The sequence below is a fragment of the Erpetoichthys calabaricus genome, chromosome 11 (assembly GCF_900747795.2).
Source record: "Erpetoichthys calabaricus chromosome 11, fErpCal1.3, whole genome shotgun sequence".
NCBI lineage: Eukaryota > Metazoa > Chordata > Cladistia > Polypteriformes > Polypteridae > Erpetoichthys > Erpetoichthys calabaricus.
In genome coordinates, this window is record NC_041404.2 from 72,120,012 (window position 1) to 72,264,190 (window position 144,179).

Sequence of the window (144,179 nt, forward strand, 5' to 3'; positions counted from 1 at the left end):
AAAAAATCCAGAAAATCACATTGTCTGATTTTAAAGAATTTATTTGCAAATTATGGTGGAAAATAAGTATTTGGTCACCTACAAACAAGCAAGATTTCTGGCTCTCACAGACCTGTAACTTCTTCTGTAAGAGGCTCCTCTGTCCTCCACTCGTTACCTGTATTAATGGCACCTGTTTGAACTCGTTATCAATATAAAAGACACCTGTCCACAACCTCAAACAGTCACACTCCAAACTCCACTATGGCCAAGACCAAAGAGCTGTCAAAGGACACCAGAAACAAAACTGTAGACCTTCACCAGGCTGGGAAGACTGAATCTGCAATAGGTAAGCAGCTTGGTGTGAAGAAATCAACTGTGGGAGCAATTATTAGAAAATGGAAGACATACAAGACCACTGATAATCTCCCTCGATCTGGGGCTCCACGCAAGATCTCACCCCGTGGGGTCAAAATGATCACAAGAACGGTGAGCAAAAATCCCAGAACCACATGGGGGGACCTAGTGAATGACCTGCAGAGAGCTGGGACCAAAGTAACAAAGGCTACCATCAGTAACACACTACGCCGCCAGGGACTCAAATCCTGCAGTGCGAGACGTGTCCCCCTGCTTAAGCCAGTACATGTGCAGGTCCGTCTGAAGTTTGCTAGAGAGCATTTGGATGATCCAGAAGAGGATTGGGAGAATGCCATATGGTCAGATGAAACCAAAATAGAACTTTTTGGTAAAAACTCTACTCGTCGTGTTTGGAGGAGAAAGAATGCTGAGTTGCATCCAAAGAACACCATACCTACTGTAAAGCATGGGGGTGGAAACATCATGCTTTGGGGCTGTTTTTCTGCAAAGGGACCAGGATGACTGATCCGTGTAAAGGAAAGAATGAATGGGGCCATGTATCGTCAGATTTTGAGATAGATAGATAGATAGATAGATAGAGTGAAAACCTCCTTCCATCAGCAAGGGCATTGAAGATGAAACGTGGCTGGGTCTTTCAGCATGACAATGATCCCAAACACACCGCCCGGGTAACGAAGGAGTGGCTTCGTAAGAAGCATTTCAAGGTCCTGGAGTGGCCTAGCAAGTCCCCAGATCTCAACCCCATAGAAAATCTTTGTAAGGAGTTGAAAGTCCGTGTTGCCCAGCGACAGCCCCAAAACATCACTGCTCTAAAGGAGATCTGCATGGAGGAATGGGCCAAAATATCAGCAACACTGTGTGAAAACCTCGTGAAGACTTACAGAAAACGTTTGACCTCTGTCATTGCCAACAAAGGGTATATAACAAAGTATTGAGATGAACTTTTGTTATTGACCAAATACTTTTTTTCCACCATAATTTGCAAATAAATTCTTCAAAAATCAGACAATGTGATTTTCTGGATTTTTTTTTCTCATTTTGTCTCTCATAGTTGAGGTATACCTATGATGAAAATTACAGACCTCTCTCATCTTTTTAAGTGGGAGAACTTGCACAATTGGTGGCTGACTAAATACTTTTTTGCCCCACTGTGTGTGTGTATATGTATATATATATATATATATACAGGGTGGGCCATTTATATGGATACACCTTAATAAAATGGGAATGGTTGGTGATATTAACTTCCTGTTTGTGGCACATTAGTATATGTGAGGGGGGAAACTTTTCAAGATGGGTGGTGACCATGGTGGCCATTTTGAAGTCGGCCATTTTGGATCCAACTTTTGTTTTTTCAATAGGAAGTGGGTCATGTGACACATCAAACTTATTGGGAATTTCACAAGAAAAACAATGGTGTGCTTGGTTTTAACGTAACTTTATTCTTTCATGAGTTATTTACAAGTTTCTGACCACTTATAAAATGTGTTCAGTGTGCTGCCCATTGTGTTGGATTGTCAATGCAACCCTCTTCTCCCACTCTTCACACACTGATAGCAACACCGCAGGAGAAATGCTAGCACAGGCTTCCAGTATCCGTAGTTTCAGGTGCTGCACATCTCGTATCTTCACAGCATAGACAATTGCCTTCAGATGACCCCAAAGATAAAAGTCTAAGGGGGTCAGATCGGGAGACCTTGGGGGCCATTCAACTGGCCCACGACGACCAATCCACTTTCCAGGAAACTGTTCATCTAGGAATGCTCGGACCTGACACATTGAACACATTTTATAAGTGGTCAGAAACTTGTAAAGTTTCTTTACAAAGAATAAAGTTACGTTAAAACCAAGCACACCATTGTTTTTCTTGTGAAATTCCCAATAAGGTTGATGTGTCACATGACCCTCTTCCTATTGAAAAAACAAAAGTTGGATCCAAAATGGCCACCATGGTCACCACCCATCTTGAAAAGTTTCCCCCCTCACATATACTAATGTGCCACAAACAGGAAGTTAATATCACCAACCATTCCCATTTTATTAAGGTGTATCCATATAAATGGCCCACCCTGTATATATATATTTCAACAATGTATTTCAAATGATTAATGCAATACATGCCAATATGTAAAATATGAAATATAATATTTAAATTTAATTGTATTATTCAAATATCCAGCTTTTTTAATATCTATTTTCTTGTTTAACTTCAGTTTGTTCTGCTCATAATTGCTGGGAACCCAAACCTACCTTATGTAATATTATTTTTGTAGATATATATAAAACATTGAAACAATATCAAAATGTGTCATTAAACAGTTCAGTAAGCTCCTAAGTCAATGCATAAGATATTTGCAGAAACATATGTAAATGTGTAAAATGGCACAAAAACGTTATTGAAAATGTCCACATTTGTTCTGAAAAACTATAATGCCAAGAAATGGGAACACACTGTATGGATTTAATATATGAGTGCTTGATCATAAATTCTGACAGAGTTTTTAGTTAATATCCACTCCAGTGCCCACCAGTTTGAAAAGTCTTAGAATGAATACAGGGTCACCAAGTTTGCAGTGTTTATTCTCAGATACATACAAAACAAAACCTTCTTTTGTTCTTAAAGTCATTTATACCTTTGACTACAATTCTCCAGTAAATTAACTGCTCTACCACTCATATTATTCTGTCTATAGAAAAAAAACGTGGCCACAGGCCTTAAAAATTATAAGTTGGTGTTCATACCTTTTGGGCCACACATCAAAGTGGGCTATGAGTTTGCAAATGCATTCTGACAATTAATTATATAATTAATTACATTTTATCTGAAATGCAACAGATGTACACTAAATCAACACTTGTGTTTTCTCTTAGCGGGACACCAAGTGTAATCTCTTCCTAAATGTGATGTACATTTGCACTAATTTTTAAATAAATTGTTGAAGATACAGTTAGGTCCATAAATATTTGGACAAAGACAACTTTTTTCTAATTTTGGTTTTGTACATTACCACAATGAATTTTAAATGAAACAACCCAGATGCAGTTGAAGTGCAGACTTTCAGCTTTAATTCAGTGGGGTGAGCAAAACAATTGCATAAAAATGTGAGGCAACTAAAGCATTTTTTAACACAATCCCTTCATTTAGAAATCACATATTATTAAAGTATATATTTGCCTTGATACATGTTAATGCATAATTTGCATCAAATTATTTTCTTGTTTTATTGTTCCTCATTTATATGTCCATCATTTGTATGTCTTTTACATGATGCATTTTGGACAAAAAGTTTTATTTTTGATCCACACCAGCCTATTTATGGCTAAAGATTTAAAGCCCCCATTTCATCAGCTTTTGTTTTAATTATGAAGGTCAATTTCAAATCACTGAAATAGAGTTCTCAAGTTTAGTCCCAGGGTGAACTGCGGCTGCAGGTTTTCATTTTAATCAGTTTCACAAATCAATGGGTCAGTCCTACTTCAAACTGATCTGATTGTTTAATTAGCTAGTCATTCTCTTATTTTTGAATTATTAAACATGTATCTGTATAATATTTGGAAGAAATTCAGAAATTTGTATTTTTAGTTGTAGTTTTAATTGTTTAATTTTCTTTTACCATACCCTTTCTAATTCACCTTTTTAAATTGTGTTTTCTCACTTAATTGTATCCAGGCACTAACAAGCAATGAAGGATGCTAAAGGGAAGCAGCTACTTCAGTATATTCAAATGTGTGTTAATTAAGAAAAGCCTTAAATTACCAAAACATTAAAATGAGCAAAAGCTTAATAAGCAAGCAAAAGAAAAATAATTCATGTGAGCTTAACAAACAAAAATGTTTGCTAAACTGCAATAAAAATGTAGGAAACATATTTTGCAAGCTTTGGATACACAGGGAAAAAGAAACCTGGGAAATAACAGCTTTCTTATGCAGTATGGAGTTCAGCTAAAGGCAGAAGTTGGTTCTGTTGATACCTGTGGTTACTGTGGTTCACAGGACTGAACCTAAGAACCACTACTTTAAACAATATACCCAGGTTTTATTTGACCATGCAGCATTTAAATGTACTGCTTATGTTTGGTTTATAAGTATCGTGAGAATTTAAGGAGTTTGGCAATTGAGAGAAATTGGTTTTATCTGTCATCTTTGTTTTTGGGATATTCTTACAGAGCACAAACTAATCACCTGTCCTCCTGGCTTTAGAGAAGTCTTACTTTGCACATGGTCCTCTGACCGATTAAAGTGACAGTGCCCTAATAATGTCACACTTCTTTAGCCTCTATATGTCCATATCTTTTCATCATACAGTTAATTGCTGCAGTTAAAGGTGCAATTCGGAAAACACTCTTGCAGGGAGATCAGTGCAGCACTAAAATCCAGACCAAGTGAAACATTTTTTAAATTAGTACATTTTTTGTAAGATTCTATCACTTGAGTATTTCATACCAAGCAGGAGCCATCACTATATAGCTGGACTTATTAATGTTCATACTCTCAATTTAGTCATACTGGACAAATGTAGAGCAGCAAATAATGTAACATACAGGTCTTTGGAATGTGGAGTGAAACCACAAGTACTCAAAGAAAACTATGTAAGCATGATTGTTATAAAATGCTTTTTCCAAAGGAGCAAAGGAGATTTTATTTGAAATTGGAGTGTAAATGTAATACATTTTGCCCTAAGTGCTTTGACAAGAGAATTTGTAAATCAGCCAATGAACAGTTGCTAGAATTTTTCAGCATTATTTAACAAGCAGTCAAATATGGCATTGAAGTGTAGAGAGGATCTAAACCACAACAAGGTCATAGTAACAAAGGTCAAGCCAAAGTAATGCTTGTGCCCTTTCTTTGCATATTCTTAAAGGAGGCGGGTAGAAACTGGAAGTCACAAGGCAATAATTCACTTAAGACAGCATGGAAGCCATCACATAACATTTAACCAAACCATTCTAACAAATTAGATTTTCTCTAATTTGATTTAGTAGATAATTAGATTTTCTAAATAATAAAATCTCAGGATATTATTATTTTTATGTGATATGTATCTCTAGTTTATTTCCATATTACCCTCTTTGTCCAGCTGCTGCTGTGGTCCATTCACTTTCATAGTCCGATGCTTTGTCCTTTCAGATATAACCTTTTGCAAAGAAATGCAGTTCACTGGATGTTTTTTTTTGTTTATTGTACCATTCTCTGTAATGGTGTGTGAAATTTTGAAATGCTGTAACTACCAGATTTGGCATCAACATAGATATCATGATAGTAGTTGTTTTAGACCACACGTTACCCATATTAATGTGTGGTTAAAAAACTACTAAACCTCATGACCATGTCTTGTGAGTATTGAGCTGAAGTCACATGAAGAGTAAGCTATTTGTGATAATAAGAAGGTGTACATAATCTGTGTACACTATGTATTATACTGTATACACACATGTAATGTGTAAAGGGGGCATATACTGTATACTATACACTCTGACCTCCCTCTTTCCTGGGATGAATGATCACTGCTTAGCAAGGGTTTGTGTTTTGCTCTTTTAATAGTTATTTTTCTTTTGGTAATTTCATATTATTCTTCATACAGTATGAGTTGGCATTTCTTTAGTTTGTTTAAAAGAATAGTGTGGTATTTATTATTACTGCGGTTGAGAAAGAGGAGATTGTATTTACTGTACTTAAAACTGGGTGATTACTTTGGTTATATCTAATTTGGGATCTTTTTTGTTATAGAAAAAAAAAAAATTGCAGGTCGTCGCTGACCAATCAATGCCATTTTGACATCACTTGATTTGGAATGTACTGTGTATGAAAACTATTAAGTCACCATTGTGCTCCATTTTAACCACGTTGCAAGATGCTGTTAAAAGGTGTTTTAATGTAATCTACTAACGCATAATTAAATTTTATTATTAGTTATTTTTGAATATGACTTATTGTTACAAAATATCTAATAAACAAAAATGTGATACGTGACTCTTATAAAAACTGTAAAATGCGCCAGCTTTCATAACAGTTAATTAAATCCCCAAACTCACCTGAATTTTATGTCATTCAGTATGTACATTTTCTAATTTGTTATTGTTTGGTAGACACAGCCCCACACTAACTCCACTGGACATATATTTATACATATGTAGTCCATGATAATGTGATTTTATTTAATTATTTTCCTTTTGGGTTTTTTATTTAACTATATTTATAATTGTATGCTTGTCAACAGGAGTAAGAGTGCTATATAAAAAATTAGCTGATTAGCTCTCCTGCAAAGTGTAAAAACATATATTCTTACCCTGCCAAAATTAAAAATCAGTTAGTTACACAGTGAAAAATATTATGTACAGTTTCTAAATATAACAAAACTGGATTTTTATGAGCTGCCCTGAGTTTAATTCTATACCTTAAAGATTTGCAGGATATGTTAAAATGCCATGAAAGATTGTGGGAGTTTTGTGTTAGTGTATCCTGTAATGGACTGGCGTCCCCATTAGAGCAGGTTCTTAAAGTGCATCTGATTATTCTGGGACCATCTATATGCCTATAATAATAATAAAAGTAAGAAAACAGACGTACTGTATATACTTGGTGATTCTTTCAACAATAAGTTCAAAATTATCTAGAACCTAAGTTTGCTTTGTGAAACCTGTCATAATAAGAGCAAAACTGAGTACATAAATGCCATATGTTAAAAAGAGAATCCCATTTATAGTTGTGGTTTGCTTAATCAAATTTTATGAGTTTGTAAGCAGAAAGGTGTTTTATGTTTCCAATGCACTGTCTTTACAACAACAATAGGAACCTTCTCTTGCCTTTTCTGTCAGTGGGCCCATCAGGGGAAGTTGTTATTGGCAGGTTGATTTCTTGCTTAAAGTTGCTAGATGAAATTATGTCATCACGTAATAACATGAAATTGTTCAAATGAACTAAAATGAATTGAATTATTCAAATGAACTGTTTCTTCAAAAAAATATAATTCCAAATTTGTTAGTTTGTTTAGATTTGTTTGGGGTATCTGTTGTTGAAGATCACTGATCTTGACTTTACCGACAATGCAGTGATCTTCATGGAGTCATTGGAGGCTCTGATAAAAACCAAGATCCAGGCATTTCACCTCTTGGGCACAGACATCAGCAGTGAGTCTGTTCCCGGCAAGAGTGTCAACCACATGGAGAGGTTTTCTTACCTCAGCAGCAACATTCATGCCTCTGGTGACTCTTTCTATGAAGGCAGCAGATAGAGTGGGAGAGCATGAGGGAGTCATGAGGTCTCTGGAAAGGGGTGTTTGATGCTCCAGCTATCTTTGCAAAAGGATGAAGGTCCAAGTCTTTTAGAGTCCTGGTCCTTCCTGTATATGGTTGCGAGACATGGACTGGACTCCTTCAGTACTGTGTGTCTTCGGAGAATCCTTGGGTACCGCTGGTTTGACTTTGTGTCGAATGAGTCACATTAGCTGCATTGTGTGGGCCCGAGCATCTGGACCAGGCCAAGGGGATACCCACATAACACCTGGCTGTGGCAGATAGATGGTCATTTCCGGGGATTGGAACTGGATGGCGTGTCTGCCTGGGGGATTGCCAACCAGGATCCTGAGCTGTTTCATTGTGTGGTGAGTGTGGCAATGCATGCTCCCCAATCTGACCTGAAATGATCATTTATTTGTAAACGTAATGTAAAAATTACAATTTTTATGATCATATAATTTTCTACTTTTAATAAATAACAAATGTTTAACATTTGTTCATTTAACAATTCTTATTAATGAGAGACTGAATAAACCATAAGTAAAACACTCTATAAATATTTTGCATTTAGATGAGCAAGAAAATCATCTTCTTCACTGTCCAACTGCATTGCCAGTGAGCTGAAACCAGCAGAAGAGGATGGCGTTGCTGTTACTGAGCTGGAATCAGCTGAAGAGGATGGGTTGCCCTTAAAGCTGTATGCTGCTATAGTGCCAAACTGCTGCAGAACTTCATGTGGTAGTTTATGCTGGTAACGTTTATCTCCAGCCAGCTTTAGTCCATACCACACCCGGAGTATAGAGTTGAGAGTGTCCAATGACATTCTTTTTCATAACTTTGACTTGACAATGCTCATTTGACCGAACAGCAGTTCAACGTCTGCATTTGAGTGACTAGGACAGGGCAGCAAGGGCAGCTCCGCACAGTTCTTCAAAAGGATTTGATCCAGAAGAGTCAATTGTATTTTTTCAGTTGAGTCCCACCTAAACCGATGGATGTTTCTCCATTGGGAAACAGATTTGTCAATTGCTTGGAGCTGGTATCCCAGTAACTCAGCTACTTTAATAATTCTAGTGGTGCCTTTATTGTGCTTTAGCATTTACTTAACAATGAACAAGTTCATGTTTCTCAAGGTTTCCTATGTTGTCTGGGAGCCTTGCTTGAAGCTCCTTGCTTAAAGCAGCAATGTAGCTCATGCACCCTCTCCTAATGACCTTGTCTTCCTCTGGTGCAAGGCTGAATTGGGACACTGTGCTCTCAAAAAGGTATCCAAGGTATGGTGAGGGACTGAGATGTTCATCAATGGCATCCTTCAGGACGTCCGTTTTTGCCAGAAAATTGACTACTGTGTTGCAAATTGACATTAGGATGTGTACCAGATTGTCCAAAAGCTTAAAAGGATATGTTTGCTGTCCCTCTGATGACTTCACTGCAGTTTGTACATCCATCAAGATTGATTGCAAGATTGTCAAATAGACATAGTTGGCCTTGTCCATGTACAAGGTGTGGAGCATATGCCATGTAGCAGTACTCAATGGCCTTGGTCAACTCAAAGTGGAGTTTCAGGTCCTCCTACTGTCTCAATATATGATTTACTGCAAGCTCAGTCGATAGCCAACTTGTATCACAAACTTTGGTGATCTGCAGGGGTTTCTAACCACCATTAATAGTAGCATACACAGTTTTGCCAATTAGGGAAAACTGAAAAACAGTTGCAGGTTTCCCTAATTAATTGCTCAACACTCCTAAGGATGGCTTCTTTGAATGCTGCACTGACAGCTATTTGCAAATAATGGCACACATAGCGGATGAGTATCAAATTGGGCAATGCCCATTCTTCCTTTAGAATCTTGTGCACTCCCTTGTGCTCCCCATTCATTACAGACACATCATCAATGCCAATACCATGAAGATTCCCTTTCTTAAAGTGACAATTCAATTACTGCCTTTGCTATAGATCAAGCATTGCCATCCTCCAATTCAACCAGTCCAAGAAATATGGACACAACTGTTCTTCTTTAGCATTAAAATACTGAATCACTACATCCAGGTATTTTGAGACACTGACATCAGTCGATTCATAGAAGGAAACTCCCTCATCTGATATTAACCTTTTCAGAAAATAAGGAGCCAGTGCTCCCCTAATCTTTTCTGTGCATTTGGAAATTTGTTGCTGCCACGGAATCTGAAAAGGCAGATTTACAATCCATACCTAAATGTGTGGTGTAAAGGTTAAGGCTTTGGACTTCAAACCCTGAGGTTGTGCTTTCAAATCCTGCTACTGACACTGTGTGACCCTGAGCAAGTCACTTAACCTGCCTGTGCTGTGCTCCAACTGTAAAATGAAAAGAAATGTAACCAGTTGTATCATAAATGTTTAAAGCTGCCTCGTATAAAGGTGTCAGCCAAATAAGGGAACGTAAATGCTAATAATCAGCAATGGCCAATGCCATAGTAGCTTCTGCACTTTTGCAGCTATCCACTTTTTCCATGAACTGTGGTAATGTAGAGTGCATAGTGGGACTGTATGATTTTATTTATATGCTTGAAGCACAATGTTTTTTGATGTTGTACTTCTTTGCAACCTGATTTGTAGTATGCCTGACAATCTTCTCCAGCAAGTGGGTTCAGCTATCCTTTAAATTCAGGTATAGACTCCCACTCTCTTCTATATTTGACTGTACAATTTAAAATGGGACATGTTGATTATCTTGCCGAGTCTTTCAAAGTCTGTTGAAGTTTGATAAAGCTAACGTTAGACATTACTGGTTAGCGATGTTCTATAGGAATAATATGGACAACCCGTGGAGAAACGAACCCTTTAGTGTTGCACATGAAACACACACCGAGAAAATATTTCGTGTCATTTTAGAGGGGGCAAGTGCGCATTTCACTGTTGAAGTCACTTTTCAAATGTTGCTGAAAGTTGCTAAATAAATTTTAAAAATTGCTAAATTGGTTGGTAGGTATTTTTTGAAAGAAAAAATGTTGCTATATTATTCGAGAAGTTGCTAAATCTCCCGTGATGCCCATCTTTATATTTGGCGCCCACGATCTGCACAATTCGGAACGGCCAATGAACTTCAACCTAACGGCATTAGGTACCGCACAAATCTGCGTCGCATTTTCGAGCAGACATGAAAGACAACTGTAGAGAGTAAAGTAATAATAACGAATTAACTTGTTTAAAAGTGTGAACAAAATTTCGCACTTTATGGCTAATTCGATGCTGTCTCTTCCACCAAGCTTCCTGACAGGCCAGGCCCGGGCATTGTATTGGTCAACGTTATGACGTATTAGCTGCGCGGGTAGGCGGAGCTCCAACTTCCTTCGCGCATGGGTGAAAGGTCGCCAACCAATGCTGAGCTGGAATTTTCAGTGCTGCTGAGGTGTCTGTCAACCATTTGTATAGTAAAAACAGTACGGAAACCAGCGAATATTGTGCTGGAGTAGTGTTCAAAAGCCTATCTTGTTTTGGAGCAATTTCAAAGGTAAGCTAATTGAAATTTTCCATAGTAGTACATCACAGTTTAAAACCATAACAATGGTTATTATATATATATTAGTGCGTCGGTTCCGGCAGTTGTAATCGGGCAGGGTTCGATCAGCAGTATTTGAAAGATTACTCTTTAAAAGCAATACATTTATTCGTGAAACATAATTACATCCGGATTGCATGTTATTTCGTCATCAACCCGTGCCAAGGCTTGCCCAGTGGAAACGCACCCCTCCTACTTCTAATGCTTTTCTGGTAGATTGCCAGTGGTTAAAAGTTATTAAAGCAAAATAAATACGTTGTGTAGATTTTATGTGTCAACGTGTGAAAATATATTAAATATAAATGAATTGTAGCAAGGGTGGTTATACAAGTTTTCATGATTTCGCAATGATGATGATCTCTTTAAATTAAATTCGATTAGATGGTTATAAAGTAATCCACCCTCTCGGTGTAGTTATAGCCCTAACAACATCTTATTATAAAGCGTATGATCGTACGATCTTGGTACTTTGCTTTTATGACATTAAATAAACCTCTGCCAACTTATCAACATTTTTATCAAGTAAATCCTTTTTGCATAGCTGTTATCATTAAAAGTATTTGTAACCTGTAATACAGTATATAAAACAACAGCAATGAAGACATAACCATATACGTTAATGTTCAAATTCGTTGTGGTAAAAATGACGATAGAGTTGACCCTTAGCAGTGCTGCATTACACAATAGTAGTTAATAGTGAGCTGGTTTTAAGAAGTATTCTAAGACAAATTACTATTATTACTGGAAAATATCGTTTCTTAAAGGCAGCATTTGGAATTCTATTTCGAACCGATATACAGTAAATAATCTTTATTTAATACTCTCTGTGATGACAAAAATATGTATAATTGCACACAGCAGACACAGTGGCGCAGTTTGCATGAAAACTAGACTTGGAGATCCATATGGTTGGGTATGCAAACTGTTACCTTTGCATGATTCAGTCACGAAGGCTTCTAAACCGTTGTGTTTTATGTTTTCTAGTTGAAAAGGCGGTAATTGGACAAGGCTGGATCGTGATGATTTTGGGCACTAGCACTGGTTTGCAACGTGTCAGTTGTACAAATGAATAAAGGAGGTCTGCTAGTTAGTCCAACATGTTTTGGCTGTAGAGATGTTAAAGTGGGATGATGCTGGAGATGACTGTAGAAAGTAACTAAATCAGCACTCTGGCAAAAAGTGCATAATGATCACCTTTTTTTAGCCATTAAAAATGAGATAAAACGTAGTGGCATGAAAAGTTAAGCATTATGAAAGCAGTCAACAATAATTTATGCATCGTCAAAATTAAACTCCAAAAAATTGTTTTAATTGTGAAGTTATTTTTATTTGATTTTAATACAATAAAAATATATAATATAAATGTTTCCATCATGTCACATTTAAATACAAAATTGAAAAGACATAATAATTAACACAATTTATTCATTCATACAATATTGTTCTAAATAAAATTAACATTAAAATATTTTGTCATTCTTGCCATTCAGGCTTGCAACACATTTCAAAAAAAGTTGGGACAGTACAGCATTTACCACTTTGTACAGTTCCCCTGTCTTTTAACAACACTTAAAAGACGTTTAGGCATTGAAGAAATCAAGTGACTAAGTGTTGCAGGTGTTAGTTTGTCCCATTCTTCCTGCAAACAACGTTTTAGGTGCGCAACAGTACGGGGTCTTCGTTGACACATTTTTCGTTTCAAAATGCGCCAAACATTCTCTATAGGAGACAAATCAGGGCTGCAGGCAGGCCAGTCAAGCATCTGCACCCTCTTCTTACGCAGCCATGCCTTTGTTATGCGTGCAGTATGTGGTGTGGCATTGTCTTGCTGAAATAAGCATGGGCTTCCCTGGAAAAGACGTCGTCTTGAAGGCAGCATTTGTTCCTCCAAAACTGAGATATACTTCTCAGCATTGATGGTGCCATCGCAGAAGTGCAAGTTACCTTTGCCGAAGGCACTGACACAACCCCATACCATGACAGACCCTGGCTTTTGGACTTGTATCTGGTAACAGTCTGGATGGTCCTTTTCCTCTTTGGTCCGCAGCACACGGCGTCCATTTCTTCCAAAAAAGATGTGAAAAACCGATTCGTCTGACCACAATACACGTTTCCACTGCACTATGGACCATCCCAGATGCCTCCGAGCCCAGAGAAGTCGACGGCGCTTCTGGATACTATTTATGTAGGGCTTCCTTTTGGCACAGTACAGTTTTAGCTGGCATTTCCTAATGAAACTACATACTGTAGTGCTTGAGAGTGACTTCCTGAAGTAGTCCTGAGCCCACGCAGTTATATGATTTATTGATGAATGACGGTTTTTAATGCAGTGCCGTCTGAGGGCTCGGAGATCACGGCCATTCAGTTTAGGCTTGCGCCCTTGGCCTTTGCGCACGGTAATTTCTCCAGATTCCCTGATTCTTTTCATTATGTTATGCACTGTAGAGGGAGAAATGCCCAAATCTCTTCCTATCTGTCTTTGAGAAACGTTTTTCTTCATCATTTCAAAGATTTTTGCCCGCACTTCGTGGCAAACTGGCGATCCTCTGCCCATCTTTGCTCCTAAAGTAGTAGGCCTTTCCTCGATGCTGCTTTTGTACCGAATCATGATTGCAATCACCTGTTAACATCACCAGTTTCAAATCACATTATTTAGTTATTATACCTCATTACTACCCCTTAATTGCCCCCATCCCAACTTTTTTTGGAAGGTGTTGCAAGCCTGAATGGCAAGAATGGATATTTATTTACAAATCAAATGATGTTGACAAAACAAAACATGAATTATTTTGTGTTCATACTGTCTGCAGTGAAATAAAATTTGAGGAGAATTTATAACTTGCTTTTTTCTTTTTTTATTCACATTTTCCACACTGTCCCAACTTTTTCTGATTTGGGGTTGTAAATGAAGATTTAATCCAGTAATCTTTAAATCACAAAGTACTCTATGTGTAGTATGTTATTAGGTTCAGACAATTGTGAAGACATTTATTTTCCTAGCTTGCTCCATTGAACTTCATCCTTAGAATTCATTACTTCCAAGCCTTGTTTTACCAGAGGAGGTCAATCCTTGTATTAAAAAATCCTCCATTAACTATAACAGTTTTGCTATCATAAAATTACAGTAACTGTAAATGTATTCCAAATTTGGGAAACCCAGAATACTTTGGTTATTCTCATATTAACAGCTGTCCTAAGTCTTACTTTTGGTAGTTCTGGTAGTTATGTTGCATTTAAATCAATGCTTCCCTCTTGATATCATGTTTCCCTGTTCCCTGACACAGTTCCTTTTAACTTTAAATACATACAGCCTTTTACTGGGATATGTTGTAAAAGTACCCCTTAGTATTTTTTTTTTCTTATTTTTATTGTCTTTAGTCAACAACAACAACAACATTATTTATATAGCACATTTTCATACAAATAATGTAGCCCAAAGTGCTAATCATCAATGTTAAAACAGCAGAAGACTTTCATAAATTGTCAGAAAGGGAAAACATCAGTCAGTCTGCTTACAGACAATTTTCAAATCTTTTTTGTCCTCTTTTAATTTCAGCATATGTATTCTACACTTTTACAGTGTGCCCGCCTCAATTTTGCCAAACACAGCTCATCAAGGTTAAGAACAACAGAGTAGAAAATAACATATTTTTGTAATTATTTTGCATCTTCTTGTAAATGGCAAAAGGTTCATTAAGAAATAACTAGATCTTCTGGTGATCTTGAAAATAATGTACAGTACTTAAAGTCTTAAAGCTCTTGTTTGACCAGTGCAGTATGGCTTACACTGTTCCTTTGCTCTTACGTGCTGAATCTATATGCGTCATGCACACAAATGTGCTAGATTTAGCATAACATTACATTCTCAAGTCTTTGTAATCCAGTTCAGTTTCACAAGTGTCCAGAGCATGTCCTGGCTTATAACAGCCATCGCACAAGACACATACCCACATGAGACCAAATTGAAGTTGCAAGTTAACCTAATTTTCAAATGGGGGAAAAACCCATACAAACACAGGGATAATGTGTAGACTCCACAATGGCAGGGACCAGGTGTGAATTGTGAAGCCTGGATACTGGATCATCAAGGGAGGAGCTCTTGCCACTTTGTCGTCCATTAGCCAGGTATAAGAAGACTTAATTTATTTCCGCTTGATCCAATTTAGAGTTCTGGTCTAGATGGAGCCTGTGCTGACAGTATCAAGCCTGAGACAGAAACCAAACCTCACTGGTAATCTATTATAGGATGTCTTATGCATACAGTACATCTAGATTCACTCTACTAGCTTGAAATCGACCAATTTGACCAAACAAACATTTCAATAGAAGAAGAATGGTAGCGACCTGGAGGAAAAGCTAAAAAAAGGAGTCTGTGTAAGGGCCGTTTTATACTTCACGCTCAGAATGCGTATGTGCACGCATCATGGCTGCCACACATTCCCAGCCTTCGTTTGATGTGTCCTCTGAGCACATCCTCAGAAATTAACGCAACATATGCTCGAGTTGCAGTATCAGCAAAAAATTGGAGGGCGCAATGTATTCAAGTTGAAACATGACATCAGGAGTCTTTTGCTGTCTGTCACATGTTGACAGTAAACAGCCGCTTTGCAGATCCAACAGGATCGATGTGCGTCCTTTGATGTTTGATGAATGATTCGATGTGGTGAAGCAAAATGCCAACATACAAATGCATTCGTGGTGCTTTTATATTCAAGCGTCACATATTCCCAATCATAATGACGTGATGCATTTTAAGGTTTCACATACCATCTTTTGTGTGTCCTTTTTTTTTTTTTATTTTTTTTTTTTTTTTTTTTTTGCACCTACACAGCAGCATCAGAATGTACTGCAGCGTATTTGAGCCACAGAGAAAAAAAAAATTAGGGACACACTGAAAAGGTCTTTTTTTGTGATTAAAGTGGAAATTTTGGCTTTAATCTCATAGTTTATTTTATCATTAAAGTAGACTGTCGTAAATGTCATCTTAAAACCGACCCAGTTGTTAATCGCTATGTGCTTTTGGGGCTTCCTCCTGAACTGACAGCAGTGGCTAGCAGCAATTGCAACACAGAACATATTTAATTTATAAAATTCCAGCTCTCTGCACATTTAGAATCCTAGAATGTAATAATTAAACATCCATCCTTTTCACAGATATTGTGGCCAGGTGTCCTCAGAATTTAATGGATGTTTCAGGCAATTCACAACACAACGAAGCTGAACATTTTCTCACCATGGTGATATCTCGTCTGCCACCTGGTGGAATCTTCCAGATTTATGTAAAGTACGTGCGCAAGTATAAACAGTACAATGCTTGCGTAGCAGTAGTGTCCACAGACATACACTTCACGACGCATGAAGTATGAGCCCAGCCTAAACACACAAGCAGCAATATTATTAACTAAGCATTCATGCTTCCAAAAAAATAACCAGCCAGTGACATGGTAATGAAAGTGAAGGGAGAGAAAGACCAATGAGGAAAGTCAGGCTAAACAATTGTTTAAGCTATGTTGCGTGCCAGGAGACCAAATGTTCCATACAGTTACTAGTGCCTGGGTAATGTCGGTTATGGGGTATAAGCTATTTATGGACCTGAAATAGGAACCATATGTTCTGGAATTAGATGCAAGTATACTGTACAGTTATGTCATTGATTATAATGATGAATTTGGTGAGGTGGTACCGTTTAGGATGGTAGTTACACACTGGACAAGATTATTGAAGTAAGTGTAAAGTGGATAAATATGAAAATGAATGACTCACCTGAATGGTATATATAAGTTTATGGGAGTATGCATGTATATGTCCTAGTTTCATGAATATTTAGTGTGTGTGTGTGTGTGTGTGTGTGTGTAATATATACATATATATATAATAATGTGTACTGATTAATTGTTTAGATAGTATCCATTTTATGGGTTTAGTAAGATAATTCTTCATTAATTGTATTACATGGAGCTCATGTAGCATAATAGTCGTATTTAATAGTATGGGGGAATTTGAATTAATGGTTTATGTTGACTGTATACATGTAATTCTATAGTTAATTCATAGTATGTAATGGAAATGGGGTAGGGAATTTTATGTTGAGGTTTAAGTTATGTACTGTGTTGTAATAGGTATTATATTAATAAATCGTTACATGGTTTATGTAGGCAATAATTTAATGTTTGTTTTAATAATAGGTCTTATATTCATAATACTTGTCATTTAAGTCCCTCTAAATATTATTCCTTGTGCTATTGGTTTTGAAAAGCTACACTTACCTTCTGGTGGCAGCAGGTGGTGCCCTTGTATAATTTCTTGTAAATTCTTAGGCTACTTGTATTGAACTGACTGGAGTAGACACTGACATACTCTCATAACTATTTGCAAGCCCAGACTGGTTAATAATATTAAAATTGTGTGGATGTATTCTGTCAAATATTATTCCACTTCAGATTTCTTCAGTATTGATGAGACTTAACAAGACTGGGCAGTATGGTGAAATTATTTTTATACGTTGTTTATACCTAAAACCTTTTTTTTTTTTTTTTTTTAGACTAAACCCCGTATCTGTTGTATTCATCAAACCAACTGCCATAATTAGATGTTAAAAAGTCGGTAAAGGTTATGCCAGAATTGACTGTAGGTTTCCTGAACTTTGGACAAAGATAAGGTTTAAACTGTAACCAAGGTTTAGAAATATGTATAGACAGTGGCCACATTATCACCATTATAAAGGACAATTTAATTTGACTGCTGTAAGATTTAAGTGTTTCTTTTTATATTTTTTTTTAAAATTAAACTTTGTACTATTTTGATGATCTCACGATTGGCCATACTGCAAGTGTGTAGCTTAGTGTCTGTTCAAGAAATTGACAGCAGGTGGCAGAGAAGCCTCGGATTTGTCAGTTATCCAACACTGAAATTGCATTAATGATTATTTGTAATTAGTCTTTCTAGAATGATGTTCTTGGAAATAACTTCTGGCAACTAATATAATGCATAATCTTTTTTTCTGTTGCTAAGTTAAATGCACTTTGTGAATTTCTTGATAGCATTTTGCAGTGTTCATTAACTGTTATAAGTAACTAGGGGGCTCCGCCCCCTGCTTGCTTCGCTCGCCAACCCCTGGTGTTGGGAAATTACAAAGAGCGTGATGTATGAATGAGATATAACATAGTGTGAAGGTGTAGATGACGCATATAGGAAGCAAATAAAGTTGTCCATGTCCAAAAACGGGCTCAGAGAGGTAGATGCCAACCTTGTCCATGGTCTGTCCTTGTGATTTGTTGATGGTCATGGCAAAGGCAGGTTTAATGGGGAACTGTTGCCGTTTAAGTGTAAAAGGTAATTCAAGGTCAGAACTTGTAAGGTCAATTCTAGGAATTAGAACAGTATTGTTAGCATGTGATCCTGTAAGAAGTTTTGCTTCAATAACATTGTGTGTCATGGTGTTGACGACTAAACGTGTACTATTGCATAAACCCTGTGTAGTGTTAAGGTTTCTTAATAGGATGATTATTGTTCCGTTTTTAAGGCTAAGATTGTGTTGTGGTAATCCGGCTGGGTTAATAGTGTTCAAATATTCTAAGGGGAAATTAAGATGGTCATTGTCGTCATCAGAGTCAACTTTGTCAGAGCTTAGAAAGAGCTGTGCCTCTCCAGGAAGTAATGAAATGACCTGGTTATTAATGTGATCAACATTAATATTTTTTGGACATAATATAGTTCGTTGTGTTAAAAGGGGTATCTGGTGTAATGAGATTGCTGTTCCAAATATCTCTGTAACTAAGTCGTCGCAGATAAAGGGTTGAGGAATTGTAATAATATCTGGGTGAAGTCCATCTGTATTGGTGAGTGTACCATCTCCCAGTTGTAACAACCAATTGTTATATTCGGGATCTGGACATCGCATGTTTTGTACCAACTGTATCTTTTGAAAGCAATGCCAATTGTCTGCGTATTTTAAGGAGGACTGAACAATAGCTGAGCGCATGGCATGTGGAACAATAGCTAAGCACTGTCTAAAATCTCCTCCTAATAAAAGTACCTTTCCTCCAAAGGGAATATTATTATTGATCAACGTTTGTAGAAGTTTATCAATGGTGTTGAGTAAGTGACTGGATGCCATTAGATGCAAAAGCAAATGAACTATTGTAGGATCTAATGCAGTTCATAAAGTTTTTACTTTCAGGTACTTCGTTAGTTAGAAGCTTCTGTAGATATGAAGGATATGAATGTAAAGGAGGCAGTCTAATTTGACCCTTTTGACAACAACGTGTAAATTCATTACTTTTATTGCCAGTTGTTTCTTCAGGGAAGTTAAGTGAATGACAATGATTGTAAATGACATTTATTAATCCCGTTGTAGGCGCCGACGTGTATTGTTTTTTTTCATGCGGGTTCGTGTGTTTGGTCCCGTCACTCGAGCCGTATCGTTTTGTACCCGTGATCGTGAATTCATGACTTGTTTGTTCTTCAGCGTTAGAAATATGGATAAGTAATAAGGAGGATCACACTCACTGTTAATATGGAGCCTTTTCTGTGGATGAACGGTTAATAGTGCATCAGTGTAATGAGATCAACCTATGCTGCATAATTTGAATGTGTTCAGATGACGTATGTTTAATACGGACGGTTCGTTCAGTAATGGGGCTTTGTGTCTCATTTCTTATTTATGTTAGTGTGGTCGTGGGTCTGAATCCTCCTTTTTGTGTATGTTTCGTGTGCTATGTCCGTAGTCTGTCCCGTTTCGTGTCCAATGGGTTTGTGTGGCGCTCGCGTCTGACTTCTTAGCGCCGCCGTCTGACTCCTTTTTTCTGTGTGCTATGGGCGCGGCACCTCAGTTTTTATTTTACGTTGCTTTCCATCCGGTTTCCGTTGCTTGGAAGGGGGGTTTTGTGGGGGCACGTGCGCAGTACGTCTTTTGCGTCCACGGCCCATGTCCGGATGTCCCTGCGTCCATCCGGTTTACCATTCTCGTTTAGTAATATGGATACTAGCCAAGTTACTGGGCAAGAAAGTGGAAAGGAGGAAAAGTCCAAAGTAGTTACAAATGATATATTACCAAACTTTCTTTGCATACAATATGCTGCAAATAATCCAGAATAGAAACTAATAACTCTGGAAACATTCTGGCCTTGGGCCATAACAAAAACAGTGAGAGAAATGCCTGGTTAAAGAAAAAATTTTAAATGTAGTGGGTGGAAATGTGAAATTGAGCTTAGGTTTCTTGGTTGAGGTAAGTGTAGTAACCATCACACCACCATTACAAATAACACAATGTATCTCAATTTATAGAACACTGTTTAAAAAAAAAAAAAAAATGTTTTTTAAACTACTCGCTGTACATCTGAGCCACCGTCAATGGAAGGCAAGGCTGAAAGTTGTATAACAGAGTACTAACAAATGGTTGTGCTTTATACAGAAATTAGGGGACTTGGTTGGGTTACTTCTTATTATGCTTAATGTAATTGTTGTGTAGTTGTATAGTAATTATGTCTTTGGTTGTTTTTTCTTATTGTCAGAAATCATAATTTTCCTATTATGGAATTGAGTAAACAAGTTATCTTGGGATAAAAAAAATATTTGAAAGTGAATTGAAATTGTGTCTGTGGATGACTTATTGTTTGGGATACATCAGGGTTTGAATTTTGGAGCGGGATTATGTAAATGGTGCCTCTTGTTTAAAATTTTTGCATGGTTTAACTTAATGTTCCCGGAAAATCTTGCTTCTCACTCAAAGCAGTAAAGGCTTTGGTTATTGCCATCCCCTTATGGAATTAGTTCAGAAATAAATACACATGATTAGTTCATGCTTATTTGCAATCATTTTAACTTGTAGCAAAATGCATTTGAATGAGGAAATTAGAACTGATAGTGAGAATAATTTCACATGGGTGTTATGAACATGGCTATTGTTGTCTGTTCCAAAATCCAATCATTTTCAAGGTAGCAGGAAGCAGGTGTCTATGCTGACTACACTGAGTCCAAGCAGCACCACACTTACTTATATGGGGGTTATCATATCATATCATATATGGGATGTGCAAGAAAAACTGGTGTATCAGGAGGTAAAAATCAAGGCAAGGCAAATTTCACACCAGTGCCAAATGCCTGTCTGTGTACCTGTGCCAAGTTTACAACAATAATGAAATGAGCTGTTCCATATGTTTATTTCAAAGTAAGATTTAGTGCTTAACACAGGTTTACTGGCCAGACATGCATTTGGCAGTTCATAATTCAAGCATGAAGAAATTTTCTCTCATGATTTGATATGTAATCTGTAGTACCCTAAGTTCTTGTCTATAAGCCGCGGCTTATCTAAGGAAAAAAGTTGTGAAAATGAAAAAATAGAATATCGGCTTATACAGTAATCCCTCCTCCATCGCGGGGGTTGTGTTCCAGAGCCACCCGCGAAATAAGAAAATCCGCGAAGTAGAAACCATATGTTTATATGGTTATTTTTATATTGTCATGCTTGGGTCACAGATTTGCGCAGAAACACAGGAGGTTGTAGAGAGACAGGAACGTTATTCAAACACTGCAAACAAACATTTGTCTCTTTTTCAAAAGTTTAAACTGTGCTTCATGACAAGACAGAGATGACAGTTCTTTCTCACAATTAAAAGAATGCAAACATATCTTCCTCTTCAAAGGAGTGCGTGTCAGGAGCACAGAATGTCACATAGATAGAGAAAACAATCTCTAGCAAACAAATCAATAGGGCTGTTTGGCTTTTAAGTATGCGAAGCACCGCGGCACAAAGCTGTTGAAGGCGGCAGCTCACACCCCCTCCGTCAGGAGCAGGGAGAGAGAGAGAGAGAGACAGAGTTTGTTTTTCAGTCAAAAATCAATACGTGCCCTTCGAGCTTTTAAGTATGCGAAGCACTGTGCAGCATGTTGTTTCAGGAAGCTGCACAAAAGATAGCAACGTGAAGATAATCTTTCAGCATTTTTAGACTAGCGTCCGTATCGTCTAGGTGTGTGAACAGCCCCCCTGCTCAATCCCCATACGTCAGGGTCACAGATAGTCAGCGCAAGAGAGAGAGAAAAGTAAGCAATCTAGCTTCTCAGCCATCTGCCAATAGCGTCCCTTGTATGAAATCAACTGGGCAAACCAACTGAGGAAGCATGTACCAGAAATTAAAAGACCCATTGTCCGCAGAAATCCGCGAACCAGCAAAAAATCCGCGATATATATTTAAATATGCTTACATATAAAATCACAATTTAAATGACCGCTACGCGCGCGTGTTGACTCGGCGACACCCAGAGCAGAAAGAACGCGCTCCGGCCGCTCCAACCGCGCCATGTGGGGAGTGAGAGAGACGCCAATATCTCACACTCTCTCTCCCCTTAAAGAAATTAAATGGGTGCGAGTGAGACAACTGACCTCCCTCGCTTCTATTAGTTATAGGTTATAGTACGTTCGGCTTATCCATGAGTCCGGCTTATCTATGATAAGATTTTATTTTAAAAATTCGTATGATTTTTGGTCTCCGGCTTATACACGAGTCCGGCTTATAGACAAGAACCTAGGGTAATTGCTGAGACAGTTAGCAAGTCTGCTAAAATGATTTGTAGTCTATGACATTTTAAACTTGAATTTTTATTTTATTAGTCTTTAGCAGGTTAACAACACTTATTAATGTCTGCATATGCAAATATCTATAAATGTCACATACGTAAACAGAAATGCCAGTAGGTACATTTATAACATGTACATGGTATGATAATCACGTATACCATAATGATCATATTGTTCATTATAAACCCTATTCTGAAATCTCCCATTTGTTATCACATTGACAGGATATCCACCCTCTTGCAACACTTGGAATTCAGACTGGTACATTTGAAAATGTAGCATTGAAAGCTTGAGTGGGGTGAAGTGGGACAAATAAAAAAAAATCTTAACCATTTAGAACAAGTGTGCAATTATGACAAAAAACTTTATAGTGAATATAGGATTGTTTGACTTTTTTTTTTTTTAAACTTCCCACGAGATAGCACTCAAGCAGCCTAAACAAGATTGCAGTATCTTTTTCAGCAATAGTCCTGTCTGGCTGAGCTTTTGTTATTTTGATTTGCTAAGATAAACAGGGTTCTGCATAAACAGCAGTCCAATCAGTACATTTAAAAGTGTTAGCCAGCAGAATTGGGGTTTAGAAAATATTAATTCAACTGACACAGTGCATGTACAAGTTACTCATACTGTTTTTTTTTTTTTTTTTTTTTTTTATTTCAAAGCTTTTTTATATGGTGCACTTTTAATCACTACTCATTTTTCACACATGGTTGCTTTCTAAAAGCTGATACATGCATATAGCTATTCATTGCTTGTTTTGAACATGTTCAATACTCCCAATATGCATCAACTCCTCCATTTCAATACCTTTTAGTATTTTTAATTAGAATTTCTGTTTGTTGAAAATTTAATGAAGGGGTTTCTTACTTTTTCATCCAACACCTTCTGCTTGATAGAAAAACCCATGTTTCTCATCTATATTTTAAATATTTTGCTACCATATCAGGTGTTTTTCTTCATTATTCTTGTTCTTGGAATTATTGGAAACAGAACTATTTTTAAAACACTTGCATGTTATTGAATTATTAGGGCCTTCCTTTAATTATACCCATATATTATGTTAACCATTGTCTTAATTTTCCGTGACTTTTGATCTTCTAATGAAATGTAGACCTAAGACATAAACAACAACATAAACTATTAGCATTCTGTTAATGGCAGCACTATTTAAAGATATGAGACTTGACTTTTAAGCCTTTCGTGTCCATGAAAGTGTTTCAGCATTTTGAAATGCAGCATCAGAGTTAAACCTTCCCCTTTGTATGCACATTAAAACATCATTTTATATGTTCTCACTATAGTTTAACCAAATTCCTTTGTCATTACTAAGAAAAACAATGAAAATGAAAATGAGAATCCAGTACTTCAGTCAATTGCCCACAAATGACATTGTGTACTGTTTTGGAAGTAGGAAATAAGTGTTCTTTGGCTTACCTGCACTATCCAGTGTCTCTCCTTCTTTATTCAAAGTAAAGAATTATTAACTTTGCAATTCTAATATTTTACATTTCACAATATAAGTTAATGTACACAGTATAGCTGTGGAACAGATTATTAAATGACTGTGGCTGTTTACAAGTTCCGAAAAAGAAAACTGGAGACTATTGAAAAATAATATCGAACTTGCACAGTTTGTAAGCTATTTTTCAATTGTAAAACTATAGTTTCCTTTTAATGTTTCAGACCAGGGGGCTCTGCCCCCTGCTCGCTTCGCTCGCCAACCCCCGTGCAGGCACCATGCACCAACCACTTTGCGTCTCTGCCGCTCGCATATGGGTAAGCGGATGTACAATTTAAAAAGATTGTTATTTTCATGGGAACTGTTACATATGCATAATAAAACTAAGTATTTTACATTACGAGTAATTAACCATAGTTTAAATTTAGTAAAACGTAATAAATTGAAATAAAATTATGTTTCATGTTGCGTTAGAGGTATTCGTTGAGTTATATATGTTTTTGCTCTGTTTGGCTTTAAAATTAACACACAAATACTTTTTAAACTTCTGTCTTTGATACCTCTGTCTTTCGAAACTATTATCGCTGACAATTCGTCACATGTTCGTTTATTATAAATGCGACCGTGATCTTTCAGATTCATATAGAAATCCAAGAAAACGCCTTTGTCCATGTTTTGCAGATAAATTTTGTGTAAAGTGCGAAACTTTTGGACATATGGATTTGTATCCATTATTGGCTGTAGAATTTCTAATCCGTCCGATCATGTAACTCTTTCAATTCTATGTTGCATCACTTCTCCGTGGTCATAAATATAACCTGACTGAATTGCAGTTTCTAGAAATGATATGCTAGCTTGCTGCAACTTTAGAGCATTGCAACCTGAAGTGGTATTACTTAACAGAATTCTGTTCTGTTCTTAACGGCTCTGTGCACACCCTTCTGTCATGTAGTCTGTCAAACGTAGCCTATGCATATTGGGGTTGTATAATTTAATTACATTTACTTATTTGGCTGACACCTTTATCTAAGGCGACTTACTTTTGAGATACATTTTTTTTCTCTAATCGTAGCACAGGCAGGTCAAGTGACTTGCTCATGGTCACACAGTGTCAGCAGCGGGATTTGAACCCACAACATCAGGGTCTGAAGTCCATAGCCTAAACCACTATGCCACACAGTTTATTGAGTCTTCTTCTTCTTTCGGCTGCTCCCATTAGGGGTTGCCACAGCGGATCATCTTCTTCTATACCTTTCTGTCCTCTGCATCTTGTTCTGTTACACCCATCACCTGCATGTCCTCTCTCACCACATCCATAAACCTTAGACCTTTCTGTTTTTCTCTTGCCTGGCAGCTCTGTCCTTAGCATCCTTCTCCCAATATACTCAGCATCTCTCCTCTGTACATGTCCAAACCAATGCAATCTCGCCTCTCTGACTTTGTCTTCCAAACAGTCCAACTTGAGCTGACCCTCTAATATACTCATTTCTAATCCTTTCCATCCTCGTCACACCCAATGCAAATCTTTAACTCTGCTACCTCCAGCTCTGTCTCCTGCTTTCTGGTCAGTGCCACCGTCTCCAACCCATATAACATAGCTGGTCTCACTATCGTCCTATAGACCTTCCCTTTCACTCTTGCTGATACCCGTCTGTCACAAATTACTCCTGACACTCTTCTCCACCCATTCCACCCTGCCTACACTTTCTTTTTCACCTCTCTTCCACAATCCCTATTACTCTGTACTGTTGATCCCAAGTATTTAAACTCATCCACCTTCGCCAACTCTACTCCCTGCATCCTCACCATTCCACTGACCTCCCTGACATTTACACACATGTATTCTGTCTTGTTCCTACTCACCTTCATTCCTCTCCTCTCTAGAGCATATCTCCACCTCTCCAGGGTCTCGTCAACCTGTTCCCTACTATCGCTACAGATCACAATGTCATCAGCAAACATCATAGTCCACGGGGACTCCTGTCTAATCTTGTCTGTCAACCTGTCCATCACCATTGCAAATAAGAAAGGGCTCAGAACCAATCCCTGATGTAATCCCACCTCCACCTTGAATGCATCCGTCACTCCTACCGCAGACCTCACCACAGTCACACTTCCCTCGTACATATCCTGTACAACTCTTACATACTTCTCTGCCATTCCCGACTTCCTCATATAATACCACAACTCCTCTCGAGGCACCCTGTCATATGCTTTCTCCAGATCCACAAAGACGCAATGCAGCTCCTTCTGGCCATCTCTATACTTCTCCATCAACACCCTCAGAGCAAACATCGCATCTGTGGTGCTCTTTCTTGGCATGAAACCATACTGCTGCTCACTAATCATCACCTCACTTCTTAACCTAGCTTCCACTACTCTTTCCCATAACTTCATGCTGTGGCTCATCAATTTTATCCCCCTGTAGTTACTATAGTCCTGCACATCCCCCTTATTCTTAAATATCGGCACCAGTACACTTCTTCTCCACTCCTCAGGCATCCTCTCACTTTCCAAGATTCAATTAAGCAATCTGGTTAAAAACTCCACTGTCATCTCTCCTAAACACCTGCATGCTTCCATAGGTATGTCATCTGGACCAATGGCTTTTCCATTCTTCATCCTCTTCATAGCTATCCTTACTTCCTCCTTGCTAATCCGTTGCCCTTCCTGATTCACTATCTCCACATCATCCAGCCTCTTCTCTCTCTCGTTCTCTTCATTCATAAGCCTCTCAAAGTACTCTTTAAGTCTGCTCAACACACTCTGTTAGCTTGTGAGTACGTTTCCATCTTTATCCTTTATTACCCCAACCTGCTGCACATCTTTCCCAGCTCTGTCCCTCTGTCTAGCCAATCGGAACAGGTATTTTTCTCCCTCCTTAGTGTCCAACTTCTCATACAACTCATCATACGCTTTTTTTTTAGCCTTCGCCACCTCTCTTCACCTTGCGCCTTATCTCCTTTTACTCTTGTCTATTTTCTGCATCTCTCTGACTATCCCACTTCTTCTTTACCATCCTCTTCCTCTGTATACTGTTCTGTACTTCCCCATTCCACCACCAGGTTTCCTTTTCCTCCTTCCTCTGTCCAGATGTCACACCAAGCACCCTTCTTGCTGTCACCCTTACTACATCTGCTGTAGTTTCCCAACTGTCTGGTAATTCTTCACTACCACCCAGTGCCTGTCTCACCTTCTGTCTAAACTCAACCTTGCAGTCTTCCTTTTTCAACTTCCACCATTTGATCCTTGGCTCTGTCCTCACTCTCTTCCTCTTCTTGATCTCCAGCGTCATCCTACAGACCACCATCCTATGTTGCTTAACTACACTTTCCCCTGCCACTACTTTGCAGTCTTCAATCTCCTTCAGATTGACTCTTATGCATAGGATGTAATCTACCTGTGTGCATCATCCTCCACTCTTGTACGTCACCCTATGTTCCTCCCTCTTCTTAAAATATGTATTCACCACAGCCATGTCCATCCTTTTGGCAAAATCCACTATCCTCTGACCTTCTTCATTCCTCACCTTGACACCATACCTACCCATCACCTCCTCGTCTCCTCTGTTCCCTTCACCAACATGTCCATTGAAATCCACTCCAATCACCACTTTCTGTCCCTTGGGTACACTGTTCATCACTTCAACCAACTCACTCCAGAAATCTTCTTTCTCATCCATTGCACACCCAACTTGCGGGGCATATGCATTAACAATATTCATCATCACACCTCCAATTTCCAGCTTCATAATCATTACTCTGTCTGACACACTTTTCACCTCCAAAACACTCTTGACATACTGTTCCTTCAGAATAACCCCTGCTCCATTTTTCCTCCTATCCACACCACGATAGAACAATTTGAATCCACCTCTGATCCACCTGGCCTTACTCCACTTTCATTTAGTCTCTTACACGCACAATATATCAACCTTCCTTCTGTCCATCATATCGGCTAACTCTCTTCCCTTACCAGTCATACTGCCAACATTCAAAGTTCCTACCCTCAGTTCCACTCTCTTTACCTTCCTCCTCTCCTCCTGCCTCTGGACACATCTCTCCCCTCTTCTTCTATTTCTTCTTCTTCGGCCAACAGTAGCCCAATTTCCACCAGCACCCTGTTGACTAACAGTACTGGTGGCGGTCTTTGTTAACCCGGGACTCGACCGATCCGATATGGAAATTTGTATTGTCCGCATATTGATTTGGCAAAATTTTACACCGGGAGCCCTTCCTAACGTAACCCTCCCCATTTATCTGGGCTTGGGACCAGCACGAAGAAACACACTGGTTTGTGCACCCCCCTGTGGCTGGGCCACACAGTTTATTGAGTAATTATTCAAAAATGTTTTCACAGCTAAAATACTTCTTAATTAGAGGTTGAAGTTTAAAGTAGAAAATGGTTATTTTCAAAAGACTTCTGTCAAGTTGCTATGGAGTGCATCCTTTATTAACTTAAAATGCACTGTATATGATTCCACCTTGCAATCTCCATTTTATAATCTTGCTTTCCTGTGCACCAACAAATAAAAATATACTGCTTAAAAAAACCTAGGCTACGTTTTCCTACTTTTGGCATAAAGCTCCAGATCACAGCCATGTAAGTAGCAGCATGAGGATTCCTTATAGGTTGCAATCAATTATTAGTAATTTAATTATTTTTAACAAAATACAATATTATATATTTTAATAGATTCATTACAAATGTATACACTTTCTGTATAACCAATGTCATATGAACAAAAATAGATAACAATCGTCTGCATATTTTAATGTAAAATAAATCTAACAACAGATGTTTGTGCGTGTTTTCTGCCTGCTCACCTTTGTTATATATCCTTTTTTCTGAAATTGTTCATTTGTTGGGTTTCTAAAACCTTGATTGTTATATCTTGTATTCATACAAAAAGAAGTAATTATATATAATATTTTTTTAATGAATTTTATTAGGCATGCTCTGTTTTTTTAAGGCCAATACCAATCACCGAATTCTTGTTACTTGATTGGCTGATTCCATTTCTTGCCATTTGTCTAGTTTCATAGAATGACTTCTGTGATTACTTTTTTCAGTTTATTACTCCATTTTATTTAACATAAAGGCTAATATACCAATTGCCTCATTCACTGATTAAACGACTCCACTTGCTGCAAAAGAAAAAAAAAGATGCATATGGGAGCACTAAAACTAAATTACTGTAAACTTTAGAAAAGCAGGGACTGAAAATATTTGTTTTTGTGATCGCCCTTTTTACCAATCACAGATCGTCTTTTTTTGTGAAAAAACGGAGCAGCCATAAATTTTATTTGCTTTGCAGTACTTTGTAGAAACAATCAAAATGAAGTGAACATGTGTCAGAAGAATGTTGTTTTCACTTGTATGTAATCAAAGATGTTAAAAGTCAGCGTATTGTGCTGTGTGATGTTATTTTAACTGTCTTATCAAATGTGTAGCACCAACATCTTCTCTTTAGTTCCATTCCGACTGTCATTTTCCTGATACATGTTGCAGTTAATATATCCTTCATTTTCACACACTTTAACGTACTTCCACACAGCAGACATTGTAGTAGAAAGCAGGCTCTGTGTTTTTTTTTTTTAATTATTAATTTTTTTCTTTATTTTAAGCCCTTCACACTCATCTGTTTACACTAAAGGAGTTTTTTTAATATTCCTGTTCAGTGCATACCCGGCTCTCACACATGCTTACATAGGGGACAGTCATTACACAGCTTTTTAACTTGTTTTGCTTGTATAAGTGCTTTGAGTAGTGAAGAAAGCACTATATAAATGTAAAGGATTATTAATAATAACATTATTACTATTATTATAATAAAGGAAAGCCAGGAAGTGCAGAGCACATAAGCATATCTTACATTTTATTAATTTTAATTGTAAAACTGACTAGTGATTGGCAAGTTATTCACAAATTTGCTGAATGTGAATAATGAGCAAAAACTGGCCATTTCTGACCCACTGCCAAAAAAACAGTGTACAGTAATCCCTCGCTACTTTGTGGTTCACTTTTCGCGGATTCACGACTTCGCGGGTTTTTAAATACAAGTGATTGCCCGCCTATCGCGGAAGTTATGTTCCAGACCCATCAGCAACAGGAGAAAATCCGCGATATAGAAAGACCATATAAATAAACATTTTTATAGTTTAAGCCTTAAAATACCCATCCCACATGCTTTAAACACATGTAAACTTATAAAACACACTTTGTTAACACATATGATATGTGGATGTCGGGCTAAGGATATAAGTAACATCTCACTATTATAAAACATTTTAACTTCACGCAAGACAGTGAGACAGGAAAATAGGTGATGTACAGGCTTTTAAATTATTGACACGCAGAGCGACAAGCAGCACAAAGCCAGCACAAAGTCCACTTCTCCTTAGCGTTCATTCAGCTCCCCACCCCCTTGACAATGCGAAGTGGCAGGAGCGTACTGCGCCTCCAGGGAGGGGGGTTTGAGCGAACGTGCGTTCAGCCCTCACACACCCCCACTTCTCCTCCTCCTTCCGAACACACAGAGCGACAAGCAGGCATTTTGGCAGAAGCAGCACAAAGTCCATTTCTGCTCGGCGTGAGTTCAGCTGCCCCCCTTCACAAAGCGAGTGCAGACACATCGACGTCTGATCGCTGCGTGCAGTGTGCAGTGTTGGTCTGCGGTGTTTAAGAATGTAGAAAGTGTTTAAGAGCATAGGAAGTGTTTATAAGAGTGTGGGAAAGGTTAACAAGAGAGTGAGAAAGGTTTATAAGAGTGTGGGAAGGGTTTATAAAGCCTTAAAATATGTATAAATAATAAAATAAATATAGGTCGCTACTTCGCGGATTTTCACCTATCGCGGGGGGCTCTGGAACGTAACCCCCACTAAAGTGGTTGACATACTTGGCAGTCAGGGACCAGAAAGTGGTGGCCAATGGCAACCTGGCAGCTGTTAATACTGAGCCCTGGTAAGTGTAAGGGCTTGTTTAAACTACACGCTCAAAACGCGTATGTGCACGTATCATGGCTGCCACGCGTTCCCAATGTTCATTTGACATATCCTCTGAGAATGTCCTCAGAAATTAATGTGACACATGTGTGAGTTGCAGCACCAGCAAAAAGTCAGTGTGATAAAAGTCGGATTGTGACGTCAGAGTCTCTGTTTACTATCTACATGTGACAGAAAGCTGTTTTGAGGATCCTCTGGGATTGATCTGCATGCTTTGATGTTTGATGAATGGTTTGATGTGGTGAAGCAAAATGCTGACATACAAATGCATTTGTGGTGGTTTTATATTGAAGTGTCGCATTCATATTCCCCATCATAATGACACGATACATTTTAAAGGTCTCAGACTTTCTGTAAACACAGATTGTCTAAAGTGGACAGAGACATTATGCTGTTGTTCTAGTATAGTTCTGTATGTCATCACCTTAAGAGCCATCCATCCATACATTTTCTTCACCCTATTATCCAGGACAGGGTTGTGGGGCAGACGGAGCCTATTCCAGCAGTCATTGCTTGGTTAAGTGGCTAGACTAACCAAAATCTCACACTCCTGCAAATTACCAGATAAACAACCAAAGATATTGAAGCTAATAAGGAAGACATGGAGAATTATTCGTACTAAATCAAGATGGCCATTATTCACTTTAAATTAGGAAGCTTACCAGTAAACAGTCCAAGATCCTGTTCCCTCTGATATTTGGAGGGAAAAAATATCATGGAGGGTGGGTGCGTCCTGGGAGAGTTTTCATTTAATTAAATAAATATATTTGTACTAAAGCAGTTTCTTTTTGGAGCTGTGACGTGTTTCAGAAGCGCGTTGTAGGCGCCTGCGTTCATTGTTTATATCCATGTGGTCTTGTTTTTGTTTTTCTATGGCTGTGTCGTTAGCCAGCAGTCGTTTGCTGACGGCGGCGTATTCGCGTGCTGAAGTGACCATGGCGGCGGATCCGGGCATGGAGGGCTACATTACTAAACGAAGGTGGTATATGCAGTGGTGTGGGCGGTCGTGTTCGGGCGGCTGTACAACCTGGCGTGCACGCTTTACCTCAGGTTTAGTTTACAGGTCGTATCCATACGGGCTCATTTTTGTATTTCTAATCGTTGAGCTTTTTCTTTTTGGAGCCGTGACTCCTTTGCCTCTGCTGTTTCAGAAGCGCGTTGTGGGCGCCTTCGTTCATGGTTTTTATCCATACGGGCTCGTTTTTGTATTTCCATTAGTTGAGCTCTTTCTTTTTGGAGTCGTGACTTCTTTGCTTCTGGTGTCTCTGAAGCGCGTTGTAGGAGCCTTCGTTTATTGTTCTTATCCATGCGGTCTCATTTTTGTTTTTCTGTGGCTGTGTCGTTAGGTAGAAGTCGTTTACTGTTAGGAATCATAATTCAACTTACGTTTAATACTGAATTACCGTTATGTGATTCAAATACGCCACACTGACTGCTGGCACAGTGGATTAGAGCAAGTTTAGTTTACAGGTTGTGTTGTTTGGGCACTACCTACTGACTCTGGGAAGCCGCTGGGTTTGACTCTGGGGCGCTGAGGCGCTCTGCGCATGCGTCTCGGTTAGTCCAGTGTCCGTGCATATAATTATACAACTGTGGTTTAGTAATATAGATTTGCCTTGAAACACTCCTGTCAAGAAACTTCAGTAATTGTTTTCTTCCTAGTGCAATAATGTATTTTAAGCATTTCAGTTCTAGGTGAAGGTTTTGAAATGGGAAAAGTGGCAATTGAAAAATTGATTTTAAACATTGTCCATGCATTTATTTGTAAGAATTGATTTTAAATGTTTCAGAATGCTGCAGATTTTTTAGAATGGTTTAAAAAATATTGCCTTAGTTCCTGTGTCTTTTTGGGATGGGATAGAATGGATGCAACTAAGTAAACAAATGCCATATTTTTATGTAAATGTAACTAAATAAAAGCTTGTAAACTAGTCCATTTTCAGGATAGCAGTCTATTATAGTGAAGGAATTCAGTTCAATTCAGTTTATTCTTACCTGACTTGCCTCTCTTTACATAAACATTTTCAAATACATAATAATTAAAACACATGTAATCAAAATACCAGGCTGAGCAATATACATTGAATTTCTGACATTTGGTACATCTTTGGTGCTGAAGCTGTACTGGACCTCAAGTCTCAAGCAATGTAAGGAGTGAATAACTTTATTAATATGGCCACTACTGAATGCTGAGAAAATAAACAGAATGGAAAAGACTTGTTAAACATCAATCATACTTGATTGCCAATGTTATTAATAAGCAATGTGAAGATATCCTGTCCAAACAATGGAAACAAGCATATGCAGTGTTAAAGTAACACATTTTCAGCTATGATTTAAGTGCATGGATAAATGGGGCATCTTAACTGTTGGTAGGTAGATTAATCCAGAGCCCGTGGTCTATGTAGTTTAAGGATATTTTAGGCATATGGACATTGCCAGTTATATTTATGGATAATACACCATGGGATTTACCTTTTCCTTATCCAAGATTATGCTATACTGACAGTCAATCGTTTTAAAGTGTTAAAGTTATGTTTTTAGATCTATTTGCTAAATGCTCATTAATCTTATGGTCCGATGCTATATGAGTGAGTTCTGCCCCTAAGGTATAAAAGTGCAACAAATCCTGAAAGAGACCAGTCATTTGCAAACTGCAGTCACTCAGTTTAGAGATACCAGTTAACCCAGCTACACAGCTGTGAGATATGGGAGAAAAGCTCATGCAGACAAAGAGTAAACTACAAACAGGACTCTTGATCAAGGGGGAGAGACAACCTTGGGATTAAAAACCAGAAATCTAAATGATGCACAATTGTGTTTCCCATTGGGATTAATAAAGTATCTATCTATCTAAATTAGGAAATTCACATTCTCCAGCAGCAGCATACTGATACAATAAATAATAATAAATTAAAAATTGATAATAATGCAGGTGAAAAACAGACAATAACTTTGTATAATGTTAAATGTTAACGTTTACCCCCCCGGGTGGAATTGAAGAGTCGCATAGTTTGGGGGAGGAACGATCTCCTCAATCTGTCAGTGGAGCAGGACAGTGACAGCAGTCTGTTGCTGAAGCTGCTCTTCTGTCTGGAGATGATACTATTTAGTGGATGCAGTGGATTCTCCATAATTGATAGGAGCCTGCTGAGCGCCCTTCGCTCTGCCACAGATGTCAAACTGTCCAGCTCCATGCCAACAATAGAGCCTGCCTTCCTCACCAGTTTGTCCAGGCGTGAGGTGTTTTTCTTCTTAATGCTGCCTCCCCAGCACACCACCGCGTAGAAGAGGGCGCTCGCCACAACTGTCTAATAGAGCATCTGCAGCATCTTATTGCAGATGTTGAAGGACGCCAGCCTTCTAAGGAAGTATAGTCGGCTCTGTCCTTTCTTACACAGAGCATCAGTATTGGCAGTCCAGTCTAATTTATCATCCAGCTGCACTCCCAGATATTTATAGGTCTGCACCATCTGCACATAGTTTCCTTTGATGATCACGGGGTCCATGAGGGGTCTGGGCCTCCTAAAATCCACCACCAGCTCCTTGGTTTTGCTGTTGTTCAGTTGTAGGTGGTTTGAGTCGCACCATTTAACAAAGTCATTGATTAGGTCCCTATACTCCTCCTCCAGCCCATTCCTGATGCAGCCCACGATAGCAGTGTCATCAGCGAACTTTTGCACATAGCAGGACTCCGAGTTGTATTGGAAGTCCGATGTATATAGGCTGAACAGGACTGGAGAAAGTACAGTCCCTTATGGCACTCCTGTGTTGCTGACCACAATGTCAGACGTGCAGTTCCCAAGACGCACATACTGAGGTCTGTCTTTAAGATAGTCTACGATCCATGCCACTAGGTATGAATCTACTCCCATCTCTGTCAGCTTGTCCCTAAGGAGCAGAGGTTGGATTGTGTTGAAGGCGCTAGAGAAGTCTAGAAACATAATTCTTGCAGCATCACTGCCTCTGTCTAAGTGGGAGAGGGATCGGTGTAGCATATAGATGATGGCATCCTCCGCTTCCACCTTCTCCTGATATGCAAACTGCAGAGGGTCAAGGGCGTGTTGAACCTGTGGCCTAAGGTGGTGAAGCAGCAGCCTCTCCATGGTCTTCATCACATGTGATGTCAGAGCAACAGGCCGAAAGTCATTCAGCTCACTAGGACGTGATACCTTTGGGACTGGGGTGATGCAAGATGTTTTCCAAAGCCTTGGGACTCTCCCCTGTTCCAGGCTCAGGTTGAACTTGTACATATTTATGTTTTTTATGTCTTTGTTCCTGTCAGCATCCCCTTGTAATTTGTTTGCTTTAAAATAACATTCTATGGGTTAAGCAATGCTGATTCCCCGATTTTTTCTTTTTATTTATTTATTTATTTATTTTTACACTGAAGAATGGTTAAAATTTCCCTTCAAAGAGAATGTGAAGTTATATGTGTGTGTGTGTATGTGTGTGTTTATATATGTGTTTATATATTTTCACAAATAATGTATTAATCTTTTAAACAATGTTATTTATTTATTTATTATTTCTTCACAGTCTTGTCCAGACTGAAGATGAGCTTGCAGTGGACAGCAGTTGCTGCCTTTCTATATGCTGAAGTTGTTGCTTGCCTTTTGCTTTGCATTCCCTTCATATCACCAACTAGGTACTGTATCAGAGAGGCTGTGAACTTATTTTGTTATGAAGACTGACTTTACCTTTTAATATTTTTTGATCACAGGAAAAATAACTGGAAATGAGTGTAATTTTTAAAATGTAATCTGGTCCCATTTCAAATTATTATACATTATTTACAACTTAACAGACAATTATTCTGATATTTATAATTATTAGTTGCTTATTAATTTTATGTGATAATTTTTGTAAATACAATACTATAATGACATATTTTTTATAAGTAAATGATTAAGAGTGGAATTCAGTAACACACTATTTAGGTTTAACTTTTAAAAAAATGATTACTGATAACACCCTGATATCAATGAATGCATCTTCATTACACTGCTTTTTCATTTCTTCCGTTGTGAATATATCTTTAGGAATGATCTGTCCAATGTTTTCCCTTCTTTATCACTTACTGTTGAATTAATGATATGGATATGAAACATTACTGTGTATTTGCTTGATTAATTTGATTTCCAAAAAAAATTGTTATGTACGTGTAATTTTCCTTTGCTTCTTCTGTTGAAGTGCTGACTATGTTTGTGATCCAGTTATATATTGATCTTTAAAAAAAAAAGAGATGGAAAGATGATGTTTTAAAAAGTTAATTATTGACTTTTTTGACTAATTCTTTTTAGCTTTCTTTATTTGGCATGGCTGGATGAGCTTAGGTAACTTGACCTGATTATAATTTTGAAGGGAAGTTGCATTCTAAAAGAGCCTCAAAATGATTATCAAAGATGCAGTATCTTTTAGGATTATTTAAAGCTTTAGGCTTGCTTTCAATGTCTCATGTCAGCTGCTGTGGTATTTTAACATCCACCTCGGGCACATATAAAACAGACAAGATACAGATACTCAAAATAGACATTCAGATCTTTGGGTGTTGACTGTGTCCTAATTTTGACCTCCAGCCTTATATTAGATTTTTGAAACTGTTTTACCTGCTTGTTACTGAATTATTGAACTGAATAACTGGCTAACTCTTAGAATTTTGTTTTTTGAGTCTAGGCACATCCTTGAAGCCATTAGTGCTCTTTGTTTATTTCAGCAGTTCTTGGGTGACCTCTTTGGGTTGTTTGGGCTGTGCCAGATTTTAAGCCTAGTGAGAAACAAAAAGCTATTCGTCAGCACTGGATTGAACTGTCCAAGTCAGTGTCTCCATTAAACTAGGATCCTTTGCTTAGGTGTGCTCACACTTGTGCCTTGCATGGAGTCCCAGCCTATCAAGTGTTGGTCAATTCTGAACATGCTGTGAAAATAAAAAGTTTAGAAATTTGATTGATGGTCAAGGAGTAAAGGATGTATGCTACAACTGACTTGGTGGGAGGAAGATTCATTTTATAGTTGTGTTAAAATAATTTTTTAATGATTGTTTATTAAAAAGAAGTATACATTTTAAAGTGCTCTGGTAGAGTCTTGTGATATTTTATAGGTTTTCTTAATGAAGGCTGTTAAATATTTAATGATATTTCCTTACTGATAAATTTAGGCAAGTTTAAAAAAAAAAAAAAGAAAAAAAGATTGTAAATATTGTTGTCTTTAACTATTGCTTTCACATATTTTTCTAAAAATTTTATTTGTTTTCTCATACTACTAGAATTAAAGGAATATTACACCCAAAAATATTTTTTTCTTTTATTTTTTTGTAGTTTTTTAGTGGTGGCTGTGAAAATTTTTTAGTCTTATACAAAATGAGAGAAAAGACTGATGGAACGGAACGGAATGGTGACCAGTTCTGTTCAACAGCAAATGCTGTGAAAAATGTCCATGAAAGAAAAACAACATTTTGCATAACTCCGGTTGCATAATTCACATGTTTGTTATCTATCTGTGTGCTGAAAAGATGCAAAATGTGTGCATATTTCCAGAAAACTCTTGATAGTAGATAAACAGGAAAGATGCATTCCCATAATACTGTCTGTTGAATTGAAGATCTGCCTCTCCCCTTTATTCATCGATCAAGAGTCCTCTTTCAATTCAAGCACACAGCATGCTGAATTTTCAAGTGTTAATAATATTTTAGCAAAAATGTGCAAACATACAAATGGATAGCGTATAATGAATATGGTATTATGCAACTCGAGTTGTGTGAGAATTTCTTTGTCTTTTTTCCATGGATATTTTTTAGATCATTTGCCATTGAACATTACTGTTTTCTCTTGCGTAGCATGAAAACGTGTGATTAAAAATTTGTCAGCCACCACTATGAAACTACATGCTGTAACATATCAAGTAACATATCAAACAAAATATTTTTTGGGTGGAGTATTCCTTTAAAGGTCAGCAAATTAGGCAAGTACAGTGGAACCTCTAGATACGAGTTTAATTCGTTCCAGCACTGAGCTTGTATAGCGAATTTCTCGTATCTAGAACAAACTTCCCCATTGAAAATAATGGAAATCCAGTTAATCCGTTCCGCACCCCAAATATATTAACATAAAAATCAATTTTCCTAATAAATAACACTGATAAATTATATATACTGTAGTCTACCTTTAATAAATAACACTGGTAAATAATATAACTGATTATTAAAACAATCAAAACAGGTGTCCAAAGTGCAGTAGAGCATTCAATAAATCTTTAAATAAATAATCCTTAAAACAGTTGTGAAGTGGAGGTTTAAAATACACAAGAATAACAATCCTTTAACACGAGGTTAAAACGTCAACAGGAAGCAGTCTTTAAAAAACAGATGACAATCCCCGGTGCTTCTTCTCTGTTAGCGTCTCACCTGCTTCTCCCATGCGGGCTCTGCAACTGGCGAGACACTCTTAATGCAGCTGACCTTCTCTACACCGTCCTGCTTCAGCTGTTTGGCTCGCCTGTTCAGCTCACTGTTCAGCTACACGCGAGCCTGCACTCGCTCGCTCTCCCACACTGACTTCCTACTGCTGCCGATTCCTGCTTCTTCCTGCCTCCTCCTGCAACCTCCGTTCTCTCTCCTCTTTTCTTTTACTTCTTCTCCCCCTTAACCGGCTCGCGCTTCTCTATATATGCGGGGAGGACATGGCAGCTGCAGCCCATCAGCCACAGGAACAATCATGGATGTGGGCAGTTTCCCACCTGTGCACTTAGGTGAGAAACGCAGACACCGCAGATCGCCCTGCGGCTCGCTACTGCTACCACGCCCCCTCCCTAAGCCGCGAGCTATACCCACAGCCTGGCTCGTGGCTCGTTACGTGAGCCAATGCTTGTATTTAGATCTGAATTTTTCGCTCATACTTTCCTCGTATTTTGAATTTCTCGTATACAGAGGTGATCGTATCTCAAGGTTCCACTGTATTTAAAAAATCCTGGCTGTCTGTGTCTTTTCATCTGGACAAAATTAGAAAGCCATTTTATAAGCATTTAGGGTACATCCAAAGCACAAAGCTAAATTATCAAAATTATTATTATTATCTCTCTCTCTCTCTCTAGCAATGTAGGTTTTCCTGTCTCTTCTTTCTTTTCAGCCGCCATGTTTTTCTAGCTACTATTGACTGTCAGTAGAAATTAGATGAATTTCTCTATGACACAGCTGTACTTCCTTGTCACATTCTGCCACTACTACACTACCCAGTAGCACTCTGCCTGTTATTTGACCAAAACAAAGATGCTGGCATATAATAAACTGAACTAGCAAATACTATGCAATTTGCTTAGCTTGGGCAGACCTCACATATGGCATTTTAGGAATATATTTTATTAAAAAATCTGGAACATGCTGACAAGTAATTTAGAATGTGTGATAGTAATCATGTAATTTGTACTGGTTATAGAGTTTGGGAGCATTCACTGATAGCACAATGCCACACCCACCACACACCAAACCACCACCTGGATTGGGACCTGAGTGCAGTGGGTGGTGTCTCATGAAGATCAGAAATTGTTGCATCGCCTTTTAGTAATTTATTAACTTGTAAATTAATATAAACTTAATTGTAAGGTTTTAAGATTACTTGATTTTTCTCTTCTTCCAATGGTGGGGGGAAAAAAAGAATAATTTTAATGTTTTGTTTCAAATTTCAGTTACGTTGCTTTACCTTGTAAATATGGTCCTGAAGTTGAGACAATTGCTAAGTGGTATCTTTACCAATAAATGTAGCCGTATGATTAGGTGTTCTGACACTGGGCTTGGAAGTGCCAAGTTGTAGGTTCATTTTCTGAAGCTAGCCTGTGGCCAGAACAGCATCAGTCTGTTATATTGGAATGAAATATTTATATGAATTAAAGTAGGTTCGAGTGATGGCTGTAACTGTCACACTGTAGCACTTTTAGAGCTCTCATGGGATAGATTGACAGTTTCATTTTCAGTACACAAAAGACTGTAGAAAGTAGTGGAATTCAAAATGTCAATTTCACCATGCGCAGTGTGTTCTCAGTAATCATTGATTTTTTTTTTCCCTAGATTTCTAAAACAAGATGCAAATTACTTAATTATTAAATGCTGGTATGAGTTTAGTATTGATTACACAGTTTCTACAAGTAGGTCTTATGTTTTGATGTTATGCCTGTTAATCATGGTATAATTTTGTTGGAGTTTGGTTGCTGTGCAGTATAATCCTAATTTTAAAAAAATCCCTTATAACCTTCTAAAATGTTTTGCGCTTTTTATATTTTTTATTTCTAAAATAATCTTTAAGATTTTTTTCCTTTATTAAGTTAGTTTGTCCTAGAATACATTAAGGATAAGGTGACTATTCTTTTCTTTCTTTTTACAGATGGAATCGCATCTTCAAGTCTCGACTGGTGCAGCTTATTATGGCATATGGAAATACCTACTTTATAGTGCTCATATTTATCTTGACCTTCTTGCTGATTGGTAAGAAACATTTTGCTGTATTCTGGGGAAAACCTATAGAAACCACAAAAACATCCATCTATCCATGTTTTAAACACACTTATCTTGAGCAGGGTCGTGGAGAAGCTGAAGTCTATTCCAGCAAGCATTGGGTGCAAAGCAGGAGCAATTAGTGGACAAGGCACTAGACACTTACTCTCTCTCTCTCTCTCTCTCTCTCTCTCTCTCTCTCTCTCTCTCTCTCTCTCTCTCTCTCTCTCTCTCTCTCTCTCTCTCTCTCTCTCTCTCTCTCTCTCTCACACACACACACACACACACACACACACACACACACACACACACACACACACACACACACAGAAAGACAGCAGGGCTCAATTTAGTAATACCAATTTACCTAATCTGCATGTGTTTGGACTATGAGAGTAAACTGGAGCAACGAGTAGAATGTGCAAACTCCACCAAGCGTCTCCTGGGACATGAACCCTAGTCTCTTTGTTGCAAGGCAGCAGTGCTACCTTCTCAAAGAACATTTCTAAACCTATTCAAATACTTAAACTTAAGATTTTTTTAGATTAAGGCACTGAGATAAGTGCCAAACCGGAAAATGTTATTATTTTTGGTGAATGTGTTTTTTTTTTGTAAGTGTTTTACATGTTTCATTCTAAATATTTCAAATGTTTGCTTTTTATGTATAGCATTTGTATATTTCTTGGTTATGTATGAATTTTGCACCTAGAAACTTGGATCGTAAGGAAGCAGAATAAATATAAAGTAAAATATAATTATAAAATTATATAACTGAATCTTGAAGGACAGGCGAACACTCCACTAACCAGGTTACAAATGTCTGGATGATTCTTTAATAAACAAATGTGTGATGAGACTTCCAGTATAACCCTGTCATCATTTCAGTTTTGAAGGAATACAGTGGCTTCAAATTTCTGTACTATCAGAGATGATACCTTGATTGAGCTGAATTACATGCCATTTGTGTTTTTATCTAATATTTTGTTAATGTGTTTAGTGTTCATAGCATTAAGTGGGAAGTGCACTATAAACAGTGTATATTAAATTGAATTTGAAAAGATTCTTTCTGAGATAACCCAAGAACATCCAGTGCAAAATTTTGCTTGCTTAAAGCCATTAAGGAAAACAATAGCACAAAATAGCAACCATTTATGTGGTGAATTGTGATTTATTTTTTTAATATCACAGAAGTAATTTTTCATAACCCTAAAGCAATTTACATTTAAGTTTTATTAATCATCTATTTCATTTGTAATATTAATTAATTTATATGGTACTTTTCTAAACAGATGCAGGTCGTGAGGTCAGAAAGTACAGTGTCACAGAGAAGGTGGATTTGACCAATAATCCAGTGGCAGTTGAACATATTCACATGAAGCTCTTCAGAGCACAGAGAAACTTGTACATTGCTGGCTTTGCCTTGCTTCTCTGGTTGTAAGTGTCTTTCTTTCATATCTCAAAACACATCTGTTTGATCAGCTGAAAGATTTTCACAGCATTTATGACTGGATTTTCTTTATTATAACAAGCTTGAATCACTGTGTAAAGTGTAAAAAATAAAAGGAGTTTTGCTAAATATAACAGATGCCATCATTTTAAAGCAAGTACAGGTTGATAGAAATAAAATACATTCCGAGTCTGCAAATATTAAATCATAGGCTACAGAATTGATTAATGGATTATATTGCTTAGGGTTTTCTCTTACATTATTATTGATTTTGCTCCATAAAAACTGTGCATAGATTTTTAAATTATTCTCTCAGCTTCCCGTTTTTAAAGGAAAATACAGTTTCATTCATTCCATTTTAGCTCCATGTGGTGCCATCTAAAGGGCTGCAGATTTAAGGGTGGCCTCTGCTTTAAAGGGGTAACATGGTTCCAGCTTTTTTTCTGACCCGAGACTGTATGTAGCTCCCTGTCAGTTAGGAAGTTTTCTAATGTGCTGGATTGCCTGGTCTTTAGCATTCTGAGGCAGCATGTTTCTTCATAGGTACACAACTCTCTGTCTCACTCTTGGTGGATGTTCCTCCAGATTACTGTACTTAACAGTGCCTTCTCAAACTGGCATGAACAGGACTTAATCTTCTGCCAGTGTGTTACAATAAGCTTTCCTCTTCTAAAGGTGCTTTGTGATGTTGGGCAAGAATGAATTCATAAAGAATACTGAAAATGTTTGCATAATGGTAAACCAAGTGGAGTGCTTCTTACCAGTGCCAGAAGGGATTATACTGTGATGTAGTCACAATTTTAAAAGCAGAGACACAGAGATGCTTCCTTCTTGAGGGTGCAAAAGGAACTCGTAGTCAAGGAGATATAACGTGAAAATTTTAAATAATTTTTATTTTATTTTTTTAAATTTGTTTCTTTGAGTATACCAACGCTTTCTTGTAGAGTAGCTCACAGGAAATTGTTTGCAGCTTGCAGTGCTAAGAAACCATGCCAATGTGTATGCAATAACCCTGACAACTTCCAGCATGTACTTAACAAAATGGCAGCAAGATGTGAAAAGCAAGAATAACAATTAAAACATTTCAAAAACAAACTGATATTGGGACATATGATGATGCAGTGGTTGGCACTTATTGCCTCCTGGATTTGAGTTCTAAGCCAGGTCATTGTCGATTAAGAAACTGCACATTCTCACTGATGGCTTCATTTGTAAAAAAAAAAAAAAAAAAAAAAAAAAAAATTTTCTTTGTGAAAGATGTTTCTCACGCATTGTTTGACCTTCTGCCGTCAAGTAGAATGTTCTGCAGCTTTAGAACCAGCACAGCCAGGTCAAGCTGTCAGACTTTTGAACTCCTACTTGTCACCCAGTGCCATATCCCTATAGCATTTCCCCAATTATGTACTGTCACTTTGCACTCTGCACTTGAACAATGCTTATATCCATATTAAAGCTTATAGTCCTGCATCTTTTGTCTTGTTATATTGTATTGTTGCTCTGGATTTTGGTAATGTTTTAGTGTGTGTTAAATGTACGTTTTTTTGCCTATGCACCAGGGACTGTAAGGAATGTAATTTCATTCAGTCATATACTATGTATGTGAATGAATGACAGTAAAAATTGAGTTGAGTAAAGCTTGTGTACACACAAAAAGAGGCTTGAAATATGTGTATGCAACTTCCCACGCAAACGTTGGGCTTTATAAAAGTAAACCTGATGTGTCAACAAGCATATAGGGGGAAATTTGGCTTTTTACAGAAGCTTTTAAATATATTTCAGAAATTAAAAATGCTGCTGCTTGCACAACTCTCAGAAATAGGATATTTATGGCAATACTGACTCATGCGTATGTAACATTTCAGAATAAACTGAGAAATTACATCCTTGATCAAGCAGGGCAGTGCAGCCAAATCAGCTAAATAACAACTTGTAAGCATAATAATTCATGTCACTGAGCCATTATTTTAAGTTACATTGATGTAACAATGCTTTTTTGATGGCTTCTCCAATAGTCCTGCCCTTTGGACTGCTGAGCATGTGTATGAGATATAATGTTTTGTGGTTAGTATAGCAATGATGTGCCCTGGGATGTTTTTCATTGCAAAAAGTGTGCCACTACAGAAATATTTTAGGAAACACTGTCCTAATGTAATTGGACCACTTCACTGCTATTGCAGTAAGGGTACCTAGCGAGAATTAAGCCGCTTTTGTTAACCGCAAACAGTTACATTGGTTAAAGCATAAATCATCCAAGATGTGACTGGCAAACATTGTGTCTCAGTGGCCTGGATCAACCTATAATTCATTTATTTGTAGGCAAAGTATCTTTGACAGATTTGATGGTTCTGTTTGTTGTGGCTGGCTTACTGATAAGCAATCACGTCATTACATTTACCCAATTATTATTGGTAAAGTGGGTCCTGTAATAGACTGGTACACCAACCAAACTGTTACCTGCCTTGTACCCAGTACCTGTACTTGCCTTGGTATGCACTCCAGCAGACTTCAAAGCTAAATTAGACTAATCAAGTCTGAGAATGTTATGTTATAATCTAATTTAAATAAATGTATGGAGAGAGAATTAAAAAGTAAAGGCAACCTACACTTTAACACTGTGAGCTGATGAGCATAACAGTTATCACTTTTATGATGATTGCTGCTGTTACTTTAATTAACTGGGGATGAATAGGCTGATATTTCTGTGTAATATAGATGTCTGCAGATGGAACAACACAGGGCATTTTCTGACTGCCTCATAGAAATTCCTCTGACTTTAATTTTAAACGGGTTCATGCAACACGGTAGCTTAAACTTTAATCTTCCCTACTTACCTGTGAAGTACAAAAATGAACACCTTAATGTGATGAGATAAAGGAATACGTGTGACAAATAATCCTCTTCTATGCAAGAGTGGCAATATCGCTCCTTATATCTATTATATCTCTTGACCACTAAAGAACATGTAGACAACATATACACCAGGAGATTTTGTGTTGGTTATATCACTTTTGGTATATTTACACTCATTGGCCCTCTATTGGCCTTTTGGTCTACTCTAGGATGTTAGAAGTACTCTCCTCCTTATCTTAAACTTCATAAAGTCACTGGTATACTCAGTCACAGGAGTAGTTTCACCTTTCTCCAATCCTGCAAACAGACTTGGCATTCTGCATGTAATTGGTGGTGGCATGGCTTTGAAATTATCCATATTTTCATCTGTGTTGTGTCTTCTGAATTTTGTTTTTCTCATTTCTATAATGTATGTATATGTCAGCCTGTATATCTGTATATGTTATGTTACATACACAGGCAACAATGCCTCACAACTCTGGGAGAATAGACTGGAATGTTGGCCTGGTCAGTGTCTTTTATGGAGTTTGGTGGCCTGTATGGGGCTTTTCTCCCATGATCAAAAGATGTAGATTGTATTAATTGGATAATGTAAATGTATTGCATATGGGGGTGTAATGCAGTGGTCTGCTTTCCCATTCAAGGCCAATTCTTGCTTTACACACCATGATGCAGAACTCAGAAAATGTGAATATTATAAACACACATTGCTACCTAGGGCCGGTTTATACTTCACATGCATCATGGCTGCCTTGTGTTCCCAGCATTCAGTTGACATGTCTGTACATGCCTGTACACTGGTACTGTAAGTGCTGTGCAGAGTGGAGACAGAACCTCTGTGTTTTACTCAGTTGATTCTGGGGTTCATCAGGGGTGTGTTCTTGCTCCTACTCTGTTCAAAGCTTGTATGGACTGGGTGTTTGGAGGGGTCATGGGATCCACTGGCTGTGGGCCATCTGTTGGTGAAGAGAGATTCACTGATCTCGACTTTGCCAATGATGCTGTGATGTTCACAGCATCAATGGAGGCTCTGGTTGGGGCTCTCAATGGAGGCTCTGGTTGGGGCTCTCATTAGACTGAGTGAGGAGTCTGAGTGTCTGGGCTTGCGAGAATCCTGGATAAAAACCAAGATCCAAGCCTTTAATGACTTCTTGGGCACAGGCATCAGCAGTGTGTCTGTCTGTGGAGAGAGTGTTGACCTTGTCTAGAGGTTTACTTATCTCGGCAGCGACATTCATGGTTCTGGTGACTCCTCCTATGAAGTTAGTAGACGGATTGGGAGAGTATGGGGTCATGAGGTTGCTGGAAAGAAGTGTGTGGCGGTCCCAATATCTTTGGAAAAGGGTGAAGGTCCAAGTCTTTACAGTCCTGGTTTCCTGGAATCTTCCGGCTCAACATAAAGTATGTGCGCAAGTATAAACAGTAAACTACTTGCGTAGCAGCAGCGTCCATATTCTTGTGCTTTGATGATAATGATGGGGATAATGAGGACAGATTTTATTTTTTTTTTATTTAACCTTTGTATAGAGATGTTGTGGAAGGTTGCTTGAAGTAACTAAAAATACATTTTTCTTGTACACAAAAGCCTCCCTATACAAGAATAGCAATCTGTCGAATTTTATCATTTAGTTATCTTGTTGCGTAAAAAGTTATTCATACAAACTAGGTGAGACTAAGATTTTTTTTTTATTTTTTGGGAAAAAAAATATATTTAGCAGATAATTATTGAGAAGTGCAGTGTATAGCAAACAAAATAAAATTTATGCTAGAAAAGAGCCTGCAATAATAAGCTACACTGAAATAGTCAGTGATGATAAGGCCATGCTCTGATGGGTGGGCTACTTCTCTTGCATGAATATTTTCTCCATACAGGGATCCCTGGTAGCTTTCTGTGGCACACATTCATTCTGCTGGCTGCTTAAACTGATATATTCTCTGTCATGTGTTGATGACAGAGAAGAGCTTTAGCATGTGGTTACTAATTATGTGTGCAGCTGTCGGCTGTACATTATCTCAAAGCCTCTCCCATTGTAAAGATTATTAGCACACAAGACCTGTTCCTTAGATGAAGTGGGGATTAGTTTCAGGCTTTCTGTTGCATACTTACACACTAACATTTAAAAGAGCCTCTGCTGACATAGTCTTTATCTGCTTGTCCTTAAGAGGGTTATAATGGAATCATGGCAAGCAAGACCAACCAGATTTCCCTAACTTCTGCAACAGTCTCTGGCTTCTTCTTTTGATGTTCAGACAATCTTATATAACTCCCCTTTATATACAGTATTAGATCATTGACAATACTCTGAGGGTGCCTCAAATTGCTAAATTCTTTACACTGTCACTGGGATTTAGCCCAGGGACCTTGCACATGGGTCTTATTTTGGCCACTTATATTTTAAAAAAAAAAAAAACTTTCTTTAGGTCACTGTTCAGATCAGGTTTAGTTGAACCTCTCTATAGCCTCTACCTTCTAATACTTGTTTACCTGAGACAACTACTCCTTCCTAATCTGCAAAGAGAACCCACTACTTTCTGGGAGAGGACTGTGACCTCAGATTTGATACTGCTGGTTTTAATTCCAAGCACTTCATATTCTGCTGTACACCACTCCAATGCATGTCAGAGAACACAATTAGATGAGTAGCAAGGACAACCTTATCCAGAAACTAAAAAAAAACAAGTCTTAGGTTTTTAAACGGAATGCTATTCATATCTCAATTTTACGCTGGTCATCTGACTTTAAAAATATCCAGCAGCAATCAAAAAAGCACCCTTGTCAGAGTCCTATACCCTCTTTGAACTGTTTCAGTTTTAAGTCAAGAAAGACACACCACAGCTCCCCCAAGCATGAACTCTTGCACCTTTCACAAAATATAACAGAATGCGTAATCCACACCTTTTTTCAAAATCACAAAATATCTGTAGACTGAAATCGCATACTTGCAGGACTCCTTAAATATGCATGCAAGGAGAAACGATTGGTCCACTATTCTATTTGAAGGAAGGAATGTACATTACTCATCCTGATTCCAAATATCAGCTATTAGCTAGAGTACCTGACTTAGCACCCTAGTGTAGAATTTATCTGTGGTGGGCTGAGGACGACAGTCCCATTGAACATGTGACACACCCGCCTTTCCCAACTTTTTAAAAATAGAAATCGCTGTCCGAGTCTGACAATCCCTATGTAACAGTCTACTGTCCATTCAATACTGAAATGACACACTAGCTAAAACATTCCCATAATATGACTTTCATCATGTTCAATTGGATCTCACCACACTCAGAGTGTCTCAACTGCCTCAGTGACCTCATTTACATAAACAAACCCAACACAACGAGAAGCCTTCCACTATGCCCTCAAAGTTTGGGTATTTGGTGCAAAAGACTAAAAATAACATTTAAGGTATGAACTGTAATAGCACATAAGTGATTATGTTATAAATAGGAGTCACAAGAAGTAGTGGGTAGAAATTGTGACAGATGATATGAATAGAATGATCTCAACTGTTGGAATGTATTAGGCCACAGTAAATGAAGAAAGGTGTTTTCCAGATTTGTCTTTACCTACGTTTACAGTAAGCAACTCATAATATTTGAAAAATAACAATTTCCTTTTTTATTTTATTGAAAATGTGAGTTTAAGAATTTGTTTAACAGTTTAAACTCCAATAGTTGTGTGCTACTTGAATATACCAACATCCTGATAAAATTATTATTGTTGAATCTGGTTTGCAAAATCACTTGTTAAAATGTAATGGTCTTCAATGCCTAAGTTATTTGTAATTTCACTCTCACTTTTAAAGAAGTGTTCCACACCAATTCTTTTTTAAAATCTGTTACTTACTTCCATATGTTTTGCAGTGATGACTGAGAATAAAGTTTTTGAAGTACAAAGGTAAAAAGTTTGATATAAACTGACCAATACTATGCAACGGCGAATCATAGGAAAAAATGTCCACTTTAGGAAAAAAAAAAACAAAACAAAAAAAGCTTGCCTTACTCATGTTGCATAATCCATGTTTTCCAATCATTAGCTCACAGTACACAAAACATATGCATTTTTTCTCTAACCGGAAATGGATTCACATAATATTGAGCTTTATGAATTTAAGACAAGACTATTGACCATTGGCTCCAGCAGACCTCCATGACCCTGTAGTTAGGATATAGCGGATTGGATAATGGATGGATGGATGGACTATTGACCAGTGATTCGAGTGAGGAGGCAAATGTGGGCCAGTGAATGATGGCAAGAGGAAGATTTTCTTTTCAAAAGCCGAGTGTTATGTTAATGAGCGCTTTGAGTAGTGAGAAAAGCGCTATATAAATGCAAAGAATTATTATTATTAATTATTATTAATGTGATTCCTGTTAATGTGTTGGGAGCAAATGACTAGATAGCTGACATGTGGATTGTGCAACATGAGTAATGAAAGGGTGTTTTTTTTTTTCTCCACATGTTCAGCATTGGTTACCTTTGGCTTGATTTGTATCAAACTTTATCTTCACTCACCGTGAAAATTTTTTCATGGTCATCATTATAAAACACACCAGTTAAGTAACCTATAAAACGAATATAGAGTGGAACCTCAGTTTGCGAGCAGAATTCGTTCCGGAAACATGCTCGCAGTCCAAAGCACTCGTATATCAAAGTGAATTTCCCCATAAGAAATAATGGAAACTCAGATGATTCGTTCCACAACCCAAAACTATTCATATAAAAATGATTAATACAAAATATAAAGTAAAAATACATAAAATAAATTAACCTGCACTTTGCCTTTGAAAAGAATCGTGGCTGGTGTGAGTGAGTTTCTAAACTCTTGTGGGATTGCACCCAACGGGACAACACACAGAAGAGCATCCCAAAGCAACCGCAGTCTCCCAGTGCTGTAGCAGTTCGCCATAAAAGCGAATCCGAAAAGATCGCAGACATGCTATAAGCGCCTGCCATCGATGGGTGATACAAGGAACATTATAAATGCGCAAGGCACAGTACTACTTGGCCCCGACCCTGCCTGACTGCTGTGTCTGTGTATAGGAAAATGGCAGATCCCGCTACAATAAATAACCATGCTGTTGCTGTTTCAAGCTGAATAAAGCTGGTGTTGCTAAAGTACTGAGACTCAGCTTCGTGTTTTGGGGTGCAAGACAGGGACTTGCACACACACACACACACCTACACACCCACACAGTCACTATGCTGTAGTAAACAGTATACACTCGTACGGATGTTGACTATACGAGTGAGGCACGCCGACTCAGATGGAGAATAGGAGACGATTGCCCACAATCCCGCAGTGAGAGAGAGAGAGAGAAGAACCATCAGCTCAGTTGTGATCACATGACATTCAGCAGACAAAGCGTATACATACTACTCGTATTGCAAGACCTCGCTCGTTTATCAAGTCAAAATTTATTAAAAATTTTAGCTTGTCTTGCAAAACACTCGTAAACCAAGTTACTCGCAAACCGAGGTTCCACTGTGATTGAGTTTGTCTTTAAATGTGACTTGGTCCCTGGCACTGTAGATATCATCTGGAAGGGTACAGTGCTAATCATATGCTGTGCCATGTACTTTACCTTCTGAGATGTGTTTTTTTTTTTCTTTTATATTATTGTATTTTACAGTACTGGCTTTTCTGAGAAAGAGTATTTAAAAACCTGGGCCAAGATACTATAGAAGACAAGTAGAATTGCTTATAATTTACTGTATGTTAGGTTAGCATTTACATTTGGGTCATTTTTCAGTAGACTAGACATTATCTGGTATAGCTTAGCATGACAGCCCAAGAGAATTCGTCTATTTTTTTATTATTTACCTTTGTTCATTAGAGCAATAATGAAACTCCCAGAACATAATAAACTATCCATGTGTTTATTTATAATATCTGAAACTCCTTCATTATAGTAACATATGGTATAGTATTTTTGTGTACACTAAGTGTTAAAAGATCTTGTGTTTATTTTATTTCTTAAGAGACAAAATGATTTTTACCTTGCATGGGGAGTAGTAGAGAAACATTCTTCGTTTCACTTGCCTACATAAATATTGCCTTTTTGTTGCCTCAATATTAAGTCTTCATCTTTTAAAATATTTTCTTTTTTCCCCCAAACGTCTTTTTAAATTTATTTAATTCAATAAAGAAAGTTAAACAAAGCATGTTGGACAAAGCATTTTTTATGAAAGCCCATTTTTTGAATTGTAGCATAGTCCTAAACTGGCAGTTTGTATAATTCAAGGACTCTAAGCTTTTAGGTCACGATTAAATCACCTTGACATGCACTTAAACTAAGCTCAAGTTTGACTTTTATTTTAAAAAATATCCTACTATCCTATCTTAACCCAGCCTTGAATTTGAACATTATGACACATTTTTTCTTTGTTACAATATTCACACTCTAAAAGATGTCTTAAAATATTAGTATATTTGTATTTTTTTCTCATTTGTTTAAAGTAGAGTTTTTAAGTCACTTGTTATTTAATACATTTCAAAAAGATAGTTGTTCCCCAAGTGTTGTAAAATTATTTGATTAAATAGACTGTGAAGTCTCTTGGCTGGTGTTTAGTGGCAGTGATTTATTTTATTATTCTTCTACCCCACAGCCTGTTGCGGCGTTTGGTAACTCTCCTTTCACAACAGGCCACATTTGTGGCTTCCAATGAGGCTTTTAAGAAGCAGGCCTTAAGCGCTAGTGATGCTGCCAAAAAGTACATGGAAGAGAATGAACAGCTGCGAATGGTGAGCAACTTAATGTTTTTGGCTCAAGTCTTTTACTAAAATATTGTTTTCCATTCAGACAGATGAAACCATTATTAATTTATGACAATAATAGTAATCTTTTACAAAGGGAAGGCTAATATCTCTTTCTATACTTATAAGTTCAGTATTACTTAGTTCAGCTTGCCTTTTTTTAGAATAGATGCCTAAACTTTGGGGAAATTTCAGTTGGGATAAACAACTTGGGAATTAAGAGTTTAATCTCTTTGGATGTTTCTTATCGTTATCTTCAATATACATTGGTTGGAAGCAGCCCTGCTAAAATATTTCACCACACACTTTGAGCCCTTATGTTTTATTATTAATTTGATTATTTGTTGAATTGTGCTGTAGGCTTTTTGAAATAACAGATTTTTTTTGGTTTAATTAAAGTTATGATAGTCAGGCTGCTGACTTTCTCATGGTTATGTATGGACAATTCTGGTTTTCACGGGCAGTCCTGGGGCCCCCCCTGTTTTTACAGATTTTTGTTCCAAGCAGTTTTAAAATTGGTGATTTTTTTACCTCTAATCGAAGTAATTATTTATGTGGTCTTATTCTACATTCCAAAAGGTATAGTAGCTTGAGATTTACATTTATCACAATTATAGAAATATTTTTATTTTTGCAATAGCTTTCAAGTAATTAACTGTTTTTTGTCATTTTTCTTTTTGTATATACTTTGCTCACCTGATTTATTTTGTATAAATGACAATTAACAAGAAGAAAACTACAAGCAGGGAAGACACCAAGGCAAATGATACTGAATGCTGAAAGGCAGCAGCTACTTCACTGCTCATTAATAAATAAGTGTTTCTTAAACTTTATTTTCTAGAGAATCGCAGTCGTAAGAGGTCATTGTGGAGCAATATCAATTGCTTAAACTGCCCTCAGCACTGGGAAATAAGTCCACTTAATTAAGACAGGAGTTCAATAAAAAGCAAAAGTGATGGTGGTTGGGATGAAAACTTGTAGCCACAGTGGGTCCCCAGAAGTAATATTGAGAAACACTGCTGTAAGTTGTCATAAATACAAATTTGGGCTCTTTGCTCTGCCCCCAATTCCTTGCCATCTAAAATATGTTCACAATACCATTTCTTTTGGTTTTTGACCAGTTACTGCTGATCTGATTCTGTTTCACAGACAGTTCTGTCTGGAAGGCTACCCCAAACGTTTGTGTCAAGTTAAATAATTTAAAGGTAATGCTACCAAATAGTAACAAAGTGTATGTATGCTTGTGACCCACTGGATTTGTGATACAGTCTATAAAAAGTGAAATAATCTGTTTGTGAACATTGTTGGAAAAAAATTACTTTTGCCCTGAACAAAATAGATTTCTTAAATGATATGCCAAATTTATAGTTTGTTAGTACAAAATCCATGGAGGGGATTTTATACTGTGAGTTTTAAAGAATTCACCCTAAGTGTATGTAAACTTCTAACTTCAACTATATAAGCTGTATTGCCTTAGCTTGTCAAAATTCCAGACATTCCAGCAGTGTGAAGTGACTGTATGGCTTGCATGGAAAATATCCACCGTCAAATTGACTAAAGAGCATATATCACTTAAGAAACAGGAATTACAGCATTGTGGAATAGTCCGCATGCATTTTGTTAATTTCAAATCTCTAACTGCTGCTTGAAAGATTTGCATGGGGACACTTTTAGCAGATGAAATGCATTGTAGTGTAGTAAAAGAGCTTATGTGTGTGTGTGTGTGTGTGTAGCGTGGGTGTGCAAATTTGTGCATGTTTGGGTGTGTGTATATATTTACCTTTTATGTATGTATTGTCAGATTCCTAAGTACTCAGTTGTTCTACTGAGCTTACTATTTTGTGATGTATGTTGTACTTTTGATGTTTTTGTTTATTTTCTCCTAATCAAGTACATTTTCAACTAATAATTTTACATAAATCCTGACATATGTATGTTTTGTGTGTCCAGAAATAAGTGCATACATCTCTTCACTAGAAAAAGGACACAGGTAAACTACTGAAATCTATGTATCAAAAAGCACCCTGCTAACAAAAATAGTAGCTGACTAGTAGTTATTAACAAAAGTATGCTATTGAAGGAAAGAAACAGCAGTTGTTGAGAATAATTCCCTAGAGGCTGTGACTTTTAGAAAGGCAGCTTATAATATCATAGCCAGTTCCATTGAAAATCTCAGAAGACAGATGAGTTGCTACTACCAAATTCTTTACTGCTATTACTGGCCAAAATAAGCTTGAACTTTATGACTCGCTTTGCTTGCCAGCCACTTCGCGTCTCTGCCGCTCGCATTGTGAAGAGAGGGGCTGAACACACCCCAAGGAGACGCGGTCACTCCTCTGAAACCCCCAACGGTAATACAGTGGGAAATAAATATATATATATATATATATTTTTTAACCTCCTCTTTGCTCGATCAGCTGCTGGCATGCTGCTGCTGCCGTGCTGCGTGATCTGTATCTCGCACAGCACTTTGAACATTTAAAAGCCTGTACAGCAGCTGTCCTACTCTTTGTGTTTTATTTCCGGCCCCGGGCATGGTTAAATCTTTTGGCACAAAGTCCCGTCTCGCGTGATGTGAGTTCTTGATATTTTTTAGTTTATAATTTAAAAATAGAATAAGAATTTGAAAATCTAACATCATCACATTAAAGTTCGATAAATTCTGAAAAGAATGATACCAAACATATACAGTTAGGTCCATAAATATTTTGACAGAGACAACTTTTTTCTAATTTTGGTTCTGTACATTACCACAATGAATTTTAAATGAAACAACTCTGATGCAGTTGAAGTGCAGACTTTCAGCTTTAATTCAGTGGGGTGAACAAAACGATTGCATAAAAATGTGAGGCAACTAAAGCATTTTTTAACACAATACCTTCATTTGAGGGGCTCAAAAGTAATTGGACAAATTAAATAACTGGAAATAAAATGTTCATTTCTAATACTTGGTTGAAAACCCTTTGCTGGCAATGACAGCCTGAAATCTTGAACTCATGGGCATCACCAGATGCTGGGTTTCCTCCTTTTTAATGCTCTGCCAGGCCTTTACTGCAGCGGCTTTCAGTTGCTGTTTGTTTGTGGGCCTTTCTGTCTGAAGTTTAGTCTTCAACAAGTGAAATGCATGCTCAATTGGGTTAAGATCAGGTGACTGACTTGGCCATTCAAGAATTTTCCACTTCTTTGCTTTAATAAACTCCTGGATTGGTTTGGCTGTATGTTTTGGGTCATTGTCCAACTGTATCATGAAACACCGCCCAATCAGTTTGACTGCATTTAGCTGGATTTGAACAGACAGTATGTCTCTGAACACCTCAGAATTCATTCGGCTGCTTCTGTCCTGTGTCATATCATCAATGAACACTAGTGTCTCAGTGCCACTGGCAGCCATGCACGCCGAAGCCATCACACTGCCTCCACCGTGTTTTACAGATGATGTGGCATGCTTTGGATAATGTGCTGTTCCACGCCTTCTCCATATTTTTTCTTGCCATCATTCTGGTAGAGGTTGATCTTGGTTTCATCTGTTCAAAGAATGTTTTTCCAGAACTGTGCTGGCTTTTTTAGATGTTCTTTAGCAAAGTCCAATCTAGCCTTTCTATTCTTGAGGCTTATGAGTGGCTTGCACCTTGCAGTGCACCCTCTGTATTTACTTTCATGCAGTCTTCTCTTTATGGTAGACTTGGATATCGATACGCCTACCCCCTGGAGAGTGTTGTTCACTTGGTTGGCTGTTGTGAAGGGGTTCCTCTTCACCATGGAAATGATTCTGCGATCATCCACCACTGTTGTCTTCTGTGGACGTCCAGGTCTTTTTGCGTTGCTGAGTTCACCAGTGCTTGCTTTCTTTCTCAGGATGTACCAAACTGTAGATTTTGCCACTCGTAATATTGTAGCAATTTCTCGGATGGGTTTTTTCTGTTTTTGCGGCTTAAGGATGGCTTCTTTCACCTGCATGGAGAGCTCCTTTGACCGCATAATCTTCCACATGCAAGCACCACACCTCAAATCAACTCCAGGCCTTTTATCTGCTTAATTGATAATGACATAACAACGGACTTGCCCACACCTGCCCATGAAATAGCCTTTGAGTCAATTGTCCAATTACTTTGAGCCCCTGAAATGAAGGGATTGTGTTAAAAAAATGCTTTAGTTGCCTCACATTTTTATGCAATCGTTTTGTTCACCCCACTGAATTAAAGCTGAAAGCCTGCACTTCAACTGCATCTGAGTTGTTTCATTTAAAATTCATTGTGGTAATGTCCAGAACCAAAATTAGAAAAAAGTTGTCCAAATATTTATGGACCTAACTGTATATGTAGGTTTTAAAATAAGCCCGATTTTAAAGCGTGACAAAAATGTGACATAAAAACGTCACTGTTGCACTTTTAGGCTTAGGATTTTATTTATATATATATATATATATATATATATATATATATATATATATATATATATATATAGTGAAAGATTTAGGGTCCCCGTGACCCCTTGAACCCTCAGATCACACGTTAGACACCATGTAAAAGTCCAAATATTATATTTATTAGGACAAAACGTGCACAAAGCACCCTCTTCTCCACAATCTTCAAATAACACAATAAACAATAAATCAATAAAACAATAATCCTCCTCACTCCCAGACGCGTTGCCACCCTTCCACCCAGCTCAGCTCGACGTCTGGGATTTCCCATAGTCCTTTTATAGTCCTTGACCTAGAAGTGTTTCGCCCTGTCTGTCCACGTTACTAGGAACACTTCCAGGTCATATAAAAACTCCAGTTCTTCACCCCGGAAGCACGTCGTTCCTTCCGGTTCCGGTTCATGACGCACTTCCGGGTTATAGGGCACATAGCACTCTGTGAGCCTCCCTCCAGTGGCTCCAAGTGGTCCCCATGGTATCCAGCAAGGCTGTTTATAAAAACTACAATGTCCATATGGCCCTGCTGGAATTTGGGGCACCTCCATGTTGTTGGGAGAGCTCCATCTAGCGGCTTGGAGGTGTGGACCGGAATATTTGGCCTGCCATCCCTCACAATCTATATATATAGAAACACGTGTTGCGTACTCTTTGCATTATTTGACAGTAAACTATTTCAACCATTCTATGATCTGCTTCTCACAACTGAGGGCATCGTGGCGGATGTTAGCCGACTTGCTGACCAACCACAAGCGTTACCTGGTAGGTAACCACCCATACAATCAGATTGTGATTCAGACTACGAATGCCGTGAATATATATATATATATATATATTGTGTATATAATATATATATATATAAATAATATCTCAGATGTTATTTAAGTTGCTCTAAACTTATGGTTTGAATTAAGAAGGGTTTTAATTATAGATAAATCAGTTAGTGTGATTTCAAAATGCTGGTAATAAACAGTGTTGATTGGCGAAATTCACCAAAGTGTTTTTTGAAGTGCATATGCTGTCTTCGCCTGTAACCTTGTTCACCGAATATTATTCTGGAAATTCACTGTGAATTCAGCTTAGGCAAACTTTTTTTCAAAGCTCCCCATGATGCGTTGTGAGGCCAGCATGGCTTCATAGAGCTGTAGCAGCCAATGCACAGAACTTTCACTCCTGCCTGCTTTAAGATCATTGCCAATGTAGTTGTGGCCATTGCTGGGACTCAAGCACATGAGAGAAAACAAAATAATGTTTAATGAAACTGGCTGCAATCCCCAACATCCCTGTTTACCAAAGCGCTTGACAGTGCTGCTAGATATTTTCCCTCATTTCTCGTTTCACCAAAGGGGAAACCCTGCTGTTCCATTCACCATTGTTTTGACTTCCCTGGAGGTCGTCGATTTGCTGTACTCCAAGTGAGAATTCATCTGTGAACAATGTGCAATAGTCCTGTTCACAGTTAACAAAGTAATACCCATAACACCTGACTGAAGCATTGAACAAGGAAGCCCCAGTGCTAGCACAACAAAAGTCATATTGTTCGAACATTCCATAAAAAGTTTTCAATGCAAATTTTGTAACTGGGAGTAATTTGAAAGGTGCTTTGATATTTGTTACAGACTGAGAAGTTGTTGCATACAACTTTTTTTTTTTCTTTCAGAAGTCACTCTACCACATTTGAAACAAAGGGTGATCTTTTGATCAATTTTTTCATTGAAGAAGCATAGCTAATATTGATGTTTTTCTTGTAGAAGTACGTTTCTTTCTTTCACAGTTTGTATAATAGTAGAAGAATTTCATGTGGATGTAGGTGTTAAAAAATGCAGTTTTGCTCTTTGCTGCCTCTTCACACTGGCATAAATCCTGTAAGAGCACTGGATGCCTCAACCATGACATAGATCAGTTCACTTACTGACTTTGTTGGCTTCATGCATGGCCTTGTAATACTAGTGCATCTGAGTAATGACCTTTTGTACTGTAAACTTTCTGAGCATCTCAACAGACTGTAGTTTAAAAAGAAACCAGAGAGAGATTTAGGCTATTGGCAACCAGGACACTGCTCTAGGAATACAGTATGAGATGGTTTTCATTTCAGCCTAATACAAACTTTATTCATTTTTATGTTTATGCAGTATGATAGATTGAAAATAACTGGGTTAGGAAAACGGATGGATTATTATTTATTACAATTGTATAGTCAAGTATTATTCACATTGGCCTGTTGTTTTTTTTTTTTTGTTTTTTTTTGTTTTTTTTTTACCAACCAATTATAGTTGAAACTTGATTTTTATACAGTTCAACCTTTTTATTTAACTTTCTTTTTTAATATTAGTCACTGTGTCTTAAAAAGTTTTTTCTTTCTAGATATCTTCTTGAAAGTTTCCTTATGACTGAGATTTTAAAAGGATGGTTATTAATCATATGGTGTTTGAAGAGTGATATGACAAAGTTGCAAAAGAAACAAAATAGAATAAAATTGTTCTTATGGCTTAATTTACCCCAGTTGTATTTTGAAAGGGGTTACAAAGATCATTTTTCCCATAATGCAGACTTAATGTTATTTTTAGATTGCATTCTGACACTATGATGTGGACTGTTACACCTCATGTAAACATTTGGAGCTGGAGGAGAGACATGTTCTTCTGCTAATAAAAATAGACTGCTTGTGTGTTACCATAGAGACGGGTGTGCATTAATTTTATTTCTATTTTTAGTCTGCTAGCTAAAGGCATACATCTTTATGAGTCGAGTGCTTGGAGCAGGAACCCACATGATTTCCGAAATGAGTATGCTGTGTTTTATGGAGTGGCCTATCTGCACAGTATCTTCACATTTTATCATTTTTAATTTTATTAATATTTGTATTGGCATTATAAAGGTTTTCATGATAACTCAAATTAGGTCTGAATTTTTAAAGAATCCACCCAAGAGATTATTTTTCACAGAAGCAAATTATATTTCTAAAATAAAATGACATTCAGTAAGAAGTAAAACACCTTGTAATAAAACAAGCAACATCACAGCTTGTCATTTCCTATTTATTTATTAAGTGAATATGGTCAGACGCACTGTAGTATTGTTTGCTTCTTCTCTTCTTTTTATTTTTTATTTTTTTTAATTTGTAATCCTAAATCATACTCTGTAAATATTTGAGAATCAACTCAGTTTGGATTGAGCTGCCATTTAAACTAATAAATTAGATGATTCCCTTTTTATTTGTTTTTTTTTATGGAGTACTTTGATTCATACAGTGATGCAGCTTAGACAAGCAATATTGCTAGATGCACGCTTTCACTACAAATAATTAGTAAACCAATTTCTTACATTATTCTACAGTATTTGGTAATTTGTACTTATAAAATACATAAAGTAGTCGTTACCACTAGTTGTGAGTATGGACATCTTCATATTAAACCACTATAGAAGTCCTTGCTATTGCTTTTGGCTTTAATATGGAACTAGAACATTTCATGGGAAAACATTGTGAGATACGGTGGCGCAGTGGGTAGCGCTGCTGCCTCGCAGTTGGGAGATCTGGAGGCCTGGGTTCGCTTCCCGGGTTCTCCCTGCGTGGAGTTTGCATGTTCTCCCCGTGTCTGCGTGGGTTTCCTCCGGGCGCTCCGGTTTCCTCCCACAGTCCAAAGACATGCAGGTTAGGTGGACTGGTGATTCTAAATTGGCCCTAGTGTGTGCTTGGTGTGTGGGTGTGTTTGTGTGTGTCCTGTGGTGGGTTGGCACCCTGCCCAGGATTGGTTCCCTGCCTTGTGCCCTGTGTTGGCTGGGATTGGCTCCAGCAGACCCCCGTGACCCTGTGTTCGGATTCAGCGGGTTGGAAAATTGATGGATGGACATTGCGAGATTGCTATTTTAAAAGAAAAAATGTGGAGTGGAATATCAAAACCTTCTACTTCTTCAGGTGATGAAGTGTTGATCTTGTAGTCACAGATTAGGGTGGTCTAAAACTTTCCCCTCACCTGTGATATACCTTTCCCCTTTTAAGTGTTTACATCTAAAATGTACCGTAAATGCCCTAGCTTCATCATTGTTCATGCTAGTGTGCCGTTCTGGTTTCTCCTAGCTTCTTTCACCTATATACTCCACTACATCAAATCTATTAGTTTTGTACTGTTTTATTTTGCATCTCCTAGTTATATTAAAATGCTGTAACTTTACATAACATGTACATGTGTCCAACCTACCACAGGGGTCACATACTGAATTTAATTTTAATAGATAAAGTTACAGTCATGGGGTGAAAGAGGACTTATTAGAAATGATAATAGCACTGAATATTGTGGTGGTGTTTTGGCTAACACACCCTCAGGGCTACATGGAACAATAGAGGGGCTATTTTACTTACCAAAATATCACACTACTCCTCTTCTCTGTGAAAGCACTAGTCATTGTGCTGGAACAGAGACTCATTCAATAGTTGAACCTCAGACCAATGAGTAGCAGTGTCGATTCCACCTGGCTGAGAGAGTGACACTGACAGTCCTATCTCTGTGTGTGCTTTGTGGATTAGGGAAAAGTTAATTTATTTTTTAATAAAATTTTTATTGGAGTTAGAAAGAAGTAACAGTCATGAGAGAGGATCATAAACAGAAATCAGCATTAAAAACAAACAGCAACCTTATCCACCCAGTAAATGTGAAACCTTAAGGCTTCAAATCAGCCTCACAATAGTTTGCCACTTCTCTATATTGGAACAAGATGATCCATTGATCGGTGCCACTGAAAGTTCACATAACACTAGATTAAAGACACATTATTTATGGTATTTTACAGAGAATTAAGAGATTTCCTGTGAGAGTCTAGGATTAGTTTTGTAGTGATTATACCCAGAAAGAATAGCCTCTACTGGATAAAAGTAAGGGTAAGTATAGATAGGTCTAGGAGAAGGAATTATGAAGCAGAAGGGAAATATTAACAAAGAGAATAGAGGACAGACAATTGCATATATCAGACTACAAAGCAGTGATTGGAGGACAATACTAAAACATATGAAGAAAAGTGCCAGGAATGTTTAAGGAACACAATTAACAGATGTGATCAGTTGCCAAATGTATAATACAAAGTTTATGAAGGATGGGGTACAGACAGTTTACAAATTTGATATGCTTTAGGTTTTTAGAGGCTGCAGAGGTGTTAAGTATAGCTTTCCAAGAGAAAATAAATAGCTCTTTGCACCTTATGTTGACTTGCATATAAACACTAGCTTAAACTTGGGAGATAACAATCTGCAAAACAATGTTACTAGTTGAGATGGTTCATTGAAGATACTGGGTATGAGTTTGTAGCAAATATTTGGAGGGTCCTCCTGGTCTTCGGCATGTACTGGAATATCTTGCAGCTGAGTGTGATGTGATTGGAATGAGAGTTAACATCTCCAAGTCTGTGGTCATGGTCATCTCTTGGTAAAGAATGGCATGTTCCTGCAGGTGAGGGATGAGTTACTGCTCCAGGTAGAAGGGTTCAAGTACCTTGTGGCCATATTCGTTACAGATGGTAATGGTGATATTGAGATTGACCTACAGATCTTTGTAGTGGAAGCAGTTTCATGAATGTTGTAACTAGTCTGTGGTGGTGAGTCAAGACCTAAGTCCATGGATGAAGCAGTTGATTAACTGGTCATTCTATATTCAATTTCTTTGCCTGTAGTTATCAGTTCTGGCTCGTGACTGAATGAATGTTACTGTGAGAACAGGTAGCTCAAATGAGGTTCCTTTGCAGGGTTGCTAGACTCCTTCTGTCCGACAATTTGAAGATCTCAACATTATGGGAAGATCACAGAGTTGAACTGTTGCTGCTTCTGGTCGAGAAGAGGCAGTTGAGATGGTTTGGGCATTTGGTTCGGGTAATCCCTGTGCACCTCAGACAGGAAATGTGCAAGGCAGAGCCCACTGTGAGAAAACAGGACTGAACCAGAATTGGTTAAGATATTACTTGTTTTTCCAAATACTACAAAAATTAACATGAAAAGTATTTCTCCCTTGACTGATATTTCTCACCCTGAATATGATTTTAATTAATTTTTATTTATTAAACATAGTTGTATAGCACTGTATGCCCCACTTTAAAAAAAGTAAATACATCCTAGAGTTCAATAACTTCCTACATCACCCTGGCCAAAGTACGCTGCGGCCGTTTTCTTACAATTATTGACATTTTTTCTGTAGTGCTGTTGGGGTTGGGGATTGTGAACTGCACCTTCTTTCATAACTGTTTCAACTCAAAAAAATTTGTTGGGTTTTATATATGAACTGCTTGTGTTAGATAATGAAACAACACTCACTAGGGTTTTTGTCAATGCCTAGGCTAAGGTATACCAAAGCTGTAAATTTTCTATTCTTCAATGATTGTGACATAGACTTGCTTTTTTGTTTTGGATCATTGTGATTATTCCATGACATGGCTGAGCTTTACCTTCAGTTACAAGACAGGCAGAAATGCTACAAAGCAAAATTCATGATTTTATTCCATGACATGGCTGAGTTTTTTTTACCTTCAGTTACAAGACAGGCAGCAAAGCTACAAAGCAGAATCCATGATTTTTTTTTCAAAGACCTTGACGTTCACACCAGCATAGAATTCTTGCTATGAAAGGCAGTATTCATGTTGCCCATGCTTAATTAAATAGGTTTATGGAGTCATTGTCATTTGTAGAGCCTACAGTGAAATCCTTACTTGCATGTGCTAATGGAAAATCTAAACTCTCTTGTGCCATTATTAGTCTGGGTAACAACCTTACCTCAGAACATCTGTCCTCTACCTGCAAAATCACAAAATACAATTTTACAACATTATCTACCATTAGGAGACATGTTAGCCAGTTGTGGAAAATGGTTATATGTAGACAGTAATGAAATCAAATACATTTATTAATAATCTGCACATTGTTTAATTTTTTTTCTGAAGGACAATCATGCTACATTTAATGTGAAAATTCCCTCTAAAAGTAAAGGGAAATAGTTTAGCAAAAAAAAAAAATTAATAGGAAAGATAACCACAACATATCTTTGCAGGGCCATATGGTCTGTAGTACTAGGGTGTTGTACCATGTTTGCCATTATGAATGTAGTGAAAAGTCAAGCAAAATGAAACCTTTTATTGGTTAACTAAAAAGATTACAATATGCAAGCTTTCAAGGCAAACCAGGCCCCTTCACATCTTGCCTGAAGAAGGGGCCTGAGTTGCCTCGAAAGCTTGCACATTGTAATCTTTTTAGTTAGCTAATAAAATGTGTCATTTTGCTTGACTTTTCACCAGGGTCATATGGTTTAAATTTTCGGTCATATTTTGTTTCTTTCACTTGTGAGGTGCGCTGGCCTATTCTTCATTATTATCTTATTTATAATAAGTTGTCATGACAGGTAAGATATACTACCTCAGGAGTTATAATCTGAGGTATAATCTTTTTGTTATAATTTGTGTGTCTTTACCTGATGGGTAACTCGTATTGGACCAATATTGTCCAAAATATTCTACTTCTACTTCATCTGTCTATAGAAGTTTGTTCCAGAACATTTAAATACCACCCTGATGAATTTTGTCACAAGTTGGCCACCCAAGTATTGTGTTATAAAGCCATTTTCTGTCTTAATACCCTGCCTTGAATACTATGATGATGGACTCCTCCAAGCTGACCTGTGCTATGGCATCAAAGGCCTGTATGTATTATTGTAGGGTTCATTGTGAGTTTGTGGAAAATGTGGTGACTTGTATTTTGAGTGAAGCCATTCCTGGGAAGATTAACTGCTGACTAAAGCCATCTCTATTTAGAAGAAAAGATGTTGCCCCAGAGTGTTAGAAATGTTTTTGTACTTGGAGGATTTCAGGAATTTGTTTTGATCATAAAGTAGATGTACTTAAGACTTAAGTATAATGGTAAGGGTAGAGGTTAGTCTGATTTATAGTAACTATCATTGTTTATATTAGTATATAATGTTAACCATCTAACCAACCCATTATTCCTTTAATTGGTTTGATTTGACAAGAATGTGCAAACCCATTTTACCATCTTAAGATTTCCAGCTGGATTTATCAAAACATTAAAACAAGCACCAAACTTTGCTGTTTTCCCCCCTCAGTGTATCCTCTACATATTAGTACACTCTATAAAAAGATGTGGCAAAACTTTCTGTGAAAATGGTTAAGTAATGCACTTTTCCAAATCTTGCAAGCATACAAGAAAAATGCTTTGGCTAATAACTTTTACAGCCTTTACTTTTTGCTTTTTGAGCCACCACTGTAGTAATTTATTTTTTAATTACAGACAATTAAAGAAAAAGGAATCAAGACTCCAGAGGATGCTGAAGCCAGCCTTGCAAACGATGAATTGAAGAAAGAGTTGGCGGCAGTTAAGAAGGATCTCATGGATGCTCGTGAAGGTAGGAAATAAAAGTTACTGGACAATCTGTTATATACAGTGCATCTGGAAAGTATTCACAGCACATCACTTTTTCCACATTTTGTTATGTTGCAGCCTTATTCCAAAATGGATTAAATTCATTTTTTTCCTCAGAATTCTACACACAACACCCCATAATGACAATGTGAAAAAAGTTTATGTGAGGTTTTTGCAAACTTATTAAAAATAAAGTACTCGAGGTGCTGCCACAACGGTAAAATAGCTTTACCACCTTTGCGGGAGCCACCTGTGTCTTTACAACAGCTTCTTACACAGCAAACATCAGAAGCTAAAAATTATCGTGAACACATTTGAGAATACAACTCTTCTCTAGCGTTTGCTTCCATGGGTGCATAGATAACTCAACCTCCTGGCCACGGACCATACTGTTTTAAAATACACGGGCAAATTTATCACCAAATCTCTCCACTCTACGCTAACACTTCTACCTCTCCAGGATATGGACAGTTGTATGTTTTTGACACAGCACAAGCTATTGAAGTATGCTTACAAAATAAAGCAAACTCTGCATGCAGCGAAAATGTATTTCTCCAGCTAGATTCCATGCTCAGAACCATCAACCCCTTCGCTAAATCATACAAACACATGCATGAAATCGCTCAGTCCAGTCCAATAGCATCTGTACGAATGGTTTTCAAGGAAAACCCTGGGCAGGATTTATGAAGATACAATGCCCCAACATTGCAGCGATTTTCGTCGGAAAAGATGGCGAAACGCCTGCCGAATGGGACATTTGCATCTATCCCGTACACAACTCCTGTAAACAGATTTTCACGCTCAATATGAAATGCGATCCTATGGTTTACCCACTTTTATTCCCTAAGGGAGACATTGGCTGGCACAAAGATTTACAACATGTTCCCGATAAAAGAACCACCAAGCGAATAAGGCTTACTCAATGCCAATTGTACGCGTACAGATTAGCAATGAGGAATACATTTAGTATTTTGCACTCCAGCGGCAAACTATTCCAACAGTACGTCATAGATGCGTATGTTAAAACAGAGGGCGTGCATCTCAGCTATCTTAGATTACATAAACAAGATCTGCGCGTGGAACAATACAATGTTTGAATACAGACGCACTGCAAGCAAACGCTGAAAATAACAACGTACGTGTAGGCAAAATGATCATATTACCATCCACATTTCCAGGAAGTTCAAGATACATGCAACAAAACTATCAGGATGCAATGGCCATAGTACATAAATTTGGAAAGCCCGATTTATTTATCACTTTCACATGTAATCCTACTTGGCCGGAAATTCTACATGCACACTGCATCTTTCAAGAAGTATTTATTTCTGCTTGATTTCTGAATTCCTTTCTCACCGTTCCTATTCTTACACTGCCGTATGCTATGGCGGGCATCGGCTAGTGATTTTAAAATCAAAATACTATATGTGCCTGTCCGTTTCATCCCTGACGACTACAGTATATAATGCACTAGTGAGCCCACATCTGGAGTATCATCTACAGTTCTGGTCCTACACTGCAAGAAAGACATAGCAGCACTTGAAGCTGTGCAGAGGAGAACAACCAAGTCCTCCCAGGACTTGTCCTACTTTTACCCACTCAGAGAATTAAATCTTTGGTCTCTAGCAGTGGGAGACTGCATGGGGACCTAATTCAGGTCTTCAGAATCCTCAAAAGCATTGATAAAGCATATCCAGGAGAATTCGTATAGCTTAACAGTGGATAGCATACTTGAAGACACTATTAAAATAAAGAGGATGTGCATTTAGGGTTGAAGCCTGGAGGAACCTCTTTAAACAAAGAGTTGTGGGAATTTGCAACAAACTGCGGAGTCATGTAGATTAGGGAGAAACTTGACAACCTTTTAAGAAGTTTCTTGATGAGGTAGTGGGACAGTTTAGCTATTTACTAAACAAATATGCTTGATGGACTAAATGGTCTCCTCTTGTTTGTCAAATTTCTTATATTCCTTGTTAGGCCTATTAAGTAAGCTACATTGATGTATATTGCCTGTATTTATATGCTTTTAAGTAACCAGTTAATCAATAATTTAAAAATGCCAACTAACCTGTTTTATTGATAACTAGCAAAATACCCGCACTTCGCAGCGGTGAAGTACTGCTTTAAAATTTTTATTAAGAAGAAAAGTAAACCTTTTTAAAATGAGGGAAAATATACCAATAATTATTTAAGGATCTCTTTGTATACCACATTGTCAGTTCGGCCCTCCGGTAGTAATATGACCAAACTGTGTGCTGAGCTTACTCTTGAGCATGCAACGTATAGTTGGCCATGTGAAAAGCAATCTTGCCTCAAATCAATGCCAACCTTTTGTAGGGTGTGTGTGACGATGCGGGTTCGGCTCCATGCTCCCTTTGGCTGTTAGGGAGCCCTTGAACCCTACACCGTCGATAATGTTACTGAGATGAGCTAGACAGTGAGGCAATAACATTTGAGCAAGGGAATGATGTATAAATGTGCAAACAGTGCTTTTATTAAAACAATCAAAAACAGTCAGTGTTCAAATAAAAGTGCTGTGCAGTTCATTCAACAGTTCAAATAAATAATCCATAAAAGAAATGTGGAGGTTAAAAACCAATAAATAGAAAAATCCTCTAAAAACAACAAGGTAAAATGTCACAGGAAGCAATCTGTTAAAACCACTAAGCCTGGCGTCCTTTGTTACCCTAGCGGCTCCCCTGCTACTCCCGTCTGGGCTACTCAACAGGAGAGTCGCCTACCTGCAGGAACAGCTGCCTTTCACTCAGGTCCGGTAGCCCTCTGATCCTTGGCTACGTTGGGCTCCCAAAGGACCGAGACTTTGGTCAATTCCCCAGCGGCCAAGGCGCTCACGCTGAGGCTAAACCAGTCCAAAGCCTCCTCGACTCCCACTCCTATCAACGGCCAAGCCAACTCCTCCACTAGTCACTCCAGCTACTTAGTCGCTCAGCTGGAGCGACTGCTTCCTTCAGCCCCACTGAGTGTTGGCCAAACACTCCCCTCGTGGGCTCTCTTCCCAGCTGTCTGCTTTCTCCCATGCGAGCCTGCTCTTGCTCGCCCGTTCGCTCGCACCGGGGCTCGCTCTCTCTCTCGCTTCTTGCTTCTTGCTTCCTGCTTCTTTCAGCCACCTCCCGTTCTCTTTCCTTTCCTTTCTTTTCTTTTACTTTTTCCTTTCCTAACCGGCTCACGCTTCCCTTTATGCCGAGGGACATAGCAGCTGCAGCCCATTAGCCACAGGAACAATCAAGGATGTGGGGCAGTCTCTCACCTGTGCACTTAGGTGAGAAATGCCCACACCGCAGATCGCCCTGCGGCTCACTACAGCCACCACGCCCCCTCACTAAGCTGCGAGCGCGGTGATTATTTTAAACAAACTGGCCTTTGCTAAAGGAGCTGTGGACCCATAACACCACAGTGTGTCCCTGAGACTTATTAATTGTCATTGCGAAGCAGAGCCTTACTGGAAATTGGAGGCGTTTGAACTGAAATGGGTTTCATCAATAACTTCGCATCCAGCTTTTGAGAGTTTAAACATTCATAAACATCAAAGTGCCCACTACTCAAATTGTCACCTGTGAATTTAAGATGTTCAAGAGGCATTGGCAGTTGTCCAAAGGTGTAAAATATTTGGCCATTTCGGTACACTTGAAAGCGACCACCAAACAATTCAGTGGCAGCTATCAACTCGCATGCAGAACCATAGGTGAAGGGCTTAAGCATTTCACTCTTATAGTGCTCCTGTGTAGTATAATTATCTCCTGTACCGTCATCTGTCCACACCTTGAACCTGTCCCAGTCATTCAATACATAAGACACAATGTTCCTCCGGATATCAAGAGTGAGCCTGATATGGCTGTGCAATATGTAACACAGAGAATGGAAAAGGCAGTCACCATCTCCGGGCATGGAAACCACTTGGTAAGTGACAGTTTTTTTGATCGATGGTGATCACCTCGATAGACATGTTAATGGAGGTACGGTTGGAACGATAAAGGAAATGGGTACCTGAACAATGTAAGCTAAGTCTAAAATACCTACACAATAACTATAATCGTAATAAACGAACAATAAAACAGCGGAGAAGCCATGGATTAAATAAAAAGGCTGCAGTTATCAGCAGGGAGACGTGAATACCGTGGCGAAGCAAGGAAGGGAATGAAGAGACCGGAGCGACGGACGGCCTTATATAGCCAGGCAGCCAACTATGTGGGAGGCGTGGGGATGGGGGACCCAACGCCGCCTCACATGGCAACCAAGCTGCAGGCTATGGACGTATATATGTACGTAAGTAGGATTCAGTTAGCGTTGGGAATCCGCGTACCAAATTTCTTGAAGATGGGCCCATAAGTAACGAAGACCGTTGGAAAGTTCAATATGGCGGCCAACAGTAATCTCATACCACTGAAATAAGTGCGTACATCGGTTTCGGTTAGCGCAGGGAAGCCGCCTACCAAATTTCGTGAAGATGGGGCCATAAATAAGAAAGTTTAACATGGCGGACGTTGTCGACCGTTATGACCGTTACGTGTAGAATTTTGAAATGAAACCTGCTTAACTTTTGTAAGTAAGCTGTAAGGAATGAGCCTGCCAAATTTCAGCCTTCTACCTACACGGGAAGTTGGAGAATTAGTGATGAGTGAGTCAGTGAGGGCTTTGCCTTTTATTAGCATAGATGGAACAATAGTGTAGTACAGTAAATTTATATTGCATTAATGCTGATTTACTTGTTCAGCCCAATCTGGACAGTTGGTGAATTATTCAATGTTATATAAGTATTTTAAGTCGGTAGTTCAACCTAAGTGAGGAGTTGTTCTACGAATATCTCAGGGAAAGTGCCAATCAGTCATTTTAATATACACAGTTTAAATCATTTTTAACATTTTGATATTTTTTTCAGAACTGAGTAAACAGCAAAAGAATAATGAAGCAATGAAACACCAGGCAGAGAACCTTTCAAAGGAGTATGACCGGCTTCTGGCAGAACATAGCAAGCTGCAAGTAAGTAAATGCCTCTGGACTGCATTACAAATGATAGCTTGTTTTTCCACAGAAGTGGATGATGGCTTATTGGTGCTGAAGATTATCTGGTTTGGAGCAAAAGTACAGTACATTTAGCATTAAGACTTTGTAATTCATTAGTGGTTGCACCTTTTCAACTGGAGTAACCAAAACCATCATTGAGTTTGGATAACTGTGAACCATTTTCTGTGGTCTGTAAGAAGTGCACAGCCATTTAGAGGAGACAGGTTACAACTGACCACCTCTGAAATGGAGAATTAGAACAACCATTTAAATACTTTTTAGAATATCTTTAACCCAGTGAAACCTTCCACAATCAAAGAGTCATTTTCAGTTTATTTAATATTGTGTCCAGTAGCCTCTTACTTTCAGTAGCCTCTTAATTTTCAGCTTTTAGGTGGCTGGGTACTGAATACATTACAGTTTGGTTTTAGTTTTTAAAAATTCATTTCCATGTAAAAAAAATGTATTGACAGACTTTAATCAAATCAATTCAAATTAATTTATATCTTTGTATAACTAAATTTTATTGACAGACTTTTAATTAATTCACAAAACAAAAAGCATGTTAAATGAAAAGGTAATTAAAAATGATTATATATTGTATATTTTCTTATCTGTCAGACTATAATTTTATGTTTTTTACTTGACAAATGGTGCTTAGCTCTGTAAAATGTGGTCTGGGATTTTTTTTGTTTTTAATAAATAATGCAACCTTACTGGTTAAACTTCATGGTTATTTTTTTTGGCTTGAATTAACAACATTAATTCAACAGTTGACTGCTATGTTGAAGAACTACTTGTATGGATTGCAAACAGCATACTGTTCTGCTTGGCTGTACAACTGAGCCCTGTAAACAAGCAGCGCACTGTTATGTGGACTTATTGCCTTACACCCAGTGCGGCTGGGATAGTAATGCAGGTGTTATGATTCATTAAAATAAGGACTGTATTAGGTTACTTGTTGCTTTGAAAAGTAATCGAATTACCTAACGCATGTTACTTTTAATGTGTTGCTCCCAATACTTCTTCCTGAGATTGTGCTGCTGAGCTTAGCACTATACGTTCAGCTCATCAAAATAAATTAAGCGCTTTATGAAATATTGAGACAGATTTTTTCAACAAGGAGGAGGAATATTATTGCCCAAGTATTTGCCTCAGGAAGTCTTGCTGATGCTTCTACCTGTAGCTGCTGGATGTAGATGTGAAGCTAACACAAGCACAGGCAAACAAAGTGCAGCAGACCTGCTCAGACTACAAAATCTTTAACTGTAATCTGGTGAAGGGTTTTACATGGTGTGAAAGGCGCTATATAGTGCCCAACCCGGCACAGACTGATGCAGAGGCACGTACTTAAATAAACAGACTTTTATTTTTCTTCAGCTGTGGGGCACGTCTTCCCTGTGTCTCACAGGCCCAACACAGTCCCAAAACACTCACAATAACCACAACAACCCTTCTTCTGCCACCACCACTCCTCCTCAGGCTTAGTCCTCCTCCTCCCGACTCTGGCTCCTCGAGTGATGGTGGCTGGCCCTTTTTATATCCCACCCGGAAGTGTTCCAGGTGCTTGACCACCTGGTCCTAATTGCCCTTCCAGGTGGGGCTGAAGATATGTCCAGCTGGGCTGCTGACTCCATGCAGCTCCCCCTATCGGCCATCCGAGCCCCCAACCAGGCTGTGGAGGACTCCATCTCCCATGGAACAGGTTGGGGAATCACTGTCCGCCAGGGAGGCTGCCACCAAGCTTCCCGGGGGAGGTATTGAGCTGTCCTTGCTTGCTCCCCCGGAGCAGATGCAGAAGGGGCATCCCTGCCGGGCATGGGACCTGGCTGTCCGCCACAATGGCCAAATACAGGGTTATTCACAGAGTAATCTAAGTCTGTTAACCTGGTTTCTCAGACACCAATAACTTGATTTCCCCTAACCAGAAGAAGGGTTGACATGGTATTTTAGAAACCAGGTTCCTGTTAATAACTAAATGATTAAAGTGCATGTAAACGCACTGGCTGTGTCAATGGTTGTTTTTTCAGAAGTCTCCTCTTTTCATCCTACATTTAAATCACATTGGTTGACATCTCTAAATTGAGTGAGTTTGTTTGGATGAATTTCCCCTGTAATATAGAGACTTGCTGATTTTTTATTTTTTTTTTTTGCCTGAATGGTCTTTAACTCTCTGCGATTCTACACTGGACTTAAGTGGGTTAACAAAATGAAGAGCAGGGTATAACTTGTATTTCCATTCTTGGCTGTAATTCATTATTCTTGTTTACATTGTGTGTTTGCAGTTTTTGCCCAAATTTTAAAGTGCACAATTGTTTCAAATCGTTAACCTAAACATTCCTTTCTGTCTTATGACATATTCAAGCCCAAAAAACAAAATAATGGTTTACTTTATTGTGAGGTCATTAAACACAAAAAAGTAATACTGACGGGATAATTTGAGAAATCTCCTATATCTTCATTGTTTATGTAACAAATAAGACAAGTTTGCTTATTTTACTGTTCATTTTAACTAATGCAGGTCAGCTGCATTTAAATTAATAAAGGGTTGTTTTGCAGTCATATTGCAGTTAATAAAAATGTGGTATTGCAACAAAATGTAGCCCCTTTTCTTAATGGATTTTGTGCTTTATCTGATTTACAATGCATAAAAAGCCTTATCTCTTTAAGAGTAGTTATTTTAAGTAAGTGCTTTTTTCCATTTTAAAACTCATACATTTCCAAAATGTTTTTCCTTTACTTCTTTCCGATTGTAAGTTTTTCATATCTGATCAAGAAGAATTCCAAAACGGAACCATCTGTGTTTATGTATAATATATTTAATGCTAGCCATAGTACCCACTGTTACCCATGTATATTTATAGAATGAGTTAAGTAAAGAAAGCAAAGGTTTATGTGTTTTTTAAATGGTGACCCTGTCGTTATTGCTAGCTGTCCCATCCGTCATCCACACTGTCTCGCTATTAATGTCTCTGCTGTAGTGAGTTGAGAATTTGTTCTTTTTGTGTCGGATTGGATTCTGGAATTGCATTAACTCTTTGTTGGTTTGTTACCATGAACGCCATTGTGTCTGAATTATCCTCTTAGTTCAGGGTGGACAGTTTGTAGCCCTTAAATTATAAAGAAAAGCCAACAAAGCAGGAGTTGATCAACAACCCTTTTAATCAGCTTCCCCTCTCGATCAAGTTTCACCCATCACCCCCTAGCAAAAGCACACACTTCTCCTTGTTATATTGCAGTAGATAGTAGCAGTATGCAGCATTGCATGAATAAGTCTGCTTTTTTTTTGGCTTCAGTCTGTTTGAATGTTACACTTGCTCTGAGCCAGTAGGTGGCACTGATGTGCACACTGTATCACATAAAGGGAAACAACACTGGGACCCCCAGGGTCAAAATTTTGGCTTCTAATGTACTCTGTCTTGTCTGTATGGTCTTAGATAGTAACTATACAAAATTTGGTCCAGGGTGTAGGATTGTGCAGGGAGCATACAGACAGACACTCTATTTTTTTATACTGTATTTAGATTATATAATACACTTTGTGAGTATTAACATAAAGAAGAGTTTATGTTGTTTTGTTTTGAAAACTATTGTGTCTGGAAAAAAATCAGTATTTAATCGATCTTAAAGGTACTTAAAAATGTTTCTGACAGGCAGTCTACAAATAAACAAATGTACTACTCTTGAGTAATCTGCCTAAGGGATACTGGTGTACAGGACTTGAGATTGATCCCCTTTATACATTAGGCTTGCTAGAAATTTCCTAGTGTGTATAAAACTTTCTAAGTTTCCTTTTTTTTCTTTCTCTGTGCAGGAACAAAGTGATGGTGTGAAAAACAAAAAAGATGAGTAAAGAGAACATGGAGTATGGAATTTGCTATAGCTGTTTGCCAGAGGACTGCATCACCTACATGTTCTACATCTTCACTCACTTTACCATGTTGATATGTTCTGCCTTAAATGCGAATGTAAAAATACAAATCTTTAGATCTATATTTCTATGTCTGATCCTTGTATGAAGATCCCGGTACAGACGAAAAGGCCTGTGAAGCCCGTGTTTTTGAATGGTTTCTTAGTTCACACCTGTTTATTAAAAAAAAATAAATGTTATGTCTCTTTTACACATTATGTTGTGGAAAGGGTCCAGTTGGTTTAGTCGGTTTGGTAAATATAAACGGATGATTTATTACTGATGTTTTAAAGAGGTTACAGAGTTGCATCCAGCATGAAAATATAGTTCTGGTAATCACTTCAGTTCTGGCAATACTTTATCATGCCAACTTTACAAAAAATTTAAAATTGCTCGTTCTATGATCCTAATTCCTGTAAGTACAATTATGATGAATCTGAGATGAGTTTACAATCATAATTCCATAACATGTATCCTAGCAATGCCTAGCTAAAGAAAGAAGAAACAGAGACCATGCTTTCTGTCAGCTTTTTATACAAGTTAACTTATTAAAGCATTCTTCAAAAATTTTGCTTTCAAAGAAGCCGAGTAGGTGGGCTCAAACTATAATAAAAATGAATCATCACATAGTATTTCTTTGTACGTCGTCTGCATGGTTTTACAATGCTTTTCATTAAAATTCGAATTTAGATCAAATGAGAAATTTTAAGTTAGTTCCATGGGTGTGAGATTTTTGCAGATTATGTTGGAAATTTCCTTCATAAATTTCCTTCCAGCAAACCTTTTAGAGCTGTATAGAGGCCAGGTACGGCTGTGACCACAGTCCTGGACATATGCAAAGATTTATTTATAGCTCAGTTCTGTTTTTCACTGAATAAATGGTGAAGAATGAAAAGAAAATAGCTTTTTAAGGTACAACTTAGCTAGTTTTTCCAATGTAGCTTTCTAAAATCTTTGCTTAAAATATTTTCTAGTTGATCTGCAGGACCATGTGCAAATTCAGCTTTATTTTTGTTACCGTTATGGAAATTATTCTAGTGCTTGTTTCAGAACTGTTTCTCTTTTCAAAACTTTGCAATAATAGTTTTCTAAGTAATATGTGCTAGAATGTCTTTGAACATATTGTATGTTTTTGGCAAATACGTTTTTATCTTGTTTTCTGATATTGTTTTATAGTACATGTAAAAAAGGAAAATGTGCATTTTAGGAGAAATGTTGGGATATCTATGGTTGTATCAATGCTACTGAAAAGATGGTAGTTGCTATTCCAAACTACAACTGATTTTTTTTTATGTCTGTTGTCTTCAATGTTAAGAGTAAGTTCTTCATCAAGAGTGTCCCAAAAAATACCTGACCACGTTTAAGCCAAAAATTAATTGATGGAGCACTTACAAAAATAGCCGGGGAAGAAACAAGGATACTTGGATGCTCTTATTATTTAGCTGTTAAACTACTTGAAGTTGGCTGCAAAGCCACAGATAAAGTACAGTCAGGCCCCACAAGGCTTCAATTTCTTGGCCCAATTTTAACATTGGGCAACTCAGCAGGTCTCTGGAAGGAAAGCACATAGGGTCCTGCCCTGTGCCACGTCTTCACATGCAGTGACTGCCGGTGAACTTGGGGCCTTGGACTCGGAAAGAAACATCTTACCCAATTCCTTGTGAGGACGTAAATCAGAGAAGGGCTGGGGATCATAGTGATTTCTTGCTGGTGACATTTTCAAGAGTGGCTGCAGCTGGAAGCCCACTTGCTGTGTCTGTCCTTTATCTTAGCAGGTTAAACTGGAGCTTTCTGACTCTAAGGCTCCGTGTTCAGCTTGCAAATTGGAGAGGAGTGGGCCTGAGTGGTCCCTTGCTGGTGACATCTAATGCTTTAGGACTGGGAAACAAAAAGGCTGTGGGTCAGTCAAGGAAGCAGGCACAGCACAAGCCTATTACACTGTCAATAAATCCAATAGATTTCGTTTTGTTATTCTGTATAGTTTTAAATGGTATTGGGCTTACACATCAGCTCACAACACCAAACTTCCTGATAAAGTGTTAACCTGTTATTTGTGCCTGTTGATTCCGTATGTGCCGTGCCATGAAAAGTATTTGCTCCTTCCTTATTTCCACTATTTTTGCTTATTTGTAAATCTTAATTGTTTCTCATCTCCAGAAAAAATTAGTATAATACAAGAGAAAACGTGTAAACACAATGCTAAATTTTTAAAAGATCAAATTGATTTATTGAAGGAAAAAAGTTCACCGACATCAAAATCACCAATTCATTGATTACTGCAATTTAAAACTAGGTTGCCTTTTGTATTCTACTAAATTTGACTGGGGAGCTGAAACAGTTAAGTGCTACAAATAACCAAATATAGTGGAAATCAGTGAGGGGTAAATAAACATTTTTCTGGTATTGTAAAAAATGCAAATAACTTACAGACTTCATGTTTATAAATTTCCTATATGAAAAGCAGTTTTGTAATAATATGTGAAAGTTTCTGGTGACTGCTGCTTCTCTGTATTTTCATGTAGGTGTATCTTTTTATTATTTCTATTTAGGAGTAATGCCGTTGGGAGTTTTGCATTTTATCATGCCACACCAGTATAAAGACTGGACAAAGCAAAGAAAGCTGAAATACAGGAGTGACAGCTAAAGAAATAAGTTTGGCATCCCAGCAGCTCACCTGGCAGGCCACCATTAATGACAGAACCAGAATCTGTTCATTTTGACTCAGACTACCAGCTCCAGAACTACCTTGACAGTCCCTGCTATGTTAATAGGTGTCCCAACATGTTAAAAAACGAGTACCGGTAAATCATTAGGATGCAAGTCTTCGGTTACTCACTTAGTTGACAGGGGTAAGTAAAAACCCTTATTCATAAGAAATACAGTATCTTTCCAAAAGGGGTTTGCTAATTAGTAGATTTGTGAATGCTTAGTTTTTGGTTTATGTATAAGAATGAGTACAATAGCTCCACTTAACTTTCAGTAAATAAGGCAGTCTCTCTAAATTAAAAGAAGTGCTTTCCTTTCAAGAATATGTTTAATTTGTAACCATGTCAAAAATGTCACAGTTTGGCTGGTTTCTAAAACAATGAGGGTGTGTTGCACGAGTCAAATGTGGGCTTGTCCACACAACCTCCTTATTAAATCCAGATAATTTGGTTTGGTGTTCATTTTTGAATTTTTATAACAACCCACATGCAGTGAATCTAATCTGAGTCCTTTGAAAAGTGATTTTTTTTTCTCTCCTCATTCCTTATCAAATTTGCCATTTTGTAGATGGTTGTTTTAGACTGTCCAGCTAAAGGAAATGATGATTAAAATATTGACAAATTTCTTAATGCATATTTATGTAGCATCCATTTCTTGTTAACTTTCCCATGTGTTGGCATGCTTCTGCTTATTTTCAGATTTGTTTGTGTGGTTTTTTTGTTTGTTTGTTTGTTTTTTTTTAGGTTTATGAACTTGTTGAAATAAACCAAAACTCTTTCATTGTTTATTACGGTTCAAAAGCAGAGCAGATGCTTTCTAAAGCTGTGCAGCCTGATAGTAAGCATACAGTGGGGACCAGGACTAGATGAGAGCTCTGCCTGGCGTGAGGTTATCTGTGGGGACAACTGCCTGTTTAAAACTTCACATGACCTCATGATGTCAATGGCTTATCGGTTCTCTTTGTCTTTTACATATGTTACAAATCTAGAGTGATTTATGAATCATCCTTTCCCATGTTAAGAGTACTACATAAATAAACAATGCTGCAAAGTATCATTCTGAATATTACGTGATTCTGTTCTAAAAGGAGATTTTGGTTTATTTGATTTTTCTGATTTGATGGTCATTGTGCATGATTGTGTTTAATTCTTATGCTGTTATAAAATAAAACCAAACAAGCACTCCAAAATTAAAAATGAACCGTCTTCTAAGTTTTGCTTTCAAAATGGTGACCTAGCAGAGATAATCCAATGTTGAAGGGAGGTTAAAACGCCTCAAGAAAGGGCGGGTTGTCATTTTGGACCATATTTAAAACAACAAGCTGCATGCAGTCTCTCACTGTAATAAGTTTTTCATTTTGTTCAGACAGACTATGATAAGGTTAACTCTTGAAAGCAATTTATGGCCTAGTACGGTGGTTCTCAAACTTTTTGGAGCCCAGTTTCATGTCTTTGGTCAGTGATGACCCCTGTAACATAAGGCCTGTTAAAATATAATCACAGAACGGGGAGTGACTAGCGCCTGATCATTAACGACCCAGTGATTGAGGAATCCTGTCTTAGTATATTTTCTTTCTTGCCTCTCAATCTAAATTTGCACATCCTTTGGAACTGGAAAAAAAAAGAACAAAAGTAGACTAGTTTTAGTGCAGAATGGACCAGGGGAATAGGTTTTGGGTAAATTGGACTGATTAATAAATCAGGAGTCAACCATCGCCGCAATGTATGTTTGGTCCATGAGATGTGGCTGGAAACCGAAGGACAGACATACGTTTGGTCTCTTGTTTCTGTCTTCATCATCCAGGGACCTTGCTGAAGATGGCTGACTGCTGAACCTAAAAACCGTCCACAACAATATCCTTTCTGACAAGTTTCTACTGATATCCGTAAGCTTTCTGACAATATATTTCAAGGGACGGACATGGTCAGCAACAATGTTCAGGTAGGCTGTGGCATTTAAATGATGCTCAGTTGGTACTAAGGGGCCCAAAATGTGCAGAGAAAATATCCCCAACTCCATTAAACCACCACCAGCAGCTTTAGCAGTTGATACAAGGCAGGATGGCTCCATCTGAATGTCACAGCAGAAAATGAAACTCACCCAGGTAATGTTTTTTTTTTTCCTATCTTGTCCAATTTTGGTGAGCCCGTATGAATTGTAGCCTCAGTTGCTGTTCTTAGCTGACAGGAGTGTCACCTGGTGTGGTCTCCTGCTGCTGTAGCCCATCTGCTTTAAGGTTTCGAGGTGTTGTGAGTTCAGAGATGCTCTTTTACATACCTCAGTTGTAATGAGCGCTTATTTGAGTTACTGTTGCCTTTCTGACAGCTCGAACCAGTCTGGCCATTATCCTCTGACCTCTGGCACCAACCAGGGTTTTTTGCCCAGAAAACTGCCACTCACTGGATATTTTCCCTTTCTTGGATCATTCTCTGTAAACCGTACAGATGGTTGTATGTGAAAACCCCAGTAGATCAACAGTTTCTGAAATACTCAGACCAGCCCATCTAGTACTAACAACTCTGCTATGTTCAAAGTCGATTAGATTCCCTTTCTTCGCCATTCTGATGCTCAGTTTGAACTTCAGCAGGTTGTCTTGACTATGTCTACATGCCTAAATGCATTGAGCTACTGTCATGTGATTGGCTGATTAGATATTTGCGTTAACCAGCAGGTGAACAGGTGAACCTAATAAAGTGGCCAGAGAGTGTTGATATATTTTCTTCTACTGGTATTATTCCATTTTAAAAAATACCATGTTGCTTTTGAATTTTTGAATTGAAGTAATAAAGTGAAAAACGGGGCACAGAGTGTTGGGAGATTGTTTTTAACAGGTTGACAGGTGACATTGCCAAAAGACGTGGACCTCACAGTGAAAGTAAACACATTGTTGGTTAGTAAATGGTTTTAACCAAGGCCTGCCAGCCTCCAGGTGTCCCAGGGACACCCATGTGGTGTTGGTGCCGAAGCTGGTGTGTCCCTATGTGGAGTAGTAAGGAGTCCGTCATGTAAAGCACTTTGAGCTACATTATTTGTATGAAAATGTGCTATATAAATAAATGTTGTTGTTGAGTGGCTGGCAGTGTAGGCCGCATTCATACGTGCTTTTGTGGGTAGGATCTCCGTGTGTGTGTGAGAAATTTAGTGGGTGAGAGTGAATCAGTCCAATGATGAGCTTGGTGAGTTCCACTCATCCCACAATATTACAGGGGTGGGATACAACAGTAACATAATGAGCCAAAGACCAGTAATGTTTACAGATTCAAGGGACGCCTTTAAATCCCTGCCTGGGAGCGTTTTTGTGACGTCTGCACGGTCTCCCCATGTCTGCTGAGAGATATCTCAGGAGTGTTTGGGTGTTACAGTGGTGTGAAAAACTATTTGCCCCCTTCCTGATTTCTTATTCTTTTGCATGTTTGTCACACAAAATGTTTCTGATCATCAAACACATTTAACCATTAGTCAAATATAACACAAGTAAACACAAAATGCAGTTTTTAAATGATGGTTTTTATTATTTAGGGAGAAAAAAAATCCAAACCTACATGGCCCTGTGTGAAAAAGTAATTGCCCCCTTGTTAAAAAATAACCTAACTGTGGTGTATCACACCTGAGTTCAATTTCCGTAGCCACCCCCAGGCCTGATTACTGCCACACCTGTTTCAATCAAGAAATCACTTAAATAGGAGCTGCCTGACACAGAGAAGTAGACCAAAAGCACCTCAAAAGCTAGACATCATGCCAAGATCCAAAGAAATTCAGGAACAAATGAGAACAGAAGTAATTGAGATCTATCAGTCTGGTAAAGGTTATAAAGCCATTTCTAAAGCTTTGGGACTCCAGCGAACCACAGTGAGAGCCATTATCCACAAATGGCAAAAACATGGAACAGTGGTGAACCTTCCCAGGAGTGGCCGGCCGACCAAAATTACCCCAAGAGCGCAGAGACGACTCATCCGAGAGGTCACAAAAGACCCCAGGACAACGTCTAAAGAACTGCAGGCCTCACTTGCCTCAATTAAGGTCAGTGTTCACGACTCCACCATAAGAAAGAGACTGGGCAAAAACGGCCTGCATGGCAGATGTCCAAGACGCAAACCACTGTTAAGCAAAAAGAACATTAGGGCTCGTCTCAATTTTGCTAAGAAACATCTCAATGATTGCCAAGACTTTTGGGAAAATACCTTGTGGACTGATGAGACAAAAGTTGAACTTTTTGGAAGGCAAATGTCCCGTTACATCTGGCGTAAAAGGAACACAGCATTTCAGAAAAAGAACATCATACCAACAGTAAAATATGGTGGTGGTAGTGTGATGGTCTGGGGTTGTTTTGCTGCTTCAGGACCTGGAAGGCTTGCTGTGATAGATGGAACCATGAATTCTACTGTCTACCAAAAAATCCTGAAGGAGAATGTCCGGCCATCTGTTCGTCAACTCAAGCTGAAGCGATCTTGGGTGCTGCAACAGGACAATGACCCAAAACACACCAGCAAATCCACCTGTGAATGGCTGAAGAAAAACAAAATGAAGACTTTGGAGTGGCTAGTCAAAGTCCTGACCTGAATCCAATTGAGATGCTATGGCATGACCTTAAAAAGGCGGTTCATGCTAGAAACCCCTCAAATAAAGCTGAATTACAACAATTTTGCAAAGATGAGTGGGCCAAAATTCCTCCAGAGCGCTGTAAAAGACTCATTGCAAGTTATCGCAAACGCTTGATTGCAGTTATTGCTGCTAAGGGTGGCCCAACCAGTTATTAGGTTCAGGGGGCAATTACTTTTTCACACAGGGCCATGTAGGTTTGGATTTTTTTTCTCCCTAAATAATAACAACCACCATTTACAAACTGCATTTTGTGTTTACTTGTGTTATATTTGACTAATGGTTAAATGTGTTTGATGATCAGAAACATTTTGTGTGACAAACATGCAAAAGAATAAGAAATCAGGAAGGGGGGCAAATAGTTTTTCACACCACTGTAAGTTGATTGCTGACTCTTATGTTCGATGCCTTCAGAAAGTATTCATTCCCCTTCACTCTTTTCATATTTTTGTGCAGTGTGTTGTAGCCTTGTACTAAGGTCGCTGAAATTCATTTTTACCCCATTAGGTAATGCTCAGTACTCCACAATGATAAATAGACTCTAATAGGATTTTAGGTTTTTGTAAATGTCGTTTTTTTATTGTTAAGAAGATCCCACATATACATTTACTCAGACCCTTTACCCTCATAGGTGTTTCAGTCCTGAGTCTTCTTGTGTGTGATGTGATAAGATTTGCTCACCTGGATATGGGGATTTTCTGCCATTCTTCCCCAATCCCCCAAAAAGATTCTCTGGAGCTCATCCTGAGTAACCCATCAGGTTCTTGGTCACCTCTCTTGTCAAGGCCCTTCTCCCTCATTTGCTCAGTTTTAAGTGATTGACAAACTCTAGGGGGAGCCTTCATTGTTCCAGACTTCATCCATTGAAAATGATGTGCGCTCTTGTGAAACTTCTTGCTGCAGAAATCTTTTTGCAGCCTTCTTCTGATCTGTTCCTGACGCAGTCCTGTCTCTGAGGCCCTGCAGACAATTCATTTGACCTCATGGCCTGGTTTTTGTTCTGATAGATACTGAGAGCTGTGGGACCTCCTATAGACTGGCGGTTGCCTTTACTGATCCTGTCCAGTCAACTGAGTTGACCACAGGTGGACTCCATGGAAGGTGTAGAAACATCTCTGTGGTGGTCAACAGAATGCAATGCACCTGCTTCTAATTTTATAAAAGGGATCTGAATTCTTGTGTCAATGTGATGTTTCAGTTTTTTTACTTTAAATAAACTAGGAACATTTTCCAAAATCCTGTTTTGTACCTTTTTAATTCCAGTAGGCTGAGTGTTGCTTGATGAGGAGCGAAACTTCATTTAAATTACTTTAGCACAAGGCGTCAACGTAACAAAATGTGACAACGGTGCAGGTGTCTGAATCCTTTCTGAAGGCCGGGAGTGCGGGTGTGTTTGGTGGATTGGTGACATTGTGGGTGAGTGTGCCCTGCAGTGGAGTGACCCTCGAGTAGCAGGGTATCTAATGCTGCTGAGGTGAAGGTTGCGCTACCCCACTGCCGTCCCGTACGTGTGCTAAGAACACCAGCTGTGCGATATAAACCGATGGCGTCAGTATTTAGTGTTGGTGTCTGGCATGCCCGAAGACAAATTATTCTGAATTTTTTTAAGAAGTTGCACTGTTTGCACTTTTTATTAAGTTCATGAATAAGAAAACATCGCATCCGTTTACTTGCCTTTCTGGTGAATTCTTATTGAACTCTCCCAGTGTGATAACTGGCACGTTCTTCTTTCCTTTCCTTTTTAAAATGCCTTTTAATCCTAACCAGCTGTGGGAGATGTTATTTCGCCGCACACGGATTTGCTGATTCTTTGGGTTGAATTTCATTCATTTTAAAGAAAAATAGATGACTTTCCCCCCTTTAACAGTGGATGGCTTGTTTCAGCCTTTCAGCACCTTGTGGGTTGCACCGGCAGCCGAGATGATATTTCCACCCCTGAGGATGTTTAGTTTTACTTGTCATTGAATGTCTAGCAGAAGCCTTTATGCACACGACTGGGACGCATTAAAAGTGTGTCCACATATTTTTACACGTGTAGCACACACACGGGCTAAGCAGATTCCTCAGGGGGGTCAGCGATGGATCTTCGTGAGTCTCCTTCCAGTGCTTTAGCTGTTGCAGTGCACTACCTGCCGCCTGATTGCTTTGTGCATCCATTAAATAAAAAAGAAGCTTCAGTAGTGGAAATCAATCAGGAAGTAGTTAAACTTTATGTGACATCCATACCTGACTGTCCCACAGGACTGTGACAGATAAACAGAGGTCCTCTGAGGTAAGCCGGGCCCTCGCTGTCCTCCACATTCACTGCACTGCACGTTGCCGATGTTTGCTCATCTTTATCGATTGCTGTCCCCAGGAGCTCTCAGTAAAGCACTGAAATTCTGATTTAAGCTTCATATTTTTACTTGTGAGGGTTAAAAGCTGGTCTTGTGTTCTGCCACAATAACAGTATCCACATTGTTCCTCCTGAACCGAAGGTTTGACTGAAAGCCGGACCCTTCTTTCCAGAACCCTGGCCCAGGCCTTCCCATTGAGGCTGAGGAGTCTGATCACCCTAAAGTTGGGTCACACACCCCGTCAGTGCTGAAGTGGTGTGTCCACCAGCCAGCCCAACACCATCCAGAGCCTTCTGGGACTCGGGGAGATTCTGTTCCGAATTGTCATGGACAGAATTTCAAACAACATCCAAGGAATAGAGGGTGTCCGGCTTGGTGACCTCAAAAATCTGCTTTTTGCAGATGATGTGGTCCTTCCGGCCTCATTGAGTTATGACATTAAACACACAGTGGAGTTGGGTGTGGCTGGGTTGAGGTCCAACTTGCCAAGTCTGAGGTTCTCAGCTGGAAAAGGGTGGTGTGCCTTCTCTGGGTTGGGGATGAGGTTCTGCCTCAAGCGGAGGAGTTTTAAGTATCTCAGGGTCTTCTTCATGAGTGAGGGAAGAAGGGAGCATGAGATCGACAGGCGGATTGGAGCAGCGTTTGCAGTTACGCGGATGCTGGACCAAAAAGTCGTGGTGAAGAGGATGCTAAGCTGAGAGGCGAAGCTCTCAATTTACTGGCCCACCTACATTCCTGCCCTTACCACTGGTCACAAACTTTTGGGTACTGACTGACAGAACGAGACCACAAATACAAGGGGCAGAAGTGAGTTTTCATTTGCAGGGTGTCTGCGCTCAGCCTTAGAGATTGGGTGAGGAGCCAGTTGAGATGGTCCGACTTCTAATTAGGAGTCCTTCTGGGGAAGTGTTTCAGGTCTGTGCAACCAGAACGAGACCCCAGGGCAGATTCAGGACATGCTGGAGAGATTACATCTTTTGGATAGCCTGGGAACGTCTCAGTGTCCCCGTGGAGGAGATGGCAGGGGGCATTTTTGTGACCCAGATTAAGTGGCAGGAAATGGGTGGAATTTTACTCATTTTGAAAAGCCTGACACCCTCCCTCATACAAGGGTCGTGTATTTACCTTTCTCGTGGCCGTCCAGCTGACAGTTGGGCCATTTCCATTGCCAGACTGCCTTCCTTTACTGCTCTGCTCGACTCATATTTGGATGAACCTCTCATTGCCCGAATGTTAACTCTGCCAAGTGAGTATGTGTGACTTTAATAAATGATGTAATTTAGTGGCCATTTATTTCCAACCCTCTTTACAGCTCATAGTTGCTCAAGGAAGGTTGTTTTCAGCACAATGCAGAGAACCGCAGGTGGTTTACTATCTTAACACGTTGACCACTAAGGTGCTCTGGCAGCCATCAGGAGATCAGAAGGCAGAGTTTGGTGGACTTCTAATACAGCTATGAATAAAGATACCATAACTGGGGGGTCTTTATCCAGAAATGTAGCGGCTCTTCTAATGATTCTCTAGAGGAGGCCAATGTAGTGAGGATGACCAGTAAACCCCATGTGTGTTGATCGCACCTATTCATCTGTCTATCAAACGTTACATTTTAGCATCAAATTATGGACACCAACTGTGGATCGGGCACTTGCATGCCAATGTGCCTACTGTGATGACTTTGAAGTAAACTGAAGTGCCAACAAAGGAGTCTTTGGTGTCTCAGCCTGAGTTGAGATGTTAGCGAGTAGCACTGACCTCTGTGTCACCATCCTGCTATTGCTGACAAGCTGCTGTCCATTTGTCCTCCTAGTTCCACATAAAGAGCACATCTGGAAAGGTCCACTCCTATAATGTGGTGTCACCAGTGAAGAAGCTGTCAGGCTCCTCGTCCCTCTCTGTTGCACATCTTCATGCTGGCCACAGACTCAAGGCCTCCATGTCAGTAAGCCGCAGACCACCCAGTTGAGCTGACATGAAGTTCCTGAGCCGCTGAACTTCTCAGTTTTAAACTACAACCACAGCAGCAGACTCCCTGCCCCTTGCTATACTCGCCTAGGGGGGCACATTTCAGACCTCGGTGGCCTGTCAGACGTCGAGCAGGTCTCTTCACCACTGCCACTTATCCAGTAAGTCCAGCTCTTGGCCCTTGACCTCCTCCACTCTTTCCTACAACGCCGGCTCCAATCCCAGCTTCCTGTACCTCTGTGAAGTCTTCCTCCTCCTGTCTTACTGAACCACTTCCTTCCCATTTGGAACCTTCACACGGCCTCCAGGACCCCCTACTCGCCACTTACCTTCTGGGTTAGGATAAGGGAGCTGGCACAGTGCCACCCCAAGGATCAGTCAGTCAGGCTGGACTTTACCGAGAGGGTGGCACACTGGTCTGCCCTTCAGCTGCAGGACGTCCTGTTCAGATCTCAGCCCGGTCAGATCTGTGTGGAGTCAACGTGACCTCCCAGTGTTGTGTTTCAGCCTGGGGCTTCAGACTCATGTTGTTTTGATTCTTTTATTTCTGCTGAGGTTTTGCATTCTTGTTTGCTTTTCATTTCTGTTTATGGGATGTCACCTGCCTGAGTTTATTTCCATATGTTTTGTGGTGGGCTCGTCCAAGAGGTGAGGCCACCTCCTGCCAGTCACTGCCAAGGTCCTGCCCTCGGCTCTATAAATCTGGAGGGTCTCCTGTTCACTTGGATTGCACTCTGGAGTTTTTTTCTATACTTGTGCTGTTTGTTTTGTTTTGTACTTTGATTTGGAATTCTGTATTGGGACTTCGTTCACCTTGGATTGTGTTTTTAGGCAACTCCATTTTGCCATTGTCCCCTATGGAGCTTCTGTGTGTGACAGAACATTACCTTTGTTTTTTTTTATGACGTTTCAGTGTTTGCCCGTTTATCTAGCTGGGGTTTGTGCCGGTATATCCCCCTCTAGAGGGCCTTATTAATAGTGCTTTACGGGACTTACATGTCTCGAGACTCCGAGTCGTAACACCCGGTAGTCGTGTGGTGTGTTCTCCAGGTGTCCCAATTTTCCTTCCACCTACCTAACACACTTGTCTTGATTGAGTGGGCCTCCCTAATGGACTTGCACCCGTGTCCAGGGCTGTCTCATCCGTACAGACTGACCCTGACATCACAACTGTATCCACATGTCATATTCCCTTGCTAGATCCTTTCAGTTGCCTTAACAACTGTGGAGCACCAGACTGTCTCTCACCAGCTTGGCCACCTGACCATTTTAGAAAACTTGGATTGTGTGAGTTGTGGCCACCCTGGAGTCTGTGTGATCATGAGTGTCCATAAAATGAAGAGCGTGGTGGCCAAAGAGGTATTGGGAAAACCAGCGGATTCAGAAAGTCTTTGGGCCCCTTTACTTTCTGCACACTTTAGTGTGTTGTTACTTTCGCCTTTGTTGCCCATACAGTAAACCATAATGACAACGTGAAAACATCAAAAAGGTCTGCAGAGTTCTTCGCTGTTGCCGTCTAAATTGTTGTCAAGTACATCGGGTTTTCTTTAATTCTCCTTGCGATGTGTCTTGAACTTGACTGGAGTCCACCAGTGCAAACTGAATTTACTGGACGTCATTTAGACCAACACACACTTGTGTGTGGTATGTGAAGGCCCAGAGTTCACACTGCATGTCATGACAAAAAAATAAGCCATGAAGTCCAAAGAACTCTCTGTAGACCTCCATGATAAACTGGTGGCGAGGTCGAGATCAGGACCAGGGGATAAAACCATTTCGAACGCTTTGAGTGTCTCCAGGAGCACAATAGCCTCAATGATTGTGAAATGGAAGATGTTTAGAACCCCCAGGACTCTTCTTGGAATTGGCCATCCAGCCCAACTGAGTAAGTGGACAAGAAAAGCCTTGGGCCAGGGAGGTCACCAAGAACCCAATGGTCACGCTAACAGAAGAGCTCCTTTGCTGAGATAAGAGAAGGACAACCATCTCAGAGCAGTACTCCATCAATCAGGCGTTTATGGCTGGACGGACACCCCTCTTGAGTAAAAGGCATATGACAAGCCACTCGGAGTTTGCCAAATGGCAATTAAAGGACTCTGGACTGATGACATAAAAACTGAACTCTTTGGACAGAACTCCATGCATTAGCTCTGCTCATCACCTGACTATTCACGTTGTGGGGTGCTTTTCAGCAGCAGGGAGAGCAAGACGGGTCAGAGTTGAGGGAAGGGTGAATTTAGTCAAATACAGAGAGTTCCTTGAAGAAAAGCTGCTACAGAGCACACATGACCTCAGACTGGGGTGGCACTTCACCCATCAGCATGACAATGACCCGAAGAACACAGCCAAGATAGTGCCGGAGTGGCCCTGATTGTTCCCGAGTGGCCCAGCCGAAGATGGCAGTTAACAGACGCTTTGCATCTGATCTAACAGAGCTTGGGAGGATCTGGCAAGAAGAATGGGATAAAAGGCCCAAATCCAGGTGTGCCAAGCTTGTAGAGACATACCCAAGAAGGCCCGAGGCTGTAATTGCCGTCAAAGGGGCTTCTACAAAGTACTGAATTAGGGGTCTAGATACTTGTATGAATTTATAAATTTGAAGACCTTTCTGACAACACTCTTTCACTTTGTCATGATGGGTTATTGAGTGTAGACTAATAGGCAAAAATGGCGAATGTGTCCATTTAAAATTAAATCTACAAAACAATAAAATGTGCATAATGTGAAGTGATCCGAGTCCTTTGTGAAGCCACAGTATGTTTGCCTTTTAATATTAACAGGGAACATGAAACTTTTTGCCACAGTATAATTAAAATAAGAAATTAGCAAATATAGTGTTAGTAATATGAGGATATATTTTTATTTATCTATTGTCATGCGTGTGTGCCTAGCGGACGTCTTCAGGGCTCTGTTGAGATAAGCAATGCCACCCCGAGACCAGAGGTGGCGCTGACGCCAGGTCTCAGACTAAACCCCGCCCCTTCTGGGTGTGGCTGTGTATATTCAGGCTGACGGACTGAAGCAGGCGGTCATTTTGGACCTGAATGTGCTACGTGACAGAGCTCTGCAGATACCGTCCCCAAGAGCAGCAGCGTTTGTTGGCAGCAAAGCCTTTGCTTTGTGTAACGTAGGCCTTTCTTTTTGTTCATTAAAGGGGGATCACCCCCATTGTTTTTGTGTTTGTCCTTTCCCTGAGGCCATCACACTGTGCTGTGTATTATTACAATAAAAGGAAAGGAAAGTAAAGTGTCACCCTCTTCAGGATCAAGTGTGTGGATTTGAGCAAAAGTGCATTCAATCCTGACTAGGACCGCCATTTTAAAAGTTTATTACAGTGGCCACTAGTTGAAGTAGGCGTAAAGCTGAAGTGTGCCGTTTATAAGTCATTTGCTGGAGATCCTCACACGTTTCTGCTCTCAGAGGCTCAGGTGCAGGGGGCCATCATCCTGGTGAGAGAATAATTTGGAGGAAAGTATTTTGGTTTGCTGTGCTCATTGAGGTTTCACTGAAGCGTCTCTTGGGGTCAGGGATGTGAGGTGCAGGACGATGGGGGCTTCATATCTATATCAAGTCTGTTAAAGCCCCCTCTCCAGGTCATCATTGCCTCCAGATCTTCCACTGCTTAGCCTGGGAGAGACCCCAGACCCAAACACTCGAGGTAAATTCGGAGGCAGAGCCAAACATCTTTGCGATGGAGGAGGAAACCTTGGGGACTCGTAACTTCTGCATCGAGATATGAGGAGAATGTGAGATGCCTGCTGTGACCAGCATGCCGCCTGTTCTCCACTCTAAAGAAATCCCCTTTGGGGCTCAGAGAAATGCCTATCAGTCCTCACGAGGTGGAAGGTTTCATAAACACAATTCACAAGTTGCCAGTTGATTTGAACCGAAGCACTCGGCTTGTGATAAGCAATGGCGGCACAGAATCCATGACGAGATGGTGATGCCCTCTAGTGGCCAGTGCATTCTCACACTGGCAAGACCTACTGCTGCCTGTATGGTGGTCTCTCTCCTCCAGTACAGCAGAATACTCCCCACCCCATGTGCCCTCCTGATGGTGCCACTGCCCCGATAATCTCTCAGCTACTGGGCACCACTTCACATTTGAAAGAAATCAGAATGCCATGCTATTCCCCAAATGTTCATAAAATAGCTTCAACGTTCATTTTTATTCTGAATCTTCCAGTACAGGGGCACTAATTTGTCAAGATTATTTTTGTGGAATGGTTAATAACAATTATGTGTTAAAGAATGGCATTTCTGAGCTGAGCCCACTCTTCCAAACCCACAGGCTCCACCAGCCTGGCATCATTCAACATGGCTGAAGCTGCCTGAACAACAGCACCAGCGAGCATCAAGCAGCTCCAACATTTCCATGAAGGGTCAGCGGCACTTCTTGTAGGTGTTCAGGTGTCATGGGAGCCAACCTGGCAGCACCAGCTATGCAGTGAGTCGCCTTGTGAAGAAGAGTGGGCCACGCATGACAATTTGTGACGTAGCAGTAGGCCTGTCTGTCTTTTTATTACAAACCAATTTGTTTTTTGGGGTGGGAGATGTGGCCTCTTATTTAAGTTGTATCGCAGTCATCCTGATTGGTGCGGGGTGTCTAAGACTGGGTGGCACAGTAGGTATTTATAGAGAAGTATGAACAGGCACTTGGTTCACTGGCTGGGCGACTTGCTTTGAGCCTCCCCTACATTTGGTGTCAAATCATGTCATGTTTGTTCCAAGATGGCACGTGCCACCAGGTCTTCAGTTGTCTCCATTTCTCTTTAAATGCGCTTTTCTGAGGCAGGCTGACTTTGCCCTTCTGATGCCCTCTCTCTTTGTGAAATGAGCAGCATAGTTTACTTTGTAAGCAGAAATAAAACACAGAGAGCACAGGTTTTGTTCACAAATTGCTTTATTGCCATGTTTGTTTTTATTTGCTAGTGAGTGAGTGCAGCACAGTCACAGTGGAATAAAAGCATGGAGCCCTTTGTACAGGTATTGTTTTAATGGAAGACATGGTTTATTTGGAGATGGCTCACTGGACGAGGCTCATTAGCACAAGAATGACAGATCAAGTTGTGGTTACAAGGAAAGTACTCCATTCCGGACAGAATCCTTACCCACATTCCCACCATGCCCACCTGACTGAGACACACGCATTACTGGTGAATTCATCAGCGACTACAATGGTTTAGGAGCGGCTCATCCAGCGTCTCCTCCACAATCTGTACAGCTACCTGTGAGAATATGACAAGTGCCAATTCATGATGAACTTCAAAGTGATGTCCAGCTCTGTACACTGAAGCGTAAAGCCACCTTGAACCGAGTGGGGACATGAATGGCTCTGTACATCATGGGTAAGTACACATTTGTTAACTACAACGTTACACATTCTATTTACAAATGCTGTAAACTGCGCCTGTACTTTATGTGCAATACGCCCTACTCTGGCTTCGTCTGTACACAGTCCGCGTCCTGCTATACAATGGCGAGTACGGTACAGTGCAAATCCTGTTATACAGTCGAGAAAATATAAGCCTGCTCTTTTCAAAAAGTTCAAAATGTGCTTCAAGTTCCATTGTCATTTTCTATTGGAATTTTAAAATATAATACATTTGGAAAGCTTGTTATGGAAATATTCAAAAATATATATATATATATATATATACTGTATATATATCACATATTTTTATCTATTATCTACAGTCCACAAAAAAATTAAAAATACATACTTCAGAAGCCAGCTGACATTTAATACTATGTATATTATAAACTATGTTTTGGCATAGAAATTATTTGCTCTCACAAACAAAAATACTGATATGAAAACCGTTAACAAATTTAATACTGATTAACTTTATTTGGTTTTACGCCTCTGGCCATCGGGAAGCATTGCATGACAGCAGCTCCGAGACCCTTAGCCCGCAGGCCGTAATCTGCCCAGTCGCTTTTGGGCAGTGTGATCAGCGGACGCATTTCATTCCAAGCTGCCGACATTTGCATATTTAATTGGCTCTGTGTGTGATTGGATAATCCTGAACGTGTCCTGATGTCAGCTGCTTTCACTCTCTGCTGAATGACGACTGTGTGTTCATCTCAAAGTCCACAGCAGCAGTCGGGTGAAGACACAGTAAGCAGCAATCCGACTCAAGGAATCGACATGACAGACTGTTAGCTGTTTTCACAACATAGGCACGAAGGAGTATTGTCAACATGCAACACGAAAAGCCAGTCTGGTCTCCACACTTCATTAGTATCTTCTGAAAAATGTGTAGACCATCGACTGGATAAAAAACAACGTATCTCAATATGTCTTAAACTGCTGTCATAAATTCAAGTTTCACGGAATGGCCAAAAGGAAAGCCAAGAACAGTCCAGTTTCTGTGTTAGCTCACGGTGCTACCTGCTGTACTGAGTGACAAGTCGATTTTGTACCTGGTCAGATACCCGGTCAGCTTATGCGAAATCGAGCTTTACCTGCCATTTGGGTTACGGGATCCTTCATATGGGACATCAACAAGGAATGACATCTGACACTCCATTCTAAGTAGGCCTTCACTATTTCAACTGAGCAGAGCTCACTCCACATCTGTTAAAATGTCCAGCTATTCTTTCTACAGTTACATCACGCTCCTCTGCACGTGGTGGGAAAAAATCATCCTTGGATCAACCGGTTTTCTGCCTGTTCAAATTTCAGACTTTTTAAGCAATAGTCGGATTGTATGAACAACTAAAATAAACCCTGAAAAGAAAAAATACTGCACAGTGAAATTTCCAGCTTTGATAAGACGAATTTGGTGCTTTCAGTCCTTTGACAGAAATAACCTGGAGGTGACGTCCCCAAAATTTCTGTCTGGAGTGAAACATCAATATTGAAATATAATGGCACTGAAAATTCACGCCATCTAAACTACTGAAAAATGGAATTGGAAAAGAAAATATCGGGAGTAGAGTTGGCAGAGAAAATATTTATCTGAGTTCAAGGACGTCTGGCTTTGGGATGAAGTCTCAGTACGGATTCACATTTCTGGTCTTTAGAAGCTGGCCCGTCATCCTTAGCAAACAGCATGAGACCAAGATTTTGGCATCTAAAGTGGTACATCTACCTTAGACAAACCTCCATATTCTATCACTTTATTTTGAACCTGAACTTTTATTTTGCTTCTGCCTGACCCTGGGGAAAGTGGTGCAACACACACTACTGACCTAAATGCAACCGATTCTCTGGCCTGTTTGCAAGTTAATATGGGGCAGCAGTTGGGTGTAAATGTGAATGTCCTTGGGTAGAAATTTCACTTGGGCAAATAGTCTGTGGGATATTCTTACAAATGGGGCGACTTACAGCCTAATGTCACTGTACCTTTCACTCTCTGGTGTCTTCTACAATGTTTTCTATTTGGTTGTACAAACTGAACAAAAGCATCACCAGCATCACATGTGCAGAGGCAAACGGACGTGTTAAGTGCTTACAAACATGTCGTCTCTAGGAAGATGCCAGCAGCTCTCTTGCATTCATCTCAGTATTTAAACACATTTATTGCCCATCTATTGTATTTATTTACAAAAACGCATTAGGGGTGTCTTTTGACCTTCTGTCAGCCCAATGCGAATTCTGTAGCTGTACATGGGTTGCCCAAAACATTTACAGTGACCCTCAAAATGGTGTTGTTGGGTTAGGTTATGGTGGTGAAGGAATCAGTAATAAACATTCACAAGCATGTTTTTCTGATCTGTAGACTTCTCTTGAAATGCAATCTACTGGAAAAGGTTTAGGAGCAATGACAAATTAATTTTAAACTTGGCATAAGCGCAGGAGTTAGGCTGGTACAAGAAGGGCATAAACGCTTATGCGTATTCTAGCAGTACGTGTAGAACACACTTTTATCAATACAAAAACTGTGTTGCAAGCCTTTCTGCGCACACGTATGCCTGGCGCACACATATGTGGCACATTTGTTGCGTTTACACTGTGATGGAGCAATTTCAAATGCCACCTAATCAAAACAGTCATATTTATACCATCAACTGCTATTTTCTGCTCTGAGCAACACTGAGTTAACATATGTATGCTCTCTGGACGAGCTGCTGAATGGAACACGGAGACCTGCAACCAATAGGAGCTCTTAATGTGGGAAAAAGTCGCATCAGTTCCGAGTGACCCCATTAATGTGTCTGGGTGTGCATTTGTGACCCCACTCCTAATACTAATGCTATCCTCACCTTGGAGATTAAAGATCAAGCTGTCATCCAGCACAACCATAGGAAGTTATGTTTTATTTCACTGAATGGATTTAGGTTTTTGACTCTACGGTCTCATTTGTGATAGTCTCAAAGGAAACAAAAGCTAAAAAGAAAGCAATGATGACTGCCTAATATGAGAATAACTTGTGCCAATGGTTACTAAGGTAAGCCTATGTTTATAAAACATCTAGTTTGAAAACAGAGGCAAGATAAGTAATGTTCTTGTAAGATATGGATCATTTTCTTAAAGGGACTGGGAAAAAAAATTCTGAGCGATTGCACAGCTTGCTGGGGCATGATTCAGTATAGCGTTTACACGGCCACCTGAGCTCCAACATCAGAGTGATCCAAATCGATACTACGGCTCCAGATCTCAAGGATCAACTCTATGATTCTAGCTGGAGGAAAATTTACTGGTAGCGTTTGATTCGGTTCTGATTGGGCAGTGCAAGCGTGCTTATTGACAATACTCCAAATTGGGACACTGAGTCACATTACGAAGAACTCTGGTCGCATCTTAAGGATGGCTTCAGCGGAGGTTTCGACACACAAATATTAGAAACCTAATGGACCTTAGCATGTTATCACTCATAAAAGCCTATCTTTGGCTGTCAGCCAAGCACCACTGTATACTGCAATTATTCACTCCAAAGGTACTGCATTTGTCTTTCTTACATATACATACTGTATATAATTACATTTTTTACAAACTTCAACAAAATAAAGTGATTCTCAAAATAAATTTCATTTATATTCTGAGTAGTCGAAGAAAAATTCTAAATTTACAGTATCATGATTATTCTTAACATATTTTGGCATCCTAAAGATTAGTCTAAGCCATGAGCCAGAGATACCATTTTACAACAATGTGCCAATCCACTTCTAGAAGCTGGCCTGCTGGTTCATTCAAAGCAGTTCTTCTCAACGCACATCTTCATGTCTGTGGGCCACAGGGCAGTGGTGCTACTTTTCCCTTGGAGACGCCACCTCTCTTTTCTACTGTTTTTGTTTCTTTACAGCCTTCAGATATGAAGCAATGACTATCCAGACAAAATCCAAAAGATGTGTAAAATGTTGGTTTGAGTTGCCCTGCTTCCAATGTTAATTTACAACAGGGTGGAAATCTAGCAGTACACAAGACACCTGGGAGATGTGGCTTACAAGATGAACTCTTGATGCAATTATCTTTATATACATTTAAGACAAAAGTCAAATAAGCTGCAAGTACTGATCTGCGGTTGGATGAATGCAAGCTAACTCAGTCTGGACTCATTGCCTATAAGCAGACACTTAAATAATTGGCACAACTACTTGTACACCAGGGTAGAGTTCTGTACACATGAGCTGGTGTGAACAATGGGAAATTAACTCAGCAAGGAAAACACTGGAAAGTTTTTAAAAATTAATTTCTTTTATGCATCCATGTTGCAAGTGGCTGGAGGTAATTCCTGGTTGCATAGGGCTCCAGTCCATCAATTCATCCAATTCACTTTATTTCTGTATAGCACTCTTCAAAACGTTCAGGCTCAGATATTGAGGAAGAATTGCTTTTAAAGTGGGAATATCAGGTGTGAACAAGAAATGACAAGGTATTGATTAAATCATGTCAACCCGTACCAGTAAGTCAAAGAGTGTTCTTCAATTTCGAGTGATGAGAAAGCGCCACATTCTGGTGTAATCCTGAAGCTCAGAAGGTAAAGTTTATCACAAACATTGCAATTCATGTTTAGTATTATCTGACGGACATCACTAACATTGCTGAATATTTTAATTATTTTTTTCTAATTATACAACATATTTACTATAATATCACTTTTCAGTGTTTACCTTGCTTAGATAATTTTTCTGGTAAATCTAGCATAATTTAATTATTTTACAGATCTTTGTGTGCAAGAATTCTGATGTGCCCCTCTTGCTTACATTGCTATTTACCAGTCAGATGATGAAGCTAACATGGAGGCCTTGCTGATGTGAAGACTAAGATGGAATTTTTTTTTGCATAATGTAGACTTCAGCCTCACATGACACTTTCAAATATGATGACCTTGTTATCCTCAGAGCCAGGTGTCAGTGAGGCTAGGCTCTTGATGTCAGCATCTGGGGACATGTATTCCAGATGGTGGGCACCCCACACAGGTTTGGTCAAGTGTAACCAACGCTGAAATAAAAAATAAATAAATGATACTTGCTAGTGTACAATCCTCACCTTAACAGCAAATTGACACCATGTAAATTAATTGATGGAAGTATTTAACTATATATAATTCTCTATATAGACAACTGGATCCTTAAATTCCTTGACCTAGATGGCAAATTTGAATATCTAATATCAAAATCTAATTAAAAAAAACTTTCTTAAAAATACACAAGTTCAGAGCACACACACATCACTATGCAGCATAGCATTCTCAGATCGGCTTAATCCAATTCTTGGTTGTGGTGGGTCAGAGCCTATCCCAGCAGCAATTTGAGCAAGGCAGGAACAAGACCTGGAAAGGGTGCCCGCCCAGCGCACAGCCAGCTCAAATACAGACTTTTACTGACATACAGACAATTTGGTATCACCAATTAACACCTAACTTACACGCCTTTGAAGGTGTGTGTGGGAGAATCCACACACAGATAAGGGCTGCACAAGGAATTTGTGAAGCAGCAGTGTAAACTCTGCTACAGCACATAAACAGAACTCCAGAAATCAAACAGGTAATGAAACACAATGTTATTAGTAATTGTAATCATAAAAATAAAATGAACCATATAAATAAAAATCCCATATACTGTACATGCATACGCATTGATTTTTGGTTCATGCATTCCTACTTATGTACTCCCACGCACAAATATTTTTCAGAATATACAGTGTACAGTACATAAAGACTAACCTCTCTAAAAGTGCCTTTGGCACGGAAGATCTTGTAGATCACGGTGGCTGGAATGCACAACATGGATGACAGAGCGAAACACCATCCAATCACCTCACCCCACCAGGGATACACATAGACTTTGTTGTAGGTTAGAGGTTTATAGTTCACAAGATGAAAAAAGAATATTCCCTGAAAAGAAAAACACATTTTCCATTAGATTTCCTCATCAATCATCTATTTTATTTCCAGTTCCCAGGGGTGGATCAACCATCAGGGAGTTCTGGGTATGCGCCTTGGCGTCATTGACTTCAAGGGGCCTTTTCACCAGGAGTCTCCATCCCACTCGATGAAATGGTTCAGTCAAAATGACCAAGGAGGAAAGAATCAGGGGTGTTGAATCGATCAAGTCTTGTGCCAAAATCAACATACACTGAATGACCTGCAGACTACACACTGCATTAAAGTGACCAGGTATTTGTGTCCTGCATTGTTAAAAGTATGATTAACTTTCCGTTAAGGAGCTAAGTCACCTGGGGGCGGTCCTTAATCTGGCCTTGCTAGTGGAAGTTGTTAAAATCCTCTCACAACAGAAGGACAACTTGTACCCATCCATCTCTTCATTTCCTAGCCAGTTTATCCAGTTCAGGGATGTTGGTAGCCTGGTGCCTGTCCTGTCAGCTTTTGGTGCGTGGCAAGAAGCTACTCTGGATGGTGAGCCAGTCCCATAAAGGCCACACTAACTTATATTACTACGCCAGTTAATGAAGCCAATTAACCTGTCACTGGTTAAGTAACCATTCAGGGTCTTGCCCTTCACTGTTTCGTATCCTCACATGGAGAGGATTGATACAAACCCAAGTCAGAAAACAGCAGACTATCCTGCTGTGCCAAAGACAGCTTCTGACTTCTAACGACAACTGCAGGGGTGTCATACTACTGTGATAAGTGGTCTGTGGTGCTGTGCTGATTTTAAATAAATAATAGTGCCCCATAAAGTGCAGGCTCCAATCAGGCGCGGATGTGTGCGAGAGCACATTCCACTCCAAGGACAGTTGGGGTGTCTGGCTGATCGCACACATGTGAAAATGTGAGCACCACTCAGGTGCCTCATTCTTACGTCGTTGGGGGCAGTGTCTCACACCTGTGCCCAATTAGGCAGATCGAATATAAGAGGTGTCTGTATGTCAGAGGGGGAGTTCAGGTGGAGAAAAAAGAAGGAAAAGAAGGACAGAGGTTAAAAAAGAATGACGGACAAATAAAGCCAAGATTGGGGAGAAGCCGGTGCAGAGAAGAAGAGGGGGGCAGCCAGGAGGAGAGTTCCTTGGGGGAGCATGAGGGCAACACTCAGGGGTTAAAGAGGGTAACTCCAGCTGGGCATCGGGGAGAGGCTGTGGGAGATGGACGGATCAAGGTGAGGCTCAGATTGGGAGTCCTGCAGGAAGCCATGGACAGTAGGGACCTGGGCCTGTAAATGAAGGTTGGTTGGGCATCTCCTCTGCTGCAAAACCCATGCGGGTAAGCAGAAGTGACATTAGTTTTAAAGGGATGCACCAGGCTCATGAGTTTTAAAGGACGGATTCCTGCCTCAGGATGTTAACCTCGATTTTAACAGGTATTTATTGAACTTGGTTTTAACCTCCACAATCACTTTGACTGTGGACTTATATTGGATTATTTATTTCTGTATTTATTTGCTGAAGATCTGGCACACTGCACTGTTTTGGACACTGTTTATTTGGTTAGATTTTAATAAAAGCACTATTTACTTTTTGCTGTAAGTGTGTGTCCTCATTAGCCTGGCTCACCTTGGTTATGAATATCGACGGTCTGATGTTCAAGAAAGACAAAGGGTAGCATGGAGCCAACCTGGACCATCATTGTGGTGAACTCAGATAATTGTGGGCTCTCTCATTCTCTTCTCAGCCTTGCTGCCCCTTACTATACTCGCCCCTCTTCCATGTAATCTTAGACAAGTCCCCAACTGTCACTGCTGATAAATCAATCTGCGCTGGTGTTAGCTGACTTTGAGGCCCCTGGTTCACAGTCATCCTATTTGTATGAGGACAAGACATGAGTGCTTTCTCACCAGTGATTAACTTAATAAAGTCTTTGAGATTTGTGAGGGGAAACTCATGGAGAGAATGTACTATATCCACAACATGTTTGACTAGATGACTGAGCCCAGTCTCCTTAAGGTTATGCGGTAGCTGCTCCACCCAAATATACTCGTGCTATCTCAGAAATATGACAAAAGCCCTCCACCCAATGTCAATAATTTTAACATCCTGCCCACAAATTACAAATTTAAGTAACCTACCATACAAACACATGGGGTGATAAATTTCCAGCACCACGTCACCAATGGAAAAGGACGGTAACCAATCATGCGTGCAATGTCATCCATGAATCTGTCTCCACCTATTGATAGAGTCATCCGTGTCAATAACTTCAAACGTCAATGCTGTTAAAATATGTTCAGTTAATAACCACATAAAAAGTAAATAATTAAAACTATTGAAGGCTGTCAAAATAATTATAGTTAATAAGCACATAAAACTAAATAACTGAAAGTACAGTATTTAGTAAACTTAATGTACAGTATATTCACATAACATTTTCAAACTTGCCAACTCAGGGTCACAGGAGCCTGATGAGGAAACAAATTTTTCTAGTTTCCATAACATACTCTTTATGGTTATGGTTTGTTTAATGCTAAATATCTCAGTTCCTTTTAGGATTGTGATCTTGGTGTGGTGGGTGATTTGTGTAGCTTAATGACATGTAGGACTATGTTGTTTTGAAATGTGTGCTCCTGATAGGACTATGCACAGACAAATGGTCTAAGAAGGTCCAGACAAAGATCAATCCATTTAAGACCTTCATTACAGTATCAGATAATTAAAGGCAACATCAACTGGAACAGAGGTATCATGAACCACTCCTGGAGCTACTTCTGTGAGGGTAGCTTGTAGTGAATGCTTGGTGGTTGGGTGAAATATGTAACCCATTTGGGCTTATACCGCTGCGTGGAACTGATATGTGAGCTCATCTTCCCCAAAGTGAAGGACGAGGCCACAGCTCCTTGCACATATCACTACTTTTGGGGCAATGCTGGTTAGGTAAGTGGCAAAAATATGATTGATCCAGACATACTAGACGTTGGTAAAGGAAACTGTCTCTTGGGAAATGAGGCATCATTTCTCTGGTTTTGGAGAAACTGGAGCTTGTACAAGAGGTTTGGAGTTTGTTCTGGTGAATGAGTTGGCAAATATCTATTCAAGATCAGAGAGGAAAAATTTAGATTGTTGTTTGCATGAATGAACCAAAAATATTCACAGAATACTTGGCCTTTTTAGTATCAGTGCTCTGAAGAGTAATATTTACTGATTCTGTAGTGCTTCTGGGAGACCTTAATGCTCATGTTGTGAATAATGGAGATACAGATACCTGTGGATTAGTCTAATCTGATTTAAACTGGCTACTGGATTTCTGTGCTATTCATGGATTGTCCATAATGAATGCCAAGCTTGGATGCCAAGATGCACATATGTGGATATGATACCAGAGTTCTTTGGGCATAAGCGGAATTATCAATTTTACAGCTATATCATATGATTTAAGGGCAGATGTTCTGGACACCTAGGTATAAAAAGAGGTGCTGAGTTTCTTCAGATTTGATTGAGAAGAGTTAGCAAACAGAAACAGTAAAGAGATAGGAAGAGGGGTGTTTTTGGCTAGTATGTCTCTTTAGTCTTGTGTGAAAGGCAGACTCTCACTCCACAGTCTCCCTGGGAAACCTCTGCTTAATGGAATGAAGACCGTCTGAATTGAACCTGAGGTCCACGATGAACAATGTGAATTTCATCCTGGCCGAGTGATGGAGGACCATTTCTGAAATATGGGGTTCTGTGGCAGATATTCACAAATGACACATTAAGTGCAGTGGCAGTAGTTTTGTGAATATTGTACAATGCCTTGAATGTGAAGCGGGAGTTGAAGAGTCCTACATCAGCTCACATTCCCAACCTCAAATACTTTGCGGAGACGGAAAAAATAAGATAATGAGTGCAAATGGCTGGAGACATGTTCCTGTGCATGGGTGCTGGGCTCATTCCCTGTCATAACATGAGGAGTACAGCAAGACCTAAACGGAGAACCACTGCTTCTTCAGATTGGCAAGTTGTTTGGGCATATAGTCAGAATGCTCCCTTTGTGTCTTCTATGGGGGCTATGCAAGAAACAGCCTATTGGGATAAGACTCAGGGGTAGATCTAGGACATGCTGGAGGAAATACATCTCTCAGGTGGCCTGGGTGTGACTGAGAATTCCCCAGGAGGTGTTGGAGATAGCTGCTAAGGATAGAATGGCCTGGTCAGCTGAGCACAGCATGTCGCTGCTTAGCTCTCATCTAGATAAAGGGTTTGAAAGATGATGACAATGATGTAATAACTGGTATTTCTGTTGTAATCCATGATTGAATATAAAATGATGGCAATCTGTAAGTAACCCATGGAGTATAGTAAAAAAGGAAATGCACACTCACCATAAACCCAAGACACGACTACACATTCCCAGAATGTCTGCCATAACAGAGTCATCCCACTGGCTGAGTAATAGTCAAAAAGTTGGAAGACATACATCCCTCCCTGTCAAGATAAGAATTTTTTTGGATATTAACAAATAGGTAAGTTTTTCAATGACATTATCAGTAGAATGCTTCAAAAATTCTTGAGTCTTTTTCATTCTGTGGATGGAATTCGTTAACTAACAGACACAGGCTGAATATTCAGAAATATGGGGGCACTGTTGCACACATAGAGTCGGTTTTTCTGTAAAACTAGTCAATGCTTTATTTCTTCCTTTAATTTTATATATATCAAGTAGGTTGAAAGTAAAATTGTTTAATGACTACAGAAGTGGACACTTCAGTAAGAGATTTTACATGAAGGTTTCTGTAAAGTTGTTGGCCTGTTGTCCTTCTCTCCCCAGCCACTTCATTTCTTACTGTTCATGATATTTGAATAGTGGTCCAGGAAGTATTCTTACCTGTGTGACCATTGAGAGGTCAATTATGAAACACAGCCCACAACAAACGGCTACAGTTATCTCACGACGATAGCGCATATAATACTTTCCAGGTAAGATGTCAAGGATCCCAGTGATGAAGCCTTCAACACCTACAAACTAGAAGCATAAACATGATATCTCTTTATGAAATATGCTTGCACAATATGACATAAGTAAACTGACAATAGTCAAAGTCATGACTAAGATGATGCAAGCACCTTTGTAGCTTCTAAATTGACAAGAATTCCTAACTTAAATGATAACTTTGGTATTTTTCAATTATTATTTCTTCACAATCATGGTATATTCTGTGTTGGTTTGCCATATGAAATTACATTCTGGAATGAAGCATGTTTTATACATTTTAAATAATATATAGCCTGCCTTTGTGTTTTATAATGGAGATGAAGGGAACTGGTGAAGAAGAGTCTCACAACTTATGGAATACATCCTTTTGAAATAGCAGTGGTTTTAATTAAGGAAAATCAGTCTTCTGTGTTAGAGGAATTTCTATTACAACAAAATTAAATTGAAAATACACTTTATTAGAGATATTTGGTACTATTCTGTAAAGATAAGGATACGTTTCTTGCTCATTTGTTTGCTTGGAGCAGCTGGGTTGAGTTATGACAACCTGTTCCAAACCTCAAAGCCAATTACTTTCTTTGTTGTTATTTTATATAGCTTAGTGGCAGTGTACTGAAAAGAGCACAAATGAGACTTTTATTGTACTTTATACAAATAACAGTACATTTCAAATAAACTGATTATACTGCATTGTATTTCTCTCTATTATAAAAAAAACTTGCGACGAGACGTGACCTTTTGAAGAGAGACAGAGACACTTTCACGTCCCACGAGATGGTCAAGTCACATCATACTTACAACCTTTGGAAGCAAGAACCTTGATACACATGCAGAGCAGGTTAGAGATAATGGAAGTAGGAAAATTCGAAAGTCTCAAAAAAATTTATAGTAAAGATCGCACTAGCACAAACAAACCAAAAATATTACTCAGTGAAATAACGGAACAGCGAAAAGAGATAGAATAGTGTTTGAGGATGTCTGGGAGAGAAGAGAGACGAAATGCAGATCACGTGGCATGGCAGCAGCAGCAACCCAGCAGCTGATCGAGCAAAGAGGATGTTAAAAAAAAACAACTTATTTGTTTCCCATTGAATCACTGTTTAAGAGGGGTTTCAGAGGAGCGACTGTGTCTCCTTGGGGTACGTTCAGTCCCCTTGTTCACAATGGCGCATTGCGCTGGCAGGGGGGGAGGGAAGGAGTAGGCAAGCAAAGTGCAGATCACGTGGCACGGCAGCAGCAGCAAGCCAGCAGCTGATCGAGCAAAGAGGAGGTAAAAAAAACTGTATTTGTTTCCCATTGTATCACCATTTAAGAGGGGTTTCAGAGGAGTGGTCTTGTCTCCTTGGGGTACATTCAACCCCTCTCTTCACAATGGCGCGTAGCGCTGGTGGGAGGGGAAAGGGGTTGGCAAATGAAGCGAGCAGGGGCAAAGCGCCCTAGTTTAATTAAAAAAAACTTTTGATTTTTGAAAGAGCCAAGCCATCTTTACTGTGGTGTGTCTTGCGCGCACTCAATAAAATAAAATCAGACAATGAAAAAAGCAAAGTTTCCAACTGGAAATATTGAGGTACCAAAAAACAATTAGCAATTTTTTTAATGCATGCTTAGTTGCTCTAACTGATGGAATCGTAATAAATAGAACTGAGCAGTACAATGTTTTTTAGTCAGTAAATCCAGTGACACTGATACGAATCAGTGTGTAAATACGTTTGGAAAACATGTAGACCCTGGTGCTGTGAGGTAGGGATGACAAATCTGCGCTATCACTATGTCTGCTAAAACATCTCTCCTAAACTTATGCAGCGTGCGGCCGGGGCCCTTGCCTGGCTGGGATGCCTCCACACTGAGAGGACCAGGGGAGCAAGTGTGGCCAGTATGTTACCTCCCCCGGGACGCTAGATGGCAACCCCCCTGGGTTGTATGGATGCCTCGGACTCCTGCAGGGCTTCATGGGAGTTGCAGTTTGGTGCAGCCCTGTTGGGATCCGCAGGCGCCATCAGGGGGTGCTGCAGCTGGAGTTGCTGAGCCCTTATGGGCAGTCCTTCCGCCACACCCGGAAGTGCTGCCAGAAATGAAGTCATCAAGCACCTGGAGCACTTCCGGGTGTATTATAAAAGGAGCCAGCAACCACTACTCCGGAGGCCTGAGTTGGGAGGAAGAGGACGAAGCTTGCAGAAGAGGAGTGGAGGAAATATAAGAGACAAAAGTATTGTGTGGAGTGTGTGGTGCCTGTGGGAACAGGCAAAGAAATAGAAATTAAACATTTATTTATTTTATCAGTGTGTCTCCCATGACTGTCTGTGTCAGGTCAGCGCTCATATAGCGCCTTTCAGTCACACTTACTAAACTACAACCTGATTAAACGTATGTGAATTGGCATTGCTAAAGTGGTAAAAGTGTGTGTCTGTACAGTATGCGACCTATGATGAACTGGCACCCAGTCCAATCCTGCCTTGTGCCCTTTGATTGCTGGTTATAGGCGACCTTGCCCTGAATAAATGGGTTAGGGAGAATAGATGGATGTTTTATTAATAGTATTATTATTATGGTGCCTATAGCAATGAAAAATATACAATAATAATAATAATTATAATAATAATCTCTCTATTATAATAAAAAAACCCTGGGACGAGACAAAACTTTTTAGCCTGGGATGAGACGTGACTTTTTCAGAGAGATACTTTCACGTCCCGTGAGACGAGACTTTGTGCCAAGAGATTTAACTAAGCCTGGGGCCGGAAATAAAAGACAAAGAGTAGATGACAAAGTAGAACGTTGTAAAGAATTCAATAACATTGGCGTGATACACATGCAGAGCAGGTTAGAGATAATGGAAGTATGAAAATTCGAAAGTCTCAAAAAATGATAGTAAAGATCACATTAGCGCAAACAAATGGAAATTATTACTCGGTGAAATTGCAGAACAGCGAAAAGAGATTGAATATATTGTTCAGATTTAAACTTTAAGTCAGAGACTTGTAGATCATCTAGTTCGTATTGCCATCAGGGAAAAGTAGTGTTTCTTCCCAATGAAGAGGCATATCTGCGAGAAATAAAAGATTTGTTGTTTGGTGAAAGTGAAATCCACATACTCGAGCGGCAGAGACGCGAAGTGGCTGTCGCGTAGTGCAGGCCGGGGGGTTGGCGAGCAAATCGAGCAGGGGGCAAAGCCCCCTAGCAATAATAATAATAATGGTAGCGCTGGTGTCTCGCAGTGAATAAGTCCAGGGTTTGCATGAGAGTGGAGTTTCCATGTTCTCCCTGAATGCTCCAGTTTCCTCCCTCAGTCCAAACACATGCAGCTTAGATGGACTGATGTTGCTAAAGTGGCTCATGTGTGCCCTGCAATGGAGAGTCGCCTGTCTAGGGACTGTTCTTGCCTTGCAACCAATCCTTGCTGAGATAGGCTCCAGATGTCTCATGACCCTACCCTGGATAAGTAGGTTAGGAAGTTAAATGGATGGATGCCTATTATGTCTGTTTAGTTCTTTCATTTAATTGCATGTTACATGCCTGTTCAATATTCACTCTTGCTGAAGCATATGTGCTTTTTCAGTCTAAAGACTGCAGGTAAAATCTTTGCAAAAAAAAAAACGTTTGCCGTAGAGTGAAAGAATGTAAGCATTTTTAAGTTTGGCTTTTTTCAGTTATTATCATCCAGTTGTGTACAGAACTGAGATAGTAATTCACATCTGGGCATCAACATTCAGTAATGTCAATAGCAGAGCTTGGCAATGATTTTCCAAGGTGAATCCACGCCCCTGGGGCTGAAAGGGTGCTGTGGAGTTAGATGAATGGGGTAGCTGGCAAAGTGAAGCATACACCCAGACTCCTTTTAAAATGGCTGAATTTCACAACAAAGATTTGTTTTTTTTATTACCTTGAAACGACATGTATACGCTGTTTGGCAGTAACTCAGTAACAATTTTGGTCTGGAAAATGGATGCTTTCAGTAAATTTTAAGGTTTTTCTTTATAAACAGACCCAGTACTCATAAGCTCCATTATAAAATGCAAGAGCAGGCTAGTTATTTTTTAGAATCTATAAAATATACTTCACTTTAGAACATAATTTCTTCTGGAAATAAGAAATAATTTTGACCTAAAAAATGCTGTCTAAAACTTTCTAGAAAGTGTTTTGTACAAAATATAATTGACATAATCACTTACAGAAGCCAGTCACATACTGTTTAATTAAATATAAATCATATCAGCGTAATTCTGGCTCCTTTATATTTTTATTTTAAAGTAAAAAAACGTTAATATAGTGCTTTCATCTAAGCCATTTTAAGGAATTGTTCATGTATTTTCTCAACATTACCACACTTAGTTGCAATCAGTAGCTTTTCAAAATACATATGAATATAACATAAATGAATAAACCACTATTTGCAATTGCAGTCTGGGATTCTTGCCATGCCCTATAAAATCAGTCCAGGCCTTGCCTTACAAGTGGCACCACACACTGCTGCTAGGCACAACCTGCTTTGTTCATTACTGCCAATGTGCTATTATTTTCAAGCCTGTTCAAGAATCCTGCAGTTATTTGACTCTCCTTAAAAGACTATTGCAAATGAATTAGCCTGTTCATACAATTATTGTGTGCATTTATACACTTGCTTATTATATCAATTCTAAATTGATCATGTGTGAAGGAATGGGTGTGTGAATGATTGGTGCTTCATCTAATATTAAGTCTTGCCTTGTGCCAGGAGCTGCAGAGGCAGACTCTGGCTCATATAGTGGGCTGAATAATGAGTGGCTGGAAGTCTATTGTGCATCAATGTAATTATTTTTCTTTTTTTGCTCAAACTGTTTTGCAAGCAAAGCATTTGTCCTCAATCAGATTATTGAGGGTTTCAAAATATATTTGGTAAATAAAGCTAAACGGGCGTCTTTACTAACTTTGGAAGAAAAATGATGATGAATAAAATGAACACTACTGAATTAGAGGAAGAGACCCGTCTCCAATGAAAGTTGTTTATCAAATCAGTGGGACAGTAACAAGTAAAAAAGATGGAATTTTAGAAGGAAGCTCTGCCATACAGCCACTTAAAATACTGAATCATACTTTGCATTTCTGTATAAGCTTTACTGTAACATAGATAAATGTCTGAGTAAGTTAAGCCCTATTGTTAGATTTAATAAATTAGGAAGTGGGCAGCAGTGTGGCACATTGGTTAGATATGTTGCCTAGCAGTGCCAGGTGGGTAATTCTCAATTCTATATTGATTCAGTATGAAAGTGTGTCAGTGTGTTTATGAGTGTGCCCTGTGATAAACCAGTTCAACATCAACAACTGGTGTCAAGCATGTGCGGCAGGGAACCATCTTCGTGTATCTGTTAAGGGACAACAGAGGGTGCTGTCACTAACAGTAGCTTCTACTTTGCCCACAGTTCCGAGAAGGCAGCCAGAGAGCATGACTGACACACCTCCAATGCCCAGAGCAAGTCCCCTCTCTTCCAGTGTGGAACCATAAAACCAGAGGTTTCCCGGAAGATGGGATCTCATTTAAAACAGACCTTCATGGAGGTTTGAGTTCCCACGTCAACCACACGACTCCAGACAGAAAAATTAAAGTCTTGGGACACAGCTGGCTGTCTTTTTTGTTGCACCACCATGCACTCCCTTGCTTTTTTCATTCTATATTAAATGGGGTCACCCCGTTGGTGTCCTAATACTCTTTTTGAATCCCTTCTGGTTTGTACTGCTGGTCACACTTGTTTCCCAGTACTTCTGGGATCCCAATTTGTTTATTTAGAGGGATGCATCAATAATTTGGAAGCAGGAAGAGAATTTGACCAAATACTTATGAATCCTTACTACTGGTGAACTGCAGAACATGCAGCCCAAAGGCTTAAAGAAACTGTCACTAAGGAAACAAAAGTTTAATATATAGGGTACAGCTGTAATGCCTCAAAACTTTATGAGCTTATAAGACCAATGTGCTGAGAATAAGCATACAAGGCAGTTAACCCTTGCACAAAAAAAAAAAAACGATACTGCTTAAGATGCTGCTTATTTAAATAATTTTAGTGACTGTCATGACACCCTGGTTTGGTATTGAAATTGTTTTTAGATAAATGAATGCAGACATTTGCCATTTAAATTTGTAATTATCTGGAGAATATAAATTCTAAATTGTTTTCTCATAACTTCTCATAAGAAGTACTGAAAAGACCAGAAAGTAGGAATGCTAATTTTCATGTTTCTTTTTCTTCATATACCTGAAGAGCCCTATCTTTGTAGTTTCATTCTGTATTAACTCAGTCTCCTCCCATTCAGATACTCACCTGGCTGTCCAGTCCAAGAAGCAAAAGCATAAAGAAGAACAGAGCTGCCCAAAGTGGGGCAACTGGCATCAGGGTGACAGCCTTGGGGTATGCAATAAATGCCAGGCCTGGACCTGCAGATTAGGACGGAGAGAAAAAAGAGTTAGTGGAGGTATAGTACAACATAATAAAGTCACTTACACTTTTAACTGTCTGCCTATGCCATGCTGATTTAAGACAAAAATCACTTAAAAACCTTCCTATCCAAAAAACATAATTGGAAAAACTGCTTGTCTTACTTAAGCAAGAGTAGATCCATATGACAAGAAGCACTAAATTCACTACAGTGAGGTGGATACATAAATACAAAATATCCTGAATGTTTAAACTCTCATTTAAAGGAAAGCTGGAAGAAATAAAAAGAAAACCTAACATGCACCTCCTTCTGTTCATAAAGCTTTCAGCTCTTGCCTTAACAAACTAAACTAAACAATAATGTCCATTGATGTACAAAGAGGGACCCAAACAAATACTTTGTTTGAATTACTGAAATGTGAAATAGTCCCACATGAAATGTGATCAAAGAATTGTGGACTTTCATCATTTTTTTCTCCAAACATCTTATTAAGGTTGTTGGATATGTCCAGTAAAATGAAAACAGGTATCAGTACAGAACCTTGTGGGTCTTGTGGAGTAGAATATTTTTAACTTTTATTTTAAGCTTACTTTAGGGATATTTTTGCATTACTACATTATCGTTTTCATGTTTTCCTCTAGAAACTAATTTTCCAGTCTCTTAGATTCATTATGATACAGACCCATACATCAACCTGAACAATTTTGCAAAGTAAAAGTAAAAGAACACACAGCAAATGGAAGGAAGCCTTTATTGATGCTTTGTATATTGCCAAAAGATTACAGTAACCTTTTAAATTTGACAACATTAAACAATTTTGTGTAACAACTTGTTTCTAAATGATGAGTGTGCCTCTGAACTTAAGGAGTACATGAATTAGTCCACTGAAGTGTCTGAAATCTAAAATCCCTTGGCTGGTTCAAACACAGCTATGTTATACTGTAGGTGAGTGGGTCCTCCTTCAGTGGTTTTGGGAATCTGTGACTTCAAGAGCTTCATTTATAAAAGACAACCATCAGAAGGGCAAAAACAGCCTGGAAAAATAGATTGATTATGTAAAGGAAAATGAAAATGAAACAATTTCCTCTTCTCCAAAAATACTGTATGCTGATGTTGAAGATGGCACCTCTTTGAATGTAATGGTTAGTAACTAAATTTGTAACATTTCATGTCTCTTTTTTAATATATGTTGAATGACTAAAATAGCAATTATTTCTTATGGATCTGTTTGTCCTTCTGATTCCAGAAATCAACCAGCTGTTGAAAAGTTGTCATATTTTAGCATTCAAACACAGTTTAATCTTTCAGAGCATATATGCATTATCCGGTCTTATGGTGTGCATAGCAGGATATGTTACTTATCATGGGTGTAATAGTGAGAGAAAATAAAAAGGGGTTCTGCTTTTGCATTTCCTGGACAAACAAACTGAGGCTATTGCTGAACACAGCAGTGTCAGGAACACATTTGCATTGTTTCCATTTGATTCTTGAATGTTGTTAAAATATTTTTTATTATTTATATATTTTTATCATTGCTTTGATGGCATCATCAAATTAGCATTTTGTACTTTTGCTTGTCTACATGTTATCTAGTAATTTTTATGGGTGATGCCACAAATGATGTTGCATGATTGTTAGGAGTGTGATGCACATCATGCAACATATGACACCATGGCAGCCATAATATAAAGATGGCAGAGTGCGGTGTGATGTTTACAGACTTTAACAACAAATCTGAAATGGACAGAGTTCCTAAAGAAAACAAAACAAAAAAAAAAATAAGGAAATAGTTTTCTGTCACTGAAAATTCCTGGGTCAAATTTATAAAACTTGTGCACACACAGAAAGAGGCTCAAATGTGCATATGCAGCTTTACCTGCAAACACAATAATTTATAAAATAAAACTTGCGTAAACATATAGCAACTCTGACCCATTCTTATGTATTACTTCAGAGAAATTGGGAACTAATGCCACCTGTGACCAAGCAGGGAAATACAACCAAACCACCTAAATGATGACTCATGCGTATAATAATTCATATCACCAATCCGTTATTACAATGTGCATTGATGTGACAAATGTATTAAACTTTAAAAAGTAATAAATATGATTTATAGACTTTTAATTCCCTTTAAAGAGGGCTAATGCTATGTATTTGCAGTGAAGAGCTTTTTTGTTTTTTGTTTCAGTTTATATAGGCTACCTATTGTCACTTCTCAGGAGTGGAAAAACCAACACATTCAATAATTGTCAATAATTGCATTAAGTGAAAACCCAGGTGTGATTCTTTCCATGCAAACTGAGAGATATAAATGTCATACTCGATATGCCTATTCATATCCTAATGGTTTGACCCAATATGGGTTGTTTGGTGTAGCTTTAAGAATATATGGTCATGTATGAAGAGACTACGCTTTCAAGAACCAGCAGGATTTCTTGCCCAAGATGCAAACTGGCTTATGAGCTGATTTAGGCCCCCAAGATTTAGGCCATTCTCTTGGAACTGTGAGCTGAATTGGGTCCAGAATTAAAAAGACAGACTGGATAAAATCAGGCTATACCTTTATATATGCAGGTTTTAACAATGGCTGGCTTTCTGGCCACATGCACCTACCAGGGGAAACTGGCCGAATATCTCAGCTAAGCTTCTTCTCCATCATGCCTGCTGTGCTGGAAGCCATAAATTGACTGATGAGGTGCTATACTGTATGGTGTAGGTGTACAGGCTAACATAGAAAGGCATTTTGCAGCACTGTCTGGTTTTTGGAGTACTTCACTGCAATCATAATGCAATAAGGGCACTTTGTGAGAATGACACTGCCTCTGTTAACCATAAGCAGTTATATTCCGTTAACATAAAAATCATTTGTGATGCCAAGATGAGAGTGACAAACATTGTGGCTTGGTGGCCTGGGTCAGCAAACTCTATAAATTCAATTTTTTGGCATTTTTTTTGATGTTCTTATACTTTTATGCTCAAATCCACACAACTTCTTATAATTCAGACCCTTTGCTCACTATTGCCTATGTAGTGTTTTTCTATTCCTACAAAAATAGAAATACAATGTTTTCTCATATATGGAAAATAAAATCTGCATTAACTCTCTATTGTACTTGGAATGATTTCACATTTTAGTAATATTTAATATAATTTACAATGCTGACCCTTCTTCTTCATAACTTCTGCAATTCACTCTGGCATGCTGGTGGATATCAGCTTCTGGGCCAAATCCTGACTGATGCTGATCCATTCTTGCCTTTTTAGTGCTTGGAGTTGGTCAGACTTTGTGGGTTTCTACTTGTCCACCCACTTTTTGAGAATTGACCACAGGTTTTCAATGGGATTAAGATCTGGGGAGTTTCCTGGCCACGGGTCCAAACTTTCAATGTTATGATCTCCGAGCCACTTCATTATCACTTTTGCCTTGTGAAATGGTGGTCCATCATGCTGGTAAATACACAGATCATCACCAAATTGCACCTGGATTGTTGGGAGAAGTTGCTCTTGAAGGACGTTTTGATACCATTCTTTATTTATGGCAGTGTTCTTGGGCAGAATTGTGAGTGGGCCCACTCCCTTGGATGAGAAGCAACCCCACACATGGATTGTCTCAGAATGCTTCACTGTTGGCATGACACATGACTCATGGTTGCGTTCTCCTTTTCCTTCTCCAGACAATTGATTTCCCAATTGTCCCAAACAGTCGGAAGGAGGATTCATCTGAAAAATTAACTTTGCACCAGTCTTCTGCTGTCTGATCCTTGTACATCCTGCAGAATGTCAGTCTGTCCTTGATGTTTTTCTTGTAAAGAAGTGGCTTCTTTGCTGCCCTTCTTGACTCAAGGCTGCTGTCCAAACGTCTTTGCCTCACTGTAAGTGCAGATGCACTCACACCCACCCACTGCCAATACTGAGCAAGCTCTGCACTGGTGGCAACACGATTCTGTAGCTGACTTCTCAGGACATGGTCCTGGTGCTTGCTGGACACTGTTTGCTGATCATTTTTGCCAGGGAAAAATAGGTGAAAATGGGTTTTTGGGTTAACTTTTTACGCTAATGAAGCTCTTTGCAATTAATTAATATGAATCTGATCACTCTGCACAATAACATAAAAACAATGTGAATTGCCACCACAAAAACTGAAGCTGCAAATTTTGAAAAACACAACATTTGTGTCACTGCCAAAACTTTTGTCCACTACTGTACATACTATGCACTTACAAAAACAAAGAGAGGGTTGTCCTTGTTTTTGCATGTTATTAGCTTTAGATTTTGTGCCTTGTGGCATATTACTCAAAAGTCCACTACTTTCCCTCCAGAGCTAGAAGCATCCAAATAGGACTTGACAAGAGACAAGTTGATATACTTCATTAAATTCGCCGTGCAGGATGGGTTCCGAAAAATCCAGTATGCTAACAGTTACTGGAAATCTTGCAAAAACAATTAAATGTAAAATGCATCCTATAATAAGATGTGTAGGCAAAGAATACATGAAATGTAATTTTCTGTTAGTGTAATTGTGTGCCTACCCCGTTAAGAATATTACCCAGCATGATGTGTGGTTCAGACTGATTGGTGAGTTGGTGCTGGCCCCCATGATTCTGCATTTGATTAAGCAGGTTTGGCAACGTGCATATATTTAAGGAAGGCGATCTGAAACAGAGAGAGGATAGGAAAAAACAATGCCATGTACTATTGCAGAAACATAAATGTCTTTTATTATTTTTTGATTACATTATGCAAATGCAGGCTAAGAAAGAAAAGTGGAAGGGAGCTGCTGAATGCAGCCAATTGTAGTTTTTCCATGGTCCAAATGACAAAACAGTATTAAATACGACACTGAAGATACTAAGGCAATGTTACAGCTCAGTGGGTGTTACAATTTAATGGAAGGGCTGGAAGAAACTCACAGCCAAACCATCATTGCCGCAGTGTCTCCTGGCTTTGGGCACTTGCCGGAGGTGCCTTCCTAAATTAGATTTTTACAAAAACAACAAATTTTGAGCCTTAATAGTAATAATGGCACTTAATCTGTTGCGTGATTCTGAAATGAAACTAGTTGGGAATTACATAATTGACAGTAATAATAATACACAGTTCTAGACAAACAGATTGTACTTCCCACAAAAACCAAAGTTACTAAGATCTCTGCAAGGTACAAGTCTTAATATGAAATATTGCTGTATTTTTAATGCACAATTGTTATTTATGTGTTGAATGTAACACACTAAAAAAAATACAGTGATTGCAAGATGTGCAAAAGTCAGGGTACCCTGCAATTCAAGATTTTGTAACAACTCATTAGCCATAAATCCTAGCTGCCAAATGTTTCTTACTGTTAACCAGTCTTAGTTTGAGAACTCTTCTAAATGAAAAATGAAAGATATTCTTGGATCTTCTTGTATGCACAGCATGTTTCCAATCACCCCACAGACAATTCAATAATGTTCATGCCTGTGAAGTTTATTATGAAACTTTCATCTTGCATAAGTACTTCATTGTTGATTTTTAGGTAATTTTTGTATTGGTTTTCATCGTTATCTTTCTGAAATATCTATTCGTCATCTTCAAATTCTTCACAAATCCTGGGATAGTAGTTTCCAGGTTTTCTTGATATTTATTCGAATCACTTCTTTGCTGAACCAGCCCTCTATGAAGTATTTTGCCACACATCTCAGGATGTAACAGATCAAACCCCCTCCTCATCCCAATTTTGTTCCTTCAAATTCTTTGCATTGTTTTCTCCAAATCTCTATCTTTTTCATAGATCAGTTGACAATTCCTCTCTCAACACCACTGTATTTCAGATGTTTCTGGCTCATGTAAGTATTGTTTTGTATACTTTTGACACTGACATTTTTATAATGAGGTATAAAAAAGATTTCACTCTGGCGACTCTTCAATGCAGACCATTTTTGCAAAAGCTGTACAGTGGATCACTTCAGAATGAGCTGAACCTTTCTACTTCTTTCTTCAGTGATACAGAGGTTCTTAATTTACATATGGATCAGTTTGTGAGCATCTGATCAGACATTCTTTTGGCTCTTTCCGACTTTGCATTGACTTCAGTAGTTTTTATAACTTTCATTTCAAAATGATAGACAGAAGACTTTAGAGGTCTTTGTTTTCCCTTCCCTTTCTTTATAAGAGTAAATTACCTTTATTTTCCATTTAAGGCATACATTGCTGTTTATCATATACAGATGTCTGTTTTTGTGGTTATTCAGTTTAATTTTAAAATTTTAAAAATGCATTCACGTTTCAAAGGAAGTTTTTGCATTAATTTTGCAAAACTGTATGCAAAACAAAACTCAGCTAATTCACTGTCACTAGACTATTAATAATCCCTTGCACTAACCTCACAGATAACAGTATTATGAGGTAGTATTAAAGTGAACCCGTAAGTTTCTTCTTCACCCACGTATGTCCACATATGCCTGGCTATTCAACAAATGCATTAAAGGGTAAAACTCACTGGAATGTTGAATCGATAGGAACCACAATAACTAGGTTAAAGGCACAAAAGAAAATTCCTGTGCTCATTGAAAATGACAACTATATTTTAAATGATCTCTGTGCTCTTTGCCAACATTTCACTCACATCCATATACAATACTGTAGATAAGTGACACAATAAAGGAAACACCTATAGAATTGTCTTAATACAGAGTTTGAAACTTGAAGCCACGCAGATGGGTTCAGAGTTCCAAGTTCATATTTTCCAGGTGTCTGGAACTGTATTAAATTGATGTGACACTGTTTTTTCATTGGAAATGTAATAATAATTTGGTGTCTTGATGAGTACTATGGGAAACTTTGTAACAAACAGCTGAGAATTTCTCATAGTTGTGTTAAAACCTGATAACAGGTTTATGGTTTATTGCTTTCTTATGCTCTTTACATCACTCACTGGCCTTGTTTGAATGATGTGTCTTGTTTGGATGATGTTATCCAAGAATATTCAACAAAAAGCAAAATTAATTTCCTCACTGTAGAAAGAATCTGATCACATAAAATTTCTTTTTTGGCACTTATTCTGCCCCTAAAAAAGTAAGGAGGCCTATAGACATCTTTTGGTGTGTACCTTATGTCACTCGCCAGCAAGTTAACGAATTTCTCATGTGATGAGATGGCCTCTTGCCACTGCTTTGTAGACTGCTGCTTATTACCTTTGTACCCAAAGTACATTTTAGGTGCAGAAACTGATTTGTGCATTGCAGCATCATCAAGGTATACCTTTCTGAGGTGATCCCAGCAAGTTGATGAATGTTCCTGCTTCCATCTTAGATTGACACTTGCAGTCAAATGACTCATGTCTGTCTGCACTTTCTTGCACCTTGAATCAAGGCACAAATATCACAGAAGTGTTTAATATCTGGTTCATAGCTGTTATGCTGTTCTTTACAACGTCAAGGCTAAAATTGCCTTAGCCATTGAAATCTTAAATCATTTATGCTTCTAGTAAAAAGGCCCCAACAACTGACCATCTCTCTGATCATGGTGGTCTCTTCTTTGAGTCATGTTAGTCAACATAATGAGCAACTGGGTCTGATCAGCATTTTCATAAACATAAACTTAAGCATGATAGAATGTTAGTTGCATAATGAACACAAACTGTGTAGAAACACCATCGATCAACATCATTTGTTACCCTAATTTGTGCCAGTGTTTTCTTTATTTGGTCAATCACCCATATTAAAAAAAACAGTCTAGGCCTTGATAAATATTATTTTATATGATTCTGTACCCTTCAACATAATAAAATATAGAAATGCACATATTCAAATAATAAAATTGAATATAACATGTAAAAGCTGTACAACAATGGTAAATTAAAGTAATTATCTTTTAACTGTTAGCTACAAAGATCAATACAGTTAAAGATTGTATTGTATTATACTGCATTATCTGACACAGGAATTGCCTAAATATTTGAAAGACAAAGATAGCTGAAATTCTACTCATTGAAGAAAACACGCACCCTTATATCTATGCACAAGGCTGTTCTACAAAACGTCATATAAAATTAGATATTTATGTTAAAAATCTGTCTTAAAATACACTGATTTAAATTAAATTTACAAGTAAAAAGTTATTTACATTTGCAAGAGTGTTTAATCTGCACAAAACATTCATTCAGTAAAAGAAGCAAAAAAATGCAAAAGAAGTATGGCAAACTGGGTCAAACATTTTATAATGTTGTCTGACAGGCTCTCTTTCTAACACTACTGCAATTATTTCTACACTACATAATGTTCTAATGATACATAAAAACTTTCTGACTCACCGGAGGTGGTGGAGGTGCTGCTCTTTGACCTGTAGCCTGAAGGGACGCTTCATAACTAGAGCGCGACCCTTTCCCACTCACAGGCGGCCACGTGATGGCAGTGGATTGTGGGACTTGTAGGCTCAGGCTGCGAAAGTCGTAGGATAGAAGCATGTACTCAAACTACAGGTTTTATACATCTTTTTCTTCCAAAATTTGACACGTTCAATTGAAAACTGTTCTAACACTGCCTAAATTATGGATATATAAGAAATGAACCCAATACAATTCTTTCATTTATCATTAGAAGCGGGTTTTAATGATGTCCATTTCATATGATATCTTCTTAAGCTTATTATGATTGAATAACTGTATACATTAATATAATCAGGGACACAAGATCACACAACAGATGATATCAGCATTTAAAAAAACAAATTAGCAAGTTAGCTATACTAATTCATTAATTCTAAAGCACTTGAATGACAATTATCTTTCTTTACAGGACAGCAGCTATTAATGCAATCCACTCCCATTCCTTCATTGATTTATTGTACATGTGAATGATCCTTACAATATCCAATGACCAGAGTCTTTTTCTGACACTGTCACACCTGTTACACTTGGGAAAGGCTATAATAAATAATATTCACCTTTAAAGGATTCCATGGAGCACTGGCTTAGGACAGCACTGTGGTCAGGAAGAAGAAGCACTTAAGTAGGAGCAAGACTAATCTGAGTGTTACTAAAACTGTCTGGCTGTAAGGGATCTCTTTTACAGGGCGATTTTGGGAGGGTGGTGGGGGAGGAACGTCATTATTGCTTACATTTACTTTTGTTTGATTTTTTTTTTACAATTGTTGTTTTTCATATTAAAGAATATTTTAAATTAAAATAAACTAATCTGAGTATCTTGGGTACACGATCTGGTATTATGTGATGGAACCCAGAAGTACTTGATTATCACACCAAAAACAAAATGGTGGCTTGATCCTTTCCTTTGAAGTAGTGGTTACTGTACTCACTTTTAGAAACTGGATGAAATTACTTCAAATCTCTTACCACTGGGAATCAAGGGGAATGTTTGGGTTCACATTCTCCTGAAGTAATACTGAATACTCAAATGTTGCATTTGTAAAACTTTAATGTAATGCACCCTTATTTCAATTGTCAAAATGTTTTTCATTCATTAGAATGCATACTGTAGGTACAATCAAAATTTTAAGTCACTGAAAGCATGCAAGATAAATATGGCATTTCTAACATAATGCAATAATATTTTAATTATTATAAACTTGAAAGAAATTATTTCCCAGTTCGGGGAAAACAGCATTCCTTCATCCATCGATCCATCCATCGTTCCATCCATCCATCCGTCCATTCTGCTTTTCCATTACAGGGTCAGGCCTGTCACACCTAAGCCTCTGTGCATATGCTCATTAACAATGGGCCAATTTTGAGTCACCAATTATACTATGAGGGTATCTTTGGACTGTGTAAAGAAAATGAAGATCCCCGAAGAAACCCCCTTCAACACACAAAGATCATTCTGTACCCCACTTACAAACAGTTAGTGCTGGATTTGCTAAAGTACAGGCATGTGTGTGTATAATGAGAAACCCCAAACGCTAATGATAAAAAGCTCAAGGACATATAGTTGTAAATTAGTATAAAGGACAACACTGCTCAAAAACTATAAAAGGACAAGCTGTGCTGTTGTAAAAATTTCAGCAACAATTGGGGCAAGTAAAGATATTAGAAAAAAAATTTACAGGCATAAATGCAACGCCTCTTGACTGTAGTAGATGAAAACAAAAGTCTGTACTATTTAGGAATATCAGGCACAAGATGTCAGATTATAACAATAAAGAAACGCTGGGAAGAGGCTACAATGGAGACAATTACATTTCACTTATGGAAAGAATCAGCCTGAAAAGTAAAGCTTCTTTAACCTGTATGGGGTTATGGAATACAAGAGCCTATCCCAAATATAATGGGTGCAAGACATGAACCACGGCGGCAGAAGTGCTAAATCTCAAATTAAATAACAAACTGAAGCAGGTTTTTGGTCAGTTCTGTAAGAAATATTGCACTAACATGGCAAACACATGAAAATGGCACAGTCGGTACTGCTATCTGCTACATCCCTGTTGTGCTCTTCAGGTTATAGCTTTTTTTGTTAATTATTACTAAATGCATAAAATGGAATGTATCTTTATTTAATCTGAAAAAATTGTGACATAAAAAATATGCAAAATTAATTATGTTATTTAATGAACAATGTTAAAGTTTATATAAACCAAAGTGAACCTTAATAAGACCCAGTTCACACTTTAATCAATCATCTGTGAAGCACTGATAGGTCATTCTGAAAATAAAGTTGACAAGCATTAGTAGCTTATGAATTTAGATTGTTTATAATGATGTGCTGCACATTCAATATATTGTATATTAAATCAATGCACTCAAAACCTGGGCTAAATATTTTCTCTTTTCCTTTCAAAAGACTTGTTTTTTCCTGACAAACTGAGAACTTTAAGATTTCATAAACACACACCTTATAAACCATACATGCATAAACATAAAACGTATCATTAAACTCGTGCCGTTAATCAACTGAATCACAATTACCAAACTAAGCTTTATATGCATAATTCCTCATCTTTTATTAATGAAAAAATGCTTTAAACTACATATTTAAAAAATTTGCCAAACAACAAGTAACACATATGCAAAAAATCATAATTACCGTAATATAATCTAATATTATGCTATGCAATAATGTAATTATAAAAATATAAAAAAAAGAACAAATAGTTTCTCAATATCTTCTCCCAATTTATACCTTATTTCTTCATAATAATTTGTGATAATTACAAGTTCCCTATAAATAAGAATAGAAGCTCCTAAAATTTACTGTGCACCGTTTTGAAACAAAAAGGAGGTGTGAATTTATAATGATTAACAATGCAAGAAACAAAATAGCAAGCACTTTTGTGCTGGTTATGCTAGCTTTATTACTATTTATATTCACTGTAGCATTGCATTTGCTTTGCCCTGAGAGTTGAAGTAAATACTGAAATAACCAAGAATTTTTAATTCATAAATGTGACAGTGATGTTCAATATTTTTTATTTTAAATTGAGGATACAAATTTGAAGTACACTACTGTATTGCATTTGTTTTTAAGTTTAAGCTGCTGTCCCATAAACAACCTAATCTTAGCTCAACAACGTCACAAGTGGAAGCATGAAGCATTTGTGAGTTGATTAGTGAACCTGGGATGGAAACACTTTCACCTGAACTTGCAGAGAGCCCACAGAACAAGACAGACTGTTGCTTTCTGCATGGCCCATTTCAGCTCTGACATTGAGAGGCCAACAGCCTCTTGTGTTAGTGAGCCTTGAGTTTTGACAGAGTAAGAAAGGCCGAGGTTCAGGTCTGACAGGGACATTCCTAGACATTTGTATTTTTAACATGGCTAAAAATAAAGTTTACGAGGAAGTACTCCAATATCATGCATTATCTCTTACATGATTTTATGATTTTTTAGTTGTTATGAGAATTTAACAATGTTTGAGGACATGGTACAAAATTACCTTTGTGCATATCAGATCTCAGTGGGGTTTATTTCTACATGTCAAAATAGAAGATACTATTCTATTTATTTCAAAATTTACTTACAAAATTTTAAAGAGTGTTTAAAAAATCATGTAACCTATGCAAAGGATAACCTCAGTCAGTGTTAAATAGATGGTTTAATTCTGAGATATAAATTACAATTTACAAATGTACAGTTAGCCTTGCTACCACAACTGACTGAACCCATGTTTAGCTCAAAGTGCCACCCCATAATCCATCTGAATATATCAGTAATGTCAGCTATGTCATTATCCATTATCCTCAATAATCTGCTAATCCATCCCATTTCTAGATGTACAGATTCTATAACAGGGCAAGCAGGAGCCAGAGATTATACCAGATGACTCATAAACAAGATAACGCTGCTACCCCACAGCACATTATTATTATTACCACCATCAGTCCTCTAAAGGGTAGGTTGCCGTTCAGAAAAATGAACTAATTTGACTGTTGCTTTTGTTCAAAGTGGCTTTCAATATTTTAAAATACTGGAAAGTCAGTGGGCGGCACGGTGGCGCAGTGGGTAGCGCTGCTGCCTCGCAGTTGGGAGACCTGGGGACCCGGGTTCGCTTCCCGGGTCCTCCCTGCGTGGAGTTTGCATGTTCTCCCCGTGTCTGCGTGGGTTTCCTCCGGGCGCTCCGGTTTCCTCCCACAGTCCAAAGACATGCCGGTTAGGTGGATTGGCGATTCTAAAATTGGCCCTGGTGTGTGGGTGTGTTTGTGTGTGTCCTGTGGTAGGTTGGCACCCTGCCCAGGATTGTTTCCTGCCCTGTGTTGGCTGGGTTTGGCTCCAGCAGACCCCCGTGACCCTGTGTTCGGATTCAGCGGGTTGGACAATGGATGGATGGAAAGACAGTGCAAAGTTAAGCCAAAAGCTAGAAATATTCAAACAACATTGAACAAATGTCATGCAGCTTAATGAAATAGGAAGACTTAATTAATATTAAAAAAAGTAAGTTATTTAGCTGGTAAATGCCTTAGTAAGACACTACATTTTTTGAATTATGTTTGCAAGAGTTTATATATTAAAGAATTTAACAGATATTTCGAGAGTACTATTGCTTTTATTTTATTATATTTTACATAAACTGAACTGTTTGCTTTTTTGTGTTTTTCAATGTCTGGATAATAACTTGTAAATATACTGTAATATTTAATCTAGTGCTTTATTTTTTATTTTTTTCTACTTCTTATGAAAATGCTGATGCACAGTAACTAACTTTATAGACTTAAAACTGACTATTGTTTATCGATCCATATTTCAATTTTCAAACGCACTGGTTCTAAATAACAAAAATATTTAATATAACACCTTCTGAGAGCAACATTACAAAGTACTTTACAAAGCAAAAAAACAAAGACAATTCAAACAACAAGATATGGTAACTATAGAAAGGCTTTAAAGAAACAATGCCTTTAAGTGTTAAAGGATATATGAAAGTACTAAAAGGAGTGAGTTAATCATAAAGAAAACTGCTTCCAGACTAATGTCAACGCTTTTTTTGCGTATTTTCAAAAAATCAAACAAATAAAACCAACATAATTGTATTTTCTTACAAACATCTGTCCTTTAATCTCTTTTACGTAATTTATTTACGTTTCATATAGGCATCACAGATAGCCAGAACCAATCTTTGTCCTATTATCCAAAAAAGACAAACGAGATTAACAACGTGTACAAGGGTAGCGCGTATAAAACAACTCATATTTACTGAAAGGGATGAAATCAAATGCATCTCATTGTGTTCATGTTCACCATAAGTTGCATATAGAATAGAATTAGTAATAAGGAAAAACAACAAACGTGTTGATCACAGCAGAGTGATAATTGCACTGCTTTGCAGGTTTTTATATATTTAATTGCACTTTGACTTACAACTTCAAAGTTCTGTGTTTAAATCACTCTTTGTGTGTGTGGGATTTTCTCCAGGCCCTCAGATTTTTCTCCCAATCCCCAAGATATCTGCATTAGTTTAAGTGGTGACTCCGAATCAAACCCAATATGAGCAAGTAAGTGTATGCATATGAATGTTAAGACTGGCACCTCATTCAGGGCTGGTTTTTATTTCGTGCCAAATGCTGCCAGGATAGGCTCTGAGACCACAACCCCGAAATGGATTAATTGGGTTCAAAAATAAATGGATGGAATTCTATTTGAAATGTAAGGGGGCAAAAGAAGACATTTCAAAAAATTTCTAAAACATCTGCTTAGTGATTTGTTTCTTTTCCTAGTTTCTATTGCTTTAATCTCATTTGTTGGCATACTGTATAACAAGGCAAAATTACTACTCCTGTTCTACAGACATAAGAAAGTTGTGTTTGTCTAGCATTTATAGGATGTTAGCTTTGTTACCTGCAAACTGCATGCTCGCACTTCTCCTTTCCTACGTTAGATTTGCGAGTGCATAGCATATGCATATGAGAAAGACAAAATATCATTTACGTGGAACATAGCTGAATCTGGCCCACTGTATAAGGAAAGAAATAATTAATATATGTAACCTCTCTAGATTAACATCCAAACATATCTGAGTGTGTTAGTCAATATACACTATACATAATTAAAAGTGACACAAATTAAATTACACAGAAATTTTACATTTATGCAGTTATGAAAGAATGTGTATTCTAAAAGAATTTGAGAAGTCTACTAAATAACAACTGTAAAAAAAAACATTATCTTGAGCTATTCAAGCATCATTTTAATATTAATGATTGATGTATTTTACTTTTTCATCAAGAGGTTGATGTAATCCTTTGTAAAGGTGTATTGATTTTGAATTAAACCTCACATCAGTTAACCTCAGAGTGAGAACACAAACTTGGATCCTCAGATGCCTAATTACTGTGGTATGCTCCATGCCATCTGGACCATGCTTGTCTGTCCACTATACACCACCCCTTTGGGACATCATTCCACAAATTATGCCCATTTTCCTACCCTAAATCTCAGTCTTTTTTCTTTATATTTGTTACCAACGTTTTTATGTGTGGTATTGCTTAGTCCCACATATCCCGACCAACTACTCTTTAGTCCCTCCCATCTGACAAGCCTGTTCACTCATTCATTTAGCTCCTAATTTGCTTCTAGTCACTGGATTATCAAAATAAGAAGCTGGAAATGAAAGGAAGACTTCCTCTGAATCTCTCTTTTCTTGTTTTATCCATTCTCCATTTGCATTTGCCATGCTTGCTTTAAGGCCTGAAAAGTGAAGCACATATGCCTGATTTTAAGACTATGTGGTTCATGTTGGCTCTCTTGAGTCAGATGAAAAATATGCATAGCAGCTACATAATGCCACTAGAATGTGCCAAGTAAAGGCCATTGTGTAGGCCTGCCATATTCAGAGTGTGTTGCTCATATTCAGTCTGAAGGTCATTGGCAGTGTGACTTTCAGTGTGGGGATGAGTTTATAGATCCATAATGTCACAAATTGCTGATCTTGGTACATTACAGCCCTGGTCATCTGTTTTTTTCACCATCCACTTTCAAGAACTTTAGGGAGGTGACAGCGGGTATTTCTCAGTCTCTCTGATAATTTTGGTAAGATCATGACACACACGAGATTCATAGTGGGAGCCACAATTTGAGCTTGTAATTGCTTCAGTTCAGTGAGTGCCATGTCCTGAATGATGCAAATCCAGTAAATGTTAGATTGACGAAGAACTGACTTGGTGGAATTAAATCTAAATGTCATTTATTTACCTTGTAGCTGATATAGCTACTGCACAAAGCAGAAACAAATTAAATAGAGTTGTCCATCAAATTCAGAAATCAAAAGTGAAAACTGTGGTCCAGATGGTTTTAGAAGATCATACTGCTGAAAACTAACATGATGGGCAATAAACACAAAATGGCAGACCTTTTTGTCAAGGAGCATGTAACAAGCCACAGAAAAAAGAACTCTGAGAAATTAGCTTGTGTTACGTTTGACTTAGAAGAACATGCAGTTAAAACTGACAGAAAGTTCAACACAAACCTATAACAATATTATAAATGCTTTTTAATTCATTTAATGTCTGAAGTCTCTGATAAAATGTATATGTAGATTTTGTGGGTAAAACGTGTTAGTGACTTAAAAAAAATCAATAAAACTGTGTTGCTTTTTACTGATTCATTCAATATATAAAACGCAAACATAAACTATGACTAGCTCAAACAAAAATATAGTGAATGATGTCCAAAAGACATCCAATAGACTGTAAATGTCAGAAGAAATGCAACAATGAACAAATACTAAACTCACTGAGTTAAAAATAACAGAAATGTGTATCTTTCCTTCCACCTGTCGGGAAGTTGTGTTTTAAACTCAATATTATAAATGAGATGCCAACTAAGGATGATTCTCTAAATATTAAACTGCTTTAAGGAGTTAAAATAGTATTTACCAGAGATTCTATCCAGCTTATACTTCTTGTATCCTAAAGGCCATTTAAATTTGGTCTTACTTAAAATGAGACTGAAGTCACATTTTACCTAGCCTCTAGGTTATGCTGCTGTGCAAACTTGCATAGTAATTTTTTTGTAATTGGTATGCCTGCTGAAAGTCATGTTTATGGTACCTGTGTGGGCCCTCACTCTATTGTGTATGTCTTCTATTATTCTTGTACCTCTGGCCATGTGTATTTTACTAATCAGGACATATGGACTCACACATGTTGGGAAAAGTGACATCATCATGGATTGGTTTCAGTGTTTGGGCTGGCTTTGTTGCTTCACTTATCACTGCTGTAGTCTTGAGGCACTTGCCTGAGCAGTATTGTTAGTGTATTACTAAAGACCTCAAGAAATGATATGGTGACAAGCTGGTGCAGACATATAATGCCTTCTGTTATCGCAAGGATGGTGAACCTACATAGGAGTCCTTTTAAATGGGAATTGCACAGAGACAGGATTTTTTGTAATAACTAACGGAGACCATATGCTCTTGTAGTTGTATAAATTTTTTACATTTACTTACTTCACTTAAATTTTGTAATAACCTTTAAAAGTTGGGTCTGTTTTTTAGTAAAGTGAATGGATGTTGTCACATTTATTGAATACAATGAATTTATTGTAATAATCTAATGCTTAACTATAAATTTGGAAAGGGGAACATTTAACAAATACATTAAAATTACATGTTTTACTATTTATTAAAAACAAAGGTATTCCAAATAGTATATATCCATAACAGACATCTTGCTCGCTAGAGAGGTTATATTTTATCTTAGTAAGTGAATCTAGCTGCAGCTAGTTGAGAGTCTTAGTATAGTCTCTGTGGCATCAAACACCACTAAGCAAACGGTGGTATCCTGTGTAGCTGTTATTTATAACATGAGTGCAAGTTAAGACTGAAGTAGGATGTCTTCATTCTAAGATACTGTGTATTAAATTATACAATTTACTATTAGAATGTGTATACATCCAAACTCTGACCTTCAGTGCAGTATTGTTTATGAATATCAATTATTAACATAACAGATTTACTTTTTTCATGTCACACTTGTTGCATTGTAATGAAGTATGGCTCTGTTTAGAAGTCTCCTTGAAGACCATAAGGAACATCTTTCAGGAATGGCAGTTGTAATTCTTGAGGTAACCGTTCCATTATTTGAACCAGCATTAACAATAATAAAGTTAAAGCATTATGATAGTTATATATGAAGGATTACAGCAATCTAAAGACACATTTTTGCAATTCTAACACAGAGCCAACACTTAAAAAAGATTGGATCAACTTCTAATACATATTTTTAATAATATAACTATTATCTTTTTGATTGTCAAAAAACAGAAATATGGTAAACTTCTACTGTACCTGATTCAGCAACCTTAGAAATATCCACACCTTGCTCTGAAGCCATAAATCCCAGAATAGAGAAGACAACAAACCCAGCAAAGAAGCTGGTCCCACTGTTAATAAGAGATATGATAAAGGCATCTCTGCAAGACAAAAATAAGAGTAGTGTATTACAGTGTACCCTGGTGCATTTGCTGTTCCCCTCTTGTCAGAAACAAGCTGCTCAATATTTTCAGTTGTTCAAATTTAACGGGAATGACTGAATAACTCAAAATGTCTAAAATCAAGGCTACTACATTAATCAGAATATTACCTAATGAAGTGAAATTTTTTTAATTGATTCCTGATCCATAAAATATACCCTACCAAATCTTGTGGTATCTACAAGTTCAGGTCCTGATGAAATAATTTGCCTTTCTCTTTACAATTACTGTATACAGTATATGGATTTCTAATTACTAATCATTTCTTTACTGTGAAATTAGATTTGACTTGACATAGATTAGTGATGAAATTTAGAAGATAAAGGACAATTACTTTAGAAACAGCAACTATTATAAAAAACATAGCTTATAATAAACTTTGTGATTCCTAGGTAATACAGATTTTAGTTTTTTTGCCAAAATATCCACGAAAAAAAGTAAAACAAAACAAAAAGAAAAAAATAGTAAACACATAAATATGTTCTGGGGGAGTAGCTGAGGGGATGTATCTACCAACTAAAAAGGATCAGAAGTTCCAATTTGTCAAATAAGAACTGAGATAAAATGAAAAAAGGTGACACTGTGTTTTATGAGCATAAAGTTTTAAAAGAATTAATTGGATAATTCTGTACTTATCAGTTCACTTATGTTGCAAAATATTACAAAATGTATATACTGTACTTGCAAAATATGCATACATTTTTGTGATATTCTGTGCCACTTTGTAATTACTATTACAGTTTAGAGAAATGTATTAAATTGATCTGTAAGGCAAAAGCAATTGTTAATTATATTTTGAATAGGGCTTTTATTTTTGCTACACTCTACAGTATATACTTTAAATAAAACTAAGTAGTGAATTCAGCTCCCTGAGGGATACTGTCCATCTGTGACTACTTCGCACATAGGGAATAAGGATAAGAAATAAAGGTAATAAAGAATAAGGTTAAGAAATGCTCTAGAAAACTTGTTCTTATTTTTATATAAACAATAACAATTATGTATAATAATAATAAAAATAATAAGTAGAATCTGCGGTGGGTTGGCACCCTGCCCGGGATTGGTTCCTGCCTTGTGCCCTGTGTTGGCTGGGATTGGCTCCAGCAGACCCCCGTGACCCTGTGTTCGGATTCAGCGGGTTGGAAAATGGATGGATGGATAATAAGTAGAATGTGACAATTAACAATTATCAAAAATAGTAGACACATATATAAATGATGTGCTACTAAAAGTGTTGGTCAGAATACTAAACCATAGCAAGGAAGTATGTACTTGGCTATATCTATTGTCTGAAACTACATAATCTCAGAAAAAGATTATTTAATTTTATATTTATGTTTGAGTGAAGTAGATAGTTAATTAGGGCTTATAAGAAAGACTGGCAACCAAAGACTTTATATCAGAAAAAAGCAAAGTTTGAAGCCAAACTAAAAAAGAAATTACTAGATAAACTAGTTTTCTCTCTCTCTATAAGGATTTCCCCCTTAACAAAGTAAGTTGGGACAACACTGCACCATTTGGCTTTGCTTTAAACAAGCGTGGTTTATATGCTGTATACACATGTAGCCATCCTCCCTAGTGATGTGAGACATCATAGCAGTCAATATACAAAATGGTGAATAAATTACCTTATCATTGTAGACAACAAAAGGTAATAAATAAACAAAAAATAACATAAAATTACAAAACATGATGTTTTTCATTTGAACACATCCATCTTCTGACCCCATTTTGTTCATTACAGTATAGAGGAGAGGCACAATTCATACAGAAAGAGGAGAGACTGGGAATCAAATCAAGGTTCCTGGTGCTGTGAGGCAGAACTTCCATAAAAGGAAAATATGGTTTACAATAGTAACTTTCATTCTTTCATTTCACTTAAATATGTATAATACATTTCTTTCACCAGGTGACTCTCAGTTTACTGCCATAACAACCTCTTTCCAGTATTTTCTTTACTATAGTTTATATTTTTCTAATGTCCTTTTGTTGTTTTTTCTAAAGGTTAAGAAAAATACTCTTAGGCTAAACACAAAGTGCATGTATAGGCATATTTGTAGTAGCATTTGGAATTTATCAGCTTATTCGATCAAATACTAATAAGTACAAAATATATGATATTTTACTAAACTTAAAATCTGTCATAGCATGGCAAGGAGTTATCACATGCTGTCTGATCCACTTGTAAAGATACGGGTATTATAATTATACATCCTTTTCTTTACTTGGACGCTATATGTTTATGTTTTAATTACAGTTATAGACGTGAGTGTGTGGAAGTAATTAAAGTAGGTTTTGTTTTTTGTTTTTTTCTTTCTTTTACTACCCTAAAGGAGACTGTTTAACATCATACCCTTGGTTTATTGTTATTTCTATTATTGCATTAGGATTTACTATGCTTATCCTAGACCACTTTTTAACACCATTCCCAGGGTTCATTATTGTGTTATCTTAATATTTTAAAATTGCTGAAGATCATATTTTAAGTTTAAAGACTGTTAATTATTATATTTTTGGCAGATAGTATTTAAACTTTAACTGCAATAGATATCTCTACTTTTTAATTCTCAAACGCCGTCAGAGGACTGGGACATTGTGAAGTGGGGTCTAGCCTCATGTGGGGAGGCAAAATGGGGGGGTGGGGGGATGAGGGAGGAGAGAAGGAGAGCAGGCTATATCTAATCTATCCTTTTAATCCTTATAATTATAACCATCAGCGCAACAATAGGCTGTATGGCAATAACCCGTGGGGAAATCGGAAATTAAGATTAAAACTGCCTCACTACCAGTTAAGACTATAGAATGACATTAAAAGTTCAGAATCAATGTCTCCATGATGGGACAGTTAATTTTGTGAGCTGGAATGTTAAAGGCCTGAATCACGAATTAAAGAGAAAGAAAGTATGCTCTCACCTAACAGGCTTAAACGCTAAAATAGTATTTTTACAGGAGACCCATTTACTAAGCAAGGATCAGTTCCGGCTACAAAAAGACTGGACTGGCCAAATTTTCCATTCTAGCTTTACAAACAAAACTAGAGGTGTGGGAATTCTCATACAAAGAACAGTCCCATTTGTAGCATCAGATGTAGTATTGGATCCTGAAAGGAGATATGTGATGGTCATGGGCAACGTATTTAACTGTAAAATGATTCTGATAAATGTTTATGCACCCAATGTCGATGATAAGGAATTCATGCAAAATCTATTTGCATCCATTCCCAATGTGAACACTCATAAAATTATAATGGCTGGGGACTTTAACTGTGTTTTAAATCCACTCTTAGATAGGACTCCTGCCACAGGGGGGATGACATCTAACACTGCAAAGACAATTACACAGTTTGTAACTGACCACAACTTATCAGACCCCTGGAGGTTTCTAAACTCAAACTCAAGAACATATTCGTTCTACTCACCAGTGCATCATAGCTACTCAAGAATTGATTATTTCTTTATAGATAATAATATCTTGCCTATGATTAAATTAAATGTACGACAGGGCGGAGTGGTGGCTCTGAGGCTAAGGATCTGTACTGGTATCCCAAAGGTTGCCGGTTCAAATCCCCGTCACTGCCAAAAGAAATCCTACTCTGCTGGGCCCTTGAGCAAGGCCCTTAACCTGTAATTGCTCCAGGGGCGCTGTACAATGGCTGACCCTGCGCTCTGACCCCAAGGGGTATGCGAAAACTACCAAATTCCTAACACAAGAAATTGTGTAAGGCAAGATAAAGAACAATTGTTATCTCCGACCATGCACCTCTAGTTTTGGAGCTAAAATCATTATGCCCCTCACACTCACCTCGCAGATGTCGTATTAACCCACTTCTATTAGCAGACGAGAACTGTACAGAATTTATATCCAAACAAATCAGCTTCTTCCTAGAGACAAACACACCCTCAGAGGTTTCTGCAGGAACACTCTGGGAAACTCTAAAGGCCTTCTTAAGAGGACAGATTATTTCATATCTTTCCCACAGAAATAAGTCAGAAACCAAGAAAGTGTCAGAGCTAAGAAGCGAAATTACTACAATAGATGAAGAACAAGCCAGGCGTCCAAGTGAGGCTCTTCATAGGAAAAGGCAGGCTCTGCATACAGAACTCAACATCTTGACAACTAAAGAAACTAAACAACTTATTTATAAATCAAGACATCATTACTATGAACACAGAGAGAAAGCTACTAAGCTTTTAGCTCAACAAATCCACAAGCAAGAAGTTCGCAATGCAATCCCAGTAATCACCAACACAAATGGAGATGAAATCATTGACCATAAAAATATAATGCACACATTTAGAGACTACTATAAAACCTTATATTCTACTGAGTTTAAAGAAGACAACACACAATCTAATACATTTCTGGATACATTGCAGATACCACAAATACTGTAGATACTTTTAGTGCTGAGGAACTGGATAAACCTCTGACCCTATCAGAATTACAAGATGCTATAAAGTCACTTCAAGGCAGGAAATCAGCAGGCCCTGATGGCTACCCTGTAGAATTTTATAAGAAATTCTCCACTCAGCTAGCTCCCCTCTTATTGGCAACATTTACAGAAGCTAGAGACAATCATATTCTACCTCAAACTTTTCATCAAGCATTAATCACCGTCTTTCCTAAACAAAATAAGGATTTGTTACAATGCGCATCATACAGACCAATTTCACTTCTGAATAATGATGTTAAGATACTCTCAAAAATTATAGCTAGAAGGATGGAGAAAATGCTGCCTTCAGTAATATCACAGGATCAAACTGGATTTATTAAAGGCCGACACTTATCTTCCAATCTTCGACGCCTGTTTAATGTAATATATTCACCAGCAAAGTCAAACACCCCAGAGATATTATTATCATTGGATGCAGAAAAAACATTTAATATGATTGAATGGAACTACCTTTTCACTGCACTGGAGAAATTTGGGTTTGGCCCGAATATTTGTGCATGGATCAAACTACTGTACACCAGTCCAGAAGTTTCAGTTTGTATTAACAACATTTGTTCAGACTACTTTAAACTAGAACGTGGCACCAGACAAGGATGCCCCTTGTCACCACTGCTGTTTGCAATCGCCATTGAACCACTGGCGGTCCACTGTTGAAATTCTAATCAGATAAAGGGGATTATCAGAGAAGGACTGGAACAGAAAATTTCTCTATATGCAGATGGTATGGTTTTATATATATCAGACCCAGAAAACACAGCGCCTGCAGTTTTAACAGCACTTACCGAATTTCAAAAGATCTCTGGTCTCAGAATTAATTTGAATAAAAGTATACTCTTTCCAGTGAATTCACAAGCATATAATATTAGATTGGACACCCTACCTTTTACCATAGCAGATCAGTTTAAATACCTAGGGGTAAATATCACAAGTAAACATAAAGCTCTTTACAACAAAATTTCACCGTCTGTATGGAAACCCTTCATCTCACTTTAGCCAGAAGAATTAACGTTGTTAAGTTGAATATCCTTCCTAAGCTTCTATTTTTATTTCAAAACATTCTAATATATATCAATAAATCATTTTTTAAGCAATTAGATTCAACCATAACCTCATTTATTTGGAACTCAAAACATTTACGTATCCGAAGAGCGACCCTACAAAAACCTCAGGCAAAAGGTGGCATGGCTCTACCTAATTTTCAGTTTTATTACTGGCCAGCAAACATACAAGCCATAAAAACCTGGACACAAATAAATTAACATACACAGGCTTGGTCCGCAATAGAAGTAAAATCCTGCAGTACTTCTTTATATTCCCTGCTCTGCGCTCCAATAAATGCAAGTTATCGCAAATACACTAATAACCCAATTGTGTTTCACTCACTCAGAACATGGAACCAATTTAGACAGCAATTTAAAATGGAAAATCTTTTATCTGTGGCACCTCTGCAGGAGAACCACCTCTTCCAACCCTCGCAAACATATCAAGTTTTTAATATCTGGAAAAAAATTGGGATTAAATTGCTCAGAGATCTTTATATTGACAGTATCTTTGCATCCTTTGAAGAATTACATTCCAAATTTAACCTTCCAGCTACACATTTCTTTCACTACCTTCAAATTATAAACTTTGTTAAACAGAATCTGCCCGATTTTCCTCATCTCGTACCCTCCACCAGGCTGGAAAAAATACTGCTCAATTTTGAGGACTTAGACACCATTTCTGCAATATATAAAATTTTATTAGAGTCCCTTCCTTTCAAAGATGCATGAGGGCAATAGGAAAAAGATCTCTCAATTAATATATCAGAAAAGGAGTGGAAGGTAGCAATGCAGATAATTCACTCAAGCTCCATATGTGCAAAGCATAGAATTATTCAACTCAAAATTATATATCGAGTTCATCTGTCTCACTTAAAACTGTCCAAAATGTTTCCAGGGCAAGATCCAACCTGCGAACGCTGCAACCAAGCTCCTGCCTCACTGGCTCACATGTTTTGGGCATGCACCAAATTAACATCATTTTGGACCAAAACTTTCAAGTGCCTTTCAGACAGCCTTGGTGTCACAATCCCTCCTAACCCATTAATAGCTGTGTTTGGTGTTCTTCCAGATGGATTTGAAGTTGAGAAGGACAAGCAAACAGTGATTGCATTCACTACACTTTTGGCACGCAGACTGATTTTGTTAAATTGGAAGAATCCTAACTCTCCTCTAATAAGTTAGTGGGAAACTGATGTTTTATATTATTTGAAATTGGAAAAAATCAAATTCTCTGATAGAGGATCTGTACAGAATTTTTTCAAAACCTGGCAGGATCTAATCAATAATATTTTAGAGTAAGAAGAAATAATTATTTCTGCATTTCTTTTCCTTCCCCATTTATCTTTTTTTGCCCTATTAAACTCAATAATTTAGGCATGTTTACAAGCCTTAAGTATTACTCCTTTGGCCATACTCTCCTTCTCAGGGGTAGGGTTTGATTTGTTTTTCAATCCTATTTTTTGTAAAAATTGATCTATTTGTACAGAATGATTACAATAAAATTAATTTAAAAAAATCTGCTTTACATAGGCGAGTCTTTTGGAGTAGAAATAGGTATGTGATGGTCTAAACACAAAATATTTATGAGGTGTATTTTCACACAACAAAATATATACATGTAGGGTACAATGACAATACTTGAGACTTGCTGAACATTTTTCTGTACTCTCTACATCAGGTGTGGGCATATTCAGAGTGGCTGCAGGTTTTTGTTCCAACCCCAGTTGCTTAATAAGAAGCACTTATTGCAGAAGTAACACTTCTGCTTCACTTTAGTTGTCTCGCTCGTTAAGATTTTGAACCCTTATTGCTTATTTTAGTCTTAAACAGCTGTAGTCTTGGTTTTTAATTGCTCCTTATTAGCAATAACATGCAAATGACAAAAGAGAGCAGCAATTGTCCATTTAGCTTGTTACCATTTACACCTGTGTGTATTTATCATGCATTATTGGGTTTAATTAAATACTTGGAAGGAAAGTGAATAGAAAAAGTGAAGCACTGAGAATAACTCGTCTGTTTTAGACTTCAAATCATTTGGATGATATCCTTAGAAAGGAAAAAAAAATCTAGGATATGAGAATGACTTGACATGGCAGAGTTAAAGCACTAGCAAGTCATAAAAAACAAAAACCTGCAACCACTGCAGCCCTCCAGGACTGACTTTGCCCACCCGTGCTCTACACAAAAATTAGATCTGGGTAATGAGTGACTCTAAATTTGCCCTTTGTATGAGTGTGGATATGTGTGAGTGCTGCATTTTATCAAGGGCTCATTCCTGCCTTATACTCAAAGCTACTAGGACTGGCTCTGCCCCCTGGGAGGTACAGAAGTAGATTAAGTGGAACTGAGAATGTTTTGTGTCATTTTATGGGAAGTAATAAAAAATCAGCACCTTGAACAGAGGTTGGAATACAAGCTAAACACTGCTACTAATATAGACCTTTTTCTTCTGTATAATTTGAAGAGAAAATGAGACTCCATAACACAGTTCCATTCTTCTGCCATTGCCTCTACATCTGTGGCTTCTATTTATATGTATAGCAGTTGCAAGGAAAGTGTTGAAATAAAACTTTCTACAGTACATCTGACTGACTTTCACTTTGACATTCACTAGCTAATGTTCAGAATGGTGTAGAAACCCTAGTGCTAGTTATATAAATTGAGAGATGAACAGTAGAGCACTTACTTGTAGCAGTCATTGTTGAATCGGTTATAGCTGCCTAGTGCAGTAAGAGCACCAAGTCCGATTGCATAAGAAAAAAAGATCTGTGTACCAGCGTCAATCCAAACCTATGAGAAAACATTTTTAAAATAATGGATATCTCAGATAAAGAATTTGATTTAACTAGTTTTAAACATTTAAACTATTTGTGAAACAAATAGGAAGAGACTATTTTTGATACTAAAACTGAAATCATCTATACATCCATCCATTACAGAACCTGCTTAAACAAGGTCAGGGTTATGGGGGAATGCTATGCATCCTTCCATTATTTAGTACAAGGAATAAAACATCCCTGAACAGGATGCTAGTCTTTTGCATGACCTACTCACAGGCACACCCATGCCCTCTCACACAAGGGACATTTTGAATCACCTAGGTTATATTTCTTTGGGATGTGACTCATGCCTAATTGTCTTTTTAATGGACAATAAAGGATATATGATTCTTGACAAGCAGTGAAATGCAGTGCAGTACCAGAACAAATTCCACATAGACAGTGATTGGACCCAGGATTCAAACCCTGTGTCTATTAGGATGCAGCAACAGAAAAGAACTGTGGTTAAAGCCAGCACATGTATGACATATAATGTGACATTATGCACTGAAAAATGCTGCATTGTCCTTACTTTATTATACATTAACAAGCAAACATATTTTGACCTTTTTTATATGTAGGCCACTATTATGACTTAAAATATTAAATAATTATGACATGTAACATGGAATTATGTCATCTGTGTACTAAACTGATTTATAAAATACCAATCATGCACTTTATAAAATAATATGTGGTAAACACACTAAACAAGCTCTGCTTAATTAACAGAAAATATATCTTGGGCATACAAAAGTTGGTTTCTTAACATCTTACCTGTGCTGAAGCAAGTTTAGACCAATCTGGCTTCAGGTAATAGAGAATGCCATCATAAGCGCCTGGCAGGGTTACGCCACGAATAAGCAGGATGATAAGGACTACATATGGGAAAGTGGCTGTAAAATACACAATCTAGAAAAATGCAGAGACAAAAATGTTAATGCATTGACTAAAAAGTAATAAAGGGCAGGTACAGTATATTATATATACACAGGTATATAAAAAAATAACATTTGCCTACAGAATATAACAGGCACAATGTATAAAATGTAAATATATTTTGCTGAGCTTTAAAATACTGAAAATATTCAGTATAAATGGCTAAAATATTTTTTGTTTTAGTCTAAAAAAGTAATAGGTATCGTCTTCAGTAAGGCAGTTTACAGTACTTACCCCTCTGACACTAGAAAATGACAGGATTAGGAATCTGCTGCATTATTTGGAAGTGGTAAATTATAACACACTTCTCCATGTTTTTAGTAACTTGGAAGTTTATACAGAACAGACAATTTAATTCTACATTACTAAGTAAAATTAGCAACTGCTACTTTAGAAATACTGTATTTCCAACAGTAACTGTTGAAAAATGCACAGAACGATCACAGAGTAAATTGCTAATAATTAATACCACTTTATTTTCTGGCAGCCAAGAAACTGCCAGTGCTTGAGTTATTATGTTGCAATTATTAGGCTAATAAGTGCTGCCTTTGACAAGACTGACCACAATATTCTGTTCATTGAAGTTTGAGAATGTTGTGCTGTCTAGGTCGGCCACATTGTTAAATGGATTCCATTCTACTTATTAAATTTCTTTCTGCGCCTTTAATTAAATCACCTAAATATTAATGTTCAAGATATTTTTGTCTGAATCTGCTTTTTTATTTGCACTTATTAACATTAGGAGTAGAAGATAACATACAGTATATACTATATGACCAACTGTTGCTGACTTATTACCTCTCTGACCAGTTTACCACTACACAAACTTCAGCATATGCCCCATTTTTCAGGAGTTGGGAAATTTTGGATACAGTATATTTTTTCTGCTTTTCTTGTTTTGAGGGTTTTATTATTTTTGTTTGGGTGTACTTGCTAGTGTGGAATGTTGGGTGTTGATGACATCATCATTACAGTATGTACTATAGGTATGCATGGTTGTATCCTACCACTGATTCCCTTAGACAATTATGATGACACATGAAAAAGCCAGGCTACAGCAACACTCTGGCTGGTGCATTGTGTGTTTAGGAAACAAAGAGTAAAGCACAACAAGGAATCATTCTGGTTTGGACTTTGTCTTGCCATAAGGGAATAATGAACTCTGTCAACTAGTAGCTGGCTCAGTTCTTTCTCAGTCTCTGTGTGGTTGGAGCAGAATTGCTGTGTTTTGTTTACTTCAAATTGATGTTATAAAATCAAGATTTGTGTCTGTTAGAAGCGTTAGATCGCCCAGAACCAAATGAGACACAGTGAAGGCAAAGACCAGTAAACTACCTTGTTTCTCAGGGATCTTGAAGATAAACACAGCATTTCCCTTTTATCAAGGGAAAGTAAAGTAAATCTTCTGTCAAACAAACACAGGATATTTTTCAGAACAGATATTGACAGAATTGAAGGAAAAAAAAAAATATATATATATTAGATTTTAATTCTAATTCTATTCTAATGCTTGGATTACCAGCATACCTTTAAACAACAACATATTTTTCATTTATATTTAAAATGCTGAAATTCCCTAAATTAAGCTTTTCAATGAACAAACATTAAATAGAATAGACTTGAGGATTCCATTACATTTCCCACCGACAATTTGACACAGACTAATCCAGAATGAGAAATAAAAATAAATATATTTGTATGCTTCAAAAGAGAATAGTAAATATACCTTTACAAAAACATGTTCTGGATTTGCAGTTTATTATGATAAATATCCATCCATCCATTATGCAACCTGCTATATCCTAACTACAGGGTCATGGGGGTCTGCTGGAGCCAATCCCAGCCAACACAGGTCGCAAGGCAGAAAACAAACCCCGGGCAGGGCGCCAACCCACCACAGGGCGCGCACACACACCAAGCACACACTTGGGACAATTTGGAATCTCCAATCCACCTAACCTGCATGTCTTTGGACTGTGGGAGGAAACCAGAGTACCCGGAGGAAACCCACACAGACACGAGGAGAACATGCAAACTCCATGCAGGGAGGACCTGGGAAGTGAACCCGGGTCTCCTAACTGTGAGGCAGCAGCGCTACCCACTGCGCCACCGTGCCGCCCATGATAAATATCCATGTTCTTAATTATCAGATTTGTCATTGCTTTCAAAAGGTATTTTTTACTATGGTGAACAGAAAAGTTACAATTTTTAAAAGTAGTCATAAAGCAATAATAAAGTAACAAGCCCCTCATCTCACACATTTTCATTAACAGCATTCTTTAGTGGCCTGCTCAACTTGTCCTAATCTGCTGGTCACATGCTGCTCTTTGTAGTTTCATTCTAAAAATGTTTCACCTACTCCTTTCCACCTCCTCATTAGGATTCTTTTCCCCTTAGTCCAAGTCTTTGTATTGTCATTATACAACACCTTGCTGAGTTCCACGCTTTTGCCTGGGCATTCAGACTAATGTTCCTGCCAAATCTTACCCTCTACGTAGACTTGAGTGGACTAATTTAACATTATGTGCTGTGCAATGCACTGGGCCCACCTTCATTTGGAGTTTACTTTGGGTTTACAACAGTGTAATGAATTGGGATCAGTAGGAATAGAAAGCATAAACAAAAGCTTTTAATTTGATTTACTGATCATCTTTTTAAAAAATTTTATTTGGATAAACCTTCACAATTAAATGACTTGTGGACTGAATAAAATCTTTGTCAAGTTAGGCAACTGCAGTTCTGGTAGAATACAGCGGCTGAATATGGTTACTGAAAACAGCAGGAGCAGTTTGGCTTCACTTGTTAGTATCCTAGACAAAAAAGAGATTATCAATCCTGTCTTTGGCAATGGTAAAAATGCTAACCCCCAGCCATGCTCATTCAAACTAATATAAATAAGAGCCCTGCTAACTGAATACAGACTGTCCTATCAAAAACTGACAAATTCTTTCGAAAAACTTTTATTTTACTACTTATATATTACACTTTTTCAGTTGATTCTAAGTTTGTGATCTTCCAGAGAATGTGAAATGAGGTTCTGTTTAATTAAAGGAAAGGTGACAGCCAAGGAAACGTTGAAGGAAAGCCACAAAGGAAGAAAAGGAAAGACTTAATGCATTACAGGTAGAAGTAAAGAAGCACCTTGTAATTCTGCAAAGAGCAGAACATCTGAGATGGCAACATAAGAAAGAATGGACAAGAGCAGTCTTTTATAAAGACCCCTACAGGTATGAAAAGCCTTTTCAGTATGGAGAGGAATGGGATATTCACAATGTCAATAAAGAACTTGAGAAGCAGCCTAGGAAAACCCACTCAAACAACCAGAGGAATTAACTAATTAATATCCTCCACAACATGCCCCCAATCATCATTCTGAACATCAGATGGACTCAAGGCCACTTACATGGAAAGAAGTTAGGAGCACAGTAAAATGGACAAGAACAGCATCATTGCCAGGGCCAAATGGTATTATATACAGGCTTTTATAAGAACACCCCCGATGTCCTGAAATACTTTTGGAACATGAAGAAAGAGGCATGGAATAAAGAATTATACCCAAGGCATAGAGGAGGGCAGCAGGGATTTTGATTCTTTGAGAGAGAAACTCTTTGTGATTTAACAAATTTCAACAGATTAATCTTCAGGTTGTGGAAGGCAAAATATTCTTTGATATCATACGTCAAAAGAATATTTGCATACCTGTTGAGTAACAATTTTATTGATACATCAGTGCAGAAGGCAATGCCTTTTGATTAGTACTCCATGTGATGCTCTAAAACAGCCTTTAACTTTTTCACATTCCAGAAGTAATCACATAGCTTGTCCAATCTTATTTCCTAGATCTTCATTCCTGCACTACAACACGGGAATATAACACCGCTTGGCAGCACTTGAAAATAGGAATAATGGCAGATTGCACCATCTTGTCTCATACATTCACTATAGCAATGGAACTCACTATACAAGCATCACACTGTGGGAGTGGGCTGTGGCTTCCTCCTATTAGAGCATGCATGGACAACATCACCAAAGGCTTCCTCCTATTAGAGCATGCATGGACAACATCACCAAAATTAACAATAACGAGGGCCTGAACCAACCACTTACTGGATAAACTTCACAGCTACATCCGAAGGAACTGAATGGAAATTAAGGCCAGCAAATCCCCTAGTATTTCCATTGTTGAGAGCAGGCTTACAGACGAAATAGGTTTTGCATTAATGTGCGAGTACCAAATGTGCTGGAGAAAATAATCAAAAGTCTCGGATTTTTGTATAATACAAATCGCAAAGACAGTGAGCTAGTGTAACACCACAGGCAGGATATACTCAGTGACCTGAAGCAAATTAATAAAACTGCTCTTCCAGGGTAGTTGAAATTATGGTGCCTTCAGTTTGGCTTGTTGCCCAAAAATATACAGTATGTCCACTCACAAACTGTGAAATCACTCTTACAAATTTTCAGCAAAATGGAGAGTCTGGTCAGTTCACATGTGAGTGCTTTAGGGTAATGTAGTGCTTTCAATGGCAATTTCTAGCGTTGAAGAAGAATATAAATGTGGCAAATTGAGGCTGGATATAATGCTCGGGAAGTCTTGGGATTTGGTCATAAAAGATGCCACTTCAGCTTTTTTAAAAGGTAAAAAACTGACTCTGGCTACAGCAGCACAGGATGTGATATAGCAGGCTTTGTCCAACAAGGTAGAGTCTAAGCCTTGGCCTAGAAACAAGGAATCCTCCTGGCCAAAAAGAATTTCAGCAACTGGTGGTCGAGGAAGTGTGCCATCAAGAGTCCACAGCTCTGTATACCAATGTCATATTTCAAGCCAAATATGGAAAATGAATGAGATGGAAGGACATCAAGAGGAGAAAAATTACCTGGAGGGACCTATAGACCATGAATTCAAATAAAACAAGCTTTTTCATCAGAGCTAACCATGATGTCTTTCCTTTCCCCTCAAATTTGCATCTTTGGCTGGCCTGTCCCCATTCTTAAAACCCTCAAGCATATTATTTGAGTTGTAACACCTGCCAACCACCAGGCAGAGTACTGAGGTGGTGTATTGCAGCTGAACCTGAAGAAAAGAGAAGAACAACTAATGTGATGCCTCTCAATGCCTAGATAACCCTCCTACACGCAACACCTTTCATCCGGAAAAGAGAAAAATGGAGGACTCACTCCTCAATCCCTGACACAGGCTCACTGAACGCTGCCAGGAACTGGAATATGAGAGTTGACATAGGCCACAGACTAACCTCTCCAAAAGAAGTTGCTAAATCCAACCTGAGACCAGATGGGATCATAAGGTTCAACAATCAGCACAGTGACTTCAACACTGAGGTTACAGTCCCATGGCACATGAACAAAAGAAGCTGTGATATTATCAGTCTTGTAGCGGAGGGAGAAATCAGAGGCTAAAAAACTAAAGGTGTGCCTGGTTGAAGTCTGTAATAAGGAATTGGTTGCCAGCTCTAAGATGAGGCTTCTGAGGGAGGTAAGAGTCATAGGGGGAAGGCCTTCAGAAAGGCAATCAAGTCACTGTACGATGAAGCCGAAATGAGCAGTCACTGGTCGTGGTTAAAAACAAAGTATCTTAACAGATATCAAGCACATGGCCGTGGGTCACACACCCTGATCTGATCATCCTGTGGTGGGTCTGCTTAGGCATAGGTTGTCTTGTGTTTTTAAAGAGTCAAATGCCTAATTATGAAAAGGTACACAAATGAAGATGTGTACCAAACCGACAAACTTACTAAAGTAGACAACATAAAGAAAAATCAATCCACTCTAGGGTCAATGCAGTGCTGAAACCCCAGGGACTATAACATCCAGTCCTATAAATCAATCAGTAGACTGCTGGCTAGGAAAGAAAAATGGCTTCAAGTACTGTGAAACAGGTGCCCTTGTATTAGAAACGCAAGTTGGTACTTGGGTTTATATATGCAACTCAGGTTTACTGCTTTCTCAATTATGACTTTTGCTAAAACTGGCTTTGATACTAACCCTGTCATCGTCTTTATACACATTTTTCCAGTGCACATCCTTCCAGTGTCCATGTGGGCTTTCTCCCAAAAATGATATGTCAGAATAACTGGCATGGCAAGAGAAAGAGAATTTTGTATATCTGTAACTGTGAACATTCATTTCAATGGGAGAGCAACGACTCACTGAAATTCTGTAACGGAAAATACAAATCTTGAAAATAAAGGAAAGATGGCTTTACTTGGAATTTGAAATTCTAGTTGCTTTTCTACAGATGGGGCAGAGCATAGAACTGACTTGCACCTAAAACTATACAAGTATTACTATGCAACTAAAGCCATAAAGAATCATGCTGGGCTAACGAAATCACATAAAGTATATACCCAATATGACAACCACTGACAGAAAGGAAATGCTGGTTGTGTGATCTCTATACCATGGTTATCTGTTTAATACTTTAAAGAACAAATAACAACATTCTGAAAGGTATTTGCAATGGCATGACTGTCCATGTAGACGTGCAATAGGAACTCCGTTTTATAGAACTGAAAAGAAACAATGAGCAGCAACTATGTCCATGCCAGAATTTTTAGATTATTCACAGTGAATACATGAAGAGTAAATACCTTTATAAATATGAAAATGTATTATATTCATCTCTGTAGTAGATAATAGGTACAATACTTAATATAATACAGTACAACATATAGTTCGTTTAGGATGTCGCTACATCCCATTAGCTCTAGAGCAAGGTATTACATTTCTACCAATATAGATAACACATTAAAGCAAATAGAACCTGTGAAAATGTAAATGTAAACAGATATTATATTATTAACCAAAGATGGACTTTGCCCACATTGCAGAGGTTATAAAAAATGCAAACATAGGGTGCAAACTCTTCACTGTGAAATAGTAACAGAACTGATAAGACATTCAATTGACAACTATTGTGAAAGTGTACGTTTACATCTATATTATAGTCCATAATGCAACTTGAGGAAGGTTTTTTAGAAGCAGTTTAATTCAGATGGTCTAGTAATGAAAACATTGGGCTCAGAAAATGAATGAATGAATGAATCACAATATTATAGATCAATTTTTTTAAATGCCAAAAAAGCAGTTTTAAACATTTATTTTAGAAATCACTTAACAACTTAACCCATGTGATGGAAAGAAACCACATCCGGGGTGGTTCCTGCCTTTCACACTTGCATACCTGGCTCCCGTTCAAAGTGGCTTTATAATGGAAAGAGTAGCTTCAGCAAGTACATGGGCAGATGAACGAACAGGTGGGTGAATAGGTGGATTATATAATTTAAGGAAGTAAAAATACTGTTATTCACAAAGATGCATTTGTGTAAGATGAGTTGAGATGTTCACTTTGTATAAGTGCATGGCAAAACAAAGACATGCACAAAACATACTTTTTGATATTTTCAACCATTTGTCTTGGATCAAAACGTGTATGCCATCTCTCAAGAGAAGGCAGAACACAATAAAATATGAGAATATTTTACAAAAAAACAAAGAATACAGGCTTTAAACACCTTATTACAAACCAAATGCCGAAGCATGTAGGTAAACACAATGAAGTGTGTAAAGAGACCATTTTATGAAGAACAAACAAATTAGCTTTTAAAAAATTAAATTCATCATCAAATGTGTGACAGAACATGCCATTATTTATTAATAACATACTGAACATTATTCAGAATTATTTTTTATATTTTCTGAGTAATGGAAAGACCAACAGTTAAATGAAGAAAGGATATGAGAAGATGCAATTTAGTGTGCAATCGCCCAACCTGAGTAAATCAAGATAATGATCTTAAATAATGTTGCCACTGCAATTTTACCCTCGGCATATATCTCTGCTGTTCTGAGACAAAATAAAGCTTGTAATAATCAACAAACAGCAACTGAAAATAGTGCTGATATAGACATTTAAATATTTTACCAAACCATGTTCATCATCAAACCAATAGTAAATATAAAATTCAAACCTAAACTAAAAATGTTTCATTCTTGATGATGGCAGAAAAGGAGTTAAACTGAGTATCTTGAATCATTACCACTATTAAGATTGTCTGTATCAGAATCTGAAGCCTAAACATGAGATTGCCTTCACAGGAAAGCTGAAGGCATTGGCTTGTGCGCGAGGGTTCAGTCACGTCTCACTGCAGTCCTCCTATTCAAGCTGACCAATGGGAACACAACAGCCTGGGAATGAATGAATAAATGAATGAAGCACCTGCTATTTTCTGAACCTCCCCCCTTTATAGCTATCGACGTTACCACAGTGACGCAGTGTGTCTTTTGTGTGCTTGTGAGTTCAAGGGTAAGGATATTTGAATAACAGAAGGTTAAGTAAGTTACAGCAAGCCCTTCAGGGTCAAACCCTGGCAATGCTTTAGTGGGGCATGTTATTTGGATCTGTATAAAGCGCAAACAAAGTATTTTTTTTTTTATCTTCTCTGGAATCTCTGTCTCAACAATGAGGTATTTTAATTTAGCAGATGCTTTTAAGAGGCCAGTGTAAGCGGCTGTGGGATTTTAATCCAGATATGTAAAAAAGGAAAGAGAGGACAAATAAGGACAAAAATTGTAGCTTTACAAAAAGAGGCAGGTAGTTGACCAAAGAAGCAGGATTATAAAAAATATCTATACCTTACACAAAAATAAAATTTAGGTTTATCTGTCTAACAGAAAAGTTAAAAAGTTGAGTAAGACACAGTAAAATACTTTAATAAGCTATCTTTCTGTCAACATGCAGGTAACAGCATATTGGTCAGAAACAAATCAACAGTTGGACAGTTGTTTTACTACAGTTCGCAGACAAAAAGCTCACATACACCATCAGCATGGCGCTGTCAGATCTAAAAGCTGGGAGAACTTTTTGCTGGTGAGCTGAGCTCTGTCAAGGCAGGGGAATGGGACAGCAGACAGTTTGCTGCTTGGGCTGATCGACGCATTTACAAAACAAAAGACGCTGATGGCAGAGGTGGGAAGGGATTTAAGGTGGGCAAGGATTCTGAGTTTTTTCGTAGGCTTCAGGAATTCTATTGTTAAAGTATGAACTTTCTAAAGTCAGTTCTAAACACCCTGCAGTATGTCGATAACTACGCTAGGATTCTGACTTACACCAAGTCTTGGGAACACATTAAGCTAACCCTGCTGCCAATTAAATCATATATTTACTACAGAATACTTCTGTTGACTTGTAAAGATTTAAATGGCCATGCTCTGTGTAATGTTTCTGACCTTATACACTTTTATTTTTCCACCCATCAACTCCAATTCTCTGTGTCTGGTCCTCTAC

At 38.3% G+C, this 144,179-nt stretch overlaps 2 protein-coding genes across 2 annotated transcripts in view; one reads left to right on the forward strand and one right to left on the reverse strand.

Annotated features, from left to right (window-relative positions):
- Positions 1 to 10,916: 10,916 nt before the first annotated feature.
- Positions 10,917 to 77,369, forward strand: bcap31 (B cell receptor associated protein 31). Its single transcript, XM_028813341.2, has 8 exons — positions 10,917 to 11,083; positions 35,709 to 35,817; positions 40,541 to 40,641; positions 41,940 to 42,084; positions 51,558 to 51,693; positions 64,400 to 64,514; positions 69,429 to 69,529; positions 73,368 to 77,369. The coding sequence occupies exons 2-8, from the start codon at positions 35,726 to 35,728 to the stop codon at positions 73,404 to 73,406; spliced, it is 729 nt and encodes a 242-aa protein (XP_028669174.1). The 5' UTR covers positions 10,917 to 11,083; positions 35,709 to 35,725; the 3' UTR covers positions 73,407 to 77,369.
- Positions 77,370 to 89,951: 12,582 nt separating this feature from the next.
- The window catches only part of slc6a8 (solute carrier family 6 member 8), a 114,457-nt gene continuing 60,229 nt past the window's right edge, over positions 89,952 to 144,179 (reverse strand). Inside the window, exons 6-14 of the mRNA XM_051933492.1 lie at positions 134,714 to 134,848; positions 133,804 to 133,907; positions 125,437 to 125,561; positions 107,610 to 107,722; positions 101,209 to 101,346; positions 100,706 to 100,808; positions 98,480 to 98,580; positions 96,181 to 96,351; positions 89,952 to 95,456 (exon numbers count right to left, since the gene is read on the reverse strand). Coding sequence (XP_051789452.1) covers positions 95,316 to 95,456; positions 96,181 to 96,351; positions 98,480 to 98,580; positions 100,706 to 100,808; positions 101,209 to 101,346; positions 107,610 to 107,722; positions 125,437 to 125,561; positions 133,804 to 133,907; positions 134,714 to 134,848 — 1,131 coding nt within the window. The 3' untranslated portion in view covers positions 89,952 to 95,315. The remainder of the gene's footprint in view (positions 95,457 to 96,180; positions 96,352 to 98,479; positions 98,581 to 100,705; positions 100,809 to 101,208; positions 101,347 to 107,609; positions 107,723 to 125,436; positions 125,562 to 133,803; positions 133,908 to 134,713; positions 134,849 to 144,179) is intronic.

Bases quoted from the DNA above. Each gene is read 5' to 3' on its own strand.
- bcap31 (XM_028813341.2), top strand. From the start codon at position 35,726: ATGAGCTTGCAGTGGACAGCAGTTGCTGCCTTTCTATATGCTGAAGTT. The intron at 40,642-41,939 runs GTAAGAAACATT...TTTTCTAAACAG, and splicing joins CTTGACCTTCTTGCTGATTG to ATGCAGGTCGTGAGGTCAGA. The intron at 64,515-69,428 runs GTAGGAAATAAA...TATTTTTTTCAG, and splicing joins TCTCATGGATGCTCGTGAAG to AACTGAGTAAACAGCAAAAG.